At 36.2% G+C, this 141,117-nt stretch overlaps 13 protein-coding genes and 1 long non-coding RNA gene across 23 annotated transcripts in view; 4 read left to right on the top strand and 10 right to left on the bottom strand.

Moving 5' to 3' along the window:
* The window catches only part of papss2b (3'-phosphoadenosine 5'-phosphosulfate synthase 2b), an 8,523-nt gene extending 5,274 nt beyond the window's left edge, over window positions 1–3,249 (bottom strand). The window contains exons 1-4 of the mRNA XM_067368872.1: window positions 2,430–3,249; window positions 768–882; window positions 311–546; window positions 65–203 (exon numbers count right to left, since the gene is read on the bottom strand). Of these exons, the coding sequence (XP_067224973.1) occupies window positions 65–203; window positions 311–546; window positions 768–882; window positions 2,430–2,456 (517 nt within the window). The 5' untranslated portion in view covers window positions 2,457–3,249. The remainder of the gene's footprint in view (window positions 1–64; window positions 204–310; window positions 547–767; window positions 883–2,429) is intronic.
* LOC137007431 (uncharacterized) lies at window positions 429–5,766 on the top strand. Of its 2 annotated transcripts, none has more exons than XR_010892620.1 (6): window positions 429–566; window positions 655–687; window positions 760–843; window positions 1,132–1,173; window positions 1,404–1,550; window positions 3,328–5,766. It is a non-coding gene; the product is annotated as an uncharacterized lncRNA (long non-coding RNA). The 2 variants fall into 2 exon arrangements; XR_010892619.1 differs by having other exon boundaries at window positions 1,404–1,565.
* A 1,693-nt stretch (window positions 5,767–7,459) lies between these two features.
* minpp1b (multiple inositol-polyphosphate phosphatase 1b) lies at window positions 7,460–13,951 on the bottom strand. Its single transcript, XM_067369239.1, has 5 exons — window positions 13,245–13,951; window positions 9,710–9,904; window positions 9,495–9,592; window positions 8,186–8,316; window positions 7,460–8,052 (listed from the first exon to the last, which is right to left on the bottom strand). Exons 1-5 carry the CDS (start codon window positions 13,816–13,818, stop codon window positions 7,674–7,676), a joined length of 1,377 nt encoding a protein of 458 aa, XP_067225340.1. The 5' UTR covers window positions 13,819–13,951; the 3' UTR covers window positions 7,460–7,673.
* An 8,868-nt stretch (window positions 13,952–22,819) lies between these two features.
* Window positions 22,820–46,143, top strand: cyth3a (cytohesin 3a). Its single transcript, XM_067368812.1, has 13 exons — window positions 22,820–23,081; window positions 31,899–31,981; window positions 33,787–33,851; window positions 33,948–34,014; window positions 34,135–34,253; window positions 35,218–35,298; window positions 37,545–37,657; window positions 38,199–38,347; window positions 38,435–38,546; window positions 40,817–40,893; window positions 41,657–41,728; window positions 42,092–42,246; window positions 45,482–46,143. Exons 1-13 carry the CDS (start codon window positions 23,057–23,059, stop codon window positions 45,552–45,554), a joined length of 1,191 nt encoding a protein of 396 aa, XP_067224913.1. The 5' UTR covers window positions 22,820–23,056; the 3' UTR covers window positions 45,555–46,143.
* Window positions 46,144–49,324: 3,181 nt separating this feature from the next.
* Window positions 49,325–63,528, bottom strand: usp42 (ubiquitin specific peptidase 42). 6 transcript variants are annotated; one of them, XR_010892614.1, is made up of 20 exons: window positions 63,387–63,527; window positions 61,480–61,730; window positions 61,152–61,358; window positions 60,955–61,065; window positions 60,540–60,639; window positions 60,330–60,397; window positions 58,596–58,666; window positions 58,418–58,500; window positions 58,036–58,147; window positions 57,640–57,780; window positions 57,456–57,556; window positions 57,195–57,348; window positions 56,450–57,085; window positions 56,233–56,330; window positions 53,770–54,702; window positions 52,205–52,464; window positions 51,050–51,225; window positions 50,750–50,798; window positions 50,575–50,639; window positions 49,326–50,485 (listed from the first exon to the last, which is right to left on the bottom strand). XR_010892614.1 is itself a non-coding variant. In XM_067368843.1 (19 exons), exons 2-18 carry the CDS (start codon window positions 61,718–61,720, stop codon window positions 50,769–50,771), a joined length of 3,417 nt encoding a protein of 1,138 aa, XP_067224944.1. In that variant the 5' UTR covers window positions 61,721–61,730; window positions 63,387–63,528; the 3' UTR covers window positions 49,326–50,639; window positions 50,750–50,768. The 6 variants fall into 6 exon arrangements, 4 of the variants coding, with proteins under 4 accessions (XP_067224944.1, XP_067224941.1, XP_067224942.1 ...); XR_010892615.1 differs by having other exon boundaries at window positions 49,325–50,639; window positions 50,750–50,832; window positions 63,387–63,528; XM_067368843.1 differs by having other exon boundaries at window positions 49,326–50,639; window positions 52,310–52,464; window positions 63,387–63,528.
* A 571-nt stretch (window positions 63,529–64,099) lies between these two features.
* eif2ak1 (eukaryotic translation initiation factor 2-alpha kinase 1) lies at window positions 64,100–72,361 on the bottom strand. 2 transcript variants are annotated; one of them, XM_067368845.1, is made up of 16 exons: window positions 72,030–72,361; window positions 71,570–71,659; window positions 71,278–71,445; window positions 71,043–71,179; window positions 70,882–70,919; window positions 70,206–70,305; window positions 69,042–69,122; window positions 68,848–68,944; window positions 68,700–68,760; window positions 68,239–68,593; window positions 68,034–68,130; window positions 67,690–67,796; window positions 65,213–65,342; window positions 64,963–65,042; window positions 64,576–64,809; window positions 64,103–64,447 (listed from the first exon to the last, which is right to left on the bottom strand). In XM_067368845.1, the coding sequence occupies exons 2-16, from the start codon at window positions 71,622–71,624 to the stop codon at window positions 64,328–64,330; spliced, it is 1,860 nt and encodes a 619-aa protein (XP_067224946.1). In that variant the 5' UTR covers window positions 71,625–71,659; window positions 72,030–72,361; the 3' UTR covers window positions 64,103–64,327. The 2 variants fall into 2 exon arrangements, with proteins under 2 accessions (XP_067224945.1, XP_067224946.1); XM_067368844.1 differs by lacking the exon at window positions 71,570–71,659 and having other exon boundaries at window positions 64,100–64,447.
* A 660-nt stretch (window positions 72,362–73,021) lies between these two features.
* Window positions 73,022–79,504, top strand: pms2 (PMS1 homolog 2, mismatch repair system component). Of its 2 annotated transcripts, none has more exons than XR_010892631.1 (15): window positions 73,022–73,309; window positions 73,492–73,631; window positions 73,714–73,800; window positions 74,823–74,925; window positions 75,074–75,257; window positions 75,332–75,499; window positions 75,668–75,765; window positions 75,901–76,000; window positions 76,087–76,171; window positions 76,969–77,121; window positions 77,197–78,046; window positions 78,459–78,626; window positions 78,713–78,813; window positions 78,905–79,069; window positions 79,254–79,390. XR_010892631.1 is itself a non-coding variant. In XM_067368978.1 (15 exons), exons 1-15 carry the CDS (start codon window positions 73,296–73,298, stop codon window positions 79,395–79,397), a joined length of 2,565 nt encoding a protein of 854 aa, XP_067225079.1. In that variant the 5' UTR covers window positions 73,022–73,295; the 3' UTR covers window positions 79,398–79,504. The 2 variants fall into 2 exon arrangements, 1 of the variants encoding a protein (XP_067225079.1); XM_067368978.1 differs by having other exon boundaries at window positions 78,900–79,069; window positions 79,254–79,504.
* A 589-nt stretch (window positions 79,505–80,093) lies between these two features.
* rsph10b (radial spoke head 10 homolog B) lies at window positions 80,094–89,417 on the top strand. Its single transcript, XM_067369134.1, has 18 exons — window positions 80,094–80,361; window positions 80,442–80,517; window positions 80,847–80,915; window positions 81,097–81,270; window positions 81,359–81,444; window positions 81,522–81,642; window positions 81,758–81,934; window positions 82,009–82,129; window positions 83,647–83,771; window positions 83,860–84,049; window positions 84,147–84,240; window positions 84,336–84,415; window positions 86,490–86,584; window positions 86,667–86,774; window positions 86,847–86,990; window positions 87,570–87,624; window positions 89,063–89,204; window positions 89,291–89,417. Exons 1-18 carry the CDS (start codon window positions 80,108–80,110, stop codon window positions 89,379–89,381), a joined length of 2,202 nt encoding a protein of 733 aa, XP_067225235.1. The 5' UTR covers window positions 80,094–80,107; the 3' UTR covers window positions 89,382–89,417.
* A 32-nt stretch (window positions 89,418–89,449) lies between these two features.
* dlgap5 (discs, large (Drosophila) homolog-associated protein 5) lies at window positions 89,450–100,671 on the bottom strand. The gene is made up of 20 exons (XM_067369133.1): window positions 100,546–100,671; window positions 99,457–99,677; window positions 99,201–99,382; window positions 99,063–99,119; window positions 98,169–98,202; window positions 97,937–98,017; window positions 96,495–96,572; window positions 96,295–96,372; window positions 96,097–96,125; window positions 95,838–96,013; window positions 95,495–95,734; window positions 94,552–94,640; window positions 93,430–93,590; window positions 93,233–93,331; window positions 92,915–93,143; window positions 91,500–92,193; window positions 91,351–91,399; window positions 90,291–90,459; window positions 90,147–90,184; window positions 89,450–89,787 (listed from the first exon to the last, which is right to left on the bottom strand). Exons 2-20 carry the CDS (start codon window positions 99,674–99,676, stop codon window positions 89,683–89,685), a joined length of 2,808 nt encoding a protein of 935 aa, XP_067225234.1. The 5' UTR covers window position 99,677; window positions 100,546–100,671; the 3' UTR covers window positions 89,450–89,682.
* Window positions 100,672–101,461: 790 nt separating this feature from the next.
* On the bottom strand, window positions 101,462–114,577 carry ccz1 (CCZ1 homolog, vacuolar protein trafficking and biogenesis associated). Of its 2 annotated transcripts, none has more exons than XM_067369902.1 (17): window positions 114,440–114,577; window positions 113,697–113,772; window positions 113,486–113,582; window positions 113,094–113,191; window positions 112,907–113,000; window positions 112,691–112,771; window positions 111,409–111,456; window positions 111,234–111,317; window positions 109,981–110,156; window positions 107,517–107,598; window positions 106,725–106,786; window positions 106,007–106,118; window positions 103,935–103,968; window positions 103,696–103,813; window positions 102,928–103,086; window positions 102,102–102,229; window positions 101,462–101,944 (listed from the first exon to the last, which is right to left on the bottom strand). In XM_067369902.1, exons 2-17 carry the CDS (start codon window positions 113,708–113,710, stop codon window positions 101,889–101,891), a joined length of 1,443 nt encoding a protein of 480 aa, XP_067226003.1. In that variant the 5' UTR covers window positions 113,711–113,772; window positions 114,440–114,577; the 3' UTR covers window positions 101,462–101,888. The 2 variants fall into 2 exon arrangements, with proteins under 2 accessions (XP_067226003.1, XP_067226004.1); XM_067369903.1 differs by having other exon boundaries at window positions 114,356–114,493.
* A 5,969-nt stretch (window positions 114,578–120,546) lies between these two features.
* On the bottom strand, window positions 120,547–122,930 carry pvalb9 (parvalbumin 9). The gene is made up of 5 exons (XM_067369387.1): window positions 122,756–122,930; window positions 122,289–122,356; window positions 122,025–122,157; window positions 121,263–121,372; window positions 120,547–120,754 (listed from the first exon to the last, which is right to left on the bottom strand). The coding sequence occupies exons 2-5, from the start codon at window positions 122,347–122,349 to the stop codon at window positions 120,729–120,731; spliced, it is 330 nt and encodes a 109-aa protein (XP_067225488.1). The 5' UTR covers window positions 122,350–122,356; window positions 122,756–122,930; the 3' UTR covers window positions 120,547–120,728.
* Window positions 122,931–127,091: 4,161 nt separating this feature from the next.
* Window positions 127,092–128,777, bottom strand: LOC137007371 (parvalbumin alpha). Its single transcript, XM_067368759.1, has 5 exons — window positions 128,689–128,777; window positions 128,190–128,257; window positions 127,676–127,808; window positions 127,465–127,574; window positions 127,092–127,358 (listed from the first exon to the last, which is right to left on the bottom strand). Exons 2-5 carry the CDS (start codon window positions 128,248–128,250, stop codon window positions 127,333–127,335), a joined length of 330 nt encoding a protein of 109 aa, XP_067224860.1. The 5' UTR covers window positions 128,251–128,257; window positions 128,689–128,777; the 3' UTR covers window positions 127,092–127,332.
* Window positions 128,778–131,174: 2,397 nt separating this feature from the next.
* On the bottom strand, window positions 131,175–132,975 carry pvalb2 (parvalbumin 2). Its single transcript, XM_067368733.1, has 5 exons — window positions 132,886–132,975; window positions 132,331–132,401; window positions 132,103–132,235; window positions 131,860–131,969; window positions 131,175–131,442 (listed from the first exon to the last, which is right to left on the bottom strand). The coding sequence occupies exons 2-5, from the start codon at window positions 132,389–132,391 to the stop codon at window positions 131,417–131,419; spliced, it is 330 nt and encodes a 109-aa protein (XP_067224834.1). The 5' UTR covers window positions 132,392–132,401; window positions 132,886–132,975; the 3' UTR covers window positions 131,175–131,416.
* Window positions 132,976–134,414: 1,439 nt separating this feature from the next.
* On the bottom strand, window positions 134,415–135,972 carry LOC137007372 (parvalbumin, thymic-like). The gene is made up of 4 exons (XM_067368760.1): window positions 135,843–135,972; window positions 135,556–135,688; window positions 134,521–134,630; window positions 134,415–134,443 (listed from the first exon to the last, which is right to left on the bottom strand). The coding sequence occupies exons 1-4, from the start codon at window positions 135,901–135,903 to the stop codon at window positions 134,415–134,417; spliced, it is 333 nt and encodes a 110-aa protein (XP_067224861.1). The 5' UTR covers window positions 135,904–135,972.
* Window positions 135,973–141,117: the final 5,145 nt, after the last annotated feature.

Below are 141,117 nucleotides of genomic sequence, written 5' to 3'. Positions count from 1 at the left end.
TAAATATGATAGGCTATACACCATGCATTTATAGATTTATTTTCCCAAAAAACCTTAAAAATACCTTTAATCTCTCCAGCACGGGCCTTTTTGTAAAGTCCTTTGACATCTCTGCTCTCACACAACTCCAGTGGGGCATTTACAAACACCTCAAAGAATGGCAGGCCTGCATTCTCATGAATCTTCCTGGCATCATTTCGATCCTGTTGTGACACACATAAAATCGTTCTCTCAATCCATCCTGTTTCCTTTTTCTTAAAAAAAAATTTCATAATTTAGAATCCTCTGATGTCACTAAATATCACCACACCTTTGTAAACGGAGAAATGAAACTAGTGATGCAAACCAGTCCGGCATCCGCAAACAGTTTGGCCACCTCAGCAATACGTCGGATGTTCTCTTCTCTGTCTGTGGCTGTGAAGCCCAAGTTCTTATTCAAGCCATGACGAATATTATCACCGTCGAGCGAGTAGCAAGGAATGGCATGGGAAACTAGATATTCCTCTAGAGCAAATCCAATTGTAGTCTTTCCAGCACCAGACAGCCCTGTAGGGAAAAATATAGAAGTAAGCTACTTTAAATTCACATAAATAGACTTGATATTTTGTTGCATCATTTGAGGCTATCATTCAGCTTAACATCTCTGTTCCACAGAAGAAAGGAAGTCGTACAGGTCTGAACATGAGGGTAAGTGATGAATTTTCATCAGTTTGAGTGAACTATCCTTTTAATTTGATCTATTTAATTCTCTCCTGAAAGTTTCCCACCTGTCAGCCAAACAGTACATCCACGAAATCCACCTCTGGTTCCAACCACTTGGCCACGCTTGCTTCTACTCACATGGTGAGCCTGGTACACAACATTGGTTGCTCTCTGAATGTCCTATATACAAAATGAAAAGTGGATATACATGATGTGAAAAGTAAGCTTGAGAACAATTTGCAAATCTGAGCCTAAAGCATTATTTCCATCTTTACCGATACAACTCTATAGGGACAATGGGTCAGATTCACAAAAGTGATACCTTGAAAAATGTATCAGTGTTTTTTTGTTCAAACAATGGAAGTCAATGTTCACCTAAATAGTTTGGTTAACAACATTCTTCAAAATATTTTCTTGTTTGTTCCACAGAAGAAAGACATACCAGTTATACAAGTATGGAACAAGATGAGGGTAAATAAATGATGATAAAATGTTCATTTCTGAATGAACTGTCCCTTTAATTTTAAGTTCATGAAAAACATCTAGCTTCCTAGAGCCATTTGACTGATATGTAAGAATGTAATGTTCTCTGTAATGTTACAGAGAAGAAAAAAAAAAACAAATACACATTTTTTAACAGTTTAATTTACACAATTGTGGTCTTGTGGATTATATTTCTGTGTATCAAATTCCATCATCAGGAATGAGGAGGGAGCGGCTTCAGAAAGAGAAATGAAGAAACAAAAAAGGCCATTCACGCAGGACCATGGAGAGGTGGCCAGTTGGATCAGAGCCATCTCTCCCTCTCCACCCAGCCTCCTTGGATACACAGGAAATCCCAGCTTGATGCAAGTAACCCTGGGGTTTGTTAATTCCCATTGGTACACAGTGTCCCTTTGACTGAGGATATGCAAAATCTGGATTCATAAGGAACTGAGTTACAAATAACATTAAAGGGATAGCTCACCCAAAAATAAAAAATTCTGTCATCATTTACTCACCCTCAAGTTGTTCCAAACCTGTATGAGTTTCTTTCATTTGCTGAACACAAAAGAAGTTATTTTGAAGAATTTTTTTTGTCTTACTTTGGAAGTCAGTGGCTACTCTCAACTGCCGACAGAGTTTCTTTCTTCCATGAACAGAAGAAAGAGACTCATACAGGTTTAGAACAACAAAAGGGTGAGTAAATTACAGAATTTTCTTTTCTTTTTTTTTTAATCTTACATGGGATTTGTGTGGTTATATTGCAGATACCCAGAAAACACTTTATGCAGCATTGTGGCATGCAAATTATAGTTCTGACATGTACAATAGAGACAGTTATATACTAAACAAAACTCCTAAACATGTAAGTTATATGCCAAATCTAGACAAGGTGATGCAAAAGATAAACCTGAATCACAACATCCTGCCACATCATCACAGATTTACATTTTCGTTCAGCCGAAAGCAAACACTTGTGTTATTTTAAGTGGCTGTCACTCCATATTTATCCAGTAGTTCCCCAAGTTAAACACGGATCAGTTAACTCGAACAATTCTTAGTGTAAATGTAGAGTCTTTCAAAATAAAGTTTTTAATGAGAAATACATGTTCTTAAACCATTACTATTAACACAAAATACTTATATGTTGTAAAGTCTGTTGAAATTTCATATTTCGTATCGATGCAACTTTTAAAAGTTTAGCGAGAAAGAAACAAAAGAAAGAAAAAGCTGAACTAGCCTACCGTTCTCTGTTTTTTCAAACCAGACATGATGTCACAACGCGAACACGCTTGTCGAAGCTTTCTAAAGATGTGACCCGACTAACACGGAGTAAAAGAAAGAGAAGTTAGTGAAAGTCAGGATAGACTGGACACGTAGCACTCAGCGCTCTTCCTGAAATCCTCCCACCCCTCAGATCAGCGTGCGCTGCTCACGTCACCATCACGACTCCACACTGACTCCACTGATTCTCAGTTACTATTACTCAACAACTCTCTCACAACTCACGGAATAATACAACAAAGATACATTAAGACACAAACATGAAGGGAAAAAAGCATTATTAAATGATTATTGCTGCTCTGATCTGGGGTTGACAACTTCGATCTCATAAAACCACTAAAAAGACATTTCTTTTACATATAAGCCCAGCCGACCCCCTATAGACTTCATGGACAGTCAGCATGATGAAACAGAAAAAAGAAAAGAAAAATAAAATTCCGAAAAAACAGTGTGGTTACAAATTTCACTAATTCACTAAGAGTTCACTAATGAAAATGCTTCTATTTTGCACATTTGTGTGTGGTGGCTCTTTATTCACTGACTCCAGCTTCAGTCCACTCCTTTTGAAGCTCTCCTAAGTTCTTAAATCTTCTCAAGCCTGCGGTCATTCCTTTCGCTTGTACACCTTTTCCTACCACACTTTTTCCTTCCAGTCAACTTTCCATGAATATGCTTTGGCACAGCACTCAGCCAGCTCATGGAATTTGATAATATAATTTGTAATTAAGTTATTAATTACAAATTATATTATCTATCTATCTATCTATCTATCTATCTATCTATCTATCTATCTATCTATCTATCTATCTATCTATCTATCTATCTATTTAAATTTTTGCTCTTTGTTTTGAATCCTAGGGCCCAGTTGTTCAAAAAGTTTAACCTGGATCAGACTGATCCAGATTTGGAAATCCCAGGATCAGATAATCAATCTACTTTTGTGCTGTTTTTTTCAAATGCAAGATTGAATTGGATGATTCAGATTCAAACTATTCCAGATCACCAAATCTGGATTACCAGAGCTCTATTTGGGACTACATAGCTACAACTAACTATGAAGAACTACTGGAAGAATAGCCAGTGCTTGGGTCACTTTATGTGTTTTGGTTTAAAGAGACAGAAAACAGCACAATAAAAGAGTTCAAACATGTCGTTCCATTTTCTATTTCTTTTAAACAGTCTGACCCACAACAAATAAAAGAAAACAAATATACATGCTATAAGGGATGGTTTATCTTTGATTATTGTGTCATCATAATTAAGATACAGTGATTATTGACAGTTAAAAATTAAAATATATTATTTTTGTTTGACAGTGACAGCTATTTGGGGGATTACTTTATGAGGACAAAATAATTTATTTCACTTTAATGTATTGAAAGGCTATATACAGGTGCATCTCAATAAATTAGAATATCATGAAAAAGTTTTTTTCTGTAATTTAATTTAAAAAATTAAACTTAAATATATTATAGATTTATTAGACATAAAGTAAAATATTTCCAGACTTTTGTTTTCATTTTTATGATTACAGCTCATCAAAATCAAAAAATCAGTATCTCAAATAATTAGAATATTTAATTTCAAGTTCTATGAAATTACCATTCTCAGGGTATAAATACTGGGTTTAGGTCAGTAATCCCAACAGCAGTCATGGGGAAGTCTGCTGACTTGAAAGTTGTCCAGAAGATGATCATCAAGACCCTCTACAATGAGGGTAAGCTACAGTGGTAGGAAAAGGTGTACAAGTGAAAGGAATGACCACAGGCTTGAGAAGATTTAAGAATTTAGGAGAGCTTCAAAAGGAGTGGACTGAAGCTGGAGTCAGTGCATCAAGAGCCACCACACACAGATGTCTTCAGGAAATGGGCTACAACTGTCACATTCCACATACCAAGTCACTTCTGAACCAAAGACAACGTCAGAAGCGTCTTACCTGGGCTAAGGGGAAAAAGAACTGGACTGTTGCTCAGTGGTCCAAAGTCCTTTTTTCAGATGAAAGTAAATGTTGCATATAATTTGGAAATCAAGGTCAAGTGTGAAGAGGCACAGAAACCATGTTGCTTGAAGTTGTTGGAAATCTCAGAAGCGAAGACCAGGAGACTTGGATGTATCTTCAGCAGATTCTTTATTGAGAACACATGCTATCTGTACCTGCAGTCATCAAGTCTAACTAAGGCAGTGTACATTGAAGTTTATATACATTTTAGGGGGCAGTGCTTAGGGATAGAGACAAAGCACCTGGGAGACGACCTTAAAAAAAGCATGCAAATGAAGTATTCAGAATTTACCCCAGACTCTAGAGTGTTGCAAGTCCTAATCCAATCAGCATAACTATTCAAAGAAAGGGACAGGGGCTCCAAGAGCCATTAACGACAAAAGGTGAGAATCTCAGTAATCTGACTGAACAGGAACTGGCAGAAAAACTCTTGCTGAAAACTTTGCTAAACAGAATCATTCATCTGATGTTGTCATCTTTACCTTAAAATGCTAAATACAATGTACTTCACCTTAGTATTTCATATGAGGTTATGTCAGGACGTATCATCAGATCTTCAACAGATTCTTAAATTTGTAATCCCACAAAGTCCAGTGTGAAGTTTCCACAGTTAGTGATGATTTGGGCTGCCACGTCACCTGCTGGTGTTGGTCCTCTGTGTTTTCTGAAGTCCACAGTCAATGCAGCCATCTACCAGGAAATTTTTAGAGCACTTCATGCTTCCTTCTGCTGACAAGCTTTATGGAAATACTGATTTCATTTTCCAGCAGGATTTGGCACCTGCCCACACTGTCAAAGGTACAAAAAGCTGGTTCAATGACCATGGTGTTACTATGCTTGATTGGCCAGCAAACTCACCTGACCTGAACCCCATACAGAATCTATGGGGTATTGTCAAGAGGAAGATGAGAGACACCAGACCCAACAATGCAGATGACATGAAGGCTGCTATCAAAGCAACCTGGGATTCCATTACACCTGAGCTGTGCCACAGACTGATCGCCTCCATGCCACGCCGCATTGATGCAGTAATTCATGCAAAAGGAGACCCAACCAAGTATTGAGTGCATAGAAATGAACATACTTTTCAGAAGCTTGATATTTCTGTTTAAAATATCCTTTTCCTTTTAGTCTGTGTGCATTGAATTTACACAAGTTTACACAAGTTCCACAATTTGAGTTGAATTACTGAAATAAATTAACTCTACCATGACATTCTAATTTATTGAGATGTACCTGGAAATAGTTGAAGAATCTAAGGATTTGTTTCAGTAGCAACCAACCTTTGTGTATATATCTTCAAGAGAGCAACCATACAAAATTAAGAAAATAAAACACAATTTTCTTCATTTTCTTAATTGTTTCATTTCATGTTATAATCATTAATAATGTATGTAATTTATTTTTTTTAGTATTTATTTCATTTACCATTTATAATCATTGACCATTTATCATTTAATTATTTATTCCATTTATCATTAATTTATGTCATTTTATTGTATTTTTATATTACTTATTTTCCTTGTTCTTGCAATGATTGCTATTGTTTAATCTTACGATTATGGGGTTTCATGGAATGTTTGTCTTGACAAAAAAAGATAAGAGGAAATATCACACTTTCAAGTTGTTATGGGATGTTGTGAAGCAGTTTGGTATAACAACACTTGCCCCATAGTTTCACAGACAAGGCCTAAGCTAGTCCTAGACTAGAATGCATGTTTGACATTTACATTTAGCAGACGCTTTTCTCCAAAGCGACTTACAAATGAGAATAGTAGAAGCAATGAAATCAACATGAGTACAACAGTATGTAAGTGCTGTGTCAAGTCACAGTTTAATCATTAAAGTGCTCGTAGCAAGGAATATATACACTACCGTTCAAAAGTTTGGGGTCAGTAAGATTTTTTAATGTTTTAAAAGAAGTATCTGCTCACCAAGCCTGCATTTATTTGATATTTTATAATAATAATATATTTTATAATAATAATGAATGTTTCTTGAGCATAAAATCATCATATTAGATTGATTTCTGAAGGATCATGTGACACTGAAGACTGGAGCAATGATGCTGGAAATTCAGCTTTGATCACAGGAATAAATTACACTTTACTGTATATTGACATAGAAAATAGCTGTTTTAAATTGGAATAATATTTCACAATATTACGGTTTTTGTTTGTATTTTTAATCAAATAAATGCAGGCTTGGTGAGCAGAAGATACTTCTTTTAAAACATTAAAAAATCTTACTGATCCCAAACTTTTGAACGGTAGTGTATAAATATTTTTTAAATACACAAATAGATGGAAAAAAAAAAGAGTAGAAATCGAAGAAAAGAAAGATAAATAAAAAAGCATTTTTCTGAGCATTTTTAACTGAAATAAACTTCAACTGACATGTCTTAAAATATGTCAGTGTCATTGCTTTGTCTTTTTAAAAGATATAAACAGCCTAATTGAACTAAGGCCTAAACCTAGTGACATCCTAGTGTCTGTGAAACCAGGCCTTGATGTATTTGTGCTGGTCAGATAAAATCATTGTAATGATTAAACAAAAGTATATGCAAAACATAAATATTTAAATAAAAAGTGTTATTTAATTTTGTTCCTAACTCCACCCTTCTGGAATCAGGATAATCCTGATCTCACTAAAAAGCAGGTTTGAAGGTTAGACCAAAGATTATGTGACCTAATCTGATTTCAGAAAAAATTTTTTCTTCTTTGGAACAACCCAATCCAGATTTGATACAATCCAATATCCAAAATCCAATTAGATTTTTTCTTTCTTTCTTTTTTTTACAACTGGGCCCAGAATTTCAATGTGGACTCTGACTTTTATAAAAAACACTTGGTTGTTTAAAAGGTCATATACTATAAAATTCACAGTTCATATATGAATAAAATATATAAAATAAAATATAGAAACTTCAAGTTTTCTGTTAAATTGCATTTATTAAAAAATTATTTGGCAATGTACACCCATATTACTTTAGTACTTTGGCAAATAAACAAAACAAAACACACACAGAAATCATTCTTAAAGCACAAATGTCCACCCCTTGGCAATTTGGTAGCCTGTAAAATAAATAACACAATATTCTGGACCTCAAACCACAGTATGAAAATATGAACAGAATCAAAAGTGAAGATACAGTGATTGCAAGCACAATAATTGATCCCTGTAATCCACCATTTAATAACCTGACTCACAGTTCAGTGTTCCTGAGTTTTGGTTGAGGCACATCACATTCCTTATTAAAATCACAGCCATGAAGGAGCTTTAAGTAATGCTTTCTGACCGTTTCATACAGTGGAGCCGAATGATTAATGCTGGGAAAAGTCATGGGCTTCTCGTTGAGAAACAACTGTACTCTAAGTCCATCACTACATTCATACAGGACAAAGACTAAGTTTGCAGCATAAGGTACAATCTGACTAGAGCGGAATGTGCGGTTGTGTTGCGATGAAAAATTGTCTGCAGTTAGAGGTTTTTCATCCTTGAAGAAGCCCATCAAAGAGAGCAGAGGTAGCAGGGTCTCAGCATGACCAACCTGGATGGTGGCAGTCTTTTTTACCTCCCCAGATCTGTCAAATGACAGGAAACATTTTAAAACCACAAGTGAACACATAAACATCTTTAATATGTTCTATGGATTGTTCTAAGAGGACAAATACACCATAACTGACTAAGAACCAGTCCACATCTCAATCTCTTTACCTGTAGTCATTAGAAACCTTATCAAGACGCTTGAAAATATCATGAAAGAGAGGGCAGCTGGATTTACGGTTGATGTCATGTCCGTATCCCCTCTTCCAGTACTGCTTCAAGTCATTTTTATACTCCAGGATCTAACAAGAGGCCAAAAACATGTTACTGAAAAAGAGAACATGCATTTAGTTGCCAAGGTAAATCCAATTATGAAAAGCAGGAGAAACCTATCATGCACATTTTATAGGCCAAGGGGGACAATCACCAGATAACAGATTACTCATCCCACGATCCCACAAATACAGATTGAATATGTTCAATCAGTGAAAACAAGCGCCGCCCAACGCCAACACACTGATCCGACAAAGCGCCTGTTGCCGTTGGTCTGCGTTTGTCGGTCCGGTGTGAATTGGCCATATGAGTGTAAATCTAAAATTAAAAATAATCTTAAAGGATTAGTTCACTTTCACATAAAATTTTCCTGATAATTTACTCACCCCATTATCATCCAAGATGTTCATGTCTTTCTATCTTCAGTCAAAAAGAAATGAAGGTTTTTGATGAAAACATTCCAGGATTATTCTCCATGTAGTGGACTTCAATGGCCTCCAAACGGTTGAAGGTCAAAATTACAGTTTCAGTGCAGCTTCAAAGGGCTTTAAACGATACCAGACGAGGAAAACGATCATTTTCGAAAAAATGTAAATGTATATGCTTTATATAAACAAATGATCGCCTTCCAAGTGCTTCCGCCAAAACCGCACTTTCGTATTCTTCAAAAAGCTTACGCTGTAGGTCCTATGCCTTCCCTATTCTACTTACGGAACGGACACAGCACCAGTTCCATTTTTTCCTGTAAGTAGAATAGGTAGAATGACTGATTGTTTCGCTAGATAAGACCCTTATTCCTCGTCTGCTATCGTTTAAAGTCCTTTGAAGCTGCACTGAAACTATAATTTTGACCTTCAACTGTTTGGTGCCCATTGAAGTCCACTATAAGGAAAATAATCCTGGAATGTTTTAATAAAAAACCTTTTTGACTGAAGAAAGAAAGACATGAACATCTTGAATGACATGGGGGTGAGTCAGGGAAATTTTATTTGAAAAGTGAACTAATCCTTTAATTCCAGTGTATTCCCTAAACTGTAAAGGATATAGCTGTGTCATCACTGCAGTAGCAAAGACGTAATAAATGCTACATTAAAACAAAGTTGTTATATGTAATGGAGCTGACATGGAATTACACTTTGAATCTTAATAACATTTATTAAATCCACTGAAAATTGATGTTTTGAATTCCCAACCAGCATATACGTACTTGAGCGTCAGACTCATCCAGCAGAACGCACCATGGAGAGTTCTCTGACTTGATGGCAAACTCATAAGAGCACAAAAAGAAAACTGCCTCTGCCATTTCTTGGAACAAAATGTAAAACAAGATCAGGAAACATCTTTTTTATTGACTATTTCAGTAGATAGATTAACATTTACCAACTTGAAAATTATACACTGTAATATAAAAAGCAAAATTACCTGGGGTGATTTGATTGTATGGAATCTCAAGACGACTGGATAATTTCCTCCGTAATGCATCCATTTCTGCTGAAGATTTAAAGCGTTCTACCTCCTTCAAAGCGGTTTTATTGTTCTCAACACTTTCAACAAATCTCTCACAATGATCAAAGAATCTCATGAGTGAATCATCCACATAGTGTTTGTAATCCATATCTATAAAACAAGAAGAAATATGGTTAGTTGAATAACATTTGAATAACCAAGGGCCATTACTTCAACTATAAATCTTGCTGGATTATAGATAAACCACACCTGGTGAAGAGTTGTTTACATAGTCTGCTCTGCACAGATAACAACAGACACTTCATGGCAGATGTGCTGAGGACAAACAAATCTCTCATTGTGTTTCAGTGTCTTTAAATGCCAGCTGTTTGGCCTAATACAATTAAACGCTATGTACATTTAAAATGTCCCCACTGCAAATGTTTGCAATAATCTGAGCTTCAGCTTAGTATTGCATGTGTGATAAATCATGGGTTGTCAAATTGGGATGCTAGTGAAACAATTGAGGGTGTTTTACTAAATGTATTTTTAGGCGTTAACTTAAAATGTTAAGTAGCCTACATGATGAATTAAAGGGTTAGTTCACCCAAAAATGAAAATTATGTCATTTATTACTCACCCTCATGTTGTCCCACATCCGTAAGACCTTTGTTGATCTTTGGAACACAAATTAAGGTATTTTTGATCAAATCCGATGGCTCAGTAAGGCCTCCATAGACAGCAATAACACTCTCTTTTTCAATGCCGAGAAAGCAACTAAAAACATATTTAAAAAAGTTCATGTTACTACAGTGTTTCAACCTTAATATTATAAAGCGACGAGAATACTTTTTGTATGCTAAAAATAACCAAATAGCGACTTTATTTCACAATATCCAGTGAAGGGCGATTTCAAAACACTGCTTCATGAAGCTTCGAATCTTTATGAATCAATCAGTGGTTCAGAGCGCCAAAAATCACATGACTTCAGTAAACAAGGTTTCATTACGTCATAAGAGTTTTGAAACTTCAATAGTACACGTGACTGTGGCAGTTTGATACATATTTCGAATTACTGATTCAAAACCTATTATTCGTGAAGAATTAAAGCTTCATGAAGCAGTGTTTTGAAATCGCCATTCACTGGATATTGTGGAATAAAGAGTCTATTTTATTATTTTTGGCACAAAAAGTATACTCGTCGCTTTATAATATTAAGGTTGAAACACTGTAGTCACATGAACTGTTTTAAATACGTTTTTAGTATCTGTCTGGGCAATGAAAAAGGGAGTGTTAATTGCTGTCTATGGAGGCCATCGGATTTGATCAAAAATATCTTAATTTGTGTTCCGAAGATCAACAAAGGTCTTACGGGTGTGGAACGACATGAGGGTGAGTAATTAATGATATAATTTTCATTTTTTGGGTGAACTTACCCTTTAAATATACATTTTTAAGAATAATGACACAGTCTATGTAGCTATGTAAGATAAGTAGTTCTTCTGTTGTCATTTACTCACCATCATGTCTTTACAAACATGTATGACTTTTTTGCTTCTGGAACATAAAAGAAGTGGTGGATCCAAAATGGTCAATATTCTTGTTCATGCATTTTATTCATATTTATGTTCATCATTTATGGCTTATGATTTATCAATTTTGCTTTTGATTTCATATATTTATGTACTCCTACTTTATATATTAATTCTCATCATATTTTCAAGTATTTACTTGTTATTGTACCCTTATGGTTATTCTTATTTTATCTTTAAGAGTATGTATGCTTGTTATATTCATTTGTTCTTCAAGTGTTCCAATGTGACAGGTCACGTTGACACGTTTGTGGTTAGATATTGGACAATGTTTTTTTGCTTTCTGAATTAGTTGTTCATTTGAACTTAATATGTCTGTTATTATTTCTGCTGACATGTAAGAATGTAAGATTTGCAAAATTCCCTAAGGGGGTCACAACAACTCCTGTATCTATTTTTGACATTTGACCAGTCTATGACATAATGGGTACATCCATTCAACCTTTTCTGATTAGAACAAAACATGAGTTTGAGTGGGATGTAAATTTCCCTATTCTTATGGTATAAAATGGACTGAGTCATTGTTAGGGGGGCTTTTCTCCCTTGCTCTTTCCTTTGCTCTCCCTTGCTCTTCTGCTTCTTCTCTCCTATCTGCAAATACCTTAATTATTGTTCTTAACCCTCTACAGCACAGCATTGCCCTCAGGCAACGGAAAGTTTTCTTAAGCCCTATGTTTAGTAAATTTTTCTTTAAATGATTACAACCAATTAGAAAGGTCGAGAAAGTACCAAAGAACAGTTCAGTAAGGTGTTGGAGTCAATATCAAGCACCATTAAGAGGTGGGACGTCCTGTTCTGAGACATGGTCACAGGAGCACATGGTGTGAGAAGGCTATATTATTGCTTTAGTTATCTTATTTAAAACTACATGAATTGTACATAAAAAATATGTGTGCATGTATGAAGGTGTAGAGAAGCCTTTTGTCAGGTTTTATGAAGTTTTTTATTATTTTGCATGTTCAGAAATTCAGTTTTTCTTTTCGTTGCCTCAGGGCAACGTTGTGCGATAAGGGGTACTTTTCGAGGGGGTTTTAGACAGTACCTCTCATTGGCCACAATGTATTATAAGAAGGGAAGATGCAAGGTTCCTGGGTGTGCAGGAACACCCAAAGTGATGTGCAAAAATTGTAACATACACCACTATGTCACAAGAGAAGAAATGCTTTTTGAAGTTTCGTACGGAGTGAAATCTTATCACATGATGTACATTATATGGCATAGCACACTACATGATACAGACCTATGCATGTATCAAATTCAATATATCAATGTCTTTCAAGTGTTTTTCCATTTTTATTTAATGATTTCTTGAATTTGATTTTGATGATAATTTTCTCTATGACTGTACCATTGTCGCAAAAAATATTTTGGGGTTGGGGAAGGGTGGGGGGAATTTTTTGTTTGTTTTTTAATCGATAAAATTAACCAAAAAATTATATGGAATATTTTTTTTCATGTGCCATCAACGTGTGCAGTTCTGTAAATTCTGCTCTTCATCTAGATAATACTCTGGATTTTATGATACTCTAAATTTTATTATTAACTATTAATTACTTCTTTCTGATTGTCATTTTACCTTTTGGTTTTATTAAATATTTTCATTATCGATTAAAGTTTGCGTGTGAGGCTAAATTTAATTGCAATGAATAAATAATGTTTCTTCAACAACGTCATCATCAATAACCTGGATCTCATTTCCTCAAGTTTTTTGCATCAAGAAGATATAACTTATTGAGAAATGTTTCAGTCTATACAATTGAAGTCAACGTCTTCTGTGTGTCCACAGAAGAATGAAAGTCATAGGTTTAGAATGATATGAGGGTGAGTAAATGATATGAGAATTCATTTCTGGAGAAACTACTCATGTAAAATGTTTAAGAAGCCAACAAAACTGGTAAAAGAAGGGGCACTGAGCCTACCCTGAACATCCCAGAGTCTGTGAAGACCCTCTTGGAAAGCTTTAACACTATCAACACAGCGGTGCTTGGAGCTGGTGATGAACTCAATGCGGTTGGCACGGAGGTGATCCTCTGAAATCAAGGTGGGAAATGACCCTGCCAGTCTCATAGCCAAATGCCTGTGGTCATCTCGCCCTTTCTCCACCAGTCTCCCGTCCATGTCTTCCGTGTACCACATCTTCCATGTTTTAATGTCATTGAACCTCGAGGCTGAATCTGACGCGTCGGACATGACCAGATCAAACAGTTGCGCGATCCTTTTCACATTTTTGGTGGTTGGATAGCGCGTCCCGTGACGTATCACCGACACCACATGAATGGCACGGCAATCTGGAGAGGGGGGAGCCAGCAGCGATCTGTTCACAAACAAAATGTCATCTAAAAGATGTGGGTTCACTTCCTCGTACCTGCCTTTTGTCCCAAAGTAATGCGCTATAGCCGGTATCGTTGGTCTGGCGAGTTTAGAGAATGACAAACCAACCATAACGCTCAAGGAAGTGATGAGAAAGTTCGTAAGGAAATAAGTTATTTTCATTTCTGGATTTGCTATACCTGTTCCACCGAAAATACCTGTAGCTTGGTCACCTGTACATTCATTCAATGCCTAAAATAGCCACGCGCCCTGCCAACTATGACGCACACTATCTGTGAAGCCAGCATCAATTACGAGATACAAAACCTTCCGGGTCAAAACACAGACGCTTCAGGTAAAGAAAAAAAAAATCACTGATAATATCAAGAAAGCATATAATAGTTGTTTTATTTCAAAATTAGTACAATACAACTTTTAAGAACTAAGTTATATGCTTTCAAATATTTAATTAAAAAGAAAAGATATTGTGCTACGCTAGATGGCAGTGTTGTGCATCCCTTTAATGTAGTTTAACCCTTTGATGCCAAAGTTTTTTTATTGTCACATGTACAGGGTATGGCGTAAAATTTAATTCTTGGGAAATTCTTGCAGATAAAGACAACATACACCGTGCTAAATTTAACAAACAATGCAAACATAAATCGGACAATTGACTTACAAAACCACATAACGACAGAATGCAATGTACATAGGTATAAAGTGTGTATATGAATGTATAAGTTAAGCATAAAATAAGTTAACTGTAATTAAATAACAGCAGTACAAATTGGAGCAGTAACATAATTGGAGGGATTCTTGAGGTAGAACAGTACTGAGGTGCAGAGAGTGTTGATTATAAGTGATATGAGATATGACTGGTTAAGTTTGATGAGTGTGTATTGTAAAGGAGTCATAGATTTATATGTGCTGAAAGAACAGTATGATGGTAGAAGCTGTCTTTGAATCTTGACGTACATGTGCTTATGGACCTAAAGCGCTTTCCAGAGCCAGAAAGGAAAAAAAGTGGTTGTGCAGGGTGACTAGAGTCCTTCTGATGTTTCCAATTTTGCAGAGACATCATTTAGAATAAATGTCCTAGAATGCTGGGATACTTGTGATACTGATTAATTATGGTTTTTTACATTTATTCTTAATGTATTTTTCTAACTTTGATTCTTTAATCTTTAGTAAGAATTGAATGTTAAGTTTCATTAGCCTAAATATTGTTAATTATGTGGACTAATGTGCATTTTAAGCAGTGAACCAGGCTTTAAAGAAGATGAAATGTCTATTACAGTTTGTTTGTACAGTTTTAACCACTTCCCTTTTTTTCTGTGCTTCTAATATGTAAAGCTGCTTTGAAACAATTACCAATTGTAAAAGCGCTATATAAATAAATTTGACTTGACTTGACTTGACTTATTAAAACTAATTTTGTTGATAATTCAAAAAGAGCTTACTTCACTGAATTTCTTTATTGTCATTGTATGCATACAACTCTCATTGTACCCGTCCAATGAAATTACACTTGCAGGTTCCTTACTAGATGTAGTAATACAATAATAAGAATAATGTTAAGAATTATACTAATACTAAGCAATACATTTTAATGAAATAAAAATAGAATAAATAAAAAGAACAATTTAAATGTATGTAATTAGTCCAATGTGGAAAATATTACAATAATTAACAGCAGTATACACAGTACCATTATAACAAATATAAAACAATGTCTAACAATATTAATTGTTCAGAGACTTTAGAGATAGCACCCTCTGTAGATCTGAGAAAGAAAGAAAGAAAGAAAGAAAGAAAGAAAGAAAGAAAGAAAGAAAGAAAGAAAGAAAGAAAGAAAGAAAGAAAGAAAGAAAGAAAGAGAGAAAGAAAGAGAGAAAGAAAGAAAGATTTAACTTGACTTTTGAGGGAAAAAAATGAACAAATGTGTTTTTGCAATATTGGACATTTCTGAAATAATGATTCAAGGAGCAAGGAGCAGTGTCTGAAAAACTATTGATGGGCTTTATTTCAGTTTGTATCTTGTGTTTCTCTCTGAGATAAATTGTTTATAGCGCTTTAATAGACGAACAGTACAGGAGCACATGCATATCTCTCTTCAGGGAACAAACAGGATTGGTGTACTGTTTATTCTGCTTATTTCCTGATTAATTCATTGTAGATTTTGTGCATCTGCATATAATATTTTGTTTTGCTTTTGTTGATATTTTTGCAATGAGCTGTTTTAACGCACACATGACAGCCGTGACTCATGAACTACTTGACTTGACATATTCTGACTATTTGCCAAGACAGTGTACATCTCAGATTAGGGATGGAGATTTACAATCTCAGGTTCAGCTCCTGCAGGATGAGGTCAGTTTTTATCAAATTATTTTCTCTAAATTTATTTAGTATCGTGCTAGTAAGGTTCATTCATTTTAGCACGGTTAGGATATGCAATGGTGTAACCAGTTAAGTCCCAAACTACAGCTATAATACATACCACAAGGTGTGATACGTCATTTCATACAGCAGGTTGCCGCAGCCAAAATTGATTAATGTCACATCCAGGGTGTCCATGTTATACATGATATCTCTATGGATAACTCCGCAGCTACAGCAGTTGTTAACAGCCTCAACATCCATTCTAGCAGGACAAGGGGTGCTGCTAGACCATAATATAATGATCGGAGAGGTCTTGCCAGTCCAGCAGCTCAATGATGTGGGGTGAGCTGTGACCCTTATTGGCAAGGACTATCAGGCCGATTTCCAGGGGAACGGGTTAGGGATGATCAGGCTAGAAGAAAGACAATTTTTGTGTAGTTAGATGGAAGTTTGCTGTCTGATTAACTTTAATATAAAATTCAAAACATATAGATATATATATAGATAGATAACACAGGGACTGCAGCCTATTTACAATGTTGATATATTCCATGGCTTCCATTTTTCCTGGCATATTTCAGTGCCAGCTGATCAACAAAACAGAGAATTAGATAGAATTAACATATCATATCACTTAAACTAATCCTTAACAGATATGTATGGTAAAGTTTTGTGAATCTAAATTCCAGACATCAATTTAAAACTGAGCAAACAAATTTCCACATAAATGGCACCAAATCCTCCTTCCCCAGTTTATAGCCAATGTTGGAGTTTGAGCAGATGTCTGAAGAAAGATAAAATTTTAAGCAGTTGCAGAAACGTCTGCAGTGTGACATAATATTCTCAATCTAAAACCATTTAAACATTTCATATAATTATTATATAAGTAGTTTCAATGGCATCATATTGAGAGAATACATGGAATGTGTACTTCACTTGTCACACTGCACGACTATTTAAGTGAAAAGGAAACAAAGCAATTAATGCTGTGAGAACTCAATTAAATGTTACTGTTACATCGATTAAACACACACACATTTTCCTTATCCTTTATATATGAGAATAACTTGTCTTGAAACCTTTTAAATAGTAAGTTGTAGTCCGTTTGAGTCGATCACCTCTATATCTTTGTACTTTTTTGAGTTTCTGCAAATAATTTTAATGCATTTTCTGTTTCTAACAGTCATCAGAAGTATGTGATGACTTTACAATAATAAATATATATTTTCCTTGTTCTCCTCGTTTTGCCATTATAGTTGATGATTTCCTTGGAATGGTTGCCTTTTCTCTCATCCACATGAGGGCGACAGACTTCTTTTGGTATATGGAAGCGACAGGAGCCCAGTATGACTGCCTGACATCCAAAAATAACAAAAGCTTAGAAATTATAACAAGATAATGTTGTCCTGTACCTGATAACTGATTCTTCTTCCATTGTGACCACAGCTGACCACCGCCAACTTTATTTTTTTCTTTGCTAAATAAATCTTGTATGGGCAGCACATAAAAACATAAATAAGCAACCTAAAAGTATAAAAGCCGTAATGATTTAAAATAGTAATACTTTAATCCATGGGTATATTGCTGTACTGAATGATATCATGTGTATGACCCAATGGCACTACAGGATGTTTAATGAAACTTAAAAGAACTACCATGGAACTACTAGTACCCAAGCAGGTAATAAAAAGCAGCATGCAAAATCAAGCTGATAAGAAAGGGGACAGCATTCAATATCACTAGGATGTTACAGTTTAAACTAATCTCTAAGCCACGAGACAGTGTCTCACTGATTTGTATGATGGCACGAAAGTATGTGGGGGTCTTTAAGTAAACATTTATGAAGGTTATGTCTATTGTCTGTGCTATCAGGTCCTGCCAGTAAATGTGTGTAAGTGGCTGCCAGAGGATGTGCAATGATATCCTCTTGCTCTTAAACTACTAGTCTTACATAAAAGTTAAAAATTAGAAAAGTATTGAACATGTTTCCTTTTTTTTCAGTAGTTTTCTTCCAAATTCAGTGCCCTTCCATCATACAATGCTAAACATACCAGAAATTTGGTCTGACCACAAATTGTCATTAAATGTTTGCTCTGCTGTCAAAAATTCACATTCACATTCAAAGGTTAAAATTAATTAAAAAGTACTTGTAAATGTTGTCAACATTGTGGGGGTAATGCATTACATTTAATATAAAAGTTTAAAAAAACTTTTATATAATATAATATTATATATATATATACAGTATATATATATATATATATATATATATACAGTGGTGGTCAAAATTATTGGCACCCTTAGTAAATATGATCAAAGATGACTATAAAAATAAATCTGCATTGTTTATTCTTTTGATCTTTAATTAATAAGATTAGCGAAAATCTAACCTTTCATTGAAGGAAAAGAATTGAAAGTGGGAAAAATCACATTATGAAATAAATGTTTTTCTCCAAAACATGTTGGCCACAATTATTGGCACCCCTAGAATTTTTTATGAGTAAAATATCTCTGAAGTATATTCTTATTCATATTTACATTTTTTTTTTTTTTTTAGCACACCAGGGTGATCATGAACATGAAATTGTCCAGCCATGACTTCCTGTTCCATAGGAGTATAAACATGAGGAAACACAAAGGCCAAATTCCCTTAATCATTCATCACAATGAGTAAAACCAAAGAATATAGTTCTAATGTGCAGCAAAAGATTGTTGAGCTTCACAAAATAGAAAGTGTCTGTAAGAAAATATCTAAAGCATTGAAAATCTTTTCCACTATTAGGCAAATAATTAAGAGGTTTCAATCAACTAAAGATATTACAAATCTGCCTGGAAGAGGACATGTGTCTAAATCATCCTAATGCATGGTGAGGAGGAGATTTTTAGTGGCCAAAGACTCCCCAAGGATCACAGCTGGACAATTGCAGAGATTAGTTGAGTCTAGAGTCTCAGAAAGCCTAAAAAAATGATCAAACAGCACCTACATCCCCACAAGTTGTTCGGGAGGGTTTCAAAAAAAATCCTCTGCTCTCATCCAGAAACAATCTCCAGCATATTCAGTTGTCAGACAAGACTGGAACTTCAAAAGGGACCTGCTTCTATGGTCAGATGAAACTAAAAAAAGGGCTTTTTGGCAGCAAACCCACCAGATGGGTTGGTGCACACATGGATAAAAAGTACCCCATGCCCACGGTTAAATATACTGCTGGATCTTTAATGTTGTGGCCTTATTTTTCTGCTGGAGGTCCTGGATGTCTTGTTCAGATACATGGTATCATGGATTCTATCAAATACCAACAGATAAAAAATCAAAACCTGAACGCTTCTGCTAGAAATCCTATAATGGGCTGTGGTTGGATCTTCCATCAGGACAATGATCCAAAACAAACATCAAAACCAACAAAAAAATGTGTCACTGAGCACAAAATGAAGCTTCTGCAATGGCCATCCCAGTCCCCTGACCTGAACCCTAAAGAAAATGAGTGGAGTGAACTGAAGAGAAGAAGCACCAACATGGAACTGGGAATCTGAAGGATCTGGAGAGATTCTGTATGGAGGAATGGTCTCTGATCTCTTGTCAGGTGTTCTCCAAAATCATCAGGCATTATAGGTGAAGACTCAGAGTTGTTATCTTGGCAAAAGGAGGTTGCAATAAGTATTGAATAAAAGGGTGCCAATAATTGTGGCCAACGTGTTTTGGAGTATTTTATAATGTGGTTTTCCCCCACTTTCAATTATTTTCCTTCAATGAAAGGTTGGATTTTTGCTAATATTATGAATTAAAGATCAAAAGAATAAACAATGCAGATTTATTTTTATAGTCATCTTTGATCATATTTACCAAGGGTGCCAATAATTCTGACCACCACTGTAAATCAAGATGTATTTCACCCAAAAATTAAAATTCAGTCATATTTTACTCAACCTCATGGTCCAAAAGTTTGTGTAATAAATTCTATCTTGAATCAAATAAAATATTTATTTCTGAATCTACTTTTTGCAATGTCTATTTGATGCTTTACACAGTAATGACTTTAATGTATCTTTTGGGGATAATTTCTCAGCCAAATTTGTTGTATGATAAATTTGCGATTAATTACATTTATTAATTGCCACATCATGTAAAAATTTGAATTGCTTCCCAGCCCTAGTACCCAGCCAACATGTCCATGTGGGCCCCATGTGGGTTTTTGATGGGCTGTCACTGTGGGGCCCATAGAATTTTGTCCATCGGCTCCACACAGGCCCCATGTGTGTTAGCCCATAGGGGCTCATGCTGGGTCCATAGTGGGCTCTATGTTTTAGTAAACCTGTACCTGACTTAATATAATTTAAATTACATGAGAAAATATTTAAACTATTTTATTTGTACAGGTTTACTAAAACATAAGTTTCTTTTGCAAATGAGCACATTAAAGCACATTAATTTCACCATAAAAAATAAATATAAATGGGGCCCAGTTCTCACCCACTGTGGTCCCACAAAAACCCCATAGAGGGGCCAGATGGAGTGATAATAACTGACATGATCCACGATATCATAGTATTTTTAGTGATATTTCTAAATTGTCTTTCTAAATGTTGCGTTAGCATATTGCTAATAATACTGTTAAATGTGGTTAAAGTTACCATCGTTTCTTACTGTATTCACGGAGACAAGAGCCGTCGCTATTTTCATTTTTAAACACTTGCAGTCTGTATAATTCATAAACACATCTTCATTCTTTATAAATCTCTCCAACAGTGTAGCATTAGCCGTTAACCACGGAGCACTATCAAACTCATTCAGAATCAAATGTAAACATCCAAATAAATACCATACTTACGCGATTAGACATGTTACACAACGAACACTTTGTAAAGATCCATTTTGAGGGTTATATTAGCTGTGTGAACTTTGTTTATGCAATGATAGAGTCGAGAGCTCTGGAGGGGGCGGAGAGTGCACGATTTAAAGGGGCCACAGCATGAATCGGCGCATTTCTAATTATGCCTCAAAATAGGCAGTTAAAAAAATTTATTTAAAAAAATCTATGGGGTATTTTGAGCTGCAACTTCACAGACACATTCAGGGGACACCTTAGACTTATATTACATCTTGTAAAAAAAACGTTCAACGGCACCTTTAAGCATTCTTCTCCTCCGTCCTATTCTACAATCTAGAATGGGAGCACAGCTGAAAGGTTTGTTTGAGCCATGCCCTCTACTGTACAGGCATGCATTTGTATTTCCTTTAGCCTGAGCCTTATTCAACTAAGTAAAACAATTAGTTACTTTTTTTTAGGGGAGTAACACAATATTGTCATGCATTACTTTTAAAAGAAACTTTCCCCAACACTTGTCAGTATTTAAATATTTCTGTTTTAGTGGTGCTAACTGAAAATGTGAAGTTTGCACAACCCACTGTCCTCAAATTCACTTCACTAATAAGTACAGTTTTATACTTATGTCAATCTACAGATCCTGGTCATGCTATTGTAGACAGGCTAAACAGGTTCTCCACAAACAACCTGTTGTCAGCTGCTGTAAGAGATTGACATTAGTGTATTCAGCACCAGAGCTGCATAATTGAACCAAATAAATGTGCATCTTTGTTTGGTCTATAAGACTGAACTGGGTGTTACAAGTGAAGTTCATGGGAGAGTTTTTTTTTTTTTTTTGCAATGCAAACAACATTCTCTTCCTGAGCTTCAGCGGATATCTGTTTCCCACACAGGATGTCATTCCCACCCTGAAGCCCCTGTTTTCCCTACACCTACTTCATAGTTGTTCCCTCACGCAAAGGGCCTGGCTGTGTGCTATAGTCACAGAACATTAAATTCTGCCCTTTTGACACTCACATCCAGTTATATCTTACGTAACATCTTCAGATGGAATCATTTAAATAATTTAAAGTCAGTTTAGGAGACACAAGGACAAAACTTTTCAAATGAATTAAGCCAACAGCAAAATACAAAACCTGTTTGTTATGAAATACAAATAGTGGCACATTCAAATCCATGCAAATTAAGTGAAATATCAGCTTGTTTTAACTTCAAAATGGCAATCTTTTTGAGATATTTGGATGTTGCAAGATTTTTCCATAAAGCCACAAAATGCTTCACACTTAAGATGGAATTCATGACACAAAAGGTAAGACCATGACTTAGCTTACCTGGGAAATTGGGACAGCTTACCTGGGAAATTGTATGACTAATACTGGCTGACAAGTGGTGTCCGGAAAACAGGCAAGTTCCTGTACTCTACAGTCATTGTAGGTGCCTGGGATTCTCCAACTCTTGCTGACATCACTTTTGCATATGACGCTCAGGATATTGCATATTATCTCGTTAGGTCTTTTTTCCAGGTCTCTTGTATTGACTAGGTCATATTAAATCATCAAAGAAATTTGTGTTTAAAACCATGTGGCAAAAATATAATTAAATATTCATGAATAAATATTATTAATTAATTGTATTATATTTATTAAATGATGCAATATTGATCATATAATTATAAAAAATAATTAAAAAAATTCTCAAAAATGATATAAATATCATGCATGCCTCTCTCTTTCAGCACATTAGATATATAGAATGTAGATAGAAATACATTCTTTTGGATTTTTATTTTAATCTTTTTTTTTTTCTTATGACCCTCGAAACATTTACATGACATGGCTTATTAGACAATGTAAAGACCGGGATGCAATCACTTAGGATCAGTCATAGTATATTCATAGATTATGGTGATGGGCGGAGCCTCTGTTCTTTGGCTAAATGAAGCTGTTTCTTCTCACAGTCTCTCTATGGATGAAGGCGAATGGAAGCTGGCATAGAGCGGGCTGCATAATCATTTGTTTCACCAGGATTTATGTCCATCTATGCAGCAATTTATGGATTATGCGAATTAAATTTAGAGCTACCCCTGAACTCGGTTACGATGAGCTCAGTGTGCATCCTAATGTGATTTAATTTTGTGTTTCACAGACCAGTGTTATATTAATTAGGGTAGTAATCTTTGACTGCAGCACGTTATTTACATCAAGTCTATTCGCAGCATGAACATGGATGAAGATAACCGAGGTAAGGTTTCTGTTTTATTTGCAAGCTTAAGCAGCTGTCAGTCTCTGGTTTGTCTCAAAAACGAGTGAGCTGCCTAGCTAGACAGCATTTTTGAGCGTAACAGGCGCGTGCAGTTGATTGGAAACGCGCTTTGATTCCCTAGATAGATAGCTCACTCGGTTTCCTCACTGTGAAGGATATTTTATGAATAATCAGCATTAAACGGGGTGTGTAGGAGGAAAAAGGAAACTTTAATACAATATTTTCCACTATTCTTACTTTTAATAGGCTACTATCATTGACTGGATCAGTAATGTTTGCCTACTTTATTTACACTTTAATAGTTTCTGCTTTTTATGAATGGCGTTTCAATTTTACGTGAAATTGATAGTGTTCGTGTAGTCAATATGACGTGTTGTCACTGTGTTTTAATTCGAATGTGAACATCGCTTCAGTCTTATTGCCGGAGCCGTTCATATGGCTGTTCATATGTAGGTCGTCAGTTTGTTTGATGTGGAGATCCTTTGAAGTACCTCGCGAGATGTTTATGAGTACAGTTGTGGTGCCAAGAGGGATAATGAGGCATTTAATTAGTCAAGTGCTCGTGTTTTTATAGAGTTCTGTATAAATTACCAATTTATTAATTAGAAAATACTACTTTTAGAATTGAGCAGTAGCCTATCACATGAGTGCCATGCTGCACTGTATCTGTACTGACACTGAGTACAACAGCACAACTTGGAGAGTGATGTTGCTTTATACAACAGTTCAACAAACAATAACTAAGTAACTTACATTTCAGACAAAAAAAGTTATCTTCTCTGTTAAAGAAAATGGTTCCAAAAGAAGCTACAGCAATGACCATTGCTTGTCACCAAAAAGACACGCAGACTGGAAGCTGGTATGGAGTAGTGTGAATAAGTGGAGGAGTGATAGAAATTTAGGCAGCATCTGAAAACTGAAAACTGCTGCCTTCGCAGGCAGGATATGAAGGTAGGAAGGTAACAAGGCATGTCCAAATCCAATAATCATTCCATATCCTGTCTCCTGAGATACCTTCGTCTGATCGATTTTTGAAGGCAGCATAGATGTATTCTTTGCTGCCTTTGATATCCCACATTCCTGTGGTTCCATTCCATGACATTTGAGCCAAAAATATAAATAAATAAAAATAAAGATGGCATCTGAAATTTGAGGTTGATGGTCAGTTTGTGTGTAAAACATATATTCTGACCGACTTTTCCTCTTATGACATTTCTAGCAAGAAATTAGTATTGTACTAATTAAATATTCACTTTGTTACACACCAAAGCTTTCTCTGTTTTGTCATCGATAATTAAATCATTATGCTGCCTCATTAGTCTGTCCGAAATGAGTTGCATGAGGTACCTTTGTGTGTAAACGCTGCCTGCTAATTCACTGCCTGATAAGGCAGCGAGGCAACGAGTCAGCTGCTTAGGTTTTCAGATGCAGTGTTGCTCTGAGAGATTTCCTGCTGATTCAAATCAGCTTTTAAATCCACTTCAATTTTTATAATTTAATACGCTCCATTTATAAATATTTAGCATAGGCTGCAAAATGTTACCTTCCAAGGTAGGAACCATTTTTTTGTCATTCACCAAAGCTTGATCTGTTTTGTTGTAGATCATTGTACTGTTACGCTGCCTCAGAAGCCTGTCCGAAATCAGTTTCATGAGGTTCCTGACAAGTCAGCTGCCTAAGCTTTCTGATGCAGCCATAGGCTGTATCCGAAATGGCCTCCTATAGCTTCAGTCACTATTCCCTACATTATTCCACTATATAGTCCATTGAATGAGTGAATGAAAAAGAGTGGGCAAATCTTTTGGTCAGATGCAAGAATTAATTTGTTGCAACACTTACAATGCTTTTCTCTAGTGCCTAGCCGTTATGTGTACATTGTTTATGCACTAGGGGTATGGTACACTGTGGGATTGAATAAGTATACTCGATATTGTCCACTATGCAGTACTGGCACCGGAGAATTTTAAGAAAATTGCCTTGTTTATACACAACATATGATGTAAGCAACAATGCTTAAATTAAATTTTCAACCAACCATATTTCATGCTTTCAAAAAAGGGATCCCTTTTTTAAACTTTATTTTAACAGAAAGAATTGTACAAAAAGATGGAGGCATGCTTGAAAAATAAATACAGTCATTTTGTCATAACAGCACTACCTGTTGAATTTATAAGGGCCAGTTACAGAACGAAATATGAACATCAGAAGGTAGGCCTATATGATACAGTACAACTTACAGAAGACCATTGTGTCTCATAGGACACTTTCCTCGAGATTTCGTGTTTTTACCTGTTGGTTAAAAAATAAATAGCCTATTGATCATAATCCCGCAATCAAGCTGACAACATAATAATAATAATAATAATATTGCAATAATTTTGACTTGAAATAAAATGTGATCATTTTGACTTAAGACTTTGCTTTAAACTGCGTAAACTAGCTGAAAATCGTGCGCTCATTTAGACACAAAACATACAACTGACATGATTGCGAGTGAGAATAGTGTCATCGGTTCACCTGACTCTGGAAGAAATCTGCTATATGATAAGCTTTGATATTTGTTAATGTATTTTAGCAAGCAGTTCTGTTAGAAGGAAAATCATGATCTGTAAACTGTTTCTTGAACAACGCTTTTGTAAAACAGTTTAAAGTTGTATGAAGTTCAGTAAAAAGTTGATTAATTGTGCAGTCTTACCATACTGGTATCCCAGATTTCAATATTTGGTGGTTTAAATGCCGACTTGAGGTCTCTGTGAAAGTTTTAAAGCACGTCCGTAATGGAGAACTGTCACGTCCATAACATTGTTTTTTCCTCATAAATGCGAACACGAAAAATGAAATAAAATTATTATTTTATGCTCTGTGGAGAGCCAACACTTCTTCATTCGGTGGGCAGTATTACTTTTGGTTTGCACAGTGTAATTCACAGAATTCCTAAAAAATCACCCAAAACTTTGTGACTTTTTTTGTCATGCCCCTATATTTCCCTCATCTAAAATATACAACGATTGTATAGACTGACATTTTTCTGGACTCCTTTAGTAAGGGACTATGAATATATAAACAGATGGTTCAATATGTTGGTATTAAATGCATTCTCTGAGAATTTATATTTCTAGTTTTGACTCCAAATGTCAATAAATGTAATTGCCCATATAATGTAATGAATTGGTGTTAGCACAAGTTAAAAGAGGAAATAAAAAATAAATTAATTTCAAATTTAAATGACAGAAATATTCTGAAAGCTTCTTACACCATTTGAGATATTTGATTTGATTTTGATTATAGAATAGTTACAAATGACTATGGTATTTTGGTGGATACTATGGTTTCTATGGTCATTTTTGAAGGGACTGAAAGATAATGTTTATTTCTTTGGTTTTTATTGTTCTTTCTTTAGATATTAAATTTGATTTAACTTGATTGTAACCATCTGGTCCATGGGTTAATGTGATCACCATTTCAGAAAGATTTCAGAATTTGCACATTTTGTCAATTTGAACAAATTTTGGATGAGCACCAGTGGGCTTTCAGATTTTTCTGCAATGTTTCTGCTTTCAGTTACTATGGGATCATCTAAATAGACTGTGGAGATAATGGTAGTGATTTAGTGTGAGAATTACTCTGTGAGAGTTGTTTTGGTATACGAGTGTAAAAGAAAAAAAAAGGGGAAGAGAACCAGAAACCAGACCAAAAAGCCAGACATCTCAAGCACCTTTGAGCATGCAGCCAGTTTCATTGCTATGCTGATTTACAGCCGTAATCACTTTATCTGACCAAGACCAATTGTAAATGTCTACAAGAACAAGAAAGCACAGAGATAGAGGTACCATTAGCTCAGTAGGTCTTTCCAGTTCCTCTTGTATCATGATCCTGAAAACTTCAAAGCCTTGGACTCAACGGCTAGTTTGTCTTATCTTACCGTGGGAAAAACCAAATGGAAAACCATTTTCCGTCAGATTCTGTGATAGATGGTTGACTGCAAAGAAAGACCGCTAGGAAGTCAAGGACAGTTATCAGAACCACAAATTTATGTCCTTTTTACATTTTTTAATCATTGCTCTGTCTTAAGCTAAGCACCAACCAAGAGGCGGACTTTCCCAAACTGATTAAAGGAGAGACAGTGAGGCCTGGCACTCATTAACATTGTCTGTGTCTGATCGGTGGCACCGGTGTCTGGTCCAGGCTCTCCTGAGGAGCCGTCTGGCACCAGGCATGACACAGGTAGTGGTCAAAACCTCATCAATGGTGTGACTGCACCAGCAGAGATCTGAAGGACACTGTGCCTGGCAAATCTGCTTAAGGTCAAGACAATATCAGCCATGTTATTATTATCAAAAACATTGTAGTTTTCATTTCACTGCTGTGTAATATCTGATTACTGATAGATGTAATGTTTATGTTTGCTGTCGATTGAGATTTAGATATGAAGTTTAATCTGTGAACATTACAGACTTTAAGATGATGTTAAAACATTTATCATGTGGATGCATCCTATGAGAGAGAGCTTTCAGGGTTCAGTGTTTGTTGTGTTCTAAGTGCCACATATGGAATTGATTTGAAGAGAGTCTGGAGAGCCTTTCAAGACGTTTTATGAGCTATAGCACCAGTTGAACAGTGTTAAAATGATCGTTATTACTGTTATTGAACGTAAATATTTTCATATTTGAATCAAAAATGTGAAAGGGGAAAGTTAAAAATCTAAACAGCTTTTTGACGAGGTTGTCAAAACCTTTTGTCCCAGCAGGAGATTTAAAAACAAACAGTCAGCAGTACAAAAGACCCTTGTCCAGTTTTCCACCCACTGAGTCAGGACCGTCCCAGAGCCCCATCTCTTTCATGTCAGGAATGTTGGATTCGGCAGCCGTGCATTCTTGGGCATTACTGCTTTATCATTTGCAGATTTTGTTAATACAGAAAGAGACATTAAAGGGGATGTCGGTATTAGAGATAGATTTGGTCTATTGTATAATATTTTATACAATTATTTTTTTTAATATGCACTACCGTTCAAACGTTTAGGGTCGGTAATTTCTTGCTCACCAAGGCTGCATTTATTTTATCAAAAATACGGTAAAAACAATAATATTGTGAAAATATACGTTGCACGGGTTTATTTGTAGCAATAAATAACAAAACGTTGAATGGGTCAAAATTATCGACTTTTCTTTTATGCCAAAAATCATTAGGATATTAAGTAAAGATCATGTTCCATGAAGATATTTTGTAAGTTTCCTACTGTAGATATAACAAAAATGTATTTTTGTGAGTGGATATGCATTGCGAAGGACTCCATTTGGACAACTTTAAAAGGCAATTTTCTCAATATTTAGATTTTTTTGCACCCTCAGATTCCAGATTTTCTAATAGTTGTATCTCGGCCAAATATTGTCTTATCTTAACAAACCATATAAATGGAAAGCTTATTTATTCAGCTTTCAGATGCTGTATAAATCTCAATTTCAAAAAAATTGACTCTTATATGACTCTTATATTTGTTGTCCAGGGTCACATATATGCCTGTGATGGCATCTTCTCGAATGCTGATTTCTTTTCTATTTTTTTAATGTTTAAAACAGTTATGCTGCTAAATATATTGTTGTGGAAACTGTGATACATTCTTTTCAGGATTCTTTAATGAATAGCAAGTTTAAAAGAACGACATTTATTTGATATTTTTTTCTTCTTCACTGTCACTTTTGATCATTTTAATGCGTTCTTGCTAAATAAAAGTATTAATTTCTTTAAAAAAAAGAGAATCTCACTGACCCTAAACCTTTGAACAGTATTTCAAAAGTATTTGATAAAGAAGTGCTATATTTTCTATTAAAATAACCCATTAAATAAAGGTCCAGGATTGTTGGTTTTACATTATTGGACTGTTGCCATCATCCGATCAAGACACACCCCATAACTCTGAATATAGAAGCAGATGTTGTGGGTTGTTGGGGGTATATCCCAAATGTTTCTGTGCTAATACTGTTATTTGATAAATACAAATACAAATAAGAGGATAAAGAGAACCACACACTGTTCAGAAAGCAACTTTTTTCTCTTTTGAATTGAGATAAGCTCTCTGTCCATTCCATCTGTCTCACTAGTTAACAGTAATGTAAGTATCAATCCCCTTCTTTATTCTGAAAAACAGGGTATTAAGCGAACCATTAGTAATGGTAACAAACAATCTAACATGTCTATCAGGCTCATATCAACTCTGAAACTTGGTACTAGATATCTTATTATCAGCACTATTATTATTGTAATATTTTCTTTATCATTGACAGATGCATGAACTCAGTAATGAAGATGTGTAATGGACCAAAATATAGCCCAAATAAGCCTTTACAGGTGTTTTGTGCGTTTCTATCATGTTTGGATAGGCTAGTGGCTGGGACACATCCACACTTCCTGTCCTGTGGGTCCTGGTCTGAGTGTGTGGTTAACATCAATGGGTAAGCCTGTGGAATTAGAGCAGCTGGCGGCCAGTGCGGCTATTGAGGATAAGGATAAGATATAGTTAGAGGGATTGAGGCCAGTGTGTTTATTAAAGGGTTTTAGAGACCACGATGCAATGCTTCCTGCAAACCCTTAATATCCATATTTAAACCCAGAACATCAACATGAATCAAGTTCATCTTTTCCCACAAACTTACACTACCATTCAAAACAAAAGTCACTGAGACCCCATCAGTGTACTGATCAAATGTAACACACAGCAAAATCTCCAAAGTTAAATCAACTCTGCTCAGAGTACATATGGTCCCTCTCTAAATAGTGTTAAAATAACACTGAAGCAGAGTAAAGTTAATGAGATAATTAAACAATGAATTGATGATTGAGCATTATTGATGAACACCTGCTGTTAACAAGCAGAATCACTGAAGAAAAGAGAAACACAAGAACTATAACTGACTTCAGTCACAGCCTTATTAATTGCTTCATTTTCTCATTAACTTTAACTCTGCTTCAGTGTTACTTTAACACTATTTAGAGAGGGACCATATGTATTCTGAGCAGAGTTGATTTAACTCTGGGGATTAGTAAATACATTTATAAAATATTTCTATGCAAAATAAATGCTGTTCTTTTTATTTTTCTATTCATTGAAAAATCCTGGGTAAAAAAATTAAAAGTTTCTATAAAAATATTTAGCAGCTCAACTGTTTTCAATATTCATAATAATAAGAATATGTCTTGAATTTCAAATCAGCATATTAGAATGTTTTCTGAAGAATCATGTTACTCTAAAGACTGGAGTAGTGATGCTGAAAAATTAGCTTTACCATCACTAGAATAAATTACATTTTAAAATATATTAAAATAGAATATTATTTTAAATTGTAATATTATTTCACAGTATTAATGTCAGCATAAGTTGCAGCACGGATGAAATAAAGAGCTGAATTTAGTCGCAGCAGTAAGATGATTTATTACCAAACTTAAAAGAAAAAAAAATACTCAGGAATATCCAATGCCAAACACTGGAACAGAACAAACAACAGTATAATGATGAGAACACAAAGTGTCACTCATGCTGATGGAATGAAGCTTTTGAATTGACAGTTTTGCATGCCGTCGACATTCCTGTTTTTCCCACAGGACAAGGTGCAGAGTGGTGATGTCATCACTATTCACAAATGTTTTAGCATTTCGTATTTTGTTTTTTTTTTTAAATTCAACATACAGTTTATATGAATAACATGGAAAGCAGCTTAATCATCTTTAAATAATGCCTACCATTGAATTCAACACCTTAATGAAGACAAACTAATTGTCACAATGAGCCTCAGGCCAATTTCATGAGAAGCAAATTTACTTCTGTTCTAGTGATTTTTGCCAACTCCACAGGCAAGTTATAGGCACAGAATGTTCATATCTGAAAGGAATATTCTATTTTTACCCCATTTCTTCCATAGTTACATCTGACCATATCCAGACCCTGTTGCGTAATGAACAAATGGCTCCTCATTAAGATTTAGTATGGCTTTTACATAATAATAAAAGAGAAAAAAGACCATTGCACTGACTATAAAAGCTTAGAATGACTGCAATGAATCACTCTATAATGTTATTGTTAAGGTTGAACCTTGATTCATGCACTCATTCTCAACTTCCCCTCCATTGTCATGAGGCAGATCCAGACAACCGCAGGAAATTCCCCCCTGCCCCTCTTATTAGCCCGTCTCTTGTCTAATCCTGCTGCGCCTGAGGTGCAATTACATAATGCACTCATAGTGTCCACATTTACAAGAACTGAGCCACAAGCAACTAAGGTCCAAAACACTTTCCTACTTGTGAAAAAATTAGTCAGTTCAGGAGATATTGGTCTGTTGTGACTTAAGTATCTGAAACCTCCACAAATGAATTATGTAACACTCATAGAGGAGTATATGATACTCAGTACATGTTTTCTTTACTCAAACCTACAGTGGGCACTTTAACATTGTAAAGTTGGATTGGCTTATAGTCTGTTATCTAGATGCATGGAAGGTCAAGTTGTCTTGAACATTTGGGGTCATATAGGTGTCTTAAAGGAGTAAAGTACTTGTATAAAATACAGATTTTTCCAGTCCTTTTTGAGTAACTACTAGATTTTTGGTTGAAATGTTATCTGAATTAACATAATTTATTAGGATAAGTGTGCTCTAGATTTTTATGACATACACGGCACTTTGGGATTTGAGTTTAGGTTAGGGATATGGCTGTTAAGAAAAAGATAAACTATACAGCTTCTTTGAATTTTTTGAATGTCTTGTATTCTTTTTTGGTCATTATTATTAATTTGTCTTTCAACAGTGCCTGAAGATCTTTCATTTGAAGAGAGAGATGAACTGTCTAACATTAGACGAAGGAAAAAGGAGCTGCTAGATGACATTGAGGTATCAACTTTAATGTAGTCGTTATTTTTTTTAAATCATTAAGATATCTCAGTGATTGGTATTTATCATGTCACCCTCACCACAAGTTCCCCGTGATGGGGGCTGAATGTCATTGTGGTGGAATGCGTTTTATTTTACAGATTATTAAAGGGTTAGTTCACCCAAAAATAAAAAATTTCTGTCATTAATTACTCACCCTCATGTCGTTCCACACCCGTAAGTCCTTCGTTCATCTTCGGAACGCAAATGAAAATCTTTTTGATAAAATGGCTTGTCGCTTGTGGGCTCTAATATCATTGGTAGACTGCACGACTGATCATATCTATAGAAAATGCAATCACAAATGATATATAAAACTAAGAAATCATTCTAATTTGACTTGGAATTAGGTTTAAAATAATTAAAAGTAACATTCTGCTGTTGTAGAGTGTTGTGACTGCAGAGCTCAGTGCATTAAATCATTAACTAGATTAACGATCGATCTATCAACAAATTAAACTCACTCATACGATCAAAAGATACTAAAACGTCATTCGTATTTGACAAATAATCAATTTTCTTGTCCCTAATAATCAACACAATGCAGAAGACGATGTAATATGAACTGCAGCAGTGCTAAACTGCTCATAGCATCATATTAACAACACAAAATGTATGAATCAAACTCACAAGACTGCCGACAGTTTCTTTTCCACGCATCATTTTATTATATCCATGTATGTACAGTCAAATCATATAAAACAGTGAAATCGCTCCTGTCTGTCTTCCCTGCACTTGAGATGGTGACTTGAGCTCCAGAGAGCCTTCACTCCTTTTGGTTGTCACTCGCGTAATTTGCTCCTAATTTGCATAAAGTTGAAATTTCTGAACTTTTGTCGCGTGTCTCCCATAGCTTGACACGCGTACATTCTGTCGCCAATGGTCACTGTCGCTTTCGTCGCCGGAAGTCTCTATTGAAATGAATGGGATCCTGTCGCTGCGTGTCGCTGGTGGTGTGAACGGGGCTTCGGTGAGGCCTCTATAGAGAGCAAGATAATTAACACTTTCAAATGCCCAGAAAGGTACTAAAGACAGATTTAAAACAGTCCATGTGACTACAGTGGTTCAACCTTAATGTTATGAAGTGACTAGAATACTTTTTGTGTGCCAAAAAATGACCACTTCATTCAACAATATCTAGTGATGCTGGCAATTTCAAAATGCTGCTTCATGAAACTTAGAAGCTTTACGAATCGTTTGTTTCGAATCAGTGGTTTGGAGCGTGTATCAAACTGTCAGAATCACGTGAACTATTGACATTTAGAAACGTTTCGAAACACTAATGGGATAACGAAGCCTCGTTTACTGAAATCACATGACTGCAGTTTGACACATGCTCAGAACCACTGATTGGAAACAAAAACATTTGTAACGCTTCAAAGTAGTGTTTTGAAATCTCCCCTAGATATTGTTGAATAAAGTCGTTATTTTGTTTTTTTGGCTCACAAAAAGTATTCTCATTGCTTTATAACATTAAGGTTGAACGAATGTAGTCACATGAAATGTTTTAAATATGTATTTAGTACCTTTCTGGGCATTTGAAAATGTTCATAATCTTGCTGTCAATGGACTGAGCCATCAAAATCGGATCAAAAATATCTTAATTTGTGTTCCGAAGATGAACGAAGGTCTTACGGGTGTGGAACGACATGAGGGCGAGCAATTTTTGGGTGAACTAAACCTTTTAAGAAAGATTTTTGATCAGTTGATTAACTTTAGGACCAGTACTATAACTTAAGTTACCACTTTTTCCATGATTCTTTCAGAGGTTAAAGTTTGAGATCTCAGAAGTCATGACAGAGATTGAACATTTAACATGTGTCAGAGAGACGTAAGTTTCTTGTTCTTACAGATTACAAAGAGTTGTTTAGTATTGAGGTGAAGATAATATTAGTTCACATATATGTTATTTTACATCACATTACAGCAAAAGCACTCAGAGGAACAAGCAGATTGCTGTTGGAAGAAAGAAATTCAATATGGATCCTAAAAAGGTATTATGGTTGCAATTTCCTTTTTTACCTTACCATATAGAAAATGATGTCTAGGGTCATGTATTATTTTAAGCTTAAGCAAACATCATGAAGTGGTTAACATCTCAAACACCCTTGCAGGGAATCCAATTTCTTTTGGAGAATGATCTTCTGCAGCACACACCTGGGGACATCGCTCAGTTCCTCTATAAAGGCGAAGGCTTAAACAAAACTGTCATAGGAGATTATTTAGGGGAACGGTAAGTCACATCGCTCTCTCACATGGCAAGACTAGTCTTTGTGTGAAATATATGTGTGATGTTAGATAAGGCGTTTCCATAAAAGATCCTGCTCTCTGTCTCAGGAAATGACTTCCCCTATTTGAAACAGCTGAGAATGACCACAAGTCCAAAACAATATTTAGCATATCACCCAGACAGCATGAAAGCACCTTATCTCGCCCTTACTGACATCTCTCAACACATGACTAGATATAAAACAGTATTACCTCGAAACAGCGACCCAGTGCTACATCTTTCAATATCGAGTCAAATGAAGGTGCAACAATTTGGATACTCAACGTCACCCTGAGGAAGGATTAATGAATAAGTAGACAAAAAAAAAAGAGAGTAAGAGAGTAAGCTTGAACTACAGTGCAGTAGTTCTTGGATATAAAAATAGCCTTGTCTACATAGGCATCCTGTCCAAGTTGATAACCGTTGTCTTGGCTATGCTCTAGCCTGAAGCTCAGTTGTACAGTCATCCATTTCGTTTGCTACTAGAAAGTATGGTCATAAAATATACATGGCAATTACTGTTAATTGTATTTACGAGGAGGAGCTGAAAAGCTGTAATTATTGTGTTCTGATTAGAAGAGTTTGGAGAAGTGGTTCTATCTTAGCTTGTGTAATCAGGCATATGCTGTGGTAAATCGCTTCATTACACTTTATGCTCCTACCGCTGCCTTTTTAAGACCTTTACATGTTTTCAAACGATGATTTTTATTTCCCCAAAAAAAAATGTTCTTGTGCATATTTTGTAGTTGGTGTGAAACTGAAATGTGTAGAAATCTTAGGAAATGAAAATCGACTGACACTTTAAGAGTCTGCACTGTCTTTTGATTGAACTCAAATAAAAATAAGTGTGTGTATCTCTGGAGATGGAGCTTAGAGCAAATGAGGAAATAACTACTGATGATTAAACATTTTTTCTCATTATTTTTAGAGATGACTTCAACATTAAGGTTTTGCAGGCATTTGTGGAGCTTCATGAGTTTGCTGATCTCAACCTGGTGCAGGCGTTGAGGTGAGACAGCCACCATGCATGTGGGCATTCATCATATTTTAAGATCTGCATTGTATTTAAATATCAGGAACTTAAACCTATATAATTTTCAATATAATTTTTACAAAGCTAACAAAAATATATTTCTAAGGGACCATTCACACAGAGCTTGTTTTTGTGGTTAAAAATGCAGGTCACTAGAATGAAAAATAATGCAAGATCTAGAGACGGTGAACTTCTTTTAACTTGAGCGCTATCTGTTTAGAACACCATGTCATGCATGAGATACTGCATAATGCTGCATGATAGCAATCGTCAAACAAAACAGTGTAACACGTGTCTACATAGACAAACAATAAAAAAGCACAATGGAATGGAAAAACACGTTCTGTGATACGTTTTTCCTAACATTTCCATTAAAAGGTGGGGTATGTATTTTTTTTAACTGTTGAAGTTAGTCGGGCTGACACCAACAACAAATATCTAACATCAGCATTAGGGGGCGTGTGACAGTCGAGGAGACAGAATGAGCAAGCTGGAGATTTGAAAAAGAAAAAAAAAAAAATGCAGGAAAATAGATGATGAGACACAAATAAAAAACGAGCTCAAAAGAATATCACTGGAATGAAGGTTTATGACTGGGCAAGCACTTTAGTACCCGCGTTAATATTAGAAAGGCTTTTGGAGAGAACTAAGCGGGAAGGCCTGAAAACAGGCTGCTTTGATTCCGCTCCACTTGTAAGTAACACTGGGTTATGATTGTCTTGATTGTCTGGGGCTGCTGTGCTGTTGGCGTCTAACAACAAACACTTGTTTGTATTTACTCGTGTACCATACGTTCATTGTTGCGATTCCTTGTCGTTCGCTCATTAAAGGTGCTAAAGAGGATCTTTTCGTCGACTGAGAAACCAAAGACTGTTACTGAGTTTTTGAAATGAGCGCATGCGTAAGAACAACGCCACCCAAAACTTGTGCACGAGTGTTTACCACCGGCATTCGCTGTATCGTGTTAGTGGATTCATTATGTCGGACTCACCGCAGGTAACTCATAATCTGCAGTTGTTATTCCTGTCTCCTGACAAAAACATTGCATGCGGCGCCTGTGGAGTTTGGAAAGTTACTGGAGCGCGCAGCCGTGCTCGTCTCTCACAAGGAACGCCACGGCAGTGATTGACAAGCCAGAGGGCCAATCATCGCGTAAACAATTGGCTGATGTTTTTAAGGCCCTACCTCGTGCACAGAGGATGTATAGACCTAATTTTCCAGAGAAACATGCGCGCCGCCATCTTAAGAATATTGTCTTTGAACTTCTGTTTTCGCGGTAGCCCTGTATATTTCTATGGCATCGCTGTTGAAGAATAATTAGCTGTTGAAGTGGATTTACGTGTTGTAGAGTTAACAAAAGTAATCATGAACATTGTAATGTTTAAAGCGGGTGTCTTAACAAATGTCAGTAGAACCGGAAGATTTTAAAATGAGCAGTTAATTCATAAATACATAAGATCGCTGTGGAAATACAAGCCGGAAGTCAAAAGACAATGAGCGCAGCGTTGGAAAGGGGCGGGGCTACATAAGGTCTATATTAAAGACAGTTTCAAGTAATATTGCAAAAATGTATAAAACAAAACATCCTCTTTAGCACCTTTAACTGAACTTTTCATGAAGCATTTTGTTGTGTGTCAGCTGTGATAAACAGACACTCACATTACGATTACGTGTGTAACAGTGGCCAGCTAGTAAGAGTTGTGCAGGTAAACCACTGAACATTCGGAGCAAGGTGGTTTGGATTGGAGTTTAAGTTTTGGAGGCGGAGAAGAGAGTGAAGAGAGGGGTGGGTTTGTTTGGGTTAATTTCAGATATCAACAGTGTCCAACAGCGTTGTTGAAAAAATACATTCCCCACCTTTAAGTTATAAATATATTTCTGAATGTTTTTTTTTTTTTAAATTTCCTTTATGTATAGACGTTATAAACAGAAAGTGTTAACTGAGCATTCCAGTTTATCATTTTACGAACGTTATTAATAAAACATTATTAGAGACCAGATAACTTTGGATTATTGTTCAAATTTGATGCATTGTATCGAGAGAATAATCCAAAGGAGTCAAAACATTCCATGATTAGAGCAGAATGTGATTAGAGCCATTCATTGTCCTTGCATTACTCTATGCAGATAAAAATCATACATCCTTTCATGAATTCCCTGAGACAAAGGTCCATCAAATAACCATTACATTTTGAAATGTCATTTCCATCTCTCCCTGGCAGGCAGTTTTTGTGGAGTTTCAGACTTCCCGGTGAAGCACAGAAGATAGATCGAATGATGGAGGCCTTTGCTGCTCGATATTGCCAGTGTAACCCAGGTGTCTTCCAGTCCACAGGTACAACTTTTATCAGTAGTAAGCCCTGAGTACCTGAACCTCTCATTTTGGTACATCATTGACCTGAGCTTTTACTCAGCCATATAAAAGCCTCATTCCCAAAATAATATATAATATTAAAACTAAATAAACTGCAGGACAAAATCTGCTCCACAATAACTGATAAATATTAGCAATGTTGAAACACTGTTAGAGACACTGTATATAATGCAACACCCCAGCAATGGACTGAAGACACTGTGCTAAAACAAAGCGCAAAATAATTATTTATTTATAAACAGAGTCTGCAAATGTCCAAAGCATTAATATCTTTCTTTCAGCATGGAGTCATGCATAAAGATGCAGAAAAAGTTAAAAGTGGCCTGTATGTTGCATTACTTTCTGTTTTCAGAATTTATCATTTAGCAGTCAACTAATAAAAAATTAAAACAAGAAAAAAGAGGGTTGCATGCTCTTCATATCTTTATATGCATGCTCCATTTAATTTGCCAATCTGGACCTATAGAGCTGACCGACTGATCCGAGTTTCTTGTCTCCACAGACACATGCTACGTTCTCTCGTTCTCCGTCATTATGCTCAACACCAGCCTACACAACCCTAATGTCAGAGACAAGCCCACAGTGGAAAGGTTCATCTCCATGAATCGGGGCATCAACGAAGGAGGAGATCTGCCTGAGGAGCTGCTCAGAGTGAGTTTCTGCCTCAAACTGTGATGAAAGAGTTGAAGGTTATATAATGATAGAATATGCATTTACATATTGTTTTTTTTTTCACAGAATTTATATGAAAGCATTAAGAATGAGCCTTTCAAAATTCCTGAAGATGATGGAAATGATCTGACTCATACATTCTTTAATCCAGACAGAGAGGGATGGTTGCTAAAACTAGGTTTGTTATATATGTCTGTTGGTCTGTCTATCTATCTGTATATCAGTTCTGTCTATAATTCTATCTATCATTTTTTCATGGTTTCAAATTTATGAGTTTACCCTTATTTCTTTATAGATTTAATTTATTCTAGTACTATACAGCATCTCACTGTGTTACATAGATAATGCTGTTAGTGGCAGACCTTCAAAGCTTTTATGGCACTTAATTTTCATATTAAAGATCCTTTAATATCATCAAATGTTTTGGCAAATGTTAGTTGATGTGAAACGGGGACTACACTAATCCCATGCCATGCAATGATTTATTTACAGCAAAAGGTTCTGCCACTAATACTATTAAAGGGTTAGTTCACCCCAAAATGAAAACTCTGTCATTAATTACTCACCCTCATGTCCTTCCACACCTGTAAGACTTTCGTTCTTCTTCGGAACACAAATGAAGATCTTTTTGATGACAGAATGCTGTCAGATTTCCTTCCATAGACTGCCTTTGGAACTACCACTTTTGACACTTCAAAAACTTCATAACCCTCTATGGTACGCAATATATCAATGAGGAAAAAATATATTTGTGTTGTTTTTCCTGTTTAAAATGGGTCACTTTAACAATATCGATAAACATTTTCATTAATTTTTTAATTAATTAATTTTTTTAAAGTTTGTTGCCTCAAGGAAACATTGTACCACAATGGACAAATTGAAACATTTGACATTTTCATGTTCAAAAATAAATATATTTACTGAAAACATCAATTTCTTTAACCAGACACTTGAAGAAACAAATTTATCCAGTTCTTAATGTATTAAAAAAATTCATAATTTAATAAAAAGTAACATTTTATATCCAGCTGTTGCTCTCAGGCAACATTGTACCATTGTGGAACACAAGTATTACCAAAATATCATATCGTTATGTTATCATATCCATCTTCAAACTCATCTCCAGCTTCACTCTCACCCTCTATAGATTGTCACTATGACCTCATCTTCCTCATCACAGTATGACCCCTCATCATCACCCTCATCAACTGCCAGTGCTACCTGTGTTTTTATACCTTTTTGAAGTGCTATAGAAAATGTGCAGATCATAATGGTAGTCAACATTTGAAGTGGATCAAAACCGTTCATCAAAGTTGTCCTAAAACCTTCCTCTTAGGACAACTTAGTTCTTAAGACAATTTTGATTAACTTTTTTGATCCACTTCAAATGTTGACTACTGTATATGCAGATATAGAATGTGCATTACTATTCTTATAAGTGAATTACAAAATCATGCAAATATATTTAGATAATTCTAACACTTTTCCTTACAAATATAATATATAACACACTAAAACATTTCATGATATATATAATGTAAAGTTCTTGAAAATACTTCTTTACTTACCAGTGCAGGTGACTGGACACAAATAAGTGAAAAATGCACTTTTCATTGGAGAAAATATGGAGCCATGTGACGTGCACATGTGCTGAAAGAGGACACAAAATGGACCACTGTGGGTCATGTTATCACTTTTTTGCACTTTCATTGATTGGTATTTGAGTTCTTCTGTCCTGAGATAGGTTTGATCAATAGATTGGTGTCTTATTTTGTTAAAAACAAACTAAAATAGACTATGTTGCCTGGAGGCAACACGGTACCATAGAGGGATTAAGAGATCGGTAAACTAACCCATGTGAATCAAGCGGTTTAGTCCAAATTTTCTGAAGAGAATCAATCACATGTTATGAGGTACAGATTTTTACTCGCATGTAAACAATGATCAGTGAACATAAGCAGAAGCTCAACCGAACTTAAATAATGCACAAAAACAAACCTCTCCCTGAAGCTCAAACGTGCTGTGTAACACACGAGAATGAACCTCATTGGTTACACAGCATGCTTGAGCTTCGTGGAGAGGTTTGATCTTGTGCGTTAATCTGCTTATGTTCACTGATCAATGTTTACATGTGAGTAAAAGCCTAAATGAAATCTGTTCGTCATAACAAATGATTGATTCTCTTCAGAAAATTTGGGGGAAAAAAACACTCTACATATGGGTTAGTTTTCCAATCTCTTTATGAAGTTTTTGAAGTGTCAGTGGTAGTTACAAAGGCAATCTATGGAAGGAAATCTGACAGCATTCTGTCATCAACGAAAGTCTTACGGGTGTTGAACAACATGAGGGTGAATAATTAATGACAGAATTTTCATTTTGGGGTGAACTAACCCTTTAAAAGCACTTTTCCTGTATTTATTTTTTATTAATATGTATTTGAACTTGCAGGGGGAAGAGTGAAGACCTGGAAGAGGAGGTGGTTCATTTTGACAGATAACTGTCTATATTACTTTGAATATACAACAGTAAGTACAGCTGCTCGACATTTCCTGTTTGGGAAATAAATAGATTTAATATTTATCAAGAAAATGTAACTCAAAATGTGTGAAAAGGAGGAAGGTCAGATGGAAGAGGTAGTCAGAGAGAAAAAGAGTAAGTGAACAGCAAAGAAGTGATTTGTTCAGTGTCTTAGCAGACACCAGCATCCTCAAAGCACATTCACTAAAAAAGACAAAACAAGCACAACATCAGGAACTGAACAAATTGACTAGTTTAAAGCAAGACTCAATAAAATTACTTGACAAGCAGTTCTTCAGTTACTTTCATTTGGTATTGGGGGTGGGAACATTCTCCTTTCAGAGTATTTGATTGGGCAAAAATCTGTGTAGCGCAGTCATCAGTAAATACATGTTAAATGTGTACACATGCTAGAATTTTGTCTGTTTATGATTACACTAGCATATACATGACCTCAAAGTCAACAGGCATGGACTAAAACTCAAAAAACACTCAAAGCAACAACCTCCCCCACTGTGTCATCTCATCAGCAAAGTGGAAGGAAATAATGCATTTTTTCCCTAGTTGTGTGCCAGATTTAGACCAAGAGACAGACAGTAGTTGCTTAATGTGCACATAGTTCCCTCACTTTTTTAATCATGCTTTTTCTGTAAGTCCCCTTCCTCCACATCTCATTTAGGGGAAACACATTGTAGATTAAGTCCTAGGATTAATTGCTTTAATAACAAATAAACACAGTGGATTTAAGGTCTCTCACTCATGTGTTCACAGGACAAAGAGCCTCGGGGGATCATTCCACTGGAGAATCTTAGTATAAGAGAGGTGGAGGAACCAAGAAAACCAGTATGTTCCTCTTCAAGCTCTCGGTTATACTATATTCTTTAGGCAGTCTTTAAAGTGTTAGTTCACCGAAAAATTAATTTACTCATCCTCAAGTTGTTCCAAACTTTGTATGAAGAAGATATTTTCAAGAATATGGTAACTAAAACCCTATTTACTTATCAACTCGTTACCGACATTCTTCAAAATATCTTCTTTTGTGTTTAGCAGAAGAAAGAAATTCATACAGGTTTGTATGACAGGTTTGTGGGTGAGTAAATGACAGAATTTTCATTTTTGGGTAAAACATCCTTTAAGAAGAATCCTATTTTTAGTCAATAAGAAATGAAGAAGTAAGTGTGACTGTTTAATGCTTTGACCTTTCAGAATTGCTTTGAGCTTTACAACCCCAGTCATAAGGGGCAAGTAATTAAGGCATGCAAGACGGAGGCTGACGGAAAGGTGGTGGAGGGGAATCACGTTGTGTACAGAATATCTGCACCCACGCCGGAGGAGAAGGAAGAGTGGATCAAATCCATCAAGTAAGGCTTCACTATGTCAGCCCTCATTATTCTCTTCTAAGATAACCGATGTGTGTCGGCTGTAGGTCATATACACACACCCACAGATGCTCAGAAAGGGGCATTGACTTCTCTTATCATAGAACATCACCATCATGCTGATAAGATGAAGTGAGTGTTTCCAGTGTTTTAGACATTGGCTGTGCACTGCAGAACTATTTTTCCCTTGTTTACCTTCAAATAAGATCAATTTAAACTGCATAGGATGTTAAGACTTGCTTTCAGGTAATATATATTTTAACTTCTTAATTTGAGCACAAATTTAGTCAGGTTCATACTTATAACAAAAAAATAAAAAAATAAATATATATATATATATATATATTGATTAAAAGGTGCCATTACATCTTTTTTTACAAGATGTAATATAAGTCTAAGGTGTCCCCTGAATGTGTCTGTGAAGTTTCAGCTCAAAATACACCATAGATTTTTTTTTATTAATTTTTTTAACTGCCTATTTTGGGGCATCATTAAATATGAGCCGATGCTGCGGCCCCTTTAAATCTGGCGCTCCCCCACCCACGGAGCTTGCACTTGCCTTTAACAGCATAAACAAAGTTCACACAGCTAATATAACCCTCAAAATGGATCTTTACAAAGTGTTCGTCATGCATGCTGCATGCATACATCGGATTATGTGAGTATAGTATTTATTTGGATGTTTACATTTGATTCTGTATGAGTTTGAGGCTATGCTCCGTGGTTAACGGCTAATGCTACACTGTTGGAGAGATTTATAAAGAATGAAGTTGTGTTTATGAATTATACAGACTGCAAGTGTTTAAAAATGAAAATAACGACGGCTCTTGTCTCCATGAATACAGTAATAAACAATGGTAACTTTAACCACATTTAACAGTACATTAGCAACATGCTAACGCAACATTTAGAAAGACAATTTACAAATATCACTAAAAATATCATGTTATCATGGATCATGTCAGTTATTATTGCTCCATCTGCCATTTTTCGCTATTGTTCTTGCTTGCTTACCTAGTCTGATGATTCAGCTGTGCAGATCCAGACATCCTGCCCTTGTCTAATGCTTTGAACATGAACTGGCATATGCAAATATTGGGGGCGTACACCCTGACTGTTACGTAACAGTCAGTGTTATGTTGAGATTCGCCTGTTCTTCGGAGGGCTTTTAAACAAATGAGATTTATATCCACCTGTTTCCGCGGGGCGCTACTGTAAAAGAGAACGTGGGTACAACTTCCGGTGAGGCGACGGAAGTAGCATACCAATGGTATTTTGTGTGCTAATTAGCGAAAAGGGCTAAGTGTTTTTTGGATCATTGTTTACTTTGTAAAGTTGCAAATCTTTATGAGAGATGTCGTTACGGCACCCAGGGACAACATCTCAGTTTACTACATTAGTTAATAATATCACAATAGAATAAACAGTTTTCGTGCCCTTAATTGCTCTTTACTTTACTGACCTTCCACAAAAGTGCTGCTGCATGACTAGAGCATCCTGACCCTGCAATACTTGAACAACCCGCTGTCTGTACTTCCCGTCAAAGCCTTATGATGTGATATTTTACTCCTAACGTGTCGTGCGTGCCAGAGCCAGTCGCGTTTCCACTGTATGCGATGCTAAAGGCTACTTATGTTAACCATTGCGATAGTAAATACACACGTTTATGGAAAATATCAGAGACTGCTTGAAGACAATTTTTATATGATTATAATCGTGTATTTATTTGGTTTAATGTTTTATCTGTCTTTTCCCTGTGCCTGTTGACTCCTGACAAATGCATAGCCTGTATTTGACAGATTCACATACTCCGGTTAACTCGTATAACTCATAACTCCTGTTGTCTTCTCATGAGCTCCCTCTTGCTCTGGCTGAAAGGATCAGGATAGATAGACTGAGAGATCGCGCAAACATCCTCGGATAGCAATCATCGCATAATTTCGAGGAAAATAAATAGAAATGCTCAGAAAAGTGACAAACATAGGGTATGTTATCAATATATTTCTAAATGTGTAAGCCTTTGGATTTAAAAGCTTTAGTGGAGTTGTTTTTTGCATTCTTGTGATCTCAAATAAATGGAAGCAGGCGCAACTAAATAGGTCTGTGTTTTATTTTTATGTCAATATAAATATCAGTTAGATTTAGCATGATGTGCACTCCTGCCATAAATTAGTACATTAAATGTTTTTAATTGTAAAACATTGTTCAAATATTGATGCCGGAATCTTAAATCTTTAAGTAAAAAACAAACGTTCGCAAGTTTGGATCGTTAAATCTTGAATGACTGTCAACTGTTGAATGAATGAGTGTCACGTCCAGCTTGTTTACTTCGAACCGGAAGACGCTCCCACGTTTGACGCAAGGCCTCATGGGGCGTAGGAAACTTGTGGATAAGAAGGAGGAAACAATGGTGTTTGAGACTCACTGTATGTCATTTCCATGTACTGAACTCTTGTTATTTGACTATTCCAAGATAAATAAAAAAATTTAATTCTAGGGCACCTTTAAATGAGTGGATAGATCAATCAATCAATTAAACAAATTCATTCTGAAAGTCGTAACATCACAGTTTGGATTATTACTTAAATTTATCTTGCTTTAAGGATGTTTACTGGAAAACATGACAAAAATTAAGGCAAAAACATTTTTCTTCTGCAGTGTGGTGGATATATAATCCTCACCCTATAGGGCTGACAAGACCTATTAACAATGACCCACGTCCTCTCAAGGTTAAATGGTCTTTCCTGAGGATAGATCAGCATTTATCACTGGAGAAAGGGAAGCCAAAGACGACTTAGTGTCTTGCTGTTGGCCATGGCTCTGGTTTTGTTTTCCTGCTAACAGACTTGTTTTAAATGAAATCACATTTGCATGTTTAGGTCGTACGTAGTACATAGTATCAACATGAAAATCTCTGAAGGTCACTTGTGTACTATTGTTGAAGATCTGTGGCACTATAGGCGTCTATGTAGGCGTCTTGTTAACACATGTCCTCTGACTCAACTGGGATTGTGGAACTGTTCTGTGGGCATGTCCTGTGGGACTGCCAGGAACTCTGGGCCATCCAAACCCTAAATAAAAGGACCTACTTTTTGTAATCAGGTTCACTGCTTCCAGAAAAAAAAAGAAAAACTGTTATTGATTTATATGGATGTGCACTTTTAATAATAACATGATTCGCTTGTATAATTCTTATTTAACTGTCATCTTCCTACAGGGCAAGCATTAGCAGGGATCCTTTCTATGACATGCTGGCTACTAGGAAACGGCGAGTGGCTGCTAAAAAGTGAGCTGTAGACCTACAGTTTGTATTTTAAGGATCACTCTTCAAATGTAAACCTTCACATGGGATCCTGCACCCTACAGAAGGTGACAGACAGACAGAGGCAAGAGCTCTCTGAGGATAAAGAAGGATAAGATTTAAAAAATGTTGGTGTGTGTATAGGTCCTGTGCTAATCTGAAGGGTATGTACTTAATATTTCTCTCCAAATTAATTGTATGGGGACAAGAATGATGGATACTATTATATGCTGAATTTGTGTTTGTCAAAAAGAACTTTATGAGACTGACTCAATATCTGCCTGATTCCATTTGAGGGTCAAATATAGAGTGAGTAGCGCCCCCTGCAGCATACAGCAGGAACTTTACTGTCTACTATCACAAATATCCTGGTATAGTTGTGTGGAGATGTTCTCAAATCAAGTCTAATTTTAGGAAATGGCAATGAGTAGATGGCCAAGAAATGTATGTAAAATATACTAAACTACTGGTGATGATGTCAATTCCACTCACATTTCTTTGGAGAAAAAAAAGTCTTTGAATACAGTAAATAAGAAAATGAAGACTTAAGATGCAAAAGCCTCTAAGTGCCGTCTGAAATTTTCTTCTAAAGTGAGCAATTTTATCAAACTTGTATGTTTAGGTTCAGTAATTTCACTTTAAATGGCAAATTATAGGTCATTTTCATTGCCATTAAAGTGAAATAACTGAACATAAACATACAAGCTTGATAAAAATGCTCATTTTATAAGAAAATTTCAGATGGCACTTAGAGGCTTTTGCATCTGAAGTCTTAAAATACATTATGGCAGGGAATCATGCCGAGTATAATTTTTTATTGCTATCGTATAATATCAAATTTCATTCATTGTCTTAATTGTAGTTTTAAATGGTTTTATGTTTAGTTGTTTCATGTCATAGTCATCAAAATCAGCAGGACTGGTTGCATGAATTGGAAGAGAAAATAATCAGAAAGGTTGTTTTTCATATTATATTTATAATGGTTTCATTTTCTTAATATAAAATACTGTAAAAAAACTTACTATGCTAATTATTTGATGCCTTTTCAAAAATACAAATACCTGTTTGTATACACTTTTTGATTTAAATTGTTGCTGATTTAAGTTAACATTTTGTTTTATTTATGTAATATTGCCAATCTGTTATATGAATCCATTTTTGTTTTTTTTTATATGTTTGTAAATAACATATACTCACGCATTGAGTTTTAATGTTTTAAGGGGACTTTCCATAGACATAATGCAGCTTTTTATACTGTACGAAATGTATTTTCTATCCCTTAAACCTACCCATCACAGAAAACTTTCTGCATTATTACATTTCTTAAAAAAGCATCCCTTAGTAGGATTAATAAGCTAATTTCCTCATGGGGATCAAAATATGTCAAATATGTTGTACCCTTAATGTACCAACCACACAGACACAAAGTAACACCACAAAAGCCATAGTTCATTCATCCATGGATCTAAAACTGATGTATATGCAATTTAGTTGAATACAGAGCTTTTAAGTAAATACTGATAACTCTGCAAACCTGAAACTCATAATTCCTATGTCGTATTGCAGAGCATAAAGGAAATACTCAAAGATACACACGTCACACTGATTCTGATATCTGTCCACTGTTAAAACATGAATCTATATGATACAAATTTAGTCGACCATTCTTTCTCTATAATTTCAGCTAGTTTAAAGTTAACACAGCCCCTGTTGCCTGTTATCATCACTGTCCAGTTCCATGTAGGGCAGCAATACTAATCATAGTGAAATATAGAGAATATGGTTTATTCTAAATAAATTCTACCAACAGTGCAGCTTCCTTTGCTAATTTTACCTGTTAGCGATAAGCCATAATGATATGCAACCAAACCCATCTAAAATTTAAGACTTAAAATTAAATACCTGTATTATTTTATGGAAAACTATGTTTTTTATAATAGGTCTATGTAATGTTGTATTATTATAATAATGTAACAATAAGTAAAAAATCGTAACTTATAATCTGCTTAACATTTTTATGGTAAATATGCACGCATGCGCTTAAGACTGTATTTCAGAACTCTCTGTATGTGTCAGTAAATCAGAATTTAGATATCTTAGATGGAACATGGATGCAGGTCTGTCAGTCCTGTCAATCAAGCCATTGGACCTCAACTCATGACCTCAAGAACTGACCTAATAAAACTTTTTATGTTGAGATTCAAACAAAGGTCTGCTTTCTGTATTCTGCTTTCCTGTATATCAACTGGTAGTTCTCAGGTTCATCTTACTATAACAGCTGTGGCAGAAAGGGGTCAAAGTTTGGCTGGTTTACTGTCCCTTCTGCCAAATACTACAATTACACAATTGTGTATATATATATATATATATACACAATATATGCCTGACTGCGGGTGAATTTGGTTATCCTACTGCTCATAAAACATTCACTACTAGGCTTAAAGGTGCCATCGAATGTTTTTTTTTTTTACAAGATGTAATATGTAAGATGTAAGTCTAAGGTGTCCCCTGAATGTCTCTGTGAAGTTTCAGCTCAAAATACCCCATAGATTTTTTTTAATTAATTTTTTTAACTGCCTATTTTGGGGCATCATTAACTATGCACCGATTCAGAGGTTGCTGGCCCTTTAAATGCTCCCTGCCCATCGAGCCCACGACTCTATAATACAGTGCATTTACAAAGTTCAAATGACAATTCATAATAGATGATACTTTACAATGAACCCTGTTAGAGGGCTACATATAGCAATTTATCTGTTCAATAAAATAACTTACTCACCTGTTGAGTAATAAAAAATCCATCAGTTCTCGCCATCTTCGAAAAGTCAAGCCAATCTTGATTCTCCTTGTATTACCAGTTCTGTCGTGTTTTCTTTTTAGCAAGCAGAAACTCCTCTGTTTGGCGGGTAAAAAACAACAGCAGGTGATTCCCTGGAGGTTCGAGATTTAGCACGCTCCATGTTAAATTTTTCTCGCTGGTCGTGACAACTAACCTATATTACTTTCACATGCGTCAAAGTAGCCACCTAGACACAGGGACGAGTGACGTTAAGTACGCAATTTCGCGCGAAAAGCATCTCGTACAGATAGGGCTTAGCCTAAACAAGGATAAGGTCTTAATTCAATTGGGATATTTAAGTAGCTTTTATAAACATACACAAGAAAAAAAAACATTACTGGTGTGCATCTTGAGACAAAACAATGGCTGCCTGTGCCTGTGACTTTGTTTAAACAGCTCAAACATGCACTTTAGTCTAGGCCTTGTCTGTGAAACCAGGGGATAATGTACCATAGTGAACCAAAAAAACGGAAAGAAGAAATGGATGGTGTATTGACTCGTTCACATTCATTTAGAACAAAAAAAGTTACATAGTGCACCCTTAATATTTGTACAGTTAGTAAAAATGGGGGATCTTTACTGTTTATCCTCAGCCTATTAAATTTATTTACAAAAAAAAACCTAAAGCTAAATAATTGAAAATTAATTAAAAAGCATAATTTTATAAAATACATATTATTGGCAACCCCTTTATTTAATACTTTGATCTAAGAGAATTTCTCCATACAGAATCTATCACTAAGAGGATAAACAGCCTGTTTTGCTCATATCTATAAAGGACGCCGATATTAGTGGAGGGCGGTGTTATATATATATTAAACAAAAGTATTTAGGGAGCCATCTTGCTTTAGTTTAATAGCAATAAGGTTAAGGTAAGTTTTACATGTTATTGCTTTACAAATAGTCTGCACTCTAATCTACTGATTTGTGTGGTTTTATAGTGAGCTGCTTTCAGTAATAACTGCATACCTGAAATGTAAATAAAATATTATAGCCTGGTTTGCTAGTGTATATTGTAGACGTATATAAAATGTGAAAGTATGCGATTCAATAAGCTATGACTGTTATCTTACCATGTAGCTAAAACAAAAACACTGCACCTTAATATCAATTGAGATGTTTTTCACACAAATCAGAATCCCACAAGTCATTCTTTATATGTAAAAAGGAAACCCCATCCTTTACAAAACCAAACACTTCTCATTGTCACATACATGTTCATTCACTCCAACAAAATATTGTAAACATAGTGAGAGAAAATATTACAATTTCAGACATTAAGGCCGTTTCCTCTCACTCAACATATTGTACACTGTATACATTTACTTTGACATGCTACAGTCAAATGAAGAAGTTGAATAACCATTGTCATGTCTTTTTCATTTTGCTGAAGGAAAAAAAAAAAAAAAAAATGTTGACAAACATTCAGAGAACATGGTCTACATTACGAGTGGCTTTACAGAAAGTGTCTCTATTGAACTCCTGATACAGGACCAAAAACAAACAACTGATAGTACAGTTCAACTTAAATTCACAGTATTATCTTGACTAAAATCAAAGCGGATTCAAGAAAACTAAACAGCGAGAATTAAAAACAAAAAAGATGCAATGAAATTGCATTCTAGATAGGTGTGATTGAGGAATTTCAGAAAGAGAGTAATACAGGGAGATGCTAAAAAAGGAGAGGTACAATAGACAGCAAAGCAAACATCTTATGTCCTCAAGTGTGTCCAGGTTAACTGTGATGTAAGTGCACATGTAGCAATAGCAAAGGCTGCTCCTTTGAGACAGTTCTCTCAACCGATATGTGAAAATGGTGACATCATAACTTGAAGTCAAAAGACAAGCAGTCTTTCTCCGCCAATGCAGCATATAAATGTTCTTGTCGTTCCCGGGTTTGTATCCTTAAAGGGAGCGCTTGTCTCATCTTCACAAGTGAGAAAATCCTGAGTCTGTATGTCTGAGCAGCAATTCTGATGTTAAGCTCCAGGCTTTTGTTTTAATCGCATATATTAACTTTATATATAATTCTTTTTCATGATCAAAGTTCGTTTATGTACAGTGTACTAAAAATCCATAGCCTTAAAAATAAAAACAAAAAAGACAAAATAATGCAACTTTAAAATTCCGTTTTGTGGTAAAAATACAGTATGTTCTAAATGTTAAGCACCATGTCAGGAACTGTAGCTGTAGATTTCCTGTCTTTCACATGCTTGCATGGGTGGTTTTCAGAGTCTTAAAAAAAATAGAAAGGAAACGAGACAATTAGAGCTGAGCTTTTGTACAAACTCTTACACAAGTTAAAAAAAAAAAAAAAAAAAAAAAAAGTTCAAAAGATTTCTTACCTAAAGTGTGATTGAGAAATCAGTTTCCCTTTAACAAGGTTGTGACTTCCTGTGAAAACCAGAGATCAGTCAGATTTGTGCAACTATAAAAAAAAAATACATAAAGAAATACAAAATGTGTGTGTGTGTGTGTGTGTGTGTGTATTATATATATATATATATATATATATATATATATATATATATATATAATATATATATATATATATATATATATATATATAGAGGCTACATTGGCTTAGAAAACTGTATTTTTGTGGTTGAGTTGTCATAAAATGTACTCTCAGAGAGTCCACTCACTTCAACATCTGAAAGGGTCCTGTGATAGACACCGTCTACATCTCCATTTCCATTTGAGAGTGTCTTTGTGCTGTCAACAGTGGTAGTGTGATCAAAATGTTTGCATTTCACATCTTTGTCTATCCCAGTATGACACATATCAAGTTCACGTCCACTGTAACAGCTCAGGCCATTAGCTGGAGAAAAAAATAAAAATACATTTTTTACACAAAATACATTAGTTGACAAATGCCATTTACGTGTGAATGTGTAATGTCATGCCGAATTCAAAAGTGCACATATGTGACGGGATGTATTTGACCATGGAGAGGGGTTCAGAGGAAAATCCAGATTATAAATGGTAGTCAAAACAATTTAACCAAAGAGATACCATCAGCCTACTGGATAAATTCAGTGTCAGTACTAGTCAGCTGTCTCTAAGAGACTGCTAAATATTGACCAGTGCAATGTCAAAAGTCAAGAAGCCTAATCTAAAATCACAAATGTAGTTTACCAAACACCAGGTGAACATTGTCCTAATGAGCTGGCACATTTGCCATTTCTGCATCTGGTTAGATAAATCATATTACTCACAAGGCCCTGTTTATATAATGTATAAAAGGGTCTTGAAACAATTACAATTTTGGCACATAATGGCAAATAAAGACTACATGGGTTATTTGTAATATTAAGAACTAAGTAATTAATAATTTAAATATTTCAGTGAAAATGAAGCACTCCACCCTGCAATTATAACTGCAAATGTTATAAAATTGTATATTCTTTATATAATAAAAAAATAAGCTTAAGTTTTAAAAACAACAACAATAATAAAATCACCATTAAGGAAAATGAGTATTACACACACACAAAAAAAAAAAAAAACTTATAATATTGGCAATGATAATTTGAGGGAAATGTGTTTAGTTTTTATTGTCACAATGAAAACTAAACACACAAAAACAATGTAATGATTCTTTAATCATTTATTGTTCCCTTTTGATTTAGGCATTGTGAACTGAATGTGTAAAATAAAATGCTAATCAGAAGTATGCTTCACATGTACACTTATCTGATTTAATTGTCCTGAAACATTTATGTCTTTGCTATTAATCTGTTCTATTCAATAAGTCATCAAGTCAGAATCTGATGTCTAAGCTATTAACAATAATGCACCTTTTTGTCCATTGAGGTGTTGCTGGTCCTTCATATGGTGTCGGTGGACGCTGTGAAGAGACGCAGAGCTGTGGTGCTGACTTCCTCTTTCTGAACCATTCCTACCTCTAGAATCGCGATCTTCCCGCCTTAGAGCGACGTCTCTCCCCGTGTGAGGCCTGTCCTCATCCTCCCTCCTCCTCTTTTTCTTTTTCTTCTTCTTCTTGTGTCTCTTGGAGCTGCTATCCTCATTTACCTCTGATGGATCCTTCTCTGAGTGCCTATAAGCAGAAAGTCACAATGATCAACTAGTCTTTTTGTTTTTTTGTTTTCAATTCTCACACAAAGCCAAATTGAAATAGTCAATGACAAAATGTAATAATACATTTTTAATTCAAGCTTTAAATGTTTTTCAGATATTAATAAGCAGTGAAGCAGCTGTTAAAATATTTTATAAGAAATAATACAAATTTACTTAAAGCTGCAGTCCATAACTTTTTTGGTTAAAAATGATCCAAAATCAATTTGAGCAAGTACATTACCAGCCATCTCCTTATCTTAACCCGATTTACAAAGGTAAGCTTGTAATAATGTTTTAAAATAAGAGCAACCTGGTGGATTTCCACGGGAAATTCGAGAATGCAACCGTTCATCTTTGCATCATTACGTCACGTCCGTAAACAGAAAAAAGGAGTCCAGGCAAGTCGGTATTATCATGTGAGGATGCTGCTTGTAGCGGATCATTTATAGTCTGATCTCACAGCAGCTGAATTAATTAAACATCAATTTGACACTGACAATCATCCGTGACAACGGATCCGTGATTCACCCGTAGTCAAACAACAAAAGACTTCGGACTGTGGAGTGGCTACAGAAATTGAAATCTACAGGTAACACTAATATACACTAAATATACTCATAGCGTGCATCTCAATCAGCTCCCTAGTTCAGTTGTCAGGGCACTGATCAGGGAATTGGCCACATTCATTTACATGATATACAGATTCAGGACCTAGGGAGCTATGGAGCTGATTGAGACGCAGGGATAGTCACGCAATGCTGATGTTGTTAACATTAACAATCTGAGAACAAAGTATAACAGTAATAATAATTTGCACGGTTTGACGTGATCCGAGCTAAGCAATCGTTAGATTTAATCACCATTGGCAGCATGATTTATTGTAGGCCTAATGCTTTTTTCCTCAGTAGGTCAGAACAAAAGTGGCAGAAATGTTACTTGTTCAGATGATATTTTCCAGTGAAAATTCTTATATTGGTCATCCTTTCAAGACGTGGTGTAGTGATTGACAGCAAACATTAGGTTCACGCGCGCCGAGTCATGCCGATGCACAACCCACATAACGGTAACTATTCTGCATATGACTGCAATCGCATATTTTTTATTTTTTTCCCTTATAATAACAATAATTTAAAATAAGGAAATTATAAAATTAAAAAAATATATATATATTAATATTATTATTATTATTATAATATCAAAAAATATAAAGAAGCATTTTCAAAACATTGTTGAATAAATCAATAGATCTGAAATCAAAAGAAAGGAGTAGCCAAGTATGACTTGCCTGTGTTTGTCTTTGTTTCTCTTTTTCTTTTTAGATTTCTTCACTCGGCATTCATCTGAGCTTTCTCTTGCATCAACCGACGGACTCCGTTTCCGCTTGCAATGTCCGGACAGTGGGCTGGGAGAGCGGGAAGATGAGGGTCTGCCCTTTGAACTGTTCACTGCATGGGCCGTTCTTCCATGGGCACCTTCCACCCCACGATGGCTGTGACTGGAATATCCATCCCTGTTGTGGTATCCAGAAGGACGATAAGATTCACTCACAAACCTCCTATCTCTACTCCAGTTGCGTTCCTCTCTGGGTCTTCTTTGGGAGTGGTGGTGCTCTCGACGATGATGTGAGAATCTGTCCGAGTGTCTCTCTACCTCACGATCTCTGTGATGCCGGTCTCTACTGGAGGAGCACTCTCTAATGGGACGGCTATCTCGATGGCTGTACCCATAGCGGCTCCGGCTTCTTTCGCTGTATTCCCTGTGGTGTCTGTACCGGTCCCTGTCCTTCAGGGTTGAAGAAAATTGTGGCCGCTCTAAAATGTTATTCCGGTCCTCACTCAGCCTCTGTCCATCTCCAGAGCCAAACTTGTCTAAGTGTGATGGTTTTGACTCTTTGCTTTCCGCTTCATTGCACCTGAACACCTCCTTTAACCTGTGTGGACTTGTGTGGCCATCACCCATTTGGAGGCTGAGACTGTTGTTGACCTGAACATCTGACATGCCAGTCGCTGTATTGGTGGCATGACTCTGAATCGACTCAACTTTTGAAGCTGTCTGGCCATGAAGGTCAGTTTCTGCAATCTTTGAGACCAATGAGGCGTTAGATGGAGGTGCAGACTCTACATGTGCACCAGACTGAGATAAAGAGTCCAAAGGAGGGTTCATCCTTTTGTTTGAAGGTGAGGAGCATGGTTGGTCATCAGTACTTGGCGGTTTGGAGCTGTTGAATGAATAAAGAAAACCCAAAGAAAGTTTATTCCTATTATTATATCAGAAACTTGATAATGCTTAAAAATAAATAAATAAATAAATAAAAATAGCCAGTGATATACCAATATTAAAATTTTGGCTGATAAAGTATCATGCTGTGGCCGATAATTGATAAATTGTTGATATTAAAATTTCATAGTATTTTATCTAAATAAATTTAAAGGTGCCATCAAATTGAAAATTGAATTTACCTTGGCATAGTTGAATAACAAGAGCTCAGTACATGAAAATTACATACAGTGAGTCTCAAACTCCATTGTTTCCTCCTCATATAAATCTCATTTGTTTAAAAGACCTCTGAAGAACAGGCGAATCTCAACATAACACCGACTGTTACGTAACAGCAAGGCTAATTAATATGTACGCCCCCAATATTTGCATATGCCAGCCCATGATCGAGGCATTACTCAAGGGCAGCCAGTATTAACATCTGGATGTGCACAACTGAACTATCAGACTAGGTCAGCAAGCAAGGACAACAGCGAAAAATGGCAGATGGAGCGATAATAATGAATAAACATGATCCATGATAACATGATATTTTTAGTGATATTTGTAAATTTTCTTTCTAAACGTTTCGTTATGTTGCTAATGTACTGTTAAATGTGGTTAAAGTTACCATCGTTTATTACTGTATTCACGGAGACAAGAGCCGTTGCTACTTTCATTTTTAAACACTTGCAGTCTGTAATAATGCATAAACACATCTTCATTCTTTATAAATCTCTCCAACAGTGTAGCATTAGCCGTTAGCCACGGAGCACTATCAAACTCATTCAGAATCAAATGTAAACATCCAAATAAATACCATACTTACGCGATTAGACATGCTGAATGACGATCACTTTGTAAAGATCCATTTTGAGGGTTATATTAGCTGTGTGAACATTGTTTATGCAATGATAGCGTCGAGAGCTCGGGAGGGGGCGGAGAGTGCGCGATTTAAAGGGGCCGCAGCATGAATCGGCGCATTTCTAATTATGCCTCAAAATAGGCAGTTAAAAAAATTAATTTCAAAAAAATCTATAGGGTATTTTGAGCTGAAACTTCACAGACACATTCAGGGGACACCTTAGACTTATATTACATCTTGTAAAAAAACGTTCGATGGCACCTTTAAAATAAAATTAAATGCTACAAGCAGTGTTATTGTTAGCTAAAATTAAAATGATTAAAAATCATATTCTTTAAATTGAACAAATGCTGATTAAATATTAGATGAAAAACGGAAATTAGAAAAGACACAAAGGAAATTAACTGAAATAAAATAAGTTGAAGTAGTAAAATTACTAAAACTTAAAATAAAAAAAAATTAAACAAAAAAACAAAACAAAAATAAAAGCTTAAATCAAAATATTAATCAATACTATAATACTAGTAAATATTAATGTTAGTCAATACTAGCAAATGTTACTAAAATAACCCTGGCTAAAAGTGAATTTATGAATCACAACTGTGTAAAGCATGTTGTGCATCTCACCTTGATGATTCACTGTTTCCACACTTTAAGCTGAATTGCAGTTCTGAACTATCAGAAGCATTAGAAATGTGGGATGAAGAATGTGAAGTGCCCATAACCTGAGGTAAAAAAAAAGAAGAATAAATAGTAATACTTTAATAAAGAAATATCCAGATAAAAATATGAAGCCTGTATAAATAATATACATGCCACAAAATAAAAGTTAAAAATGTTGTACCTTATCAGTATGATTAAAACCATTGGCTTTGGGAAGGCCATTCTGAGATTTGTGAGCAGGTTCTGATCCATTTTCACGCACATGAAAGCCATTAGATCCGTTTTTTATTGAGGTAAGCTGAGGCAGTGAACTGGAATTGTGGGATTGGGCATCATCCTTTACCCCATTCCCATTGCTTAAATCGGGAGCAAGATAAGGCTTAGCTGATCCATTCTCTAAGGCTCCAGCCTCTTGGTCGGATTCCTCAGATGATTCCTGACCATAAGGAACCAAGAAAGAAGCTCCAGTGTGAGTTCCATTGACCTGCTTGAGCTGTGGGAAGCCTGAGGTAGACATTGAGGAGCTAGAGGATGTGGGCTGAGGGTGAGAGGCTGAAGATAAAGAGCAGTTAGGGCTTGACTGAGTCTGAGCAGGTCTCACAGGCTTGCCCTGACCAATGAGAAACGTCAACTTTGGCCTCTTGGATGAGTCAGGAATGCCCATGGGCCGAACAAGCGAAGTAGAAGAGGATGCGGATGCAGAAGAGGATGCATGAGATAAGCCAGAGCCTATTTTGGTCACACCACAGAAACTTCTGTTGGGTTTGGAGCCACCATGGTAATCTTTTGAAGAACCATTCCCATTTATGTATGAGTTCTGCAAAGTACACAAAAAGACCAGGTGAAGAGAAGAAATAAACCTAGTTGAACAGTTCAGGGCTGATTTGTTGAACCATTGTAGTTTGTCTGAATGTGTTATGCAGTACCTTCAGCATATGAGGTGGCAACTGAGGACCAATGAAGGACGTGGAGGTGTACTGAGGCCCATTCATCTTGACTGGAATGGATGGTCGTGGAGATGACTGGCCTGGAGTGTGGTTCATCTGGCTGAAGTCACTTCCATTTTTCACATCAGGTGACCTGAATTAAAATAGGCATTTTTTCTGAAGAGACTTTTCAGAAACACCCTTTAGTCCCAGAAATACAAATGATCCGTTTGAGTCATGAGAAGTGAATTAAACCTTTACCTAATGTAGAACAGTAAGTATGCTTGCTGATTAAGCACTGTTCTTATATCGCTGAGAGATACCGATGAGTCGTTCATCTGATACCACTGCCCATTGCTTGCCTAGAACAGAGGATCATATTATTTCAAACAAATTATGTTGTAAGCACATAATATAAGATGCAGGTCTGTACATGACGACTTACCTTAATGTAGCAGTAGTAGTGTCCAGCGTGGCAACTGAAACCAGAATGAACCAGCACAGCATATAGAGCATAGATTTGTGGCTCCCCTTGAGACTGAGACATGAATGGCCGCAAATCTAGGTACTCTGTGTATCTCACATCCTGTGATGGAGGCAGGAGAATTATCCTAATTAAGGTTGCCAAAGTTATTACATTAACTGATGACAATTTAATGCTGTTAAAACATTTTTAATGCATTTAAACACATTGACCTAGTCCTATTAAAGATCATGCATTAAGGTGACCTCTCAAAAAATATGTATGATTGATCTAGTCATACCAGTTTGTCCACGATCTTAATAAGCAGTTACATAATTATTTACTAAACATTTGTGTTGTGACCTTTATACAGTGTACCTTTGTAATTTTTCCTCCATTGAAATTGGTAAACCGCTTCAGTGAGACAGTGAGAACATTAGAACTGCGATGAATGGTAAATCTCTTTGATGCAGTAACCATTTTCTTACATCTGCCAAGACAAAAGGGGATTACTGTAAACTTGAGTGAAAGTGTAAATATAAAAACACAATACTACAAATTCTTTGGTCTCTAATTGCATTATTCCATTAAGGAAAAACAAAAATGAGCCAAAACAGGTTACAGCTGAAAGGCGGCCCTTGTCAAGAGTGGGCAACGAATGAATACAAATGTATGATGAATGTATATGCAAAATTTAATTGTGGTTACATTTTTGGCCAATATATAATGATGTGGTATTAATATGCACAGAAACACTTACTTGGAGCATTTATAAGCATTGTCCCCATCAAGTTGCTCAGGCTTAACAAACTGCTCAAATGCCTTAGTTAGTGTCTGAGCGGTCTGAAAATAAACATACAAAAAATTGCCAATACTGAACACTCTAAAAATGACTTGCTTCAAATGCAAGATAATTAATGATGAGAACATTGAGTCACCTTTATCTCCAGTGAAACATCCAGATAAGGGTCAAAAGTATCTGAGACTGCTTTGCAATTCAAACATTTCACTGTAAAAAAAAAGAAAAAAAAGAGAAATGTCCATTAACAACCATATCAACAGATGGAGAAAGCTGGAGCACAGATTTAAATTTCCATCATTCCACAAGTTCTAAATTTAAAGGTGCCTTTTTGTAGACAATTGTCATAGCATGTGTATTTCATAATGGATCAAATTAAACTGGTATGGGCGATCTTCCCAGAATTTCAGATCACAATCGTATAATAATAAAAAAAATAATAATAATAAAAAAAAAAAAAAAAATCACAATCCACGATCTGAATTTATAAAGAATATACAGACTTGAACAAACCTATGTACTTATCTATTTGCACAATTTAAAAACACAGTATTGCATTAAACAATCAGTTTATAACTCTAAATAGTCATTAAACCCTGAGTTAAACTTTAAAACACTGCATAGTCTTCACTGTATGAATTAAAAACACAGATTCTTATGAAAACTACTAAAGTTATTCAGCCAAGAGCAGTGGGTGATTTTTCTGTCTTTTATTTAACATTAATGACACAGACAGCAGCAGGTATTTCCATTAGACTTTAAGACCGAACGCATTGATCTAATATAATGGCACGCATCCGTTCATCTATTCTTTACCAAATGTTTATTCACTTAAGACATAACTGACTAATCTTTATGTAAATATTCACAAAGATGGACATTGTGTATAGTTTATGCACATGCCTGAAACCCCAAGTATACTTGCTCGTCCGTGTTCCATTCCATCTCGCAGCGCGCACAAAGAAAGCATGTGGGGATCAGTCTCTTTTGCAGTTTTTACTGTGCTTTTAATAACTTTTTCAAATAAAGCATGTCCCACAGTACACTGCATTTTACGACAGTCACATTACGTGATTTGACTGATTTGGATGTTAAAGGATTAGTCCACTTTAAAATTAAAATTATCCCATGATTTACTCACCCTCAAGCCATCCTAGGCGTATATGACTTTCTTCTTTCAGACGAATACAATCACTTATATTAATAATCACCCTGATGCTCCTAAGCACGGAAACCACCTGTTTGAAACTCAAGAAAGTGTATCCATCCATCATAAATGTACTCTACACGGGTTAATAAATGCCCGTGTAGCGGCAAAGAGATGCGTTTGCGTAAGAAAAATATCCATATTTGTTCATCTTATACACCTCATATACACCTAGGATGGCTTGAGGGTGAGTAAATCATGGGGTATTTTCATTTTAAAGTGAACTAATCCTGTAAGTTTAGGCTTTCAAGGAGGGGCAAGAGCATACCGCTTTAAAAGGAAAGGAACGGCATACAGCACAATGATCGTTTTATCTTTATTATCGTGTTTTCATAATCAGTGGAAGCCAAAATTGAAATCTGAAACTAAAATTTGGTTCATTATACATCACTACTGCTGTTGAATTGTTTTTCAAATGCATCACCACACATGAAAGACACATGATAGAGACATGAATCACATAATATAATTTGGCCAGTCGGCGCAGCCATCTGCTGTATCGTAACATTACTACGAGGACATAAAAGATCACAATGCCAATGATTTGCTTGAAAAGTAGATTGTGGACATCTTCAAGATCAATAACGGTATACAATTGTAAAAAAATTAAACTCTAAATTAAACTTACAAAATCAAATCACAACAAACAAGAATCTAATGACCTACCTCTGGATCTCAGATAACCCCCAAATATCTGATGTACAAAAGTGGTTGCTTGTGTTTGCCTGTCCAGTCTGACGACAAAAAATAAAGCAGTATTAAACTAGATAAAGTTATGTAGTCATTACAGTTAATGCTTTGATGAATGAGGGATGTTTGTTTCATGCCTTATAATGCCTGTAAAGTGGCAAACAAAATTGTATTGTGTGAACTCACTTGTTTCCAGGCAGGCAGGACTTTTGCATAGCATCCACTGTGTACCTCAAGAACTCATGGGCATCTTCTTGGCTTCCAAATCTGAAATGTTTTCCTATTCCTGAGGATAAGAACAAAAGATTGGTCAGTGGACAATGCTAAATAACTGTCATTCCCAAACCATTCCTTAGCACTTAACTCCAAAAAAAAAAAAAAAAAAAAACTGTGGCTTTACTTGTTTTTTTTAAAGGAACATCAAGGTTTAACCTTGATAATTATCTTTTCTTAACACTCAACTTATCTAGCATTGATAGTGTTCTGGTACAATATTTGGAATTATTTTTTATGTAGCACTTGAGCCTTTAAAAGTACTTTTAGCAGGTACACAGTAAATTTGTCAGATGATTTCAAAGCAAATGTTAATCTTAGCACTCACGTTTCAGTTCATTAAGCACACTAATGGGCTTAATGACGTTTCCAGAGTTGGCGAACACTTGGATGATGTGATTCTGCATGGTACACATCATACAAAACCCAGGCTCATGACCTGCATGGAAAGAAAAAGCATGTACAACATCAGAACGAATTCACGGTAAGTATTACGTGCAATCTTGCAAAATCTTGTACACTTACATGTTTTGGAATGCTCTCTGGTCAGCATGTAGTTGGCAAGGGGAGCGGTGTAGGTCAGACACTGCAGGGTAGAGTTCAGGAAACATGTGTTGCCCAAGTTATGGAGACCTGCTCCAATGCGATGGCCCTGGTTCCATTTCAAGCAAAGCCGCTCTGGGGGAAACAGGACCTTTTGAGGAAGAGCAATGCCATCCCCACTGGTCATCACTGCATGATACAAATGAAAAACAGACATTACACATCAAGACTACAACATAACCTACTGTTGTACTTTAAAAGTGGTGCTACAGCAGCCTTTTAACATCCAACAGTAAAGACAAGCACTTGCCTTGCTCTCTGGGCCTTTCGACTTGTAGTGCTGCGTTATTACTACCGTTCACAGTCGCTCCAATAGTTGGGGCCATACAGGCAGTCTTGGCCCTTGAAAGCTCAGTGGCAGAAGGGCTAACACTCCAGCTCGAACTACTGCTCTCCATGTCTCTGGAAGAGAAAGGTGTCAGGGAGCTGGAGTGCTTGCACCGCACTGACTCCAGGTCAGACTTCTCTGGAGGTTTGTCAACTATGGTCATTATTCATTTTCTGTGGAAAAACAAATGTCAACTCAATCATTTTTGACAAGACGGATAGATTTTCATTTGCATGTGAAGTGGTTTTAAAAAGGCACAGATTCAAATAAAACTAGTCTTAGTGACAAATTCAACAGGTACCTGAAAGAAAAAGCAAAACTCTCACTAGAAAAAAAGTCGCTTTGCTCCTTAGAAATGATCTCTATAGTGTAAACTGCTTCTGACTTTCCCCTTTTTTTTCTAATAACATACATTGTTTTAAACACAAACAGATATATTAATCAAACGTGTAACATTTTTTTAAAAAGAAAAAGGTTATAACAATAAAAATTATAAACTGGCCAAATATACATAAATCGTCGTTAATGTTATAGCACGGGGTCAGTGGGAAAACACGGATTTTTACTAATTATACAACTAAATAAATGCGTGTTACTATGTTATATATCAATACTGTAATATTTTGGCTTAGTTTACGGTTTTTTTTTTTTTATAAAAGAAATACTGTCTTTCGCGACCGTGACTACATAGTCTATATCAACATCAAAAACTACATCCCTTTATAGAAACATAGCCTCAGACACATAACTTCGTAATAAGTAAATACAGTGCAAAAAGTCACAAGTAAAACGTCAAAGACAACAAGTTAAACGTCTGAGACATCGCGCCAAAAGTGAAACTACCACAAACATAAGTGAACGTTTAACTTCAAACACACGAATCGAGCCTTATTACGCAAAACAACATTGTTGGTATATATTTCTTTCCTTGTGAACTGTCAATCAAGCATTGATCGAATAAGCTATTATGTTGGTGTAGTAGCCGGTGTGTTGATCTATTGAGCTGAGCTGAGCGTCAGAATGGGCCCGTGGCCTTGGCTACTTCATGATAGCTAGTTTACCGTAAACTCTCATATCAACACATTCCACGATAAAACCCCAATAAAATGTGTGTACCTTCGATTAGGTCGTCAGACTCTACGACACTCAAAACACAGTTTAACAGCAACAGTGGCGGTTCCGTGTGTGATTTTGTAGGAGGAAATGATTCTGTAGTACACACTCTCTCCGCACGTCCGCCAACTGTTATTTGGCGTGCTCGGCTAAAGGCTTCGCACGCGAGTTAGGCCTCTGCCGCACGTTATTTAAACACGAAATACTAACAATAAATATATTGTTCGTATTATTTAAAGTATGCAAAATGGTTGTGGGTGAAATTTATCAAGCTAGCCGCCTTTTTTGTTGGCGTGAGAAGTTCTGACTGATTTAAAGACCGCTGTGTTGTAGCTACAAACGCCATGGTAACGGCTAAACGTAACAATACAGATGGAACGCGGCATGAACATGGTCACGCACTTCCAGAAGCCTGTCTGTGAATAAAAAATGATATTGATATATGCGTTGTGTCCCTTCACAGACATCAAGAACACAAAATCACTCATTTAAAGTAGCTAAAATTCGATTTTAATCGGAAACGGGTAGAAAGGAGGGGCACGGTATTTAAAATTCACCGGTGCCGTGGCCGAGAAGGCAACGCCGCCGTAAGACTCATTGCGAAACCCGGTGTTTTCAATTTCGTGCCACGCAATAAACGCAACCACACAACGCGCGCTCTCCAAAAATAACCTGCAGCATTCACAAATCATATCCAATTCAAATAATGCACGTACCTGTAAATTTATGATTAATTTAAATGAGTTCATCCATTCTAAAATCCAAAGAGCGTCCGGCGGTGAACAATGACGTAGTTTCCCCACGGGTCCATCCGGGTACTTTCGTAATGTCAGCCAACCCAGTGTTGTGTGGATGTGGCCTTACTGAGAAGGGCCGTCAAGGCAGTTGAATGTCTTTGTTGCTGTCAACTCGACGACAAGGATAGCAATACCACTTTTACAACAACGATTTAAGCAGTTTCCGTGGAAAAATGCTGAGAAGTAGTGTTTCGTACACATTTATATAATTGTAGATGCAGATTTTAATGTCTAATAGTGGATACCGAGATGCCATAACCGCCCGTACGATTGGTGGATCATACGGTAGGCTATGTCATCTCGGTATCCACCATGAAAATTACGGGGGTTTTCTATGCAAAACCTCATTGTATGTTATTTCTAAGTTAAAGTTTTATGAAATAGGTGTGTGTGTGTGTGTGTGTGTGTGTGTGTGTGTGTGTATATGCTAATGAGATGTCATTACAGAAATGTGACATTGCTATAATAATTATAATGACCTCATTACATTTGAAAAAAAATGAATAATGTATTTCAGTTTTATATCACTAAAATTACTTTTGCAGCTTTATCCATGACCTTGAAGTATTATTAATATTCATAAATATTACTAAAACTTGCAATAATTGTACTGAATATTAATAATACTATAGTGTACTGTAAGGCTATTTTGAGGAACTATTTACTCAGCTTTCAACAATCAGATAAATGGAGACTAATGCACCATTGGCACGGGACTTTACTTTACAGATCTTTTGTGAAGTTAAATATGACACTCATTTATATACATACAGAGCTGCACTCATACAACCATTTCCAAACAACAATTTACATAATTTACAAGTATTGACCATTATAGCAGTACAAAAGAGCTACTATTATTATGTCTTTTCTGGACTGTGTATTGCATTTTGAGAGATCTGTAGCTCACTGATCTGTCTCCTGAGCTGAACAATTTCTTCTTCTTGTTCATCAATCTTGCGCTTTAAACTGTGGATAACCTACAATAAAGAATAAACATTTTTTAGAGTTACAGGGTCCAAAGTTTCTTCAAAATATGAGGATATCTAAAATGAGGTTACATTTGTTTTGTTCAATTTTTGTGAGGGTAAAAAGAAGCCACATATACCATGTCATTGGTGCTGAAGAGGTCACTCTGAAGTAACTGAGATGCACTTGGTCGCATTGAGGGATCAGAGCTGGTCAGCAGACTGATATACTTGGCCAAAAGTGGCCAGTTGTTGGATAGTGTGTTAGGGATCTTGCCCTGCCGTAGTTCTCCAAGTGTGTGCACACGCTCCATCTCAGTCCCAAATGGCTGGAATAACTCAAATGCAATCACTCCTATGCTGTACATATCTGACTGTATAAATGAAAAAAATACTGAGCATCAAGTTCCACTACCATATTTTTTAGCACGTGCCTAAGATGAAACATAGTCACATACAGCACATAAAACAGTAATAACTGGATAGACATTACATTATAACAGTTTGTAGCTTTACAGTCTCCTTACCTTTGAATCATAGTGAGAACCCTCAAGTTGTTCTGGGGCAGCGTAAACAAATGTTCCCACTCCACTAGTGTGAGCGGAGTCTGTAAAGTGCAATCAGAAATTGTTTAGTTCAAGGTTGCATTAATTCACAGCTATTACATACCATTAAATCAGCTGTAGTTTTGCAACAAACAGAATATTTAAGTACTTGAGTTCAGAATTTGTTATAACTAAAATAATTGTCATTTGCTCTTGTGAATAGTTCTATCACCTGTGTTTACACCTGCTTGAGAGCTGGAGGGCAGCTGCTCATGCTCATCCATTAAAATGTTTTGGCAAGCCAAGCCAAAGTCCCCTATCTTCACATGGCACTCAGGTCCATGTAGGAAAATGTTTCTAGGCTGTAAATAAATAAATATTCATTTTATTTCACTACAAATAAACACTATAAAACACTGTGATTTTAAGCAACTTTAAATAGAGAAGTCTAAACTGAGATGATAGTACAAACTTATACTTATACTTATATATATATATATATACACACTGTATATATACATTTCAGTCCAAAAGTTTGGAACCACTAAGATTTTTAATGTTTTTAAAAGAAGTTTCGTCTGCTCACCAAGGCTACATTTATTTAATTAAAATACAGTAAAAAAAACATTAATATTGTGAAATATTATTACAATTTAAAATAACTGTGTACTATTTAAATATATTTGACAAAGTAATTTATTCCTGTGATGCAAAGCTGAATTTTCAGCATCGTTACTCCAGTCTTCAGTGTCACATGATCCTTCAGAAATCATTCTAATATGCTGATTTGCTGCTCAATAAACATTTATGATTATTTTCAATGTTGAAAACAGTTGTGTACTTTTTTTTTTTCAGGATTCCTTGATGAATAGAAAGTTCAAAAGAACAGCATTTATCTGAAATACAAAGCTTCTGTAGCATTATACACTACCGTTCAAAAGTTTGGGGTCAGTAAGAATTTTTATTTAAATTTTTTTGAAAAGAAATGAAAGAAATGAATACTTTTATTCAGCAAGGATGCATTAAATCAATCAAAAGTGTCAGTAAAGACATTTATAATGTTACAAAAGATTAGATTTCAGATAAACACTGTTCTTTTGAACTTTCTATTCATCAAATAATCCTAAAAAAAAATACTGTACACAAATATTTTGTACAATTGTATACATTAAATGTTTCTTGAGCAGCAGATCAGCATTTTAGAATGATTTCTGAAGGATCATGTGACACTGAAGACTGGAGTAATGATGCTGAAAATTCAGCTTTGCCATCACAGGAATAAATTACTTTGTGAAATATATTCAAATAGAAAACAGTTATTTTAAATTGTAATAATATTTCACAATATTACTGTTTTTACTGTATTTTTAATTAAATAAATTTAGCCTTGGTGAGCAGACGAAACTTCTTTTAAAAACATAAAAAAATCTTAGTGGTTCCAAACTTTTGGACTGTACTGTATATCAGGTTTTTATTGTTGCACAGATAAAAAATCCACAGTAATAAATTTCCTAAACTGACACTTAACATATTAATCACCAATGAAAATGAGATTTGTTTAGAAATTTCATAGGTAACTGTATTCTAGGCTTTTGTTAACTAAAATATGTGAGAGAAGATACAAGGAGGATTACCAGAACTATCAAACCTTCCTGTGACAAACAGATAAAGAGTATGTTTGTAAGGGATAAGGAGAGTGTTGGTCAAATTGACTGCAACTAACTTTTTTATTTTTAAATTCAGTTAAATGTTATACTGGCTATAAACTGTTATGAGGCCACTGGATGTATCAGTAAAAAGAATAAAGCAATTGTTAAGTGTGATTTATTTTAAAAGGCACTACTAAGAAAATGGATTGTCAACACCATCTCAATGCATCTCTTAAGTTTAGGGAAATATGTGACCCTGGACCACAAAACCAGGCATAAGTCGCACGGGTATAATTGTAGCAGTAGCCAATAATACAATGTATGGGTCAAAATTATCGATTTCTCTTTTATGGCAAAAATCATTAGGATATTAAGTACTGATCATGTTCCATGAAGATATTTTGTTATATTTCCTACTGTAAATATATCAAAAGTTTATTTTTGTGAGTGGATATGTGTTGCTAAGGACTTCATTTGGACAACTTTAAAGGCGATTTTCTCAATATTTAGATTTTTTTGCACTCTCAGATTCCATATTTTCAAACAGATGGATCTCAGCCAAATATTGACCTATCTTTAAAAAACTGACCTCTATGACTGGTTTTGTGGTCCAGGGTCATATATAATATGTAAAAATGGATCTGTGAACAAAACAAAAGATTTGTAATTATGAAAAGGACAAGGTGGTTTCCTACTAAATTATGCTTGTTTTATGTAAAGCACCTTGAGAAGCTACTTTAAAAGGCTCTGTATAAAAATGAAGTTATTATTATTATTTTGACATTAACAAGATCACTACCTCGAGAGCAATTTTTTCTGTTCCAAAAGTCCAACCTCAAAAGCACAAGTCTGCTTTGCGAATTGTCATGCCACACCAGCCCAAAATCTGTTATCAAAACACTAGGCCTCCTCAGCTCTCCCATGTAGATGAATGCTACAGTTTTTATGCCAACAACCAAAAAGCCATACGTGACCTAAATTATATATATATATATATATATATATATATATATGGTGCACAATACCAAGTTATGTAAACCAACAAAAAAAATTCACATACCTTTAGGTCTCTGTGCATAATACCACGGGAATGGATGTACTCCACTCCTTCAAGTATTTTCTTTAAAATCTTTAATGCCTGTTCAAAGTCAATTGACTCACAAGGATCTGTGGATGAATGTATTGGATAAAACATAATTCAACAATATAATTATATGCTGTGATTGTATGTTCAAAACATCTAGCTCTGCAAATCAGCTTTTCTTGTCTTTCCTGTTTAGGCATGTGTCAGCCAATGCAAAAACGGTAAAAGGGTGTGTATAATATATTTATTATAAAAAAGGAAGGAAATCTGAGCAATCTATACTGTAAATACAGCAACTCATATGAATAAAATGATCTCACCTACTGACAGTCCCACTGTGTTTCTTTCTTGTATCCAGTCTTTCAAAGATCGCTCACAAAGCTGCATTTGTATATAAAGCATTAAATGGAACTGAACCTATGAACAGGAACAAGCATAAACATAATATAAACATTTGAAAAGATTACAAAATAATTATTTCTTATTTAAATAAAATTAATAGTTTACATTCACTGGACTGTATACCTCATGTGCCTGCTTTTCGGACCATTCAGTAGTGTCCATATCAATGTAAGAGTTATTGTTCAATTCAAGTCTGTTTTGACTTAGGTCGTCCTCTGAGAGTGTTGAGCTGTCCCATTTAGCTGCAGGGCATTTGTTCACCATAGTGCGAGGCTTACCCAGAAACACGCATGGAACAAAGTTCTGTGGGTTGCGAACATTTTTGGGGCAAACAGCATGTCCCATCTCTTCTTTTGAAGTTGAGGGTTTCACTGACATGCTTTCTAGTGTAGCCTGATTTTCTTTGGCTTCGGCTTGTTCAGAATGTTCAAAAACAATGGACGATCCATTGCTGCTGTTAGTGTTTTCCTGTGTGCACCTGAAGGAAGATGCATTTTCAAATATACTGTTATATATATTATATACTATACTAAACTTGTTACAATTAGTTATTTATGTTGTAAAAAATGTTTCAACCATCTTACCCATCTTTCTGTGATGGTTTCTCTAATGCTGGAAACGTTTGTGAAACAAAGGATTTTGGAGCTAGTGAGATAAACAAAACATTTTTGCATTATTTCAGAAATACTGAATAAAAGCAAAGTATGAATTTTGTTCATTAGAACAACATACTTTGCACAGCAGGCTGAACGTGCTCCATCCATGCAGTGTGATAGCCAACAATATTGCAATGCTGAAGGCTGGAGAGCACTTTAACCTCTCTAAGAACCTGAGAGGAGATAAGGACGATAAGACACAATAGCTAAATCATACAGATATGAGGGGTTCATTAGAACTGTAATAACTGAATCTGTGACATACTTTACCTTCATACAGTCGTCTCTTGTTACTTTCTTGATTAGAATTTTTTTCACAGCATATTCCTGACCATCAAGCTTGTTTGTGACCTAAAACAGAATGAGTGTTTTTAGCAGGCTTTCTGCAGGTTTTATGAAGGTAAATTTAAGACCAAGTAAAGAAAATTTAAGGAATTAATTAATGGGAAAACAACATATGTCATTATGTTCTCTAAATGTAAATGTCTAGGGTGAAACACAATAAGTTGTATTAGCAACACTTCAGAGTTTGACAATACAACTTAAAACAGATATCCAATACTTTTTAATTCATTTTTACAAAAAAAAGTAGTTTAAATCACTCTAGAATCACTAAAATATTGAAATATCTTTTACTGTACCTTCTGATCACACAGCAAAAAGATAATGTTCTTCCTTTGTATTTTTGTCTTGTTTTCCAGTGCAAATGTCTACATTTTCTTGAATTTTCTACATTTTTCTGTGAAATCATCAAAATAAATTGAGTTTATGATTAAAACCAGAAAAAATATCTGCCAATGGGCTCAGAAAAATCAACTTAATTCAAAGGGTTGAAAGTTAAAAGTTTTCATAACTCATTGACAGATTTTTGTTCTTCTTTTAAGCACACACTCTGATAATCTTGTTCATTTTTTTCAAGACTTCATTTAACATTTGCATCTTAAATTCTCAAGTAAATGTATCTTGATTTAAAGATGTTTAGATATTTGTATTGGAAAACAGGACAAAAATACTGGGCAAGATATTCAATTTAGCAATGCATGCAGCATTTAATGTCGTGACTTTATGAATTTAAGGCCCGGTTTCACAGACAGGGCTTAGGTTAAGGCAGGATTAGGCCTTAGTTCAATTTGGGTATTTAAGTAGCTTTTATAAACGTACCCTAGGAAAAAACATTACTGGTGTGCATCTTGAGACAAAACAATGACTCTGACAGTGCAAGTTGCTTTCACTTAAAACAGCTCAACATGTATTTTAGTCTAGGACTAGCTTAAGCTTTGTCTGTGAAACTGGGGGTAAGACTTTCATCTTTGATTTAAGACCTTTTTAATGGCAAAGTAAGACTTTTTAACAGAAACCCTGTTTTATTGAGCACTTTTCAAAAATATGTGATTACCATTTTTGGAGCACTATATGATTAAAACTTTTTCTTACCTTAAACACTTTGCCATAGGATCCTTTACCCAGTGTTGCTATTTCTTCAAATTCACTAAGGTAACGGGATGTCTGTGCTTGGAAAAGTCCATCTTTGGTTCTAGGATAGAAAAGCATGTTATAATACTGTACACTATCATTTAAAAGTTTGGGGTCAGTATGATTTTTTAAAATGAAATTATTACTTTTATTCAGCAAGAATGCATTAGATTGACCAAATGTGAAAATCAAGGCTTTAATAATGTTACAAATTATTATTTCTTTTTCAAACAAATGCTGTTCTTTTGAACTTTCAATTAATCAAAGACAAGATTTCCACAAAACATTGAGCTGTCTATCTGTTTGTAACATTGATGATTATAATAAGAAATGCTTCGTGAGCACCAAATCAGCTAATTAGAATTTTTTGAAGTATCATGTGACACTGGAGTAATGACTGCTGAAAATCCAGCTTTGCCATCACAAGAATAAATTAGATTTTAAATTTTATTGAAATAGAAAACATATTTTAAAAATTGTAATATTTCATAATATTACTGTTTTTCCAGTATTTTTGGTCAAATAAATGCAGCCTTTGTGAGCATAAGAGACTTATTACAAAACTGTGTATTATTGTGTAACTGTGTGTATTACAAAGCGATGTAAGTGGAGGTCCTACAAGTGTAAATGTTTTCACCTTAGACTCTGGCCTTCTGTACTCAAAAATCTATGTTCCTGCAGAATCCAAAAGATGAACAATAAGAATATGCTTTCTTTTGGTTTGGTTGATGAAAGCAACAGCTGGACAGAAATCACTAAACAAATAAATGACATTGTTGATGAATTGAGTTGGATTACCTGGGGGAAAAGCGATGAGCTGGTCGCATGCAAGAGCTCTGTGAATGCCCGGTTATGCTGTAGTCGGACTGTGCTGAACTCATCACTGATAGCCAGTGGAGAGAGGAGGTTCATGGCTGCTAAACGTTGGCCTATCACTGAAATAGCAGAGGCATTTGAGAACATTCATTTTAAGACAAAAAGTGATAAATAAACATAATTTGCCTTTTATAAGTTAATATCAATAACTGCTTACCTTTAAAAAGCATGCGTGAGCGTGTGGGATCGCTCTCGTAAACAAAGCACAAGTGTTCCAGTAGTGATCCCAGCAGCAGTTGGTTGGGAATGGCAGAGGCAAATTCCTGGATCGACGGATACTGTTTCCCCGCCAGCAACACCTCACAGTTAATGTCTGAGTCTGAGGCTGCATTTATATGACAAATACAAAGGGTAATGAATACTAATATATATGACTATGTTTGAATATAAATTATGTAACAAATTAGACCAAACTGAGTCTAAAACGAATTGAATTGGAGATGCCTTACCTTCAGCAATAACTTTAGCAAGTAAGGCCATAATGTCATTTCCCTCTGAATCCATTTAGACACCAAACATTTACTGTACTCTCTTAACAGCTGAGCAAATAGAAATATACCAATGCTGCATCTTGTGTGTACATCAAGGGTGGGTAAGGTCTAAGTAACTTATCAGCTTGAAACAGTTTCAAGTTACCCCCCACACCCCTAAAAAGTCCCACAGATGAAATATTAAGTAGGTGGGACATCTTAAACTGCATTATTACAGTAGTCATTTGGGCTTACTACATTGATATTTTATGCACCTCGTGTTTACAGTCTCTAACATCCAAAATCAGTAAATAATCATAGAACACCAATTTTTACAGACGCCCTGTTTGATCGCAGACTGTAACCATGACTAACTTACTCAGTGCAATGTCATGAATCAAAGGGGCTGTACTTAATGTTGCTTTTGGAGTGGACTCACTGTCAAATTGGACGTCATCCTCCGTATCTCTCAGGCTGAACATTTCTCCTTTAGGTCCTCTATCTTGGGTGAAAAGGCCCCGACGGATATGAAGGCTTCGGCTGCTCACACTGGAAACTACACTGCTAACGTTACTCGAACTTTCTTCTGCCATCTCTGTTGTGTGAAACATAACGTTTTTCTAAAAGACACTTCTGTGCATCACATTCATTAGCTCCATTCAGAAAGGGCCAACTTTCAAAAACCTAGCCCTTTTAATTGTGCGAACCCCACTCATAAGTTTTAAAACTGGCCGAATAAAAATATCCCAGTAAACTGACAGTCACCTGCCATGTTTCAAGGCACAGGAGTAAGGAAGTATCTCAAAATTATTAGCACGGTTGATGAACAAGACGTAACATTAATGCATTAAAACATTAATCAAATATACGATTTGTTTATGGGAGGGCTGTAGTTTCTCTTACTTGTATCTCTTTAAAAAAATACAACTTAGAAGACAATAACATTAACAGTGTTGTTGTGTCAGTGTCAGTTTCGCCTATCATCAGATTTGACCTTTGCACACAGTCCCTACTCAGACAACCACGAGCTAGACGCTAGATGATGAAATGTTTCAAAATAAAACGTTTTTTTAAACCGGATTTTTTTTTTTTTATATATATATATATATATTTTTTTTTTTTATTTATTTTTTTTTTTTTTTTGTTACAAAGCATCACAATATGATACATCAATAATAATTAACTGATTAATAAACTAGAAGAATATATAACCACAAACATTTTTGGAAAATTTGGTTCCACATAGACTTCACGGAAAAAAAACGCATTAAGTTAAAAATTAACTTAGCATAACAAAGTAATAAAAAAGAAAGATGAAGCAGCCGACAGTAGAGTTTGTATAGTAGGCAACAGTTGATCACGTCACACGAATGCAAAACGTGGTAACCTGACGTTTTGCGTCACGCCGCGGGCGGGAAATGTATTCACGCTCGTCGAGCTGTGATTCAGATGGCAGCATAAGCGACAGTTATGCGCGTGCGTTTATTGGTGTATAATATGGTAGAGAGTGTTCCATTATAATTTAGCAAAACTTTATCTTGACGTAGCATTGGTTTTTCACAGTGAGCGATAAAATCACATTTCATGCCCCTTGTTTCTTCTGAATACCGCAGGGAGCAAAAGCTATCAAAGTAGCCATAGCCACAATGCAAAGCTTACAAGTTAAGCTTCTGTGATTGATACCATATATATTGGAACAGAAAGGATGTCAGATTCGTGGTAAGTTTTTATAGCTTTGCATATCCTTTTTCCAATAGGTTGCTTCATTTTAACAACGAGAAATTACACTGAAATAGACTAAAGTTAGTAAGATTGTCTGCAATACTGGAAACTGTTTATATTGTGCAGTACTGTTTAATGCTGTTTGCTTGCCTTACATAGTCTGTATTTTAAATTCCTAGCCCAGGTTCTGCTGGAGCCATTAAGGCGATAGACAAACAGTCTGTGCATCAGATCTGCTCTGGACAGGTGGTGCTGAGTCTGGCCACAGCTGTGAAAGAGTTGGTGGAGAACAGTATTGATGCTGGTGCCACAAATGTTGGTGAGCTCAAGGGATGACAGCATGAGGAAACGTTGTGCCTGAGATCATGCTACATTTGGTCAATTGTTTTGTTTTCATACAGATGTCAAGCTAAAAGATAGTGGAACAGAGTTGGTGGAAGTGTCCGACAATGGAAAAGGTGTTGAGGAGCAAAACTTTGAAGGACTAAGTAAGTTTCCTTTTTCTGAACATTGGAGATAACCACGTCTGGCATGCTTACACTCCCGGTTAAAAGTTTGGAATAATTAAGATTTTTAAAAAGGGTTTTAAATGAAGTCTCATGTGCTAACAGGCAGGATTTATTTGATCAAAATATAGTAAAAACAGTAATATTACTATTTAAAATAACTTTTTTGTTCTGCTTGAATATATTTTAAAATGTAATTTATTCCTGTGACGTCAAAGCTACATTTTCCGCAGCCATTGCTTCAGTCTGGGGCAGTTGTGGCCTAATTGTTAGATGCTGTTTGTAACTTGTAACCCGAAGGTTGCTGGTTCTAGTCTCAGTTCTGGCATGAAATGTAGATGAATGAACAGTGTTCTTTTCCAGTCTCATTACAACTGAGGTGCCCTTGAGCAAGGCACCTAACTCTCAATATCTCTGCGGGCGCCGCAGCAAAAAACTGGATGCCCACTGCTCCGTGTGTTCAATACTCAGCTGTGTGCACTTGGAGGGGTGAAACGCAGAGTGCAATTTCCGAGTACAGGTCACCATACTTCACATTATTGTGTCACACGATAAACCATTTTAATATGCTGATTAGTTGCTCAGGAAACTTTTATTAAGCAAGAATGCATTAAATTCATCAAAGGTGGCAGTAAAGACATATTATTTTAGATATGAATAGTTTTAAATAAATGCTAAGCTTAAAAATATTAAGCAGCACTACAGTTTCGAACATTGATAATAATAAGAAATGTTTCTTTAGAATGATTTCTGTACAATCATGTGACACTGAAGACTAGAGTAATGGCTTTTCCATCACATTAAACAAGTTACATTTTAATATATATTTAAAAAAAAAAAAAAAGTAATATGGTTTCACAGTATTACAGTTTTTACTGTATTTTTGATCAAATAAATGCACCCTTGGTGAGCATAATAGTCTTCTTTTAAAAACATTATAAAATCTGATTGATTCCAGACGTTTGACCGGTAGTGACCTATTTGTGTCTTCTCCACATCTGCAGCTTTAAAACATCACACCTCTAAATTAAGAGATTTTTCCGACCTGATACATGTGGAGACATTTGGGTTCCGAGGTGAAGCTCTCAGCTCACTTTGTGCTCTTAGGTAACAATTTAATTTGGATGTGTCTTCTTAATTCTTACAGTATGAGCATTACATAATACCTGATTATTATGGTACAGTGATGATTATGGATTGGTATGTTTGGTTAATCTCTCTAATGCTTCCTTAATATACATATATATATCCGCAGTGATCTTAGTGTCGTGACCTGTCATGAGAGCGCTCAGATCGGAGCTCGGCTGGTGTATGACCACGATGGTCGTCTCAGTCAGCGTGTGCCACATCCCCGTCAACCCGGCACTACCATCACTCTTCAGAAGCTCTTCTCCACATTACCTGTTCGACACAAGGAGTTCCACCGCAACATCAAAAAGGTCTGCTGGGAGACACTTGGGTACATGGGCTTGTATCCATGTTTTGGAAGGAATTAAATAGAGTTTCTTCACAGGAATATTCCAAGATGATTTTCGTCTTGCAATCCTACTGCATCATCTCCACTGGTGTGCGCATTACATGCACTAACCAGATGGGACAAGGCAAACGCACCACAGTACTGTGCACAAGCGGCAGTAACAGCATGAGAGACAACATTGGAGCTGTGTTTGGACCTAAACAGGTGAGAATAACTTAGTTTTTCTGTAGTGGATATTTAAAGAAGAATCATTCCTAAACCAAAATTGACAAACAGAACACATTGTCATTTTATTATAACAAAGTACTTGCATTATTGTTTGTCCATGTTGTTTGAGAGTAACATGTATGTCACATTTTTATTTCCCCTCAGCTACAAAGTTTGATTCCTTTCCAACAAATATCTCCCAATGAAACAATTAAGGAAGACTATGGTCTGGGTGGGGTAGATGTTCCAAAAGACCTTTTCATGTGAGTTTTTCTGTGTAAACATTAATTTGTGGGTCAACCTAAGATTGACTTATTACCAGTTTTGCACAATTCAGGTGATGAAAACGGAATATTCCTGTGTAAACTAAAGTGATGTTTAATGATATTACATCCTAGCATTGAAGGGTTTGTGTCACAAGGGGATCATGGTGTTGGTCGAAGTGCTACTGACAGACAGTTCTTCTTTATCAATAAAAGACCCTGTGATCCAGTTAAGGTGTGGTCTTTTTATACAAGTATGTATTATTGTGTTAATTATATGTAATAAGTATGATGTGTTCATATTTTTTGTAATATTTGCAGGTCTCCAAGCTTGTGAATGAGGTTTATCACATGTACAATCGGCATCAATACCCTTTTGTCGCTCTAAACATCACTGTCGCTTCAGGTAAGACTTAACAGAAGAATTAAGCAATTAAATTAAATATACTGTATATAATATATAATAATGTATATAATCATAAATAAATGTGTACTCTACCATTCAAATGTTTGGGGTCAGTAAGATATTTAAGGAAATTAATACTTTCCCTTTTCATTCAAAATGTGTTAACTGTCACTTTTGATGGATGTTGCAAAAAAAAAAAATTCCATTTCAAACAAACACTGTTCTGAACTTTCTCTTCATCAAAGAATCCTATAAAAAATTATCACGGTTTCCACGAATATTATGCAGCACAACTGTTTTCATTAATACTAATGAGACATTAATACTAATGAGAAATGTAGGTTGTACTTTATTTTACAGTATGCGTACTTTCAATGTACTAAGGTTTAGAGGTAGGACCTAGTTAGTGTCATTACTACAGTAAGTAAATATTATGTTCGTGCAAAACAGGACTGTAAAATAAAGTGCTACTGAAATGTTTCTTGTGCACCAAATCAGCATATTAGAATGATTTCTTGATCATGTGACACTGAAGACTGGAGTAATAATGATGCTGAAAATTCAGCTTTGCGATCACAATTAATTTTTACAATGGATTAAAATAGAAAAGTTATTTTAAATTGTAATAATAAAAGTGTAACAATATTATTGTTTTGACTGTATTTTTGATCAAATAAATGCAGAAATAAGACTTATTTTGAAAACATTTTTAGTGAAATACAAAGTATGCAAAATATAAAAGCTATTTTAGAAACTTGTCATTTAATCGTGTGTTTTGATTCTTTGTTTCACTTTAGACTGTGTCGACGTGAATGTCACTCCAGATAAACGTCAAATCCTTCTACAGGAGGAAAAACTCTTGCTGGCCATTCTGAAAAGCTCACTCATTGCTATGTTTGAGACTGGTGTCAATAAAATCAGTCTCAATCACATTTCTCCAGCAATTACCAGTAAGTACAGACCTTTTAAGACGGCTCATTTGTTGTCTTGAAGTGTCATTACATATGTTGATGTTTCTCTTGAAGGCCTGTGTAGACCAACTGAGACAAGCGTTGGTTTAGAAGATTGTGAAACGGGATCAGTCTCTGAAGCTCTTCCAGATGATGGGCCCCCAAAGACTTCCATCAATCTTGCAGGACTTAAAGAAGCATTTTCAAATCATCAGGCTCCAGGAATTGGGTCAAAGCAGTCTAGTCATAAAGCTGCTTGTGCTGGTCCTTCTCAGAAGAAGATGTTTTCCTTTGTGAGCTGCTCTAAAAAAATTACTGACATTATGAGGCCGCCTTTAAAATCCTCTCCAAGTTTCACTGATGTTACTTCCAATAAATCGACTGCTTGTCTAGCTAAATTTAAAAGCACCTTTGATAGTGATGCTGATGATTCTGGGGCTGCAAACCAAAGTTCTGCTGAAGATCATAAAGAGATTCTACATGAAAACAATTCAGAAAACAAGTCAGATTTACACCCTATTATACATGAAACTGATGTTAAAGCTGAGACTATTGATGAATCTGTAGATGAGAAGTTCTGGAGTCATGAAACTTTGGTGCCAGAGACAAAGTCAGAACAAAACCAGGACAGAATGTACAGTCCTGAAGCTAAAAGAGCTAGACGTGAAGATGAACCTCCAGCATGGAGTGGTTTGGTGGACTCCAAAAACAAGAATGCTTCCCTGCAGTTGGATTCACCTGTCAGCATACGGAAGAAAACGGTGCTTTTGCAGTTTTCTATGCAGGAACTTTCTAAAAGGACGCAGAGGCTGCAGGCTCAGGTGACAGAGAACAATGATCGAGAGCTAAAATATAGACGATTCAGGGCAAAGATTAACCCTGGAGAAAACCAGAGTGCTGAAGATGAACTTAAGAAAGAAATAAGGTTAGATTGATCTTTAGCTTGATCTCTTAAAGGAACAGTCCACCCAAAAATGAAAAATCTATCATTTACTCACCCTCATTCGTTCCAGACCTGTATGACTTTCTTTCTTCTGTGGAATATGACAGAAGATATTTTGAAGAATGCTGTTATCCAAACCAGTTAAGTTTCCATTGGCTTACATTATATTTTTTTGTCCGTACAATGGAAGTCAATAGGAACCTAAACTTTGGTTACCATCATTCTTCAAAATATGTTCTGCAGAAAAAAGAAGTGCATACTGGTTTGGAACAACCTGAAGATGAGTAAATATGACAGAATTTTTGGGTTGGAAAATCTCTTTAAAGATTTTTGAATCCTCATGTTTGAGTTTATATGCCTTTTACAAGGTTTCAACTTTTTTTTTTTTTTACAGCAAAGATATGTTCAAGGATATGGAAATCATTGGTCAGTTTAACCTGGGTTTTATTATCACCAAGCTGAAATCTGACCTTTTCATAATAGACCAGCATGCCACAGATGAAAAGTACAATTTTGAGATGCTACAACAGAATACGGTCTTAAAGGGGCAGCGGCTCATAGTGTAAGTCCCAATCTGCACAGACAAGTGGAACTGGGAGCGGGAATTTATTTTAAAGCTAACTTATTTTTTTCTTTCTCCATATACAGTCCACAAAATCTCCACCTCCCGGCTATCAGTGAAACAGTGCTCATGGAAAACCTTGATATCTTCAGAAAGAATGGATTTGACTTCCTCATTGATGAGGATGGTGGGTTATCTACTGTAGAAGATTTTCATGATCGTATCTGGTACATATTACTACAAACTGATGTGGGATGGTGGTTTGTTTATCAGCTCAGGTTATGGAGAGGGTGAAGCTGGTGTCTTTACCTACAAGTAAGAATTGGACCTTTGGCCCAAGTGACATTGAAGAACTCATCTTCATGCTTAGCGACAGTCCAGGAATCATGTGTCGACCTTCTCGAGTAAGGCAAATGTTTGCATCCAGGGCTTGTCGCAAATCGGTGAGTGCATCTAAGTTTTTCTTCCTGTCAGGAATATTTTGCAGCCCTGTTCTAACCCACCTGTTTGAACCCAGATAAATACCTGTAAAGGAAGATCAGAGTCTGTAATTGAGCCATTGCATATTTGTATTCTTTTTAAGTTTTAATATGAACGGTTTGTGAATGTTTTTTTGCGTTTACACAGGTGATGGTTGGCACTGCCCTCAACATCAGTGAAATGAAGAAACTAGTGCTTCACATGGGGGAAATTGAACAGCCCTGGAATTGTCCACATGGTAGACCCACCATGAGACACCTGGCTAATCTGGATATGATTTCTCATGACTGAAACACTGTATTTTTGTTGAGTCTGCTTGTGAATTTCATATTGAATATCAAACACTATTGTTTTAATTAAGGATTTTATTATTTTGTATTTTTTTATAATAAAGTATATTTCTCATGTTTTCATGATGTGTTTGAAGCCTTGTTTTTGTAATTCTTTATCTAACTGTAAAGTCATCATTTTGTATTTATTATTTCTTTAAAATGAGTTAAAATTTGAAAGGTGTAAATCTATAACCCCCTAATGCTTGAACAGAATATGAATAACTAATTTAAGGAACTTGTAGGACTTTTTTCTTATGTGGAACATAAGGTATTTTGATAAATATATTATTGTTTTGTTTATACATACAGTGGAATTAAATGGTCGCCAAAAAGACTTAGTTAGACTTAGTTTTTTTCCCTCAGAATGAAGGTAAATCATTCTTTTTTTCTTGGTGAACTGTTTGTATAGAAGCTGAATTTCAAAAATAAAACTACTGTGAAAAATATTAATTGGAGTTAAAAAATGTGACGATTTGCCCCGGTATCCCATCATATTTTCATTTTTTTTTTTTACATTCAACAAGTCGTCTTAGTAAAGTTGTTGGCCCTTCTAACTTGCCGTACTATATTATTGCTTAGCAACCGGTAGCGTGTTACTATGTACACACCACAGGGATGCCTGCTAGTTGGTGAACCAGCGAATACTTCTGACTTTTTCCTCTACCTGGGATGGCTAAAGAACACAAAATGAAAAGTTCTAACAGATCTACACCAGAACCAACGCTAAGCAAAGTGTTAGGACAGTCCTCCACGTCCAGTGTAGTGTCAGAGTCCGTCACAGAGCCTGACGATGGACGAGACTCCTCGAGATCTGCTGCGTGTTCCTCCACTGCTGTGTCTCAGCATACGAATGATCATCGACCAAACAATGAGCATGATCAGTGCCGTAAAGTTCCCATACTTCACCATATAATCGTGGAAAGGTTAGACATGCTTGCAAAATGATAATTGTCAGATTTGTGGACAAATAGTGTTTTGTAGTGTTTGGGGTCTTTTTTCTCAGATATGAGGGTGATAAGTGTGGAGAAATGTTTCATGGAGAAGGTGTCGCTTATTTTCAAGGTGGCCATATTTACAAGGTGAGTGATGAACGATAATTTAGAGGTTTACAACCTTGACCAAGTATAGAAAATGTACGTTAAATCTAATTGAAATGTATCAAATTTAAACTTTTATTAAGAACATTGACTAACGTTACTACTTACAGTATAGTATATTACTTAACAGATCTTTGTTATAATTAAAATAATGTATGTATGTTGTAAGGGAGGAAAGATGAACATTCAGAAATAAATGCAATATGTTTGTCCTCACAAAATTGCCCAGTTTAAAAACCCATGGGAACCCCAGTGGACCACCTTAAATTAAACAACATTATTTCTGACTTCTACCATTTTGCATTCATTAGGGTAGTTTTTCACATGGGTTAATGCATGGCTCTGGTGAATATATCTGGTCGGACGGTTTAAAGTATCAGGTATGTAAAGAGTTCATGGAAGTCACTCAGTTGTTTAATCATTTACATGAAGATTTACAATAGCTAGGATTGGATAAGTCACATAATACCCCAGTGTTTTGAATACAAGTTTTCTGAATTACACATTTTTTGGAGCCAATAATCATTAATTGTGAATTTTCCTTACTTTTGCATTCGGCAGGGTGATTTTAAATGTAATGTTCCCATGGGACATGGGACTTACACCTGGCTAGATGGCAGCACTTATGAGGGAGAGATACACCAAGGTATCCGTCATGGTGTCGGGATGTACAAATGTTTCAAAACCTCTACTGTGTACAGAGGACAGTGGTATCTGGGCAAAAGACAAGGGCAGGTATGTACGTACACACATCCATTGTCTCTACTTCCCTCGCATGCATTTAATAATAAATATCTTGACTGGTGTCCTGTGATGGTGACAGGGGGTAATGTACTACAACCAAGCATTCACATCATGGTACAAAGGAGACTGGGTGAACAACCGCAGAGAGGGCTGGGGAAAGCGGTGGTATGTGGTAGTATCATTTCTTTATAAATATTTTTTTTCTTTCTAAATTTATATTTATATATTTGTTTCCCATAAAGTTACCCATCTGGCAATGTGTATGAAGGAAAATGGAAAAACAATGTTCGACATGGAGAAGGAACAATGAGATGGGTTCAGCTGGATCAGCAATACAGTGGAGAGTGGGTAAATGGCATCCAGGTCTGTCATTTTCTAACTTTGCCCTTATTTTTAGGGTCATCCCCTATACATTATGTCTGATTTTTCTTACAATTTTGTTCTGAAAATTTTAGCAGAGGTTTCTTATTTAATGTAGGATGGAAAAGGGACGCACACATGGTTCTGTAAAAGAGTTCCATGCTCTCAATACCCTCGTATGAACGAGTACACAGGAGAATTCGTTCAGGGCATGCGTCATGGTCGAGGACAGTTCTTATATGCCAGTGGGGCTGTGTATAGTGGAGAGTGGAAACATGACAAAAAACATGGACAGGTAAACCACCTTTCAAACTATGAAAATGGGATGAGATGATTGTATGATTCCAACACTACAGATGTTTTTTGCAGGGGAGGTACACTTTTGAAAATGGACATGTATATGAAGGAGAGTTTAATAAGGACTGCATGGCTGAATTTCCTGCCTTCACTCCTGGCCTGAGTGGGATTACAACTCCTTTTCCAGATGAGAGTAAAGTATTAAGTAATATTCATGACCAGAAGTAATAAATATTATTAGCTCTCTGGAATACTTGATTCTGATTGGTCAAATAATGGCTATTAAACTGTACAGTTGATCGATTTCCTGATTTCCTACATAGCTAAATTGAAATTTGTAATTTAATAGATATGTATTTAAATGTAGTTTAAAATGTGTACTTTTTGACATTTATTTTTATTCATATTGTTTATATATAATATTATTATTATTATATAATATATGTTATATATACTATACACTCACTGGCCACTTTATTAGGTACATTTTACTGGACCCCTTTTGCCTGCAGAACTGCCTTAATTCTTCATGGCATGGATTCAACAAGGTGCTGGAAACATTGCTCAGAGATTTTGGTCCATATTGATGTTATAGCATTACACAGTTGCTGCAGATTTTCAGCTGCACATCCATGATGTGAATCTCCCATTCCACCACATCCCAAAGGTTGCTCCATTGGATTGAGATCTGGTGGCTGTGGATACTATTTGAGTATAGTAAATATCATATTTAAGAAACCAGTTTGAGCTCATTTGAGCTTTGTGACATGGCACATTATCACATTAGGCACATTAAATGATGCTCAACTGGTACACCAGCTGCAGCAGCCTGCACCACAAGCCAGGATGGATGCATGCTTTTATGTTGTTTACGCCAAATTCTGACCCCACCATCTGAATGTTGCAGCAGCAATCGAGAAGCATCAGACCAGGCAATGTTTTTCCAATATTCTACTGTCCAATTTTGACTTAAACACAATTAACGCAGCGTCCATTTTTTTCTGTCATCCTTTAACCTTAAGTGATATCATTGCATTCCTGTCTGCCTGTTAAGCAACAACTCAGCTTAGCTTGACAGTAAGCCTGCCCCTACCAGGGGTGCATTTCCCGAAAGCATGTCATGTCTACATGCATAAATGCATTGCTGCAATCAGTGTTGCCAACTGCTTTCAATTAAAAGTAGCTAAAACTGATAGCTAAATGTCAAGAGATGACATCATAATGGCAAATTCATTGATCTATATATACATGAATATAGATCAGTGGGCAAAACAAGAATCTGGATAAGATTTGTCCAAGAAGTTGCTAGATTTGTCCCTAAACTTTTGAAAAGTCTCAAAAGGGGCAGGGAAGTCACTGGCTGCCATGTGATTGGCTTATTAGATATTTGCGTTAACGATCAGTTGAACGTGTACCTAGTAAAGTGGCTGTGAGTGTATATGAAAGGCTATTATAATTGTACAATACAAGAAACTAAAATACTACTTATACCCCTGGTTTCACAGACAAGGCTTAAGCCTAGTCCCAGACTAAAATTGAGCTGATTTAAATGAAAGAAAAAAGATGTCTCAAGATGCACACCAGTAATGTTTTTTCTAGGGTACATTTATAAATGCTACTTAAATGTCCTAATTGAACAAAGGCCTAATCCTGGCTTAGTCTAAGTCCTGTCTGTGAAACTGGGCCATAGTGTTTATTTCTGTTCATTAGATGATTCATCCAAGAGATCTTCACAGTCAAGCACAAACTCACCACTCGGATCTGACATGGTTTTGAACATCCAGACCCTGTTAAATAGAGTCCCTGAGGCCCACAGAGATCAAGAACTCAAACAGGTTTTTGGCCTTATTTGAAATTAATCCTAAAGTAAATCCAGAGTCAAATCTGTGTTGGTGTGTAACTATTATATTATTTACTGTGAAGGTGGAATATGCGGTGCTGAGACACATTGGTTTGTTAAGGGAAATCTATAGCTTCTACAGCAGCCTTGGACATGAGCAGTCTCCAGACAAAATATTCCCACTGACCCACCTGCAGTTCTCCCGATTTCTCATGGACTGTAAAGTTCACCAGCACAGAGTCACGCAAGCGCAAATAGAGCGTCTCATCACTGGTGATGTCCTTAAGCATAGTAATGGTTTGTGATGTTTTCACTTTTAATCAAATTTCTACTTATCAAAGTTTTGCTTGTTGTCACTATCTGAATCCAGATCAGGTTCATTCTCCTTTCACTGCCATTCTACCGAGAGAGTGTATCAGCTATATTGTCATTGTAGCATATCATATTTGCCACAAAGATATTGAGTGAGTATTTTCCTACAATGATAAAGGTTTTTGTTTTGTTTTTTAAATGTTTTTGAAAGTTTCCATCTAGTCACAAATCACTTGTCATGTTTCAGGTCTTCTAATAACATACTCGCAACATGTTTTTCAAAGCTCATGAGGCAGAACATCATTCCCAATGCAAAGAATGTGAAAGGTAGAGAGATACAGATTGTAATATGATTGAATTATTAAAAATTCTCTTGAAAGTCCCTTTTAGACACAGATCTATTATTATTTATTAGGATATATATACACAGTATGTATATATACACTATATTGCCAAAAGTATTGGGACACACCTCCAAATCATTGATTTCAGGTGTTCCAATCACTTCCATGGCCAAAGGTGTATAAAATCAAGCACCTAGGCATGCAGACATTTGTGAAAGAATGGGTCGCTCTCAGGAGCTCAGTGAATTCAAGTGTGGTCCTCACAACTAAATATTCCACGATCAGCTGTTAGCGGTATCAAAACAAAGTGGAAGCAATTGGGAACAACAGCATCTCAGCCAAGAAGTGGTAGGCCACGTAAATTCACAGAGCGGGGTCAGCACATGCTGAGGTGCACAGTGCGCAGAAGTCGCCAACTTTCTGCAGAGTCATTAGCTACAGATCTCCAAACTCTGTGTGGCCTTCAGTTTAGCTCAAGAACAGTGTGTCGAGAGCTTCATGGAATGGGTTTCCATGGCCGAGCAGCTGCATCCAAGCCTTTCATCACCAAGTGCAATGCAAAGCATCGGATGCAGTGGTGTAAAGTATGCCGCCACTGGACTGTAGAGTAGTGGAGACGTGTTCTCTGGAGTGACGAATCACACTTCTCTGTCTGGCAATCTGATGAATGAGTCTGGGTTTGGTGGTTGCCAGGAGAACAGTACTTGCATGACTGGATTGTGCCAAGTGTAAAGTTTGATGGAGGGGGATTATGGTTTGGGGTTGTTTTTCAGGGGTTGGGCTTGGCCCCTTAGTTCCAGTGAAAGGAACTCTTAAGGCCTTTGCACACTGAGTCCAAAATTCACATGCGAAAATTTTGCACGTCAAAAAATAAATTCGACCTCACACCTGCACACTGCCTCCGAAACTTTCGTCCGTCAAAAAACTATTCAGATCAGGTTCGATGCACGCATTTTGAGAGACGTTTTGACAATTCAGAGCCACCGTACACGAATCCAGAATGCCATCTGACAAGTTAGTCCACGTCTTCTACAGCACAAAACAGCAGCACAGAATGACAAACAACGTGAGGAATACAAAGATACCGAATATAAAGACAGATTGTGCCAGAGCAAAGCATCAAACTGAGCCACTGACATCCTGAAGTAAACTTTGAAACGCTCGGGATAATCACTCAACTCCTTGATGAGGTGAACTCTCCTTTCTCTCTATGCAATCTCGGAATTAAATGGACCCAATATTTCGTCTTTCTTTTTTCTCTTTTTAAGAAGAGAGGAGACAACTAAATCGTGCTCACTGCTTGAAGACTTCATTTTGTATTGTTTTGCGTTTTTGTTTTTTTTCGCAACGCATTCATTTTTACGCATCGGACTCAGTGTGCAAGGTCTCTGTGCGTGACGATTTTTTAGGATTACGAATACGAAAAAAAGCATGCGAATATTTCGGACTCAGTGTGCAAAGGCCTTTAATGCTTCAGCATACCAAGACATTTTGGACAATTTCATGCTCCCAACTTTGTGGGAACAATTTGGGGATGGCCTCTTCCTGTTCCAAAATGACTGCGCACCAGTGTACAAAGCAAGGTCCATAAAGACATGGATGAGCGAGTTTGGAGTGGAGGAACTTGACTGGCCTGCACAGAGTCCTGACCTCAACCCAATAGAACACGTTTGGGATGAATTAGAGCGGAGACTGTGAGCCAGGCCTTGTCGTCAACATCACTGCCTGACCTCACAAATGTGCTTCTAGAAGAATGGTCAAATATTCCCATAAACACACTCCTAAACCTTGTAGAAAGCCTTCCTATAAGAGTTGAGGCTGTTATAGCTGCAAGGAGTGGGCCAACTCCATATTAAACCCTATGAATGGGATGTCATTAAAGTTCATGTGCACGTAAAGGCAGGCATCCCAAAACTTTTGGCAATATAGTGTATATATTATATGTACATACTATATATAAATATACAGTATATATATATATATATATATATATACTTATTTTTTAGGCTCTCTGTTCTGCCATTCTTTCCATGCTGCGGTTGCATGTCATTACTCAGACAGATGCTGGGAAATTTACCAGGCTCTGTGTAAAGCAAATTCAGTCCAGCCTAACCAAGTCTTGACTGCAAGGCTATTTGTCTGGTTGCTCAAGGTAACAGGCCTCTTACATTCATCTAGACTAACCTTACTAAGAATTATTCATACATAATTCTTATGCATAGTCCTGTTCACAGGACCTCTGTCTATATGACAGTGAGCTAACCGTGTCCAAAGTGTTAGAGATCCTCTCTGTGGACAGTCCTGCAATTCATGATGGAATCTACAGCAATCTGGACCTGGAGGTCAGTAGCTGAACCCATATGTTTTTGGTTGATATTATTTTGATTTGATATGACAAATGATTTTGTTTGTAGATAAGCTTTCTGGAGTTCTTTGAGGCATTGTTGGGCTGTGCTGAGGTGAAAGGCCAGAGAATCCAAACTGATGTTGAGAGCCAGACTGACACAAGTCACTGGGACGACACTGTGAAGAATATTACAGAGCTGAGTTCAAATCAGGTCTGTGCTTCCACTCCTACTGACCCTGATCATCGATTCATACTTTTATCATTTGAAGTCTGCGTGAACCGGAATTTTCTCCAGTGTTGTGACGTATTTCCAAGTGAAACGGAATACTGAATAGAGGGCAGAGTTTTCCTTTAGCGCTCCTCCTCTCCATATCTCGCTCATAGCAGACAAAATATTCCAGGGGAGTGGTTTACACATTTTCAACCCAAGCCGTCAAACTGACGTTTTCAGAGAAGGAACGCCATTCCAGACCAGAAGTAACTTTTCAGATTTTGATTAAAGATTACCACGACAAACAATTTTTTTGTGTTTTAACTTGCACAGATTAATTGTTTATCACAAGACTATTATTATACACTAACAAAGTAAATAAGGTCAATTTTGATTTCATGTGTACTTTACAAGGATTTCTTTTTCCATTTTTAAGAATGAAATTCTCCCTTTCTGGCATTTTCATGAGATTTGTAAATATCATGCAGTATCACATTTCAGTGGATCATTATCTCAGCTTGGGTGAAAGCTAACCAGACCATCTCCATTAAGGTGGTCTCATCTTTTGATATGTTTCAGTCATCCCTATCTGAGGAGACGGAGAAAAGACAAAGTCCTGTGCTTGCTTTCAAAGGTTTGACTTTACAAATGTAATTCATGATGGAAAATGTGGTCAGTCTTGTCACTATATCTGTGGTTCTCAAACTTCCAAATGGGCCTCAAAGTGACTTAAAATTATTTAAATAAGACAAAACAAGCATTAAAACTTTACAAAAACGACAACAACAAAAAATAACTCATTTTCATTTACCCCCTCAACAACTGTCCAGGGCTGCGTTTCTCAAAAGCATTGTAAGCTAAGTTGATCTTTAAGAAAGATCTTTGGAAAACAAAACCAAAAACCAAATTATATGAGGTAACCTAATTTAGAAAAGTCATGTAACTTAAAGGATTAGTTCACTTTTAAATTAAAATTTCCTGATAATTTACTTCTTTCTTCAGTCGAAAAGAAATTAAGGTTTTTGATGAAAACATTCCTGGATTTTTCTCCTTATAGTGGACTTCAATGGCCTCCAAAAGGTTGAAGGTCAAAATTACAGTTTCAGTGCAGATTCAAAGGCTTTAAACAGAATAAGGGTCTTATCTAGAGAAACCATCACTCATTTTCTAAAAAAAGTAAAATTTTGTACGTTTTAACCATAAATGCTCATCTTGAACTAGCTCTCTTCTTCTCTATTTGAATTCCAGCAGTGTAGACACTGCTAAGTGTATTACTGCCCTCTTGCATACTTGCACAAGCATATTGTATATGACAATTTAGTTCAAACTTTGACCTGTGGAGGGCAGTAATACACTTAGCAGTGTCTACACTGCTGGAATTCAAATAGAGAAGAAAGCTAGTTCAAGATTAGCATTTATTGTTGAAACAGATAAAATTTGTATTAATTTTTTTAGAAAATGATCAATGGTTTCCCTAGATAAGACCCTTGTTGCTCATCTGGGATCATGCAGAATGCTTTGAAGCTGCACTGAAACTAATTTTGACCTTCAACCGTTTGGAGGCCATTGAAGTCCACTATATGGATAAAAATCCTGGAATGTTTATCAAAAATTTCTTTTCGACTGAAGAAAGAAGGATATGGACACCTTGGATGACATGGCGGTGAATAAATTATCAGGAAATTTTAATTTGAAAGTGAACTAATCCTTAATAAAAAATAAAAGTTATTGTGCAAATCTATTAGTTATTTAAAATTCGAATTATTAATTTTTCTTTACTATTATTTTATAGGAGCTTAAGTAGGAGTGTCCATAGATTAAAACATATTTTGAAGGGGAAAAAAAAAAAATCTAGGGAGCCTTAAAGTCAAAAAGTTTGAGAACCACTTTCATTTAGTATGAGTAAGGTAACTACATTACTATAGCTCTAGCTAGTCTCAGATTATTTAACAGTTGACAATACTGAAAAAATAGTAATTAATACTTAATATACTTCCTTCACAAACTGTAAATACTATACATTTCTCTACCCCTGATCTATCCCTAATAGTGGGCTAATTTAATTTCCTCAGAAAAGGACTGGATACAGAAAACTCAGCAGTTCTTCACTCAGACCTTCTTCCCTGCATATGAGAACAGTGTGAAGCTGAAGGAGAAGAGACTCAAGCTGAGAGAAAAGAACAGAACTGCTCTTTCAGATGCTGACAAACCAAGGTATTTTTTAAAAAAAATCCCATATTTCAGGAAGAGTTTTTTTTTGCAGCCCATATTTTTATAATTTACAAGATTAATTATTTAAGACACACAGAGCAGCTGGAGGCTGAGGAGAGACAAGATGAAGAAGAGGCTCCAAACAACGATGTTAATCACTCACCCCCCTTCCTCCCATGACCTGTGTGTCCTCTACTACATCGGTCATTTCAAAACAGTAGTTAATTCACAGAATAGAATAACAATTTTTGTTCTTATGATTTTAATTGGCATTCACAACAATTTTGACATTTAAAAGCCATAAAAAACAATATTTTCTGAAGTCAAAACTGCATAGAAATATTATTGCTGTATCTAAATGTGCTCATTATAAAGTACAAAAAGTGAGTAGCAAACAGATAAACAAGTATCAAAGGTATCTATTTTAACAACGCAAAAAATAATAAAACTATCCACATTTAAAGAGTGAGTGGATGTGCTTTTATTTGTTTGTGGGAGGTGTGAATGTGATCAGGTCACGTTCACACACTGACTGTCTCACTCTCTCCTTCTGCTCTGGGGTGAACAGAAACAGACTGTCCGACATCTGAAACACCAGAGAACAACAAGGTTATGGGAAGAAAATGTGTAAAAATAAAATTAAAATTAAAATACTGACAACACTCAGAAGTTGTGATATAGTAGTGGTTCCCACGGTCATTGAAAACACCTGAAAAATATAAAATGGTGGTTTTCGGGCCTGAAAAACTAAATACTAATAAAAGCCTTTAAGATTTTATTAAAATGAACAAAATCTTCTGTAGTCATTTTTTTTCAAGTTTACATCTATAAAATATTTAATCAGATAAAAATGGCTCCTTCTGAGTGAATTTACATGACTGGAAAACTGTGGGAACCCTGTTGAAAAAGGGAATGACAGTTTATAAAGGAAAGATTTAAATCCACCTGACTGGTCCGGGGTGTGAACACCAATCTGGGAAGAACTGAGACAGGAGTGCAAGAGAGAGAAGTGAGTGCCCACGTGCCCCCCAACAAACCAGATTGTGAGCATTAATAATATTATGATGTGATATCAGGGACATAAAGTACCTGTAGGTGTTGCCAAGACATCAACAGGACGCTCCTCCGCCGGAGTCACAGGACTCTCCATCTCAGCATCCAACACTCCAAGGGAGAACCTCTCTGCTGCAAGACCCGGAGACATGCTGTTTCTCGCCGTTGGCTGTAGGTAACGCTCAAAGTCCAAATCAGTAGCACCCTGGGAAAAATATATCAGAACATGATCCATAAACTATTAAGTATAAGAAAAAAGCTCTGCTGATTAATAGTAGGATTTAGGGATACGGAATAAAGGTTAGCTACACTATGTAACTTTTGGCCCTCTACCGGTTAAAACGCATGGGTCTAGAGGAAAAACGTTGTTTTGGTTGTGCTTCAGCTCTGCTCCTCTGCACAGATTAATGTGTTTCAAGGTATTGTTGTACACATATATTAGTACTTAATAGTACTTACAGCTAGAACTATTTTTCCTCAGTGTACGGATTTGACATGCCACGCATGAGCAAGTGGCTTATGTATGCAATGTACCACAAAATCCATCCAACTTTAAAATATTTCATGTATTATAGGTTTATCAAAATGCAACAGGGTAAAGACAAGGTTTTCCTTTAATAACTTTTTTTTGTTACACTGACAGTTACATGGTGTAGCTTTTCTAGCCCATAGTGATAAGCCAATAAAATTCTATTATGTTACAGCCAATAACCAATAAATAGCTGATATTAAAATTGTCCAAAAAAGATAGCGGATATTAAAATTGTCCAAAAAAGAAAAATCATCGATGCCTAAATTCATTTGTAGCACTTAAAATGGTTGATTTTAGTTTTTAAATGTACAATTAGAAAGAAAATGGATATTCATTTTGAGATTTCTTAAAGATTACATTTAACTGTCTTATTAAATATTTAATATATATCCATATATTATTATTGATAAGGGCAAAGGTAATCAATGTGAAAATAGAGGACGCTTGAGTAATTAAATATACAATATGTATATCCAACATATACATATGTGTTTATGCATGCATGTATATAAACACACATAAATCAATATTGTGCGTTTCTAGTTGGATTTGGTAGATAATCACCTCATCTTCTTGATTTCCAGTCATTTCAACATTTGTACTGGATGGAGAGCTGTATGAACAGTGGAAAGAGTATTAAAGATTATGAATTGTGCCATGTTTAGTGATTCATATGTTAAGAATTAGATGGCCTAATATAAAGCACAGCATACCTATTAAAGGTTGAAATGACCTCATTCCTGAGATCTGTAGAAATGCTGAGATCTTTGGTTGGTGTGGAGAGCATCAGGATAGGGGAAGCAGGTGCACAGGCATTTTGTTCTGCTTCTGAGGAAAAGGTGCGAGATGAGCACTGGGCAAGAGTATCTAGAGTGGCATCTGCTCCAGTTGGGGCAGGCAAACTCTCTTCAGAGACCATGTCCTCTTGTGGGTTGTCTTGGGAGGAAGGACTGAGCATATACTCTGGCACGCATTCCTCAAGCTGAGGTTCTGAACAATCAGCAAGGTGCTCGGACTGGCTGGGTAAGCAATGTGATTGGTCTACTGGACTGTCTTCTGGTCCGTTACTGATATCTGGTTGGGTGTGTGAGGTACAGGCGGAGCTTAAATCATAATGAGGTTGGCTGTTGGAGCAGGGCTCTGCATCTGGTGAAACATGTGTGTTTTGGTTGTGGTCAGGACTGAACTGAGGAGCTCTGGGAGATTGTGGCAGGGGCTCAGCAGAACGTAGAGGGGTGGAAACAGGCAATACATGGGGGTGATGATTTCGTGAAGGTGTGGCAGACACACAGGCAAGAGGGGATGCATGAGAGACTGCATTAGATCTGCACTGCCTGCCTGGAGTGCTGAACTTAGAACCACAGGGGGAAGAAACTGTACTGATTCGACATGATCGTCTAACAGCACCTGAAAAGAAGAAAATTAAACAGATTAAAACAAAGACAACATAAAAAAGGATATTGACTGCAGTAAAAATAAATACATTTCTGGACTAAGGAATACCATAACTTAAATATTTTTGAGTTTTTTTATACTCAATATATTTAAGTTATGTTCCAAATATAACTCACAATTATGACATTGCTAAGTCTGGACAACAGTTTAATCCTGGAGTTTTATGGCTAGAGGCAGAAATTAGGCATGCGATCAAAAGACAAAAGGAATTTAAATTATAAAAAGAAATACTATAGAAATATTAGTATTATACTATAAAAACACGTATTTGAAAATAACAGCTTTAAAAAGACAATAGTGTCATTGTTCAGCTGAGGTCAGTTCAATAACTGTAACGATCATCAAACATGAAATGAGTTCAAATTCAGCTATAAAGCAGCTCTGTGGAAAACAGTGATGTCATCCATCTCAGTTTAGTTCTCATCCAATGTGGTGGGCGAATATGACTAAAATCCTATATCACGATATGAGTAAATTTATTTCACAATGACTTCATGTCATGATATAGTTATTTTTGCCTAAATAGGGTTATCATATCAACATTTTGTATAACATTGAAATGTAATTTCTTATAACCATTTTCAATATCAAAAAAATTCTAATACTAGCCCAAGTCAAATAAATAAATAAATAAATAACTCAAGCTTACTTAAGACAAGTAGTTTATTCTTACCTGATGGCTTGACTGGGCTTTCCACTTGGAAGAAGCCTCCATGGAACACCACAGTCTGTGCAGGCAGTATGGCGGCAGGGCCTGCATCTTCCTGGATGTTGTCTTTCTCAACGGCTTTCTGTTCAGTCTGCTTGGCTCTCATAGCAGCCTTCACAGCAGCCAGTCGACTCTTTGCTGCAGCACTGGCACCTCCATCTGCTCCGGCCTTCCCTCCTACAGCAGGAGGCTTCTGTAGCATAAAAAGCACAGGACACAAGAATTACACTTCACGTTTGAAATGATGTATTATTATTCAAAGACTGTGCTTATGTTGTTTACTTTGGCCACTCTTTTTCTGGTAACAGGCTTGACTTCCTCTTTCCAATCCTTTGCTTCCACCTCTTTCAAGGCATTAAACTTCTTGTTAACATCTTCCACCTATTTATTAAAAAAAAAAAAAAAAAAAATCAAATAAAACAACATTAAACAAGGGTTGGACGTTATTTGAGCATTTCTAAAAGGGAACATCAACACACCTGAAAGTACACCATGTCCCAGAAGCCCTGCAAGTCAGTACAGGTTGTTATTTTCTCTCCACGCCCCAAGTCGCAGTCCTCCACCAGCCCGTTGAACTGGCTGAAGCGCTCTTTCATCAACAGTCTTGCCTGGCCTACAGCCGTGCGCATCCGGTCTCGCACTACATGAACAGGGAGAAATATACTTACTTCACATAACTGTATGTCATCACTGTCTGGCAGAAACCTTGTGTATCCATATTTTGTCCCTTTTTTTTTTTCATAATTCATTACTGTTGGTCACTCTTTACGCCTGTCTGTGGATTTGCAAATATCTAACCAATGAGAAGTATAAAAAGAGCTTGTCACTGGATCCTTAAACTGACGGTAAAACCTCATAACTCTACCCTGTCTCTATAGAAGTGCCGTACACATTTGGACCATCTCTACTTGTATACAATGCAAGATTAAGTAAAGAACTGGTTGTTTGAATAAGTCCATAATTTTCTTTACTTTTTATGTATGAGGAACAGAGAAGAGTATCTCAGTCTAGGATTTATTAAGTCATAGACAATACTGTCTTAAATAGCCTCTGCACAAACTTCATCATTAATAAGATGGCCAAATAACCAAAAACTGAGCGTCCACATATCTACAGTAAACTTTAGTCTAAGTTGATGAAAACGTAATTTGATGCACTTACTGCCTCAGATGCGGCTGTTCTAATGACTGATACAACATGTATGTTCAACAGTCTCTGGTCAAAAACTTTGTAATTCCATTTGAGCTTGATTTTGGTAAAATGTTAATATAAATGGCACATGCAAGTGTCTGAACACATAAAAAGCTACTATATCAACTTTGACAACACTGTTTAATGATTCAAAAAAAAAAAAAAAAAAAAAAAAAGTCTTATTTTCCTGAAAAGTAGCATTTTTGGAGATAAAAGGTTTCCACCCAACAGTAACGATATTAAACATCAAATATGTTTGAATTAACTGTGACTATGCCATTTTCACTTTCAGTGTGAATAGAAATTATTCCTTGCTGGAAAGCTTGTGTTAAACCTAGTTAGGATACTGTGTTAGACTGTTGTTGAATTAGGACAACTGAATTAAATATGGTTCAAAACTAAATCCTTACTCTCTTCTGGGATAGAGGCATCATCAAATCGGGATTCCCACAGCTCAGAAAGTCCAGTCAAACGCTCAGTCTCGCTGGCCATCGCTGCCCTATTGAAAGAACACATACAGTGAAACATTACACTACCCCTCACAATTTTGGGGTCAGCAATTTTTAAAAAAGAAATTAACACTTATTCAGGAAGGATGACAACAAGATATGAAGTAAAATATCTAGCTTCCACCGCTTACGCTACGTCCTACGCCTTCCCTATTCAACTTACGGAAAAAGTGTCTGACGCGACACCAGTTTACACTTTCCACTTTCTTTGTAACTTGAATAAAGGCGGCAGTCTGGTGGAAGCTAGATATTTTACTTCATAACTTGTTAAATGTGTTTTTTTTTCTTTTACACAAATGCATCGCTTTGCTTCAGAAGGCCTTCATTAACCCCCCGGCGCCACGTGGAGTACATGTTTATGATGGATGGATGGATATGGATGGAAACACTTTAAGCTCATACTCGTGGGTCCCATTCACTGCCATTATAAAGCTCAGATGCGTCAGGAATTAAAATATTTCTGAGAGTGTTTCTGAGAAACAAGAAAGTCATATACACCTAGGATGGTTTGAGGGTGAATGAAGCTTGGGCTAATTTTCATTTGAAAGTGAACTAATCCTTTAAATAGTGTAATAAAAGTTCTTTCAAATTTTTTTTAATTTAAATAAAATCGTACCAATTCCAAACTTTAGAACGGTAGTGTATGTAATTGATATAATGGCTGGTTAATTGTATAATATCTAATGAAAATAAAATAAAGACTGCAAAGCAGAAGACAATTGATCAATCCAGAAAAAGTATCCCAGAAAGCTGCATAAATGGAGACTAATGCATTACTAAAACACTAATAAAAGTTACTACATACTAATGAGTCAGTTCTATTAATGGTAGAGATCTGCCTCACCTGAAATAGGCAACATCATGCTGAGGCTCCAAGGGGGACGAAGGAGGGGGTGGTGCTGTAGAGGTGGACGGCAAAGGGGATGATTGGGCAGGAGGAGGTGAGGAGACTGAGGGAGGATTTGTTGAAAGATCTGGTGGAGGGGTTGACAGAGAAGGTGGAGGGGATGAGAGTGAAGAAGCAGGGTCAACAGGTTTTGGGGGAGAGGGGAAGGTGGGCTCCACGCTGGCTTCAGCAAGAATGCTATAAAAGAGAAATATGATAGTATTATTTCAGACCAGCTTAAATAACAAAGCTTACAGTTATCACACATTCACTTTATTAGAATAAAATTAAAAAAAGGTACCTTGGTGAGAGGAATGCACTGGCTGAACGTGGAGAGAGGGGCGCAGGCTCAAACGAACTAAGACCAACAGGAGGCTGGAACACGAATCCCTGAGGAGCAAATGAGGGGGGAGCAGCTTTGGGTTCCTCTTCCTCAAGAACCACAGAATTAACAGCAGTGTCCTTTTTCTCAGCTGGCTAAAATATCCAAGCATAAAATAATATGTTTAATTTTCATAAAATTACAAAACCAAAAAGATAGATATGACAAATCACCTCACCTTATTTTCAATATTTGTCTTTGTGTTGCCTGTGTAAGATAATGAGATGTACTGATTAATGACACACATACACAAATATCCTGTAGTTCTGGACTGATGCAACATCACTTCCATCTGAGCAACACTGTGGCAATATAAAACAACAACATGTACAATACCAGAAAATATGCCAGTAGAAAATAACTGTAGCCTCATTACCTTGTATGGCTTTGCCTCTACCAGAAGAGGGCGCTGCAGGACATTTAACAGTTGATCTTGTTTTTGTAGTCCTTGAATCTAAATCACACAGAGAAAGTGGCTTACATGTATGTAAGACAAGTAGAGCATAATAAAAGTCACAGAGACAAAGTTTTCTGAAAAGCCCAAGATTTAAAATGTTATTTTAAAATAAAACTCACCAGCAACTGGTTTAACCACAGCTACCGGTGTCATTTTAGCAGCTGATCGTGTGGTTGGAGCTCTCACAGATGGTTCAACTGTAAAAGAAATAATAATGCTCTGCATGGGTTCTTAATTCAAGTGTACACTACAATCAAAGTTTGGGGTCAGTAACATTTTTTAAAGAAATTATTACTTTTATTCAGCAAGGATGCATTAAATTGATAAAAAGTGACAGTAAAGTCACTATGAAGACAACACATTTGTTCCTGTTTTGAACTTTCTAATTCAAAGAATCCAGAAAAAAAAGTTTCACAATTTCAAAAATAATATTAAGCAGAAAAAAAGCTATTTTTAATTATAATAATATTTCAAAATATAATTGTTTTTATTGTATTTCTGTATAAATGTAGCCTGGGTGAGCATGAAACTTTTTTTTAAATCTTATTGACCCTCAAACATTTGAACAGTAGTATACATGTAAATATCTAATTATTATATGTATGCAATTATAATATGTAATTATTTTATTCAGCAAGGATGTATTCAATTATGACTATGGAGACAAATTTCTGTTCCCGTTTTGAACTTTTTAATTTAAAGAATCCAGAAAAAAGTTTCACAATTTCTGCAATACTATTAAGCAGCATATTAGAATGATTTATGACTGATCATTCTGATAACTTTTTAATGTTAAGATGTTAAAAATGTTAGTTATTTTAAATTTTAATAATATTTCATAATATAACTGTTTTTATTGTATTTCTGTATAAATGTAGCCTAGGTGAGCATGAAACTTTTTTTTATCTTATTGACCCTCGAACTTTTGAACAGTAGTGTACATATGTAAATTATAGGGATAGTTCACCCAAAAATGAAAATTCTGTCATTAATTTCTCAGCCTCATGTTGTTCCAAACCCGTAAATCTTTTGTTCATCTTCGGAACACAAATGAAGATCTTTTTGATGAAATCTGAGAGCTTTCTGTCCCTCCATAGACAGCTATAAAATTACTACAGTTTGGATGCTTCAAAAAGTTCATAAAGAGATAAAGATTATAAAAACTAATCCACATCAATCAAACTGTTTAGTCGAAATTTTCTGAATAGACACAATCACTTTATAAAGATAAACAGATTGAATTTAGGCTTATATTCACATATAAACATTCATCACCTCACACATCATTTATGGTAAACGGACGCTCAAGAATGCTTGCTTGACACATACGGAGCACGTTTGAGCTTCCAGAAGAGGTTAGTTCTCACGCGTCAAGCAGGTTCAGCTGAGCTTCTGTTAATGTTCGCTGATCAATGTTTAAAATGTGAATAAAATCCTAACGAAAATAAAAGTGAACGAAAGTCTTACAGGTTTGGAACGACATAAGGGTGAGTAATTAATGACAATTTTAATTTTTGGGTGAACATTTTGCACATACCTACAATTAAGTGAGTGGCATTACCTGTAGCTGCTCTGGTTTTTGTGGTAGTCAGAGCTTTGGAATTGTTCTTGGCTGGAGCTCTGGTGGTCGATACGGTCTCAACTGTACAAATACAAAGAGTATTCAACAACAGCATGAAGGCATCAAAGTTTGCTTCAAGACAAACAGTAGCGAAACCATTTCAATTTGATTGATTAGAATGATTTGCCTTTGGTAATATGAAAATCAGAGAAGTTAAACGAGAAGGACAAACCTTTCTTTGGAACAGCATGTCTTTCAACTGCAGGCTGTAATAACAACAAAAACAGAAGTGCATAATAAAAAAAACAAAATGACATGATTTCAAACTGTCACCACAGAAATCCAAAGGTAAAAGTTACAACATACACATACTTATATGTTCAGATTTATATAAACAAAGGCAAGAGAACATAAAACGACCGTTCAAAAATGTGAGGTCAGTATGTTTTTGAAAGAAGTATCTTATGCTTACCATGGCTGCAATTATCAAATATATAATGATCAAAAATACAGTAAAAACAGTAATATTGTGAAATATTAATACAACTTAAGCCAAGTGTTTTCTATTTTAATATATTTTAAAATGTAATTTACTCCAGTAATTTTAAGCAGGTTTTTCAGCAGTCATTACTCCAGTCTTCAGTGTCATGTGACCCTTCAGAAATCATTCTAATACTCCGATTTACTGCTCAAGAAACATTTATTTTGAAAACTGCCTAATATTTTTGTGGAAACAGTAATTTTTTTATTCCTAAAGTATTTTTTCAAATCTTTTGTAACAAATGTATTTTTTTTTGTCACTTTTGATTTAATGCATCCTTGCTGATTTAATAATTAAAATAAATAAAATATCTTACTGACCCCTAACTTTTAAATGCTAATGTGTATATAAAGTTAACAAGCTAATGTGTGCAATTCTTTCCATGTAGGCCATTGTTTGAGCATCCTGACCAGCCCAACACAGCGTCCATTGGTTCAACCAATGGTGTGAGTTAGCAGCAAGATTATATGTTATTTGTTGACCATTGGCAGACAGGGGGAATAATCAGGGAAATTTGTTTGAAAACTCACATTATTTTTGTCATTTCACTTTGTGACATTATTGGTGCAGAAATTACACACACACCTTTTGATTTTGCATCATTGAGCGGGTCACCCGTGTGGACTGGTTAGTTTCTGTGATCTGTCATGAGAAGAAATGAGATGGGAAATAAAGTACTCTTCATTATAGTCTGACTTGTTATTTGTTATTTCCATCACTCACCTTGCCTCTGCCTGGTCCAGCAGTGTTGGAAGGCAGATACCCAAGTGGCTGAGGCTTATACAGGCCGACCTTAAACACGCCTTTCTTTTCTTTCTCACGCTTTTCCTTCTCTTTCTGCAACATCTTGTTTTCTTTGTAGCGAGCGAGCATCTTTTTCCTCTCCTCAGCTGCAGCATTTGCATCTGTTAAGTACAATTACTAGTTTAAAACAAGGCCATGCCAACACAGAATCAAACAACAAAACTACGATATTAACCATTGGCTGTATTCGTTTTGGGTGCTTTGTCTTGGGTGGCCATGATGCTGGATGCATCCATTGAGAGCTCTATCTCCGGCAGCTGGTCGAGGTGCCTGCGCAGGTTTTGGATCTTCTCTCGGTTCTCTTTCTGAGATTGAGACCGACGTCTGGACATCTTCAGCCGGATCATAGACACACTGCTGTCCCGCTTGTACAGGTGAGCAAAGCGAGAGTCCATCCTACAAAAGTTTTCACAACAAGAACAGTCAATTACCTAAAGCAGTGGTTCATGACTCATAAACCAAAACTTGTTTGAAGGGGCCAGTTGCATAAACCTTTTAGACTAGTCTTACAAGTTAGACATCTTAATTTGTTTTCTTTACGAATGGCCATAACTTTAAGTTACTTAAACAGGTAGATTGTCTAATTTGAATCCAAAAAGTAAAACAAACTCTTGCCCTTTGACTGTTAGTTGGTCAGACTAGTACACAGTCAGTCTTAACATCGTGACTGTGTTTATAATGCAACTGACCCCAGGTCTGTTTTTAGAGCAAATGCAGAAAAGTAAATGTAAATAATACAACACTGTATAAACAAGGACAGTTTATCAATAAATAGGCTTATCAACTTTTTCAAGGGAGATTAAACACTTTCCTATCTTTGTTGTTGACAAAGGTTGCGTGTCTAATCAAACTCTTTAATAACTTTTTTTTTTTTTTTTGCTGAACTAGTTTTAACAACACGGATGATGTCAATGTAACATTTGTGTAATTTATTTGATGCTGACTTCATGTAATTTCCATTCTCTGAGCATCCTGTCAAAGAGGTTTGTTTTAGGTAAAAACAAAAATACACACAAAATGTAGTAAAGTTATAAAAAAAAAAAAAAAAAAAAAAAAAAAACATGTTTATTTCTTATAGGAGGACTCACATTTGTAATATAAAATTAAAATATTATCGTTCTTGAAGCAACGCAGCAACAACAAATGATTACAATTTTTCTCACTATACCCAACCATACGTCGTGAACGTTTGGAAGTTGTACACAATAGCAAACTAAGTTTAACTGTAAACCTTCTGATAGAAACAATAGGAGCGATTTCTTACCTTTATATTAAGGTGGGTTTCCGGAAGTGAAGAATGCTATATCCTAAGACTAAATAATAATTCGCAATATCTATATTCCGTAAACAAACGTTTACATGTCCTAAACGTACATACGCAAGATGGCGGGCAGGTTTTGAAAAGTGAATATAGCTCTTCTGATTGGCTTCTCCGCGGCAGAGAACAACCCCCGTTGATTGGTTAAAATTTGATGACGAGTTATGCGCCGCCCATTTACACATCCTCCTGACCCTGATAAGAGGATAGAGTCGCGCTGTACTGTAGCTGCTATATGATGTTATTACTTTAAATCACCAGCTGTCTAGGATATTTCAAAGGTGATATTTCTTTTGGCACTACTGCAGACGATTAATCCATTACATTCCTCAAATAAATAAATAAATAAATCACACATGCTACATGTTGCTCTATCCGTTATTATTTTGAATGATTATATTTGGAAAGGTAAGCCTCTTGCTGAGGATAAAAGTCAAGGTGGATCACCCCGACCAGATGTCCGGATATAATCATACATTCTGGCGTTTTGTATGATGCAATTAGCACAATTCTTCCCAAGCCATGTAAGGTTAATAATTTTCATCATAGAACATTCACTTTTTAGGCTAACAACTTATAAATAATAAAACTACTGGTTGTGACATTACATTAAAAGTATGAAAATTATTATAAATCAGAATCAAGTATTTATATCACTTAAAGGCTACATGAAAGCTGGAATAATAATTCAATATGCAAGGAAAATCTGGATTAGATACACTTCATACAACTCTTGTCTTAGTCAGCATGAGGCAGTCAGAGACTTGAAATCTGTGACAGCAAATATTCTTAGATCTTATAACAATTTGAACAGTGATGTGTATTTGAACAAGAACAGCAACCTACATTTAATGAAACTGTAAATTTATTTTTAAGCAATGGATGTTAAACCTCGATACTGATGACATGATGACATTTAAAATAAGAGAAAAAAAACAGCTTGACAGATTCATATCCTGAATTTCATCCTAATTGTATCTGTAAGTGATAAAACAAATCTGAACAATGGGAATGAAACACAAAAGAGAGGATAGCTAATGGATGCTTAAACATGACAATATGTACATACAAACAAATGAAAAGAGGTAATTACAGTAAAATTCAGATTTTATAATTAATTACAAGGAAGCAACCACATTTTTGTATAGATTAAATAAAAATCTAAAAAATTGCATGATGTGAAAAATCATTTTTACAATGCAATTATTGCATTACACTGATGCTGTCAGTAAAACCTGAACAGTTGACAGTTTTAGTGTAGTGAAGTAGTCCATGCCCATCATATCTCTTCAGTCCAAGAAAAAAATATTATTGAATTGTGTTGCACACAGCCTTTTCACTTCCTCTGTAACACAAATAGAAGGTCGGTGAGAGTTTAGATCAAAAGAAAGGTTTTTAAATCAACTTTAAAAATAAACTGTGATAAAATGTTAACCAGTAGAATTTAAATAATTTCACCAACATTATATCACTTCATTGTTTGGTCAATAAATTTAGCATACCATTCACTTCAATGAGGTTGGCATTCTTCTGGTTTAAAATGACGTACAACTCCCTCTGATCAGACTTCTTTCCAACAACCCAGTAATCGGTCATCGCTTTAACAATGATTTCCTCGTCCTCATCCACCCTACAAAATATGCACAGACACTGGGTTTCATTCACTACCTGTGCATACGCACACATTTGTGTGATATCAGTGTATGAACATTTTCAAAAACAAATCATGATTCATCAATAACGTTTGTACGTTTAGGCGGAAGTTCTTTTGCGCATTCAAACATGAATAAACCATGCAATTCTTAGTGAATGAGACCCAATGTCTCAAATACTGATGTTTATTTTCTAGTGAAAAATTGTCAGTGTTAATTTTTTTTCCTATACATCTATTTATGCCTCGTACACTGCACGATTTTAGCCCTGATTTTCACTCACCAACGATTTTTAACAGGAAGAAATCCAGTCTTGTGCGAGAACTCCTGTCTCACACATGATTTTACATTATTTCCTGTAACATTTCTTGTATGTTTGGTTGTGAAATGTAGTTTGTAGACCAGACAGAGTTTTCAGCAACTCTTCCTATTGAAACGTTGTGTAATGTGTGACACCCTGTCGCCGATCTATCATGTAATGTGCACACAACAGCAACTAAATGTTAGCCCAGACAGTCGTGTAGTGTGAGAAGAACAGCGATCTGACTTTGAAAATCGTGCAGTGTATCCACCTGGCATTATTCAAAATACTTTTACAAAATGCAATTCAAACATACAAAGCCTTCAATAAATACCTCTTCAAAGAAAAATAAAAAAAATCAATGGCACTGCTTACCGTGCAAAATCGCAGTTGATGTCTCCGAGGATTTTCATGAGGTCCGGATGGACAGAGGTGAGGGACACACTGGCCGTCTTGCGCATGTGGATGGTGCTTTTCTCAGCCAAATTCATGTGGTTGAAGTAGATGAATTTAAACTGAGGTTCCTTCTCTGGCCTACAACAGCAATTTTGAAAAAAAGATTGAAGTTGAGCTACAGTATTCACTCCTATTGCAACATGCAAGGAAGAATAAAAGCAGTTAAGTGTCCTTAAAGTGTGATAAGTGGCATGTAAGCTGATATGAGGGATTGTACCACACAAAACAATCCTGCATACCACGCAGGGCTCAGGTAAAATAAGGACACACTGTTTAGATATGATTAATGGATAAGCTCCGGTAACTGCTACTGGAAGAGAGATGATACAGTGGAATGCCTGTGAGTGAAAGCCTTGTCCATATTTCTGAATGGTTACCTGGGTCACAGGATGACCCAGTCATTTAAGATTGATGGATGTGCGAGTAGTGAAGATTGAAAGAGATGCAGTGACAGCTCAACATGCATATTAATGGTTTAAAAGTTCTGCAAGCAATATTTTAAAACAACATATAAAATGTCCCCGCTACCTGACCGATGTCACTGAAAAAAGGGTGAGTGTGTGTGTGGTTCAAAGGCTTCTAATGCCTAATGACTTTTAGTTTTTTTTATTATTATTTATAATACAAATCTTAACATTGGATTTTCCTCATTCAGCGTTCGAAGTGAAGTTCTGGAGTAGTACTGACCCTGATATCCTCCGGTTGATGTTGTACTGCTCACATATGTCAGACGCCAGCAGTGTGAGTTGAGGACCAACCAGGCTGTCTAGTTGCTCACAGAAGTCACGATTCAAATCCACTGCCGCTATGGACACAGAGGAAAGCAGAGTTTGAGAGAACAGTTAACATTTGACTGATTTCCTAATATGCTAAGTTAACAAAAAAAGTACAAAAATTAGTTAAAATAGCTTTAAAAAGACTCTTACCATTTACCATGAAGCATACAGCTGCACTCATTGCCTAGATAAGAAATAGCATATAGCATTTGTTACATGTAATAACATGTAAAACATGAACTTGCTTCTTTTTCATTAAAGATAATGAAAAATATATCTTTATTTATATTTAGAAATAACAATAATGGTAATTTATTAATAAATATATAATTAAAAACATGGATGTTAAGTAATTAATCAATATCACGTTAAGTTTTATTAATTAAAGGTGCCCAAGAATGCTTTTTCACAAGATGTAATATAAGTCTAAGGTGTCTCCTGAATGTGTCTGTGAAGTTTCAGCTCAAAATACCCAATAGATTTTTTTAAATTAATTTTTTTAACTGCTTATTTTGGGGCATCATTAACTATACACTGATTTTGGCAGCGCGCCGCACCTTTAATTCGCCTGCTCCCTGCCACACCAGCTGTCGACTATATTACAGTGCATTTACAAAGTTCACACAGCTAATATAACCCTCAAATGGATCTTTACAAGATGTTCGTCATGCATGCTGTATGCATGCTTCGAATTATGTGAGTAAAGTATTTATTTTGATGTTTACATTTGATTCTGAATGAGTTTGAGGCTGTGCTCTGTGGCTAACGGCTAATGCTACACTGTTGGAGAGATTTATAAAGAATGAAGTTGTTTATGAATTATACAGACTGCAAGTGTTTAAAAATGAAAATAGCGACGGCTCTTGTCTCCGTGAATACAGTAAGAAACGATGGTAACTTTAACCACATTTAATAGTACATTAGCAACATGCTAATGAAACATTTAGAAAGACAATTTACAAATATCACTAAAAATATCATGCTATCATGGATCATGTCAGTTATTGTTGCTCCATCTGCCATTTTTAGCTGATGTTCTTGCTGGCTTACCTTGTCTGTGCACAGATCTAGACGTTAATACTGCCTTTCCTTGTCTAATGCCTTGAACATGGGCTGGCAAATATATGCAAATATTGGGGTCATACATATTAATGATCCCGACTGTTACGTAACAGTCAGTGTTATGTTGAGATCCGCGTGTTTTCCGGAAGTCTTTAAACAAATGAGATTTACATAAGGAGGAGGAAGCAGTGGGGTTTGAAACTCAATGTATGTCTTTTCCATGTACTGAACTCTTGTTATTTAACTATGCCAAGGTAAATTCAAATTTTGATTCTAGGGCACCTTTAAAGGGTTAATTCACCCAAAGATGAAAATTCTGTCATTAATTACTCACCTTCATGTCATTCCAAACTCGTAAGACCTTCGTTCATCTTCAGAACACAAATTAAGGTATTTTTGATGAAATCCGAGAGGTTATTTATCTCCCACAGAAAGCAACGAAATTACCATATTCAAGGTCCAGAGAAGTAGTAAAAACATTGTTAAAATAGTCCATGTGACTACAGTGGTTCAACCTAAATGTTATGAAGCGACGAGAATACTTTTTGTGCATAAAAACAAAATAAAAATAACTTTATTCAACAATTTCTTCTCTATCCTGTCAGTCTCCTACGCAGTTGACGCAGTGCAGTGATTCTGTGTTTACATCCGAACGCTGGCTCAGTATTGGCCGATGCCTGTTCATGGGAGCACCAAGATGCATGAGTGTGATGCTGACGCAGGAGCCGGCCAATACAGAGTCGGCGTTTGGACGTAGAACACGGAAGCTCTGCAATGTGTCTTAAACGTAAACTGCATAGGAGAATGACAGGGTAGAGAGGAAATTATTAAATAGAGTCATCATTTTTGTTTTGTTTTTGCACACAAAAAGTATTCTCGTCACTTTGCAACATTAAGATTGAACCACTGCAGTTACATCGACTATTTTATGTCTTTACTACTTTTCTGGACCTTGAATGTGGTAATTTCGTTGCTTTCTATGGAAGATAAAAAATCTGATTTCATCAAAAATATCTTAATTTGTGTTCCGAAGATGAACAAAGGTCTTACGGGTTTGGAACCACATGAGGGTGAGTAATAAATGACAGAAATTTCATTTTTGAGTGAACTAACCCTTTAAAATGCATAAAGAATAACTGAGTTAAGTTAGTTTCTCTCACCTTGTAGACAATCAAATGTAGCTCCTCATAACTGTCCTCTGTGTTTACAAATATCCTAGGAAATCTGAATTTTGCATCTGGATCTTTAAGATTTCCTGGTCCTGTTAAAAACCTGTTTTCATAACAGAAGATATCAGTACAACTCTGAACATTTCGATATTCAATACAAACAGTCACATGACCTCAATCCACAAATATCTCTCTTTCAAATGATGAAAAATCTGTGATTGTCTCCATGGCCTCTGAATAATGCCAAGTCACAGTTCTCTGTTCTTACAGTTTGCTACCATCTACACTGTCCTGTCAACTTCCCGAGCCTCATGATTCACAGCCGACCCTCTGAAGAATACGCTTTCATTACCCACTATAGACACACCAACAAAGAAACTGAAAATTATTCATCAGTCACTCCTTGACCGATCTTAGGAGAATAATATATAAATCTTACTGCTATCAGTCGAACACGACCCCACTGTGCCATCATCCACTTGTTAAACAATCAGACGGGCTTTTGTGAAGTCTGTTAGGCTCATTGTTTTCTCTTTGCCACCAAAGCAATTAAATTACCCTTGTGCAATCTGATATTTGGCAGTGTTGGTTGATCTGTGTTGTCTTAGTGCTGCGCTTGGCTGCTTGTGTCCCCAAAGCATGGAGCCCAAGCAGACAGGCAGAAGGCCAAGTGCCTGCTGTTCCAGCCCTGAAATATTTGGATACTTGCCTCCCATAGTGCAACAGATTCCCAGCCACCTCTGGCCTGAGTGGAGAGTCTCTTCCTGCAAGCTGCCGAATGTTTGCACACAGACACAAACAAACACACACACACGATCTTTAGTTAACACAGCTTTAGATGGCACATGACTTAAGCACATTCCAAAAATCGCACAGTGGATGATTACAGCATGACATCAGTTACATTGTATCTAAACTCAAAATGATTGTATCCCATTATATATATATATATATATATATATATATATATATATATATATATATATATATATATATATATATATATATATAAATATATATATATATATATATATATATATTCAACAGAAAAGCACCAAATCAGCAAATTTGAGTGATTTCTGAAGGATCATGTGACAAAAGGAATTACATTTTAAAATATATGATTTAAATAGAAAACTATATAAATATAAAATTAATTAATATAAAATTGCAATTGCGTTTTTACATTGATTAAATAAATGCAGGCTTGGTGAGCATAATAGACTTCTTTCAAGCCAAAAAGATGTTGAGCTTCAACTTTTGAATGGTAGTGTATAACAATTCACACAATATATTTGTGAATAAAATTACTTGATAGACAGGGGATTAAAATGCTTTAAAAAGTTTTGATTTTAATGGGGGCCCGGCCCCTAGTGTCTATTGTATAAACAGTTTTAGACTTGTCGGGTAAAAAGGGAAACTAAAATAGCCTTTCTATCAGAGCTTATTTGTCTAGGGCTTACAGATTTTTTTATGTACAGATGCTCAGGCTATGTCTCACCTCAGGTTCAGTGTGCCGTGGGAACAGTGAGGTCGTCAGGTACTTGTACAGAATGCGCATGTCGTCCTGCTCTAGACCACTCCTACAAAATACAGCACAGACTAAAACTCAGACAAACATGCTCATTCAAACATAAGAAATAATGACAATTCTGTTTAAATGTCTTGTGCCTTACAAAATGTGATGGTTGGTAATATGTTATATATGTTAAACTGGTAAGACAAACAGCATTTAACAGGCATAAAAACAGGCACTTCTGTGAAAGCAGTTTTTAAAAACAAGATATGAAAGTCATGATGTGAATTTAACAAAGAGGATTAAAAGTCATATTTTAAGTCTATCTGGATCCCTGTGCCAGACAGATCGTGATTAAGAAGATTTGGCTGTGTCGCTTTGGATGTCCCTGCAGTCTCATTTCTCAGACTTCATGTCCTCTGTGGCACTCAGTTATTTAAGGTAAACCCTCATTCATGTCACTCATTTGCAGTAGGACTGAAGTTTATAAAGGTTTCAGGGAAAAATGCTTCAAAATCTTAATTCAACACATTAGTAATTACTTTCAATAATAAAAAAAAAATATTTAAAAAGGTAGCTATGTAATATAGACATATTCAAATATGACTCTTTTTGTCATGCTTGACATGATAAGGGGCTGATTCACTTTTAAAGGTCCCGTTCTTCGTGATCCCATGTTTCAAACTTTAGTTACTGTGTAATGTTGCTGTTAGAGTATAAATAAAATCTGTAAAATTTTAAAGCTCAAAGTTCAATGCCAAGCGAGATATTTTGTTTAACAGAAGTCGCCTACATCGAACGGCCAGTTTGGACTACATCCCTCTACTTCCTTCTTTAATGACGTCACTAAAACAGTTTTTTTGACTAACCTCCGCCCACAAAAATACACAAAAAAGGGGGCTTGGTCTTGTTGCGCTCCCACGGAGAAGAGCAAGAGTTGCGTTTGTAGAGTGTCTTTGTCGTCATGTCGTGGAAACGGTGTTATTTTCATCCCGCAGTCCAATCACCTTTGTTTGGCCTTCCCAGGGACACTGTACTTAGAGATCAATGGTTACAATTTATGTTTAACTCGGTTCCAGAAAATTATAATTGTGGTATCCTTACTGCAATAGTTAATGTTGGACTGCAGTGCACATAATGGCCACAAGAGGGGACTATGTTTATGTATATGGCTGTTTTCCGTATGAGGTACTCTTCTGAGTGTGTGCTAACGTTGTACATTTTCTGTCGCTGCTTGTGGAGATTAAAGAGTTCAGTCTCTCGGGAATTATTGTCTTTTGTGTTCATTCGGCACAACACCACAATAATCCACATGTAAAACTATGTGCAGCACACGTTATGGTAAGAGGCGGGACCTTTCCGGGCAAGGAGCGCTAAGCTGCTGTCGAATCACAACACAGGAACCGCTGGCACAATCAGAACTCGTTACGTATTTCTTCATAGAACAAGGAAGTCATCAGCCCGTTTTTATGACAGTGGAAACAGTGGTATACAGATAAGTAAATTATGTGAAAAATACTGTGTTTTTTTACACACGAAACATGAACACATGTTATATTGCACACTATAAACGAAATCAAAGCTTCAAAAAACCACGAAAAACGGGACCTTTAATTTATGGAAAAGAGCAGCATGAACATTCTGCTAAATAACTTTTGAATTTCTCAGAAGAAATAAAGTCATACAGGTTTGGAATGACATAAGATTTCAGAAGTCTCATATTTGGGTGAAATATCCCTTTAAAGTGCCCCTATTATGCTATTATAAAGGTTCCTAATTTGGTGTCAGTCTCCTACAATAGATTTACATTAAAACACTTTAATTTTCTCATAATATACATTTTACATCACCTAATTTCTGTCTCCCTAAACCCCTCCTTTCTGAAAGCCTACTCTGCTGATTGGTCAGACGGCCCAGTTTGTTGTGATTGGTCTACCTCTTACAGTGTGTGTCGGCTGTGGATTCCTCAGTGCTTGATACGCAGCGATACGAATGATGGTATTGTTTTTTTCCATATCTAATCTAATGCACGTCCTCATTCTTTTGAAGTGCATGAAAAGTGGATTCACACTGCTGAAAACTCTTCTCTACATGCGACAACACGAACCAAATACTTCCAGGCTTCAGCTACAACTGCAGTGTTTGAGGGCGTGTCGAAGTAGACGACGTACGTGGGCAGCCAATGAAATCCATAGACTGCCATTATGCAAATTTGTTACATTGTGAAGTAGGTATGTAACAGGAGGCGAGACTGGGATTGCTGACGACTCGTTTCAGCGGTTCAGAATCGATTCTTTCTTTCAGGAGACAATAATTTTATTTGTTATGCACGTTGATCTTTAAAACTTTTAAGAAATTTTACATTCACAAACCATGAAAGGTAATATTTGAAAAAGCATAATAGGGGCACTTAAAAACAACTGTGAGGGGTGTATAGATTGAAATTCACCAGATCAGCTGATCATTGTAGAGGAAGGCAGTGTATTTGACCAGACTCAGGCTCTCTTCTATTCTATTGACAAAAGATTGGATCTTTAGGTAGGTCATCTTGTCCAGAGGGAAAAAGCTGATTCCTCCGAACACATCCAGCAGGTCACATGACTGGAGATGAAGCGTCTGCAGGTACTAAGACAGAGACAACCACAATTTGCATTTTTAAAAAAATAAAATAAATAAATAAATAAATAAATAAATAATATATATATATATATATATATATATATATATATATATATATATATATATATATATATATATATATTTTGTATAGAAGAGAAGAGAGAGAGAGAGAGAAAATTAAATATTGAATAAATATTCTATACGAAATAAGACTGAATATTCAATATTTGGAACAATTTTCAATATCCTTCTCTAGACGCCAATTACTTTGTAATGTGTAATTCCATAATTACCAGATGAAAAAAAAAAAAAAAAAAAAGTATATACAGTGTAGATAAGTACAGTACAGTATCAGGTCTGAAGTTCTGCTTCTCAAGAAATCCCAGAAGAAACTGTACAACAACACTATGACCGCAAACATAGATGAAATTACCAAAGCGTCCTTGATGAGGCTGACGTAACGTAATCTGACAACTTGACGTGCTGAGATGCAGCTCTGGTGTGACTTTGCACAGCAGTCAGTGACATTTAACCTACGGCACAAATTGCACTTTCACTGAGAGCTTCAGGGCACAGCCTGGGTTAGGGAGGGGGTGACGCGGAGGGTTTCCCTTGACCCAAGCTGAATTATTTAGACAGGTGAGTAAGCATGATGCCCTCAGCAAGGAAATCTGAACCGAAGAACCAATAAGACAAGCATGGACAAGTGAGATCGTTGGGCCTCCTGTTCATATATATATCATATGGCTCACATTATCTATTTGCAAATATATGCTGAATCTGACACCAGATATAAAATCCAAAATGTTGAACTACTGCAGATTTTCTCTTTGCTTATCTGCAGAAATTTAATTTTCAAAGTCAAATGATCATTGATGTCCTTGAGATGTCTGGCAAACAAGCTCACATGGCAGGACAACAGTATGACTATAAAGAAACTAGAGAAAACGATATTCAAAGCCTAAAATTGATGTTGTCCCTTTTAAGACATACATATGCATGCACAGCACAGACCAAAGGTATACACCGTCTACCTTTTATCTGATTGAAGGATTGAGTTCTCTTAATTAATACTTTATTTACCCTGTAAAAGAACTTTTCAAGCTTTTGGGTAAGCAGTTCCACTCCACCAGCCTCAAATGCCCTGCTGAATGTGCCATTGAAGAGCTAAAGATCAACAACAAAAAAACATCAGCCCTTTACTTTAAGGAGAAAGCAATATAAATAATAAGTAAATAATAGATTAAACAGCGTTTACCTTATACATGCTGTAGCACTGTTGTAATACAGACCCATAAACTGAATCCTAGAACACAAAGATGGGGAAAAACTCAGTCTACACTACAACAAATTTTACAGTAACAACCAAAAGTTTAGGGTCAGTATGATTGTTTAAATGTTTTCGAAAAGAAATCTTTTAAACTCAGCAATGCTGCATTCATTTGACTAATAATACTGTGAAATATATTATTACTGTTCACTGTAAAAAATTAATGTGATTTTAACGGTAAAATATTGGAAAAACTGTAAAAGCTCTTATCAGACATTTTATTTAATTTTCACAGTAAAATGCTAGAAATTTTACAATTTTAGTAAAAAAGACAAAATCAATGTATAATTTACAGTCAAAAACTGTAAACTGATATTCCCACAATTCCCTGTGTGACACTTCACATTTGAAAGTATTTTGTTTAAATAATCATGTTTCTTAATAGTTTTTGTTATCAGTTATGTATATTAGGGTATTATGTTACATCTTCTGTTTAATGAATGTTTATTGCATTATGTAAGTGTTACCATGATGGTGTTTTGCGTTTGCATGAATGACTCTTTGCACCTTCTTTATATTAGTATATACTTCAGCTCGTTGAAAAGCTACTTGTGATAAACTCTTCATGTGGCTTTCTCTTTTTACCACCTGCATTATTATGGTGGTTGTCAGTATATGTTAAAAGGCATAAAACAGATTATAGAAATAGTGTGCATTGTTGAATTTATTGGTTTACATTCAAGTTTTCTTGCTTGAAAATTACAGTTTTATAATGTAAAATGTACAGTTTGTTCTTTAAATGTGTTTAGAGTTTTTCTGTATTTTTTACAAAATTATTCTGGCAACCACAGCAGCCAAAATTATTATTATTATTTTTTTTTAACACTGTTTTATATTTTAATATATTTTTAAAATGTTATTTATATTTATGTGATTGCTATGCTGAATTTTCAGCAGCCATTACTCTTTCTAATATGCTTCTAATATGCTTATATGATGCTCAAGAAACATATTAAAATGCTGATTAAAATATTTGTGGAAACCATGATACATTTTTTTTTTTTTTTGATTAATAGAAAATACAACAGCATTTATTTGCAATATTTTTTTTAACAATGTAAAGGTTTTACTGTCACTTTTGAGCAGTTGTATGAGTCATTTCTGAATAAAATGATTCATTTATGTAAAAAAAAAAAAAAAAATCTTACTGACCCCAGCCTGAACATTAATCTTTTAAAAATTTTCAACTAACATTCCACATATTACTTACAATAATCTCTTCCTCTTGGTATTCTACAGTGGGTGGTTTACCATCTTTGTTGGGTTTTTCAACCATTGGATTTCGTACAACCTTGACAGAGGAATTCAAAAGGTGCTTAATACATACTTCAGCAGCACTGTGTCAGGCTAGTTTGATTTTATTCTAAGTCTTCTTTTGTTTGGCTAGTGAAACTAAATCTCTACAAAACATCACTGATAGATGTACCATGACCATCCAGTAATTTTCCTCCGGCTCATGGAAAAACTGTCTGTTCTTCTGAGTGTGAAGGGATTTGGCTGGTTTGGTTGGACAGAAGGTTCTGTAAATAAGAAAATCTCTGTTGGTTATGTCGGTTTTTTGTTTAATAAAAGTTGTTCAACACTGTTCTTGCCATCATTAGTAAAGTGCTAACCTGGTGAACTGAACGATGGCCTCACAGAGTCCAACATTGCGAATCTTTTCGTTCTTCTCTATTTCGATGGGGTGGTAAAACAATATTTTCTTTTCCTCCTACAATGCACAATAACAGCTCTATAAACGTATGATTAACATACAATAACAAAACATGACCTTTACCTGCATTTGATCACTTTTCACATTATTACCAAGCCTGAATGAATTTTGTAAAAATTTGCTGTGGTCATTTTTAATGATTTGTAACATAATGGATTTAAACATTCAAAACAATTTCAAATGCGTTACACAGAGCTGAGAACACTACACATTGGTCTCAGATGCCATTTCAGCCTAATTATGGAGAATAAAACAATACCATGCAAAAACAATATTATTTAGACAAGTTACCTCCCCCTCACGTGGTCCAAACTTAGGGTTATAGATGAAAAAACTGAGCAAAGATGGTGTGTACTGTTTCTCTTGCATTCCAGATGCCATTCTTGGGCTTATGAGAAGATGATATATGGCAGAAATAGAAAGCAGATCATTACCACTCCTGATGTCTGATCTAATATAATTCATATTTAGACTCTAAAGTCAGTATCATTGATGAAATTACCTGATCATCAGCATTAGTGTGGTCTGAGTCTACGGTTCCCTCTTTTTTCATTGACTTTGGAGTGCATGCCTTTGATCTGTAAACAGAATAAACTTTATTTCACCTCCAAAGGAACATATCATACATGAGGACAATGTATGTTCATGGCAATACTTTGCAATATTTTTCAGACATGTAATATATTATTAGTTTAATTTTTTAAAGCTTATGTAATATAATTTATCTAGATTGTTTGAAAAGCAAATAAGTTGTGAATAAACTGCTTTTTTACATTTCAAATATATGACCTATACCGCTAGGAACATGATTTTCATAACATAACAAAAGCGTCTCACTTTAATTAACAAATTACAAATTAGCCTTTTTCTTACAATAATACTTTTAGAACATGTTACTCTTTACATGTACCTTGGACCAAACCTGAGTTTAATTTTATTGTTTTAAATTATGTAACATACTTAATTAGTTTAAGATTGTTTTGAAAGCGAATAAACTGCCTTTTTATTTTCTACTTTTCAAATAAACTGCTGCTGACAAGGACGTTAATTGCTAGGAACATGCATTTCATTACGGAGGCAAATAAACAAAAAAGGAACCAAAAGCATCCAATTTTCCTTGGAGAGAGTGACGATGGTCAGACAAATTAGCCTATTACTTACATGCTAGCCAGTTAGCTGCAGCATTAATCCGACCGTTTCGAAAGCGACAACTATCACAAGTGGTGTTCAGCCATTGGTGCTTACCTTCTACAGCATGACAACTGAAACAAGGTGCTTAATTTGCAATCTCATGAGGAAATCAGGGCTGAGACCAGTGAAAAAGATGTACTTCCTACTCTTGACAGTCGCCTGTGTGTTACAGTTAGATTCGCTCGGGTAGATTACATCCGCTGTACAAACATAGTTCCGTCTAACTAACTATATCCTGTCACTTTGTTTTTATTTACCATTACAGTTTTTCTCAATCGATTTGACACATTTCTCCAAATGAATGTAGTTGCTCTCAAAACAATTAACACAGCAAACTAAGCACACTTTTATGTTCAATATTCACTGCATAATGAAGCACTGCATTTTAGTAAAGCATTTATCGAAAATAAATACTATCATCAAATATCAAATACTATCATTTCATAACAAATTCAGCTGTAGAAACACAAATACATAATGAAAATACATGTTTTTTTGTGTTCTTTAATCTTATTCTTCAAAGTTCTTTAATGACAAGTTAGTTGTAGCCAACAGCAAGTTTTCAACCATAAACAAACAAATGTTCTGCAGTCAGTGAATTAATGAACTTTATTGATATTGCCTCTCATTTACATCTGGTCACAGCATATATATTCATGAGTCATGCATCTTGGAAAAATGTTGTATCCATCCTTATGTGTCATTTTCTCCACAGGCCCCTTCCATCGCTTGAAGAAGACTTACTTAATTGTAAGGGTTGCAATCGTATACTTTCCATCTCCAAGAGGAGAAGAACTCCTCAGCTGGATTCAGGAAAGGAGAATATTGTGGATGGAACACCATACTGAAATGTGGGTGATGCTCAAACCATTCTTGCACCAGTGCTCAATGATGAAAGTGAACATTGTCCCAAACAACTACAAAAATTCACTCCATTTGCTCCTAGTCACCCAGCGGAAAGTGGTTTTCATTGAGGGAGTTCAATGGTGAAGAAATTTCACCACCTTTCTGTGTTGTATGGCCCCAAGACAGCAACATTGCAGCACACATAGTGATGTTTGACTGAGGCACAACATTTCTATTGGACTCAATGGGCTGAACTCTCTGTCCACCTTCTTTCAAGGAATTATTATCATTTATGACATGGTCAATTTGGGTGGCTTTGATTTCATTTGAAACCTTTATCCTTTTACCTCTCCTCCTTCTTCTTACACCATGCTCTCCCCTTTCTCTCTATCCATGTCTTCTTATATTTTCTTCTCTTGCTCTTTCCATGATACTGTTGCCCACCCATCTCTTCTCCCTCTACTCCTCCCTCTTCTCCTCTTACAACCTCAGCTCTTCTTGCTCTATCTCCTCTTCCTATAACCTCTTTTCCTCTCCCCTCATCTCTTTCTACCTCTTCCACTGTTCCTCTTCCTCTCAGTTATACCCTTCCTCTTCCCTTTCCACCACTTCTCACTCTTAAACAACTTCTTTCCTTCCTATCCCCCTTCTTTCCCCTTTTATAGTCGTTGTGATTTGTAATTTGTATGAAATGAACGAAAACTTACAATCTTACTGTGTTAATTGTTTTGAGAGCAGTGAGAGTTTGGAGAAGTGTGTCAAATCGACTGAGAAAAACTGTAAAAGAAACAGTGATGAATAGACAAAGAACCATTAAATACATGTACTTGAAGTGTAGCAATGCGTAATCAGTGTTTAGTGGCATACAGTTTGGCACACAGTAAAATCCCCAGAGTTAAATCAACTCTGCTCAGAATACATATGGGCCCTCTCTAAATAGTGTTAAAGTAACACTGAAGCAGAGTTAAAGTTAATGATATAATTAAGCAATTAATAAGGCTGTGACTGAAGTCAGTTATAGTTCTTGTGTTTCTCTTTTCTTCAGTGATTCTGCTTGTTAACAGCAGGTGTTCATCACTAATGCACAATCATCACTTAATTAATTGCTTAATTATCTCATTAACTTTAACTCTGTTTTAGTGTTATTTTAACACTATTTAGAGAGGGACCATATGTACTATGAGCAGAGTTGATTTAACTCTGGAGATTTTGCTGTGTATGTATCCTTTAATATCCTTTCTGTAAGTGGTCGTACAGGCAGGGTCAAAACAGGAACAGTAAGGAACAGGCAGAATCGTAGTCAGGGAACAGGCAGTAGATCGAGGCAGGCGGATATCATACACAGAACGGTATACCAGGCAAGGGTCAGGACAGGCAGCAATGGGTCAAGAAACAGGAACAGGCAACAACGGTAACAGAAAGGCAGACAAGATAGAAACGCTCGGAATTGAACACTGGGGAAACAATACTTCGCGGTGAGGTGGTGTGAGTGGAAGTCCTTTATAGTCCAGGTAACAAGCTGCAGCTGGGTGTGGTGATTAGTGAGGAGTGTGTGCATTATGTGGCGACAGGTGATTGGTGTAGAGTGAACATGTGACTGGCGAGGGGAATGATGGGAAATGGAGTCCGGAACTAGACAGGGGCAGACGGTGATCGTGACATAGCGCCCCCCTCCCGGAAGGCGCGTCCTCGCGCCGTAGAGGACACCAATAAGGGAGGGGGGGTGGGTGCATTGGAGATCTAATGGGGAACGGGAACGGATCTCCAGTGCAGATTCCAGGAGCTTGGGCAACCATGGAGGGTCAGGAGCCTCGGGCAGCCATGGCGGGTCAGGGGTGTTAGGAAGCCACGGCGGGTCCGGGACCTTGAGCAGCCTCGGCAGGTCAGGCGGCTTGGGCAGCCACGGCAGGTCAGATGACTTGGGCAGCCACGGCAGGTCAGGCGGTTTGGACGGCCACTGCGGAACAGAGTCCATAGTTGACCCCAGCGGGTCAGAGTCCATTAGTGGCCATAATAATTCAAAGGCCCATGCCAGCAGTGGTCGGGCAAGGTCCCCACCCACAAGCTCCCCACCCTCAGGTATACTGCCCCCCCCCCAAAAAAAGTTCTTGGGGATTTCCGCGGGGTCCGTCGCAGGTTCCTGGGCAAGGAGTTCGAGTGGAGCCGGCAGGGCCAGGCGTGTGGATGAAGCTGGCAGGGCAAGACACCTGAGTGGCGCTGGCAGCGCAAGGCGTTTGAGCGGCGCCGGCAGGGCTGGAAGCTTGGATGGCGCTGGCAGGGCTGGAAGCTTGGGTGGCGCTGGCAGAGCGAGGAGCTCCGTAGATGCCGGCAGGGCGAGGAGATCAGGTGGCGCCGGCAGGGCAAGGAGCACAGGTGGCGCCGGCAGGGCAAGGAGCACAGGTGGCGCCGGCAGGGCAAGGAGCACAGGTGGCGCCGGCAGGGCAAGGAGCACAGGTGGCGCCGGCAGGGCAAGGAGCACAGGTGGCGCCGGCAGGGCAAGGCGCTTGGGCGGCGCAGGAGAGACCACTGGAATGGTCTCCAGACCCACAGCGGTCTCTTGAAGGGCGTCTGTGTCTTGAGAAGAGGAGGACGCCTTCTTCCTCCTCCTCCTCCTCCTCTTCTGAGGATGAGGTGATGGTTCACTGGTTGGAGCGGATTCTGGAGCGGACTCAGTGGCTGGAACGCCCCCTGCATCCTTACGCACCGAGGGGGAGGCCATCTTGCCCGTGGGCACTGGCAAAGCAGCCATATTGTCCATAGCATCCAGGGCGCAGTCCGCAGTACTTTAGCAAAAGTTTTGCATGTTGGTTCAGTTTAGTAACACACCAGTCCAGTGGTTACATATGCTTGTAAATGGAAAGTTGGAAGTTAAACAATCCTAACATTGTTATATTTCAACATGTGACCGAGGTTTGTGTGATGTCTGTCAGTTATTAAGTAATGAATCACACGAGACTGAAGTAGCAAACTTCATCTATCTCGTTTGCTCTTCACTTCCATTTTCATTATACAACACTTCAAAATAGTAGTCAACAATGTACAATTCTTTTTACAATTCTTCAATTCTATAACTGCTGTATAAGCTCCGCCATTAGTCGTTTGTTAAATCTAACATATTGAGCCATGCTCACTGGGATTATTTCAGTGGATCTGATGCCATTAAGGCACATGTTTGCCTGGCTCATTTTGCTCTTTGGCTTCAGCGCAGAAAGGGGATAATCAGAAGCCAGGATTGATGCGCCATTTTCAATTCCATTGTTCTAATGGGCTAAGCCGTAACCTGAGCGGGATATCCTTGCCATTCAGTATTGAGAGGCCCTCTTCACTGAAACTTACACCTGCTCTCAATGTCTGTACCTTTTGTGCCTACTTAGTCTGCTTTACATTTGAACTCCCTTGTTTTAAGGCTTTGGTTACATCTAGGATTTAAAGGTTTATATTTTGCAGTGAGCTATTATGTATTTATTGATTAGAAAAAAAGAATAAAATGCACTGCTTGTAAATATAAACAACGGACCAAATATAATAACTAGATTAAAAGCTATACCAGATTCTATGCAATCTCCATACACACTGTTAGTTGAACCACATGTTTGAGAAGGACTGCAAGTTCTGTTCACAAATGATCGGAGATTAATTTATTCTGTAATTTATTCTAATAACATCATTTTTTAAAAACAATCTCCCATAGCCCTATACACTCTTTACAGCCATATAATTGTCATATAATTGCAAAATGTGTAAGATTAAACTTGATCTTTAGTTCACCGTTTGTAGGTTGTTAAAGTCCCCCTGTGGTGTTAATGTTGTTTATACATCTATGTGGTCTTTTTAATATGCTTTAAGACAAACCATGTGCAAATTCATAAGGCAACACCATTGCTGAGTATTTTGTCTTTAAAACTGCACTAATCTAGACAGTTTCATGAACGCGGTTTGAAATCGCTGGTGTTTCTGACGTCACAAACTATCTTGTAGCCAATCACTTCAACTTGCTGGCAGGCTTTAGCTATGCCTGCTCTGAAACAAGGGAGTCGTGTAACATTATCAACACATTATCAGCTGTTTGATGACATAGTCAAGCAAAAGGCTAATCATATTAATTACCGTTATGTGCCCGATGTAGGGCTACACGATTAATTGCAATTAAACCGCACACGATTTGGCAAAGGCTGGGGATTATTTTATGCGCAGCTTGTCAGAGCTGTACGGCTCTGTGATCAGTAGTAAATGCTTCTCCATCTGAAAGCCAGAGGGCGCTCTTTCCCGTGCCCTATGCCCTGTAGTAGAAGTCATCATACTAGCGCTGTAGCTGAATACACAGAAGATTGAAATGTTTTGACTGATTAAATATAACTAATAAACACACGACTGCCTTGTTCTGTGTAAGAAGCCACATTGTCTCACAGATTTATGCCCAACTGTCGTTATGAATTGAGTTTTGAGTAAAAATGTTATTAAATGTTGTCTTTTGTTGGACAAGATGTTAATAAATGCTTCTCATGTCTGGTAAGATGGGTTTTTTTTGGCATGTTGCTTTTTCAAATGCACATTATAAGTGACTCAAATACTCAAATGTGAGCTTTCACATAGATTGGAGCCATACTTAATTGACAAGCAGATAAAATCCATAATTTAGCATAAAAAAATAATCGCAGCCTTTGCGATTTCATAATCGAACTAAGCTAAATCGTTTAAGCGTGATTTGTGCAGCACTAGTCCCAATGTTGTAAAACGCGATGAGATTGTGCGGCATTTATTATATGTTGACCAAGTGGATCTCTGAGCTCATGCGAGTGATTGGGGGCGGGGCTAATTAGCATATTCATAGATCTGCATATACTAAATGAAGCAAAAGTGTAAGGTTACTTTAAGGCATTTAAATAAAAAAAAAAATCAAAGGAAAAAACATTTTGGTGATCAAAGATGAGTTTTAAGGGATAAAAGTCTATATAATTGAGCTCACTTTTTTTAGATGCACTGTGTACAAAAGTAAATGTGCATTTTCTTTGTTTTGTGCTTATGTAACACAGATGAATAAACTGTAGGTCAAAGCTTAACACCAGACAGTAGAAATAATGTCTTACAGAGTTAAAAGTTCATGCACAGTCACATGCAGATGGTTGTCTTGTATTGAAAAGTTAACTTGTATGTGAACAGAATCCACAAAAAAATCTCAAATCACGGAGTATATCTCAACTATATCTAATATATATATATATATATATATATATACTGAGATTATATCTAAGTATATCTCAAATTACAGATTTATATAAAACACAATAAACAAGATGCATCAGTTTAGTGACTTTATTTTATTTTCCCTGAACAGTTTTGTCATTGGTCATTTGGGGTGAACTGGACAACAAAACAGACACATGTATGCAAAAGTCAAGCACATTATGTACTGATTCTTATTTTGAAAAGAATCAAGTGTAAAAGTCAAATGAAAGATGAGGTTGCAGTGCTTATAGCTGAGGGCTCCAGTCATCTTTCAGGATAACACCATAGTCTGGAACTCTGTAGAGGAGGAGGAACATCAATTTATTTTGACAATAATATTATAATAGACTAATTTATGAACACTAATTAATGAATAAGGCTAAAACAAGAAGAACATTTTACTGTGAACTCTCTTTCTCAGTCATTTACATGCTGCTTTCAGACTTTGTAATGTCTCAGACCGTGCGTGACTGTTACTCAGGCTTGAAATAATAATTTGAGATGACCCTGATCTTTGATCCTCTTATGCAATGCAGTTGTAGATTTTTTTTCACTAGAGTTTCCATGATCTAAAACAGATATTCAATCTTAGCTCTTGGTGTCACAGTAATGATCAGAGAAATGACATAATAGAGATCAAGCAAAGGACATAATATAACAGAAACATCTACAATGTAAAATAAATACTCCCTTTTCCCATAAAAATCTGAAATCTTATTAACTGTGCATACACAATGGTAAACCATTTAGATGCATAAAACTGCAAAGAATCAATGAAAACAAAGAAACAATGAAAAAACAGTACCGTCTACTCCAATCCGGCCATCGCTATCATCATCTGCGGCTGTAAGGAGGCTTTTAATCTCCTTTTCTGTCAGGGTTCGTGCCCCCGGGAAAAATCGCTGGAGAAAGAACCTGATGCACACAAATCCATTGATGAGAAGAATGAAGTGCTGCATAGCGTTCGTCACTGAAGCTCTGCATTTTAACCCATTTCAGATCTTCTTCTATGCAGAACTCATCAATCAACTGATCAAATATGATCTCTTTCCCCAGTTCTGGCTAAAATGTGAGCTAAAAATGAAAGCTTCAAAGGACTGAATGTCATCTCTTCAGCCCTGAGTTCTAGCTCTGCTGATGTCATTACATAATGCAGATCACTTAAAGCAGGGACAGAAAAAACATAATGACAGCATCTCCATGGATTACATTTGAAAAGGACTTAGTTTAAATGGAACTCTGGTATTATCAGGTAAGACATGAACATTTAATGTAAAGCTTAAATGAAAGTAATTCTCTTTAAGCTCCGGATTTCATGCATGTCTATTGCGAGCATAGTATTTTAGCATTAGAAGCGCTTTCTCTGATCACCCTGAACAACTAGGCAGCATATTGAAATCATAAAACCATTAGGAATTGTGCTTCGAGTAACATGAAAGTACATCAACATAGTCTATGGCTTTGTATATGTACATTTTGTGGAGTTTAGAGCACTAGCAAACGTTGAAATCATATCACATTATTTGTGATGTGTTACATGAATTCAGTACCAGCCAAAATGACATACTTGAGCTCAGCCTCCTCAATAAATCCACTGTTATCCTCATCTATGATACGGAAGACATCCTTCACCTCTTGGGGACTTTTCTGGCTCAAGCCACAAAGTTGGAAGAACTTTTTATAACAAAAGGAGTCTGGAGCTGTTGGAGAAAAGCATATGTGATCATCTCAACATGAGATAGAATTACAATTTATTTTATTATTATTGTTATTATTATTATTTATTAGGATTATTACATTATTCAGTACATTTGGTTTCTCTTTGTTATACCTTGGCAGTCTTTGACAGCATTTTCAATGGCTTCAGCTGAGAGGATGGAAGTAAGTGACATATTCAAACTGTTGGAGGAAAAGAAAAATCTCTTTTTTAGATTTTATACTCTTTATGAATCTATTATTTATATATTTGAACAGTTTGTGAACACACACACACACACACACATTTGAAGTAGATTTAAATTAATTCAATTATTCAAAATGGACAGAAATAAGAGCCTTATATAAAAGGCAAATAATTTGTAACATTTTAAAATCATTCACTTTCTAAAATGTTATTTTGTCTACATGCTCATTCTAGTCTACTATCTATTTGCTGAAAAAGATCACTTTAAAATTTAAAATTTAAATTAAATCAGTAAAAATCCAAACCACCCCAAGGATAGCCAGGACTAACGCTTATAAACATATGATCAGTTTATATATGTTTATATTGATGGTAAGCGGAAAGCAGCATCTGACCTGTGAAGAGTTCTCCTCGCGCTGATCCAGAGTAGAGGTAAGGCTGTGTGATGGCGCCTCACATCCACTGACAACTTATATATATGTATATGCTAATGGGACGGACAATGAGAGATGCTTGGGTTACCTGTCCGTGTATCAAATTCGTGTTGCACAGCTCGACTTGAATTTCTTGCCTAACTAATTATCCTTTACTATTTAAATGAGCCTCAGACCGAATGCACACACCTGCACTTCGCCCTAATAGTGCGTTCTTGGAAAGAAACGCTCCGCGCGCGCCCGTGTTTGTGTGTGTGTGTGTGTGTGTGTCACTTTTATCACAAGCCTGCCTGTTGTTTCTCTGAATGTATCAGTAAACAACAATTAGGCCTACTTTAAGAATGAAACCACTTTTGTTAGACTTAAAACAAACATTAAACGTCTCATTCTCATTGGACACCCAAACAAACAAACAAATAAATAAAAAATGATATACATAGTGTTCTATATTTATACTGGACAAATTTATATATAAAGCAATTAAAATATGTGTAACCAACTATTTTACCAATAAAATGTTTTTTAGACATTTTTATAAACACATTTCTAATGTCTCATTCTCATTGGACACACACACACACACAAACAAACAAATAATATGTATATTTATTTGTAAATACATAATGTATATACATTTAAGCTTATTATTGTTTTATATTTATACTGGACCTAAACTATATAGACATTAAATATGTTTAAACAATGACTTTACCAATAAAATGTTTTCCCCCCACATTTGTTGTTTGTTAGACATTGTAAACACATTTACAACATGTCATTCTTGCTGGTTAAACAAACAACAAACAAACACATTTATGCATGCTATTGTTATATATTTATGTTGGATCTAATATATAAAGAATATATATATATATATATATACACACACACACACACACACACACACATTTTGCTGTGCTTTAGACATTTTTGTAATCAATTTTATGTCTCACTATACATTTACATACATAAATAAGATGTATATTTTTATTTATATTGGACATTTGTGGTACCCTTATTATGATATTAACACATAACCTTGTTAAAGTGATGTACAGTTCCATAAATAATATTAAATAAAAATAAAGACATCATTATTCTTTTTTCAATTAAGTGTCTTCATTTTTTATTACTTTGTCATTTTTAAACTTTATAGCGAATTCATGGTACACATTTTACATGCATTGCCTGGGATTCAAACCCATGACTTTGGTGTTGCTAGCACTACTGGTTGAGTGCAGGAACACCTGTTATAGTTAGTCCTGTTATACTGTAAAAACTAATTACTGAACACTGGATATTTGTATAAATGATCAGCATTACATTGTTAAACTGTTAAATCTGTTACTTTTTTAACGGATAGCTATATATCACAACACATTTTACAATTGTCATATTTAACTTGAGATGCGATTTATTAACACTTAACTGCATTTTTCAACAGAATGTTTTAACATCTTAAAATGTACATGATGCATAAAATCTTCTTATCAAAATGGAAAAGGTCACCCTTTTGTGGAATGACCCATCTGCACAGGCATTGCTTATGAACTGTTTGACCTCTGCTGTGTGAATTACCTTTGATCTGTTTCACAAGATGTAGTTAACATCATCACCTATTTTGCACTCCGTACCAGTTAATCAATAACAATACTGTAAGATACAGTATTTGATGCTGATGTTTTGCTGTTTCACAATTATGCATGCTCACTCAGATTCTTATGCCTGATTTATTGCCAGGTTCGTTTGACAACTTAAATACAGCTTTAAATTTAATGAGATTCACTTTGTCTTAGCTTTAAATGAGTAGTCAGGAGTCCAATCCACTTACACTGAGACTAATCATCTACTCATGCAACTTGACACTTTTCTCTTACTTTGTCACGATATCTGACAGAGTAATGATTGATCTTACAGACAAAGAATGTTCTGCATCGTTTGCTGTTCAGGAAAGTTAGTTAGAATTCAAAGTAAATATGTACAGCAAAGATAATGGACAACCTGCTGAAACTTATTATGTGAGAAACTAAATAATACTCAATGTCCATAAAAAAAGCATATATCAAAATCCATATTTTTATATATTTTAATATAATGCATCAAATAAAAAGGTGTTTCTTGCTTAAAGATGTTTGATGATAATTATGCAGACATGTAGTAATCTGTAGGAAAGTGATGAAGAAATGGCATTACCGATTGCCTTTGGCCTGTCATTGAAAGGGGAAGACAAGACATCGGAGCCACCCAGCCAACAAACCAATACACTCTAATGTACTGAACTGACTGGTAGTGTTACGGCATAGCGATCTATCCATTTACATTCTCTAATTTGTTGGTACAGTACAGCCAACATGTCTTCTGCTGTGTTTTGTTGAGTCTGTAGTTGACATTAATGAGAAATTAAAAATAAAACAAAAGAAAAATGTTAAAAAAAATTCTAAATAAACTCTTTAGTACAATTTTTGCAAAAAAAAAAAAAAAAAAAAGGTTTATACAGCAGAGATGCTGCTAGAATGTGTGGCATATAAAATGTGGCACCAGACACCACCTAATGGCAGCCACATTGTACTTCAAGATACATATGATACCTCAGTTCAGTTCATACTGTGCATATGCTTTTTAAAGTCACCATGAAATCAAAATGGACAATTCTTATTTTTTATGGAATGGAATATAGCAGTATTTATAATAAATTATTTATCTGTGCTCAACTTTAATCAAAATCACTTCCCCTCTTCTCTTCTCTTCTCTTCTCTTCTCTTCTCTTCTCTTCTCTTCTCTTGTCTTCTCTTGTCTTCTCTTCTCTTCTCTTCTCTTCTCTTCTCTTCTCTTCTCTTCTCTTCTCTTCTCTTCTCTTCTCTTCTCAAGGGTGGGTCAACCTGTCACTCACATGAGATCACAGAAATAGCAAACCACAATGATCCAACGATCCAATCAATTCACGATGGACAAAATCAAGCCCCGCCCTACATTTTTTCTTGTTTGAGAAGCTGTTTCACTCAGATATACATTATGTCACAATAAGTAAAAAAAATAAAAGCAACTTTGAAATCTTCTAAAATGTACTAAACCTTTCTATTCTATAGTATTTACAAAGCCATCTTTTAGGGCCAATTGACCCTTCGCAAAGGACCCTGTTGCTTTGTCGACAAGCCATGGCGCTGTCACGGCACACAGAGTGAAAAATACATCACGGAGCAAAGAGGACACTGACAACACGTCGACAGACAAGACAGAGCAGGTTACTTATGATATTAAACAAAGTCCCAGCTTTCAAACTGTGTAATTTTTTAAAGAAATTTGAACAATAAAAACCGTTTTGTGGCTCTTTAATGTGTCAGATTGCTGTAGCGCCTCAGCTCAAGAGGCTCGTGAACCAATCATCTCTTCTTACTATTTAATTTATAGCATCAAATAAACATGAATGAAGGGAGAAGGAAAGAAGGAAAGAGAAGGAAAGTTGTTTTAAAACCGGAAAGACATCAATACACACCATTTTTCAAGTTCAAGTAGAGGTTAATCTTCTAACTCCTGACTGCTTTGTCGTACAAATTGGCGGATTCGGCGTTATGATTGGTTAGATCACCTGTCAATCAAACTCCAGGCGAAGGGCCAATTCACACCACACAGACAAACGCCAACAAACAAGTTGGCAGTTGGATTTAGAATTCATTTTCACACTGCCCCAACAGACACCAACAAACACTGATTGAACATGGTCAGTCAGGTGAAAACAAACTAGCTCCAACAGATGGCAACAAGGGTAACACTGATCCGACAAAACCCACAAAAATGTGTTGTTGCTGTTTGTCTGTGTGGTGTGAATCGGCCTTAATTAGTCTTCCTGATCCTCACAAAGCCACTGCAAATGTGCCCATCTTACAGAAAGTAGCTAAAGCTATAATGGTGAATAGAGTGCTGCAGAGATGACGTCAAAACACAGTGGTTCCCTCAAGATTTTCCTAAGGGTTTTTATAATGGGATTCAATTCATGAGTGAAATCAGGTCTGTGGTAAACTTGAACATTTGACGATAATTAAATATTTTGTTCTACAACATAAACTACATACAACTACACAAAATGCAAATTTTGAAGTTGTTATGTTTATTTTTAAAAACATATGTTTCCAATAAGTAACTTGATAAGAACTTTTGGGGTGTCAGTGTGTGTAGTTACATTGTAGAGCAAAACGTTGAAGTATCCTCAAGTTGTGGGTTATGTAAACACATAGGAAAATCTTTGAAGTCTCTGTTGTAATATAGCTATTCACACAATAAAAAGACAAAGACTCAAAAATGAAAAATAGTATTTATTTTCTCATTGTCCTTTCCCAAAAACGGGATCAAAGATTTTACAGAAACCACCATTCATATCTACAATGCGAAAGACCGTGTGGCATTGACAGTCATTGTGAACGAAGTGCAGCATGGGAGTGGACAGTCAGAATTGTGTATAAAAATCAGCCACCGAGATAAAAAAAGTGGAGATCTCAGGCTACGATACTGGTTGTCAGCAAAAGTTGTTGGTCAGGTGCCATTTATGCCTTGACCAAGGCGGCGAACTCTGTAAAATTAAGGAATTAAGGAGAAACAATGAATCAGAAGACACTGTAGAGCGGCTGGAATTATATGTAAGCAATTATGGATTTATAAAGAAGCAAATTCCTCACCATCAACTCCAATCTTGCCATCACCATCAGAGTCTCCGGCTTTCAAGAAAACCTTTGTCTCTGCATCAGTGAGTGCCCTGGCACCAGCAGAGAAGTTCTGCAGGAACAGTCTGAAGAGCACAAGCAAACAATCAACCCCAAGAACTGTTCCAGGGTTTGAAAAAGTAATAAGTGATTTAAGACTTACTTAAAAAAGTGATTTTTGACTTACTTGAGCTCATCCTCCTCAATGAAGCCGCTCTTGTCCTGGTCAATGACAGCAAAGGCCTTCTTGATGTCATCAGGACTCTTGGCGGACAGGCCAACCTTGGCGAAGAAGTCCTTGTAGTTGAAGGAGTCAGCAGCTGGAAAGTAATTTCATCAGGTTTTTAACATGATGGTGGACATAAATGGTTAGAAGGACTAAGAAGAACATTTGATTTAAGGGCCTTGAATCATCATTTAGTCATCATTTACTCACCCTCATGTTGTTCCAAATCCACACAACTTTCTTCCGTGGAGCACAGAAGGAGATGTTAGGCAGAATGACAGTCTCAGTCACCACTCACTTTCAATGCTTCTTTGTCCATACATGAAAGTGAATAGTGACTGAGACTGTCAGTCCCTAACATTCTGCTTTTTGTTCCACCCAAAAAAGAAAGTCAAGTGGGTTTGGAACGACATGAAATTGATGTTCTCGCTTTAGGTTGTAGGTCAATGGGACGGTCCAGAAACATGCAGGTTACCTTGGCAGGCCTGCAGGGCTGCAGTGATGTCAGCCTCATTCAGAATTCCAGCGAATGCCATGATTAGCCTAAAAAATGGCAGAGGGGTTCATTTTAAATGGAGATATATACATTAATTTGAAGTTATACATAAATATATAGCTTAAACATGTCATTTCAGCTTTATAATACTCCAGACACACAGATCATCAGAATTGATTTGCTTCCATATGCTTGGTAAATAATCAACGGCAGTCATATTAATTGCATATGTCTTTAACAACAGAGTGTGTTATGATAAATCCCACCCAGTTCTGGCGTAATCAAACCGCTTAATAAAGAGCGACATCCAAACACGTCCAAACTCCAAGACACAAATTATTCCCACTCCAGGTGGCCAAGATTTAATACGTCAAACCATCCTCTCCGGATCAGCCCGAAGTCGTACGGCCGTTGTTGCTCGAAGTTTTTCTTCCTTCGTAGCAAGAGCTCGTGTAGTTTCATCTGTGAAGACACTCACCTCTGGTTGTCTTTAGGGTTTAGGGTTGGATTCGCAAGGATGAAATTGGCTACTGCAGTGAGCACCAACTCTGTGGCTTCCACCTTATATACCACTACTCAACCGAAATATAAGGCATAATGTAATGGACACCGCATGGGAGGAGGTTGGTTGAAAAACTCGTCCAGTAGTCAGGCTATTCTATTTATATGAGGATGCTTATGTATAAGTCCTTAATATCGCGCCGGCTAATAATATACGATGCTGATATGGATGAAAGCCCTCTGTAGTATGAATCTGACGATGAGCGGCAAGCGTTAAGGTCATATTGCCTGAGAGAAACTAAGTACGCTGTGGCGTACAGTAGCCTAACTGAGGCAAATCATCTCACACGCTTCGGAGTCTCAAGAGGAGCGCATGAATCACAAACGAACCCATAATACTGACTTTTCAGTCGATAGCCTACTGTGTGCTTTGGAAATGTAAGGTAAATGCAAACTCATAGATGAGAGAGCTTTTAAAGTGTGTTTGTGTGACACGAACATATAGCCAGTGATTTCAGCTTTCGGTTCTCGCTTCTTTCTTTTGCATCTATCCTAAGGATGTGTGCTTCTCTTGCCAGCGTCACGTTTGATTTTAAAGTCATAAAATAGACAGCTAATTGACTTAATCAGGCTTATGATAAAAATGTGTCTAAAACTTGGACGTTGTTTAGGGAGAGGCTTTTATTTGCTTCTATTTAGCAGTTTACTGAAAATTAGGCTATATTATATTTAATCTATGCAAAAACAGTTAGCCTATAGGCTGTGTTCTACAATAAAGATGATTATGGCTCTCTTTTTTGCTGTTGTGTGTGATAATGAGATTTTTATTGACAGTTTTGACAGTTAATGACATAAGCCTTGGGTTACTTATCCCAAGTCTAAATCATTTCAAAGCCAAGTCACATTTAGACAATACAAAGCAGCTATAGGCCTACATGAAAATAACATCAAAAAAAATTTACATCAATTATAAACATCTTCCATTTCAGCGGTAAAGCCGCTCTACAGAAGACATTATTGAGCTCCAATGTTGTAAAGTTAGTGTCATAATTCAGCTCAATTCAGTTAAAATCTTGTTTGTCAGTGCAGTTAAATTGATGACATTACTGAATATTAATTGTCTTTTTAATAACATCTCTAATTTAAAACTCCCATTTAAATATGATGATAAGTATGTGCATTGGAAACAGTGATTCTTTGTTCTAATTACATTTCAAATTGTGTGCATAAATAGACTACGTATAGAATTTAAAATGTTCAAAAAAACTTTTTGAAACATGATTTTTTCTTCTTTTTTTTTTAAATGAAAACCCACTTTCAGCACTCCTTAACGTTATCATTAAGTAAATAAAGAGACGAAATAAACGCTAGTTTAAAAATAGCTAATGTGTCATTTAAAAGAGTTATTAAAAGATTTGGTCCAACTTTATATTAAGTGGCCTTAACTACTACTTACATTTGAATTAATCATTTGATACAATGCACGTATTGTGTACATACATGTTTTTACATTGTACTTTTGTTTTAAAAACACCTGCATGTAATTACATCTGTAATTAGTTTCTGTAATTAAATTTATAATTACACTGTTGACCCATCCCTTAACCCTTACCCCTACCCTTATACCTACCCATACCACCAAAGCTTTCCCTAGCCTTATCCGTATCCTGCCTCAATAGTTTTACAATTCAATATGAACCCAATTAGTACATTGTACTTATTTTTTTGGTGTAAGTACATAGTAGTTAAGGCCACTTAATAAAGTGGGACCAAAGATTTTTATGAAATATTAGTAACACTCCTATGTACACCGTATTTTGAATTCAGAATTATTATTTACTATGAGTTATATAAGATCTGATGTGCATAATGATTAGACTAGAGAATAAGCTTTCTTCTTCTTTTTTTCTCTTTTTTCTTTGGCAAAGAGAGGCAAAGATTTTAATTGAATCCTATGAATATAGGAATACTTTAGTTAGTATAACAAGTACACAGAACTGTGGTGTTAAAAGTACACTCAAGTAAAGAAAGTGAGCTTCTCCTTTGCTTCAGTCATGTTGTGTGTGATACCTTCATCTGAGTATAAAATGTCATGCTCAATCAGTCACTGAGATCTTTTAGTGAAAGTGATGCCTGCACAAGGCTCATTAGTCCTGTTGATCATCAGGACATTAAGTGAGCATGTGTACAAATCCTCATGGTGAACTGTGTTAGACAGGAGTCACTCTAAGCCATTGCCTGTTTACATTCAAAAACTGCTTATACCTCTGTCATTTTAAATATATGCCTATAGGCCTACTCATTCACACAGCTTGCTAAAGTGTTAATGCCTGTGCTTCTTATACATGATTCGGTTGTGCTAATGCACCACTGTTCATATCTAGACACTCTTATAGCAGTTTGAACACTTGAAATAAAACAATAGGATTTTTTCACTCAGAGTAAGATATTGAGTCAAGAATATTGTTTTTAAATCGAATGTGTTTTTATTTCCTTAAAGTGCAAAAGAGGTTGTAAGTTTGCACACAGAAGGTTTTTTACAGAACAATACAATGCAATGAAACAACATTAATAATAAATAGCTTTTCAAGACATTGAGCGTTGCGTTCTTTGCAAAGAGGAGTTTGCAGGGCATTCATAAATAAATATAAAAAAGATGATAGGTAAGCAGAGTTCTGGTTCCAAAGACAAGGGTCCATGAATGCTTAGGCCTTTACAAGCAAAGCAAACTCTGTGGAAAGAAAGTGATAAAAAAAACAATTACAGTCTGAAACTGATCATTTTAACATCTCATTCATATAAGTAAGAGCAGCTAAAAGTTTAGAGGTATAACCTTCGGTCTTGACTAACATCATCCAAAAATGTATACTAGCCTTCATATATGAAGTTAGAACTACATAATTATTGATGTGCTTTCATGAAGTTTTACTGCAGGTCTATTATTGGTTAGTCACATAAAACTATAAATGTAGCAACAAAAGCAAGAGCTATAAATGTAAGATGGAAAATCAGTTTTCTAGGGTTTATCAAGAAAGCATTTCAAGAGTTTTTAAGCTTGATTGCATCACCAGAATCATGAACTGCCAATGTTTTGACACTTCAGTACTATAAAGTCATAAAAACAAATTATGAATATGAGGTTAAGTACCATCAACTCCGATTTTGCCGTCACCATCGCTGTCACCAGCTGAGAGGAAGGCCTTGGTCTCAGCATCAGTCAATGCCCTGGCGCTAGCAGAGAAGGTCTGCAGGAACAGTCTGGGAACATTGAGGAGAATGTAAATGAGAAAACTGCTAAATGTTCCATAAGTGAGAGAATAAACATTCTGTAATAGGCATGTATTATAATACTATTAGCTTAAGAACTAGTTCAAGTCTATTGCTTTCATACTTCAGCTCATCCTCCTCAATGAAGCCACTCTTGTCCTGGTCGATGACGTAGAAGGCCTTCTTGATGTCCTCGGGAGACTTTGCGGTCAGGCCGACCTTAGCGAAGAAGCTCTTGTAGTTGAAGGAGTCGGCAGCTGGAATTGCACAGAAAATACATTAAAAATCAACAAATGAATCAACAGTCTATTGTTTTTCTGTGGAGAGTTAACCTATAGCAGATGTGTCTTACCAGCGCATTCCTTAAGGGCTGCAGCCACATCATCGTCCTTGAGAATTCCTGCAAATGCCATTTTGATTTATCTGGAAATAAGACCCACATAAGATGATGATACATTAAGATGCTTAAACCTTTTGACATTCAATTTGGAAAAAACTGGAACATTTAGTCTAAACCCCTTTAATAACTCCTTGCAAAGCAGACATGAAGCTGATCCACCAAACACAAATTAACTGTCAACTCTCCCATTACAGTTAAACTTGTTCCTACAGTCAAAATATGATCTCTGTGAGACAATGCCAGCCTAACGAAAAACCGAATCATTAAAAAAAAAAAAATAATAAAAAAAAAATGGATCATTGCAAGCTCATCCAACATCTCAGAAAGTAGCAGGTCCTTGGTTTGGATAAGTGAAGAGATTGGTGTATTATCGCGTTATCAGTCCTGCTGCAAGTCCGTTTACATCCTTATTTTGTTCCTCCATTTTTCGTTATCATATTCCATGGTGATTAGAGAAATTCACCGAGCCCTGGTGTATGATCCTCATGGTCTATCCGGTAAACTCACCTTTGCGCTGCGCTGGCAACTGTTCCACAGATGTGTGACGACTACCCAAAGCACCCATGGGTCCGGCTTTTATACTTTTGTATCTGGGGTTGTAACGGACACCATTTGCTTAGGTTGGGTAAAGTTTCGAAAAAATGTGTCCACTAGTCATATAGCCCTATTTTTATCCTTTCAAAAGTGGATGCTCTGAGTCCTTATGGGAAAAATAGGAGGGACATCCTGGCGCGCATCAGTGTGTGCATGAAACTGTGCGTAATGTCATTTAATTTCTCATTTTTAAATCGTTTTTCGTATTTTGCCCGTTTTCAGCCTTGTCCAATCATAGTTTGGAATCAACAGAAAATCCCTGTAGAAGGAAGCACATAAGATTATTCTGGATAAAATGAAATTCCCATTTTGCAGTCTATTTATTTATTTAATTATTTATTTATTTATAAAGTTCCTATATCCATATGATTAAATTATTTATTCTTTTATATGTGTTGTTGTCATTAGGTTTCCATAACAGTTTTTTTATTATTATTATTATTACTTTAATTCCATTAATATTCCTTTCAGATATTTTGTACCATTTTTTTTTTTTAATGTTGTTTTTTTTCTTTGGGAAGAGAGAGGGGGGTGAGAACCCATTTACAGCCTCTGTACTATATATATTCTACATGCAAGATGATGCTAAGCAGATTCTGGGACAGCTGGGGGCTTGGACAGGAGCGTTTCAGATTACAAGCAAATACGATGAAACACTTAAGATTTTGTTTCTGAAGTAGGTTACACAAATAAATATTTGTATTCAACACTGATAACCAATGCACAAAATGATGAAAAAGAAGTGTATTTTACATATCATTGTGATTTTATTGTGTTCACATGTTTACTCAACAGCTATTTAAGTTTGGATGATAATATTATAATTAAAGTTAATGTTTGTCACCAGCATGCATAATCATGCATAATGCTGAATAATTCACTTTATAGGCAACATATATTCAAGATGGCATGGTGGCTTTTCGCCTCACAGCAAGAAGGTCTCAGGTTCAAGGTTATCAGAGTTTGTTATCCCTGTGTCAGGGAGTGTTTCCTCCAGGTGCTCTGGATTCCCCCTACACAGTCCAAATACATGCAAGTTAGGTGGAATGGACATGCCAAATTGGCTGTAGGTGTGAATGCGTGTGCGCGAGTCCCAAACCATGTAATGAGAAGGGTTGGGGAAGACCTGGCAACCTACTCCAGAAAAAACATTGCCAAGAAAATTCATGGACAGTCTCTCGGGTTTGGCCATAGAATCACCAAGAGTCGGATATGACTGAAGTGGTAATAGATGGATATTCAGGATGACTTATTTGCAACAATGATTATGCAAGAAATATTGTTTGAACATGTTTATTTTGTATTATGCTTTCTAAGCTCAAACAAGAACATTACAGTAAAACATACAAGACAGAGCACAATCCTTCACAATTCAAAACTACTGACAAGATCCCAGTGGCAAAACTCAGCTTTTTTCTTTGTTTGACAGTCCCAGCATGGTCTCAGGAAGCGTTAACAAGGGCTGAAAATTCTACAGGAAATAAGGAAATGTAGATTAATCTCTTACATTTATACATATTTATAAAGTATTTGAGGATATATACCAACCTTCCCATCCAATCTTCCCATCCCCATCCATGTCTCCAGCCATGAGGAATGCCTTGGTTTCAGCTGCTGTAAGAGCACGAGCCCCTTTTGAGAAGTTTTGTAGAAACAACCTGGAAAATGAGTTACAATACAATAAGTAATCACATGGAGAGTATTCGTTTGAAATGTCTGTGTAATTAAGGAATAAAAAGGTCATGTTGATACTGATACACAAACAACTGCCACCATTTTGCATATCAGTTATCGCTGGTATTGAAAATGAATTAACAATTGACTGTTTCGATTCAAATCAACTCAATTTCAATAAAATAGTTTATTTGATGTGTAATGTGCTGAATGACTAAATATTATCTATAACATACACTGTAAAACCCAATAAGTTCCGAATACTCAAAACATTTAAGTAAACTAACTAATTTTTTAAAAGTTGGTAGAACTTAAAATTTTTGTGACAAGTGGGGCGGGGCTGAGAGCCATGGAAGCGGATCAAGGCCAGTGTGGTGCACAGGTGTCTCTCACTAACAATCCCGTCACCAGCATCCCTTTCCCAACTCATCATAATGTTAATTACATACAGTTAATTTACATAAACATCACATTCAGATCTTGGTTAAATGTTACATAGCAAATAACACATGCTATTATAACTATCAGAGAGACTGTCATTACATACTTGCATATATGTAATCAAACAACATGTGGTCTTAAATGTTTTGCAGCTCATCCTCAACCTAACCACAGGCTCTACTCTACAAAACTAACATAACAGAACCCCTCTGAATAACACAACATCAACTCAATCATATTAAGTTCAGCTTACTACAATGAAATTTTGAGTTCATGCAACTTTTTTTTCTATTAAGTACAATGAACTTTCATTATTATTTGAGTGAAACAAACTCATTTCATTTAATTAATTTCACTGTTCGGTTTTACAGTGTATCACAGGATTGTGCACTAATATCATCTCTAATTTAACAGTTTTCAGTAGCTCTAGCTGCCATATAAACTTATGAAAAAAGTAAATTACTCAACTGTAACTCATCCTGTTCGATGAAACCACTCTTGTCCTGGTCCAACATTTTAAAGATCTTCTCTATCTCACGTGGAGACTTCTTTGACAAACCTACTGTGGCGAAAAATGTCCTTGGGCTGAAAGAATCCTTTGCTGTGGAAGTCAAATAAAAAAAGGCTGAACATCAGTGCAAATTCTGACAAAATTCAGACTAAAAAACAAACAACATTTCAATAAGAAAACACCAATATTCAATTCAAACTAATTCACAGAGGTGAATCTCAATTATGGTTCTTTCATACACTACCTTTACATGCATTAATGGCAGTTGAAATATCAGTGGCAGCCAAGACATCTGTGATAGCCATTTCCCAACGGATCTGAGGAAATTGTACATCCAACAGTGTCTTCACTGATTATAACAGCAAAGCTTGGGAGTCTGAACGCCACAATATGTAATGTCAAAAACCACCAGTGTTTGTATGTCATCTGCAGCTGGGTCCTTTACACAAGCCATTGTAATAGTTACATGAGTAAAGCACCTCACAATCCACAGAATTAAACAAACACACAAAAAACTCATGATTTACATTAGACGTGATGTGTCGCTAAATATCAGCAGGTTACATTTGGTTTGTTCACTTAAAGTGAATATCTTTGTAAACATCCTGTTATTGCTTCCCTGTCATTATTGGACGTCTGCCTACACAATATGATTTAAAGGTAGCAACCATGAAATAGATTCAGTGGAGAATTTTGCAGAGAAATGTGTTTATTTTCCACACAGATCAAAGGCCGATGTCTCCATCACGGTGTTGAAACACAATAAAATGAAGACCAGCTGTTTTCACGTGTTTACGTGACTCTATACCGATAGCTTTGTCTTTGTGCACGTGCTGATCTACAGTGTGCTGATGTGACGTCAGCTTCACTTCCTCCACAGGCTCTTTTCCTGAGGATGGAGTGTGTGCTGCCAACCAGGGGCCAAAGCAATGACAAAAACATCCTTCCAGCCCACTACCTGCCCTTGTGGCCTTGTCCCGTTCCATACTACCTCTTGTTTGCAGGAAGGCCATGTTTCCTGAGTGACAGGGATTTGAGGGAGATCGGGGCTGGACTTTTCATATTCTCAATAACACCTTTTTCTTTGTCCTTGCTTATACGTTACATCAGGTGCATTAAGAGCGTTTGGAGCCATATCGTATTATAAACAATTTTTAAAGGGACAGAGGAAAGATTTGACCTGGTGAGTGAAGGTGATTTAGAATAAAATATTATTTGGCGTAATATTGATTTAAATCTGTACAATTTAACGAATTAGTAGGAAATATTCAATTTTTTGCTTCTCTTTGAGTCTTTATTGTTTTAAGAACAGCGTTAATGACTTTGTAAAATGTATGTTTAATGACAAGTTGATTGTTTTATAGTGTGAATTGTGTGCTACTGTTAGGGGACAAACCAACTTAATGGTGTTTGTTCATTATTGATGAGTGTTGAATGTATATGGCAGCCCTTTTTAGTAACTGAACATGTTAAGCTCAGAAAAAATGTGTCTTTAAGGGTACAAGAGCTTGTCACTGAATGACGGTACTCAAAAAGCGATGACTTTGTACCTACCCATAAAAAATGTACATAACCTTAGTAGTAATATGTATCCTTAAAGTACTAGTATTAAACATTTTGGGGTAAATAAGGTACAAATATGTCAAATTGAGGGTACTGCTTCAGTGACAAGCTGTTGCACCCCTAAAAGTACAATTTTTGCACATTTTTATGAGAGTCTAGGTAGTTGATGCTTTGGGAAAATACTTGATATGATGTTTTAAATGACATTTAACATCCTGTGATTTAAAACAGCAATTTATTTTATAATTATTTTGCATGCATTTTATATTTTATGAGCTTTTATGGAATATTTGTACTTTTAAAAATTTATTTGTCAGACTGATTTAAAAAGGCAAAATGATGATGGATGCATACTGTTCTTTTAAAGGGATAGTTCACCAAAAAAAAAGAAAAAGAAAATTCTGTTATCAAAATAAGGTCAAACAATTTTGGAAAGACATGAAGGTGAGTAAATGATGACAATTTTCATTTTTGTGAGAAATAACATTACAAGTTTCAAGGTTTCATTTGTTATTAATGAACAATACTTCTACAGTGTTTAATATGTTAAAGGGTTAGTTCACCCAAAAACCTTAAAGTTATGAAAGGACGAGAATACTTTTTGTGCACCAAAAAAATAAAAAATAAATAACGACTTTATTCAACAATATCTAATGATGGGCGATTTCAAAACACTGCTTCATGAAGCTTCGAAGCTTTACGAATCTTTTGTTTCGATTCAGTGGTTTGGAGTGTGTATCAAACTGCCAAATTTACGCCCCCCAGTGGTGAACCAATTGAAATTTTTGAAACACTTATGACCTAACAAAGACTCATTTACTGAAATCACGTGACGTTGGCAGTTTGATACACGCTCCAAACCACTGATTCGAAACACAAGATTCGTAAAGCTTCAAAGCTGGTAAGGTTGAACCACTGTAGTCACATTAAAGGAACACTCCACTTTTTTTGAAAATAGGCTCATTTTCCAACTCCCCTAGAGTTAAACAGTTGAGTTTTACTGTTTTCGAATCCATTCAGCCGATCTCCGGGTCTGGCGGTACCACTTTTAGCATAGCTTAGCATAATTCATTGAACCTGATTAGACCGTTAGCATCTCACTCAAAAACGACCAAAGAGTTTCGATATTTTTCCTATTTAAAACTTGACTCTTCTGTAATTACTTTGTGTACTAAGACCGACGGAAAATGATTTTTTTTTCTAGGCCGATATGGCTTGAAACTATACTCTCATTCTGGCGTAATAATCAAAGAACTTTGCTGCCGTATCATGGGTGCAGCAGGCGCAATGATATTACGCAGCAGCTGTGACCCCCCTGCTTGCACAGGGAACGTGCCTTGCAACTATGGAGACATTTGTGAGAGGCGCTGCGTAATATCATTGCACCTGCTGCACCCATGATACGGCAGCAAAGTTCTTTGATTATTACGCCGGAATGAGAGTATAGTTCCTAGCCATATCAGCCTAGAAAATTGCAACTTTTCATTTTCTGTCGGTCTTACTACACGATTTAACTACAAAAGTGTCAAGTTTTAAATAGGAAAAATATCGAAACTCTTTGGTCATTTTTGAGCGAGATGCTAACGGTCTAATCAGATTCAATGAACTATGCTAAGCTATGCTAAAAGTGGTACCGCCAGACCCGGAGATCGGCTGAATGGATTCGAAAACGGTAAAACTCAACTGTTTAACTCTATAAATGAGCCTATTTTAAAAAAAAGTGGCGTGTTCCTTTAACCGTTTTAAATATGTCTTTAATACCTTTCTGGGCATCTGAAAGTGTTAATTGGAGTGGCAATGGAGGCCTCACTGAGCCATAGGATTTGATCAAAAATATCTTAATTTGTGTTCCAAAGATGAACGAAGGTTTTATGGGTGTGGAACGACATGAGGGTGAGTAAATAATAATAGAATTTTCATTTTTGGGTGAACTAACCCTATAAGATCAAAAGTAATATATGTTAATGTATAGTGAAGTAATATGAACATTTTTAATAACTAAGATTAACAAAGGTTAATAAATGCTGTAAGAATATATTGCACATTGTTAGATCATGTTAACAAATGTTACCAATATCCCTCAGAATCTTGAAATATACACTTCATGCATCAATTACCCATGCATGCATTCATTCATTCATTCCTGTGATTATTTTCATAAATACTTCCTACAGGGTGTAGTTAAATGAAATGATTAATAAGCTGATAAGTGAGCAATGTGTTGCAAAATCATTACATGTCTGGAACACGCCCTGTTTTATTTTGAGATGCTTTTTTCCATGCCAAGGATCTTAGTAACAGACTGAGATTTCTCACTAAGCCTCTCTTGATAGATTTACAACTCATCTGATGCATCATCAATTGTTCTTGATCCGCCAACAGCATTGTCATCGGAGCATTAGACAATTACAATGAGGGATTCTCATGGTGGGAATACCTTTCAAAAGCTGTCCCTAATTAAAGCTGATCATGTCTTTCATAAACGAGGTCAGAGACTGTACTGTTCCCTGTCTCTCGGGTTTAGTTGCATCTCTATCTATTTCCAGCTGACCAGCTGTGATGGAAGCATGCCGATGGGACTCTCAGATTTAGCCAAGACGGCCGCCTCAGTTTCAGTTCCCGCCCCTCCTCTTCCCTGACATTAATCACTCAACACCAAGTGTGTGTAGTTGAAATGTTTGTGTGTGCATGTATGAACACCCTGAGGTGACCTCGGCCCAGATCACATCATTAGCCGTAAATCTGAAAGCGCACACAAAACAAACACATTTAGAGCACATTTGGGCTCACCGTATGATTTACACACAGATGAAATGAGGCCTTACGCAACACCTGTCCCACGACCAACCCCCCCCCCCACACACACACACACGTGAGCGATGCAGCCATAGACTGCACCACTTCCATGACTGTGAAATGAAGGCGCTAATTGAGCAGCCTATCTTGCCAGGCTGCGAATTCCCCTTGTGCTGATTGTTGATATTCCCCTTGGGGGTCTGTAAAAGTGGCAAAAGGCCAGAGAGAGTCTTGGACCTCCACAATGAGATCACCAAGACTTGGATCAGTTGAGTAATGCCACTCATGTGTCATGCCACAGAGTTGGACACTTGGATCTCATGTCCTCTATCTCCAACAAAGCCTGTGAGCAGTGGGTTTCGTGCCGCTGAAAATTAGAAAAGCCCCCCAGGAGCTCCAGGTCTTCCCCAATGCCATGCTGACATGCAAAAAGAGGTCTTTTCGTCTGGTTTTGCAGGCCGTGACTTACTTAAAGGTATAGTTTACGCAAAAATGACCGTCACCGTAATATCATTACAAACCTGTACGACGCAGACAAAAGAGGTGTTTTAAATTTGTCCATACAATGAAAGTCAATAGTGTCCGAAACAACTTTGGTCTCCATTGACTTTAAGTATGGACAAAAACAATTCTTCAAAATATTCCATAAAGTTACTATTCAGACTTATAATGGTTATGAATGCCATAAGCACTATTCTGATGACCTGGATTTAGCACTAAGAGTGTTCTGACTGTGAAAAGAGATGGCCATGTGATGATACCTTTCTGTTTCACAGTTAAAAATGCAAAAACAAGCTTCTCAGTAACAGCTGATTTTTAAGCTTTTTGAAATCACTTAGCAGAAGTGCTCAGCACACAAATGAGCTAATACTGACTGCTAACTTAATAACGTCATTATTAACAATGCTTGTCTCCTTTTAAGATCGCCAAACAGATTGCATTAAAGGAATGGATGTTGGTGTAAAATCACACCAGCTGTTCTTGGTGGAATGTTGGTTTTTAATCTTGTTGAAAGAATGCTAAAGTGTTAATCATTGCGCTAACAGCACTGTAAAAAAAATTTCATGATTTGTTATCACAACAATTTTGTCAAATCAACTTAGATAATTAATGTGGTTCAGATAACTTAATATTTTGAGTTTCTGTTGATTAAATCAATC

This window comes from Chanodichthys erythropterus, chromosome 19, assembly GCF_024489055.1.
Source record: "Chanodichthys erythropterus isolate Z2021 chromosome 19, ASM2448905v1, whole genome shotgun sequence".
Taxonomy (NCBI): Eukaryota; Metazoa; Chordata; class Actinopteri; order Cypriniformes; family Xenocyprididae; genus Chanodichthys; species Chanodichthys erythropterus.
The sequence above is the reverse complement of the archived record's forward strand: the minus strand, read 5'-3'. Positions and strand labels throughout refer to the sequence as shown.

What these genes read in the sequence shown, in the direction of transcription:
- LOC137007372 (XM_067368760.1), bottom strand. Translation starts at nt 135,903, where the DNA reads ATGGCTATCACAGATGTCTTGGCTGCCACTGATATTTCAACTGCCATT. An exon ending in TGCCATTAATGCATGTAAAG is followed by an intron (nt 135,689 to 135,842) that starts GTAGTGTATGAA and finishes TGACTTCCACAG; the next exon opens with CAAAGGATTCTTTCAGCCCA. An exon ending in ATCGAACAGGATGAGTTACA is followed by an intron (nt 134,631 to 135,555) that starts GTTGAGTAATTT and finishes CTCATTTTCCAG; the next exon opens with GTTGTTTCTACAAAACTTCT.
- ccz1 (XM_067369902.1), bottom strand. An exon ending in TTGGACCACGTGAGGGGGAG is followed by an intron (nt 113,192 to 113,485) that starts GTAACTTGTCTA and finishes TGTGCATTGTAG; the next exon opens with GAGGAAAAGAAAATATTGTT. An exon ending in AGTGCTACAGCATGTATAAG is followed by an intron (nt 111,318 to 111,408) that starts GTAAACGCTGTT and finishes GTTGATCTTTAG; the next exon opens with CTCTTCAATGGCACATTCAG.
- pms2 (XM_067368978.1), top strand. An exon ending in TCCACCGCAACATCAAAAAG is followed by an intron (nt 75,258 to 75,331) that starts GTCTGCTGGGAG and finishes GTTTCTTCACAG; the next exon opens with GAATATTCCAAGATGATTTT. An exon ending in CCAGGGCTTGTCGCAAATCG is followed by an intron (nt 79,070 to 79,253) that starts GTGAGTGCATCT and finishes GCGTTTACACAG; the next exon opens with GTGATGGTTGGCACTGCCCT.
- cyth3a (XM_067368812.1), top strand. Translation starts at nt 23,057, where the DNA reads ATGAACATGGATGAAGATAACCGAG. An exon ending in GGAGATTATTTAGGGGAACG is followed by an intron (nt 34,254 to 35,217) that starts GTAAGTCACATC and finishes CATTATTTTTAG; the next exon opens with AGATGACTTCAACATTAAGG. An exon ending in AACCTGGTGCAGGCGTTGAG is followed by an intron (nt 35,299 to 37,544) that starts GTGAGACAGCCA and finishes TCTCCCTGGCAG; the next exon opens with GCAGTTTTTGTGGAGTTTCA.
- dlgap5 (XM_067369133.1), bottom strand. Translation starts at nt 99,676, where the DNA reads ATGGACTCTCGCTTTGCTCACCTGTACAAGCGGGACAGCAGTGTGTCT. An exon ending in TAGAGGCAAAGCCATACAAG is followed by an intron (nt 96,126 to 96,294) that starts GTAATGAGGCTA and finishes TATCTTACACAG; the next exon opens with GCAACACAAAGACAAATATT. An exon ending in GTCATTTCAACCTTTAATAG is followed by an intron (nt 91,400 to 91,499) that starts GTATGCTGTGCT and finishes CTGTTCATACAG; the next exon opens with CTCTCCATCCAGTACAAATG.
- usp42 (XM_067368840.1), bottom strand. Translation starts at nt 61,720, where the DNA reads ATGACCATAGTTGACAAACCTCCAGAGAAGTCTGACCTGGAGTCAGTG. An exon ending in CAGAGAGCATTCCAAAACAT is followed by an intron (nt 61,066 to 61,151) that starts GTAAGTGTACAA and finishes CTTTCCATGCAG; the next exon opens with GTCATGAGCCTGGGTTTTGT. An exon ending in TGTGCTTAATGAACTGAAAC is followed by an intron (nt 60,640 to 60,954) that starts GTGAGTGCTAAG and finishes TCTTATCCTCAG; the next exon opens with GAATAGGAAAACATTTCAGA.
- eif2ak1 (XM_067368844.1), bottom strand. Translation starts at nt 72,201, where the DNA reads ATGTTTCACACAACAGAGATGGCAGAAGAAAGTTCGAGTAACGTTAGC. An exon ending in ACAGAAGGCCAGAGTCTAAG is followed by an intron (nt 70,306 to 70,881) that starts GTGAAAACATTT and finishes TTTCTATCCTAG; the next exon opens with AACCAAAGATGGACTTTTCC. An exon ending in GTTCTCACTATGATTCAAAG is followed by an intron (nt 64,810 to 64,962) that starts GTAAGGAGACTG and finishes TCATTTATACAG; the next exon opens with TCAGATATGTACAGCATAGG.
- minpp1b (XM_067369239.1), bottom strand. Translation starts at nt 13,818, where the DNA reads ATGAAAATAACTTATTTCCTTACGAACTTTCTCATCACTTCCTTGAGC. An exon ending in CAGACTCTGGGATGTTCAGG is followed by an intron (nt 9,905 to 13,244) that starts GTAGGCTCAGTG and finishes CTTGTTTTATAG; the next exon opens with ATATGGATTACAAACACTAT. An exon ending in AAGGTTTCTAATGACTACAG is followed by an intron (nt 8,053 to 8,185) that starts GTAAAGAGATTG and finishes GTCATTTGACAG; the next exon opens with ATCTGGGGAGGTAAAAAAGA.
- LOC137007371 (XM_067368759.1), bottom strand. Translation starts at nt 128,250, where the DNA reads ATGGCATTCGCTGGAATTCTGAATGAGGCTGACATCACTGCAGCCCTG. An exon ending in AGCCCTGCAGGCCTGCCAAG is followed by an intron (nt 127,809 to 128,189) that starts GTAACCTGCATG and finishes ATTACTTTCCAG; the next exon opens with CTGCTGACTCCTTCAACTAC. An exon ending in TGGCAAGATTGGAGTTGATG is followed by an intron (nt 127,359 to 127,464) that starts GTGAGGAATTTG and finishes TTAATTTTACAG; the next exon opens with AGTTCGCCGCCTTGGTCAAG.
- rsph10b (XM_067369134.1), top strand. Translation starts at nt 80,108, where the DNA reads ATGGCTAAAGAACACAAAATGAAAAGTTCTAACAGATCTACACCAGAA. An exon ending in ATGACAAAAAACATGGACAG is followed by an intron (nt 81,935 to 82,008) that starts GTAAACCACCTT and finishes TGTTTTTTGCAG; the next exon opens with GGGAGGTACACTTTTGAAAA. An exon ending in TCCTGTGCTTGCTTTCAAAG is followed by an intron (nt 87,625 to 89,062) that starts GTTTGACTTTAC and finishes TAATTTCCTCAG; the next exon opens with AAAAGGACTGGATACAGAAA.
- pvalb2 (XM_067368733.1), bottom strand. Translation starts at nt 132,391, where the DNA reads ATGGCATTTGCAGGAATTCTCAAGGACGATGATGTGGCTGCAGCCCTT. An exon ending in AGCCCTTAAGGAATGCGCTG is followed by an intron (nt 132,236 to 132,330) that starts GTAAGACACATC and finishes GTGCAATTCCAG; the next exon opens with CTGCCGACTCCTTCAACTAC. An exon ending in ATTGAGGAGGATGAGCTGAA is followed by an intron (nt 131,970 to 132,102) that starts GTATGAAAGCAA and finishes CAATGTTCCCAG; the next exon opens with ACTGTTCCTGCAGACCTTCT.
- pvalb9 (XM_067369387.1), bottom strand. Translation starts at nt 122,349, where the DNA reads ATGTCACTTACTTCCATCCTCTCAGCTGAAGCCATTGAAAATGCTGTC. An exon ending in ATTGAGGAGGCTGAGCTCAA is followed by an intron (nt 121,373 to 122,024) that starts GTATGTCATTTT and finishes TGTGTGCATCAG; the next exon opens with GTTCTTTCTCCAGCGATTTT. An exon ending in TGGCCGGATTGGAGTAGACG is followed by an intron (nt 120,755 to 121,262) that starts GTACTGTTTTTT and finishes CCTCCTCTACAG; the next exon opens with AGTTCCAGACTATGGTGTTA.